The 132,770-nt window shown below is 37.7% G+C and overlaps 5 protein-coding genes across 8 annotated transcripts; 3 read left to right on the top strand and 2 right to left on the bottom strand.

Moving 5' to 3' along the window:
* The first annotated feature begins 603 nt into the window (after positions 1-603).
* Positions 604-46,736, top strand: fuss (SKI family transcriptional corepressor fussel). 2 transcript variants are annotated; one of them, XM_089736301.1, is made up of 10 exons: positions 604-954; positions 21,936-22,029; positions 22,591-22,816; positions 23,336-23,477; positions 24,065-24,319; positions 25,478-25,650; positions 25,906-26,026; positions 26,917-27,058; positions 43,463-43,613; positions 45,340-46,736. In XM_089736301.1, exons 2-10 carry the CDS (start codon positions 21,937-21,939, stop codon positions 45,408-45,410), a joined length of 1,374 nt encoding a protein of 457 aa, XP_089592427.1. In that variant the 5' UTR covers positions 604-954; position 21,936; the 3' UTR covers positions 45,411-46,736. The 2 variants fall into 2 exon arrangements, with proteins under 2 accessions (XP_089592427.1, XP_089592428.1); XM_089736302.1 differs by having other exon boundaries at positions 25,496-25,650; positions 45,340-46,735.
* Positions 46,737-50,249: 3,513 nt separating this feature from the next.
* On the top strand, positions 50,250-54,526 carry RpL17 (ribosomal protein L17). The gene is made up of 4 exons (XM_028175377.2): positions 50,250-50,315; positions 50,520-50,608; positions 50,790-51,062; positions 54,283-54,526. The coding sequence occupies exons 2-4, from the start codon at positions 50,528-50,530 to the stop codon at positions 54,490-54,492; spliced, it is 564 nt and encodes a 187-aa protein (XP_028031178.1). The 5' UTR covers positions 50,250-50,315; positions 50,520-50,527; the 3' UTR covers positions 54,493-54,526.
* A 3,004-nt stretch (positions 54,527-57,530) lies between these two features.
* On the bottom strand, positions 57,531-71,466 carry LOC114241186 (uncharacterized). Its single transcript, XM_028171967.2, has 11 exons — positions 71,407-71,466; positions 70,364-70,539; positions 69,921-70,083; positions 68,153-68,201; positions 66,934-67,159; positions 65,595-65,741; positions 63,528-64,083; positions 63,045-63,142; positions 61,962-62,097; positions 61,271-61,333; positions 57,531-57,650 (listed from the first exon to the last, which is right to left on the bottom strand). Exons 1-10 carry the CDS (start codon positions 71,411-71,413, stop codon positions 61,278-61,280), a joined length of 1,614 nt encoding a protein of 537 aa, XP_028027768.2. The 5' UTR covers positions 71,414-71,466; the 3' UTR covers positions 57,531-57,650; positions 61,271-61,277.
* Positions 71,467-78,272: 6,806 nt separating this feature from the next.
* nAChRbeta2 (nicotinic acetylcholine receptor beta2) lies at positions 78,273-119,784 on the top strand. Of its 3 annotated transcripts, XM_089736536.1 has the most exons (12): positions 78,273-78,417; positions 87,467-87,568; positions 90,918-91,111; positions 91,763-91,891; positions 92,610-92,771; positions 93,572-93,728; positions 94,448-94,575; positions 95,696-95,871; positions 100,118-100,270; positions 103,001-103,116; positions 103,870-103,982; positions 118,268-119,784. In XM_089736536.1, exons 1-12 carry the CDS (start codon positions 78,324-78,326, stop codon positions 118,484-118,486), a joined length of 1,743 nt encoding a protein of 580 aa, XP_089592662.1. In that variant the 5' UTR covers positions 78,273-78,323; the 3' UTR covers positions 118,487-119,784. The 3 variants fall into 3 exon arrangements, with proteins under 3 accessions (XP_089592662.1, XP_028032584.1, XP_028032575.1); XM_028176783.2 differs by lacking the exons at positions 78,273-78,417; positions 87,467-87,568; positions 95,696-95,871 and adding exons at positions 89,795-89,947; positions 96,377-96,552; XM_028176774.2 differs by lacking the exons at positions 78,273-78,417; positions 87,467-87,568 and adding an exon at positions 89,796-89,947.
* Positions 119,785-120,402: 618 nt separating this feature from the next.
* Positions 120,403-124,939, bottom strand: LOC114244443 (uncharacterized). Its single transcript, XM_028176269.2, has 6 exons — positions 124,833-124,939; positions 123,828-123,906; positions 123,060-123,191; positions 122,273-122,346; positions 121,506-121,613; positions 120,403-120,584 (listed from the first exon to the last, which is right to left on the bottom strand). The coding sequence occupies exons 1-6, from the start codon at positions 124,859-124,861 to the stop codon at positions 120,437-120,439; spliced, it is 570 nt and encodes a 189-aa protein (XP_028032070.2). The 5' UTR covers positions 124,862-124,939; the 3' UTR covers positions 120,403-120,436.
* Between the last annotated feature and the right edge of the window lie 7,831 nt (positions 124,940-132,770).

Raw genomic sequence — 132,770 nt, 5'->3', positions numbered from 1 at the left:
GTTCTAAGGTCTCAGTATAGTTATAACAGCTGCCCCACCCTTCAAACCGAAACGCATTACTGCTTCACGGCAGAAATAAGCGAGGCGGTGGTACCTACCCGTGCGGACTCACAAGAGGTCCTACCACCAGTAAGTCTGTCCGAATAACAAGACAAGCAAGAGAAATTGTTACTACCATTGATACTCGTGCAATTATTACCGAAAAACTTCCAAAGAGAACGAAAGAATATAGTGAAATTATTACCTACATCGTTTATTAATCAATACCACAACTAAATATGTTTTTTATAAGCAAGAAATATTAATGTTCCTTACAAAATAATTAGAAAAAAAAATTCAAAAAAAAAAAAAATTTTATCCAATGCTTTTAGTGTCATCCTAAAATCATTAAAAATACATTAATTTATACATATCACAAAAGAAACTACTATGAGCTACTTCATAATTTTATCATAAAAATAGATTTTTCAATATTAATTTAATTATCAATTAGATTATATAAAATAAAATATACCTCCAAATCAAATAACTAAAATATTACCTAGTACAAATCGAATCAGAATGCGTTCAATCGGAGCGTGTTGTATTGGAACGATTCGGGCGCAAACAAATTAATAACATCATACTTGTAATTTCAATCACAAAATTAAATCACTCGTGCCGCCTTAAATAAGTGCTCTGGGCGGTACAATCGATAAGTAAAGAGGGCGAGGGAGGGCGGAGGTTTGAGGTAAATAACTTTTTGCGGCCATTCTCGTTGGCTGCTTTAGTTCAAATAAGGTTTTGAAGGGTCTGCGATTGGTTAGTCGGAGTGTAGGGCGGGCGAAGGCGGATCAGTAATCTCCTGTATTCTGCAGACTGTCAGTGTCGCTACGGTGATAGAGTCGTCGCGTGTTTGTAATGAGTGCACATTGTGTTTTCCTTTCACTGTGAAATTTTACACGAGGTTCGAATGTGAGTTCAAACTATTTAATATTCACATAGGTTTTTGGGGATCACAGACGTAATTGTAATTAATTTCGCAAGCACCAAAAGTTTGTTTCGACCTGTCGTATACTCAATTGTTTTCGTAGCAGATGTCTCGGGTGTTACTTTGTTAAAATTGAAACTAAAGTTCTGATAAATGATAAAAATATTTATTCACAGTTTTTGGAATGATGAAAAACCATTATATTTTTGGTTTAAATAGGAATAATTTAACTAGCAACTTAGAGATATGGTGAAGGTGTATTCAATCTAATTGTTTTTCCTGTCCTCGTCGCTTTAAAGAATGTTCAGCGAAAGAAAGGTTATTTTTTGTACTGTACCTCCCCGTTTTTAATACGCTTTTATTAGCTCCAGACGTATGTACGTTAGTATGTTAGTATGTAACGGAATCTTTGAACATGATTTTGACCCCTTCAAAACGTCGGATTAACTCGAAATTTGGTGGACCGATGACAATTCAACACTAAAAAAAATTGAAAAACTTGAAATTCTACTAAAAAGTGAAAAATAAATAATAGTTTAAAAAACTAACAAAATTTATTTTCTATTTTTTAGTTGAATTTTCTATAAAAGCGTATTTTGTTAGTTTTTTTAAACTAGTATTTTTATTAATGTTTTCAGACAGTAAATCGTCATAAATTTCTCGACAGAGAGCTTGTCAATTCTAATTATTAAATATCTTTAAAGTTCACTGTCAATGTCTCGGATTTTCAGCAAATATGCGTCGTTAATTCTTAATACGCATCACTGACAATAAATGAGACGATAATCTCATGATATCTTCACTTAGAAGTACGAGATTAAGTAACCTCTATTTATGTATGTTCACTTATTTCCTCTAAGCTATGCAATGGGTCATGATGTGATTTTCACTTCTAATTTAATATTTTTTCGGTAAGTTTAAATATAAAATATATGCGTATTATATTTGAAGAACTTAGTGAAAATACAACAATTCCATTAAACACAATTTCATTTAATTACATTTGAAAAAAAAACACAAAAAACCGTATACCAGTGTAGGTGTTACCGGTGAAATCACTAGATGAAGATAAATAAGAAAGCTTTTTTTAATTGCCTAGATGGGTGGACGAGCTTGCGACCCATATGGTTTTAATTGATTCCCGGAGTCCATAGACATCTACAACGTAAATTTCGTCAGCTACCTCGAGACATTAGTTCTAAGGTTACCTAAGAGAGGTTAGAGTATTTACAGTACAACGGCTGCCCCACCCTACAAACCGAAACGCATTATTGTTTCACGGCAGAAATAGTCAGAATGGTACCTATCCGTGCGGTCACACAAGACGTCCTACCACCAGTAAAAGTTTCCTACATATAGGTATTCTTTACGTATATTGCTTAATCTGTAACAATAAATGATAATAAAATAATGATTTTTCTAAACATCAATACCTATTTTTTAAAACTGCAATCAGTACTTAGAAGTTGCTTCTTACAGGAGTATAAAACAAAAGGCCGTTGTAGATATCACTGTATTTCTGTCTCTCTCTACTTCTCCCGCGTTTTTTATTAACAGTGACGTAATATATTTAACCCTACCTTAGCTTCGTTTAAAATAAGTTATATCTATATATTAATACGTGAAGCAAAAACTTTGTATCCCTTTTTACGAAAATTGCGCGGACGGAGGAGTATGAAATTTTCCATACTTATAGAGAAGAAGTGCACAATGCTAATATTTTTTTTAAATAATGCATAAAAGATACATTAAATCAATAAAGAAAACATTACACACACTACATACCGTGTATTTGACGCACACACGCATGCATACTATTTATTGTCAAACTTTTATTCTTGACGTCTGTTGTCAAATTGAGAATAGAATATGGTTTGTCTTTGTTAATATTTTTTATAGTGTAGTCTTGGCGAAATTTGTGATTATAGAAATACATATAAAATACAATCATAATAGTGTACAAACTTACAATTACAATTAATTATAGTCGAATTTCGACTACTGCGGGACCTCTAGTATAATATAAGTAGTCGTTTCAATGGTACCGCTTAAAGAGAGTCTGCGTTGTTAATTACCGCCACATATTTCTGTAATGAAGCAGTCATGTGTTGTGGTTTATAGGGTTAAACATCGACCATGTCTAAACTATCGGCACTTAACACCCAGTATGCTTAGTGCGAATTTTTTAACGTTCTCGACAGCGTAAAAGTTAACTCAAATTTGTATGCAGTTGCAACGTTTGCCTGCGTTTGTCGTTAGGGGCGCTGTTCGAACTGCATACAAATTTGAATTAACTTTTACGCTATCGAGAACGTTAAAAAACACGTTTAGACGTGATTTTGTAGATGCAAATAATTCATTCGGAAATGTTCCGTTTATTTTAATGATAACAATTATCGGCGGTTCATCTGAAGATGCAGCTGTGGTCATCGATGTTACTGCCACCTACATGCCTGAATCTCGCTTATGAAATTTTCAAGATAAGCTTACATATATACAAGTTCCGAATAACAACATTAGGACCATCGGTCTACTGAGCAATATCAGCCGCTCAGTGGAAGTACTTCCCTTCGTCGTTATCCCCAAACTATACAAAACTGTCGTACTTACACGTTACTACCAGTAGAGTAGACTAACTTGGCGTTTGTCGAAAATAACAGTGTTCATTATATTTTCCAATCCAGCTCCCTTAAATCTTTGTTCCGGTCTCAGCTAGTGATGGTAGGTTTTGCTGTAGTCAGCAGGTTAGCTGCCTCTGAAGCACTAATTCGCTTCGTTGTGATGGCTAGAACAGCCGCGTCCTTGATACCGTGGAATCCTCTTAGCATAAGCACGGGGTTCATATATTTTAGTTCTCAAAAAAAAACAAGGTACACAGTATTGCTTTTAAAAGGGGTTGATTAGTAGCGCTTCGAGATTGTTTGCGGGAGCGATGGGCGTCTTTAGTGAGTATAGTCCGCCAGCGATAGATTGGATATGAAAACTAGTGCTTTTTATTTTATTTAAACTTTATTTCAGATTATTTTTTTAAAACCATAACATTTTATCAGTAAGAATCACTGCATAGTATTAAACAAAGTTGCTTTCTCTGTCCCTAAATCCCTATATATGCTTAAATCTTTAAAACTACGCAACGCACTTTGATGCGGTTTTTTTAATAGATAGAGTGATTAAAGAGGAAGGTTTGTATGTATAATAACATTCATTAAATAGTGGAGGGATCAATAATAAATTACAGTTTCCGAAGCGAAGCGAGGGCGGGTCGCTAGTTACTTATAATCTATGTTAGTAACTTAAAAATCTAACACATAACTATCAGAGATAGATTATATATCATTGTATTTTTTTTTCCCTTCCAAGTTCCTGCTGCAAAGGCTATTAATCAATGCTGTCTGTTCTTTGAACTTAAACTCTGGATTACTTCCAGCAGAAATATGCTGGATGCTACTATCGATAATTTCTATTGAAAGCTTAACAACTGACGTGAATTTTTAGTTTTGTCTAGCGACCCGCCCTCGCTTCGCTTCGGAAACATTAAATTTTATTACTGATAGCTGAGTCCCGCGATGTTACACGCGGTTATTGTTGTACCACGGGTGAAGCCGCGGGGCGAAGCTGGTAAAAAAAAGTAGCCTAAGTTACTCCTTATATCATCAGCTACCTATCAGTGAAAGTCCAGTCAAAATCGATGCAGCCGTTCCAGAGATTAGCCGGAACAAACAGACAAACAGACAAAAATTGTAAAAAAAAATATTTTGGTGTATGTACCGTAATTAAATTCATATGCATTTAGTAAAAAGCGGTTATTTCAATATTAAAAACAGACATTCCAATTTTATTTATATGTACAGATTAGTTTAGTACCCACAATTTTATCACAAAACTTTAAGCTTCCAGTCCTTCGTTAACAACAAGATAATTTATTTTTCATCAAGATAAATTCGAGAATCGCCGAAGAAAAAATGGCGTCCCATAAAAAGCGAGATTTAATTTGTTCCCTGTTTAAATATACATGTGTCTCGTTGTTTAACCGGAGGGTGGAGTCCGGTGGGAGAACGTAATTGAAAGACAAACAAGGAGCAGTTTCGCAACGAATTCATTATTCTTACATTAAACTGACGCGACTTTGTGTTCTCAAACGATGATTTGCAAATTAATTGTTTTGTGAAATTCGAGAATTTTCGTTTCGTCATCGCTGAACGATCTTTTTGGAACGAAGTTCCTTATGGGACGATGCGGAGGGGTACCCTAATCGGGAAAAAACGTCCGTAACGTAAGATTTTTATTAGTAATGCACACAGTGTACGACTTTGTAATAACGTACAAAAAATAACATATTTTTTTTATCATTCGTTGCCCACGATCTCAGAGCGTTCGTTTGCGCAATACACTAACTCTTATGCAAACAACCGTGAATGAAGTGTACCACAATAAGTTCGCACGTTACCGAATGACCGTGGGTTGTTGCGAAACCTCCAGTTTTATTTTCTTTATACCTCGAATAGAGAGCATCCGGGTGATGGAGGGCCGGCTATCCTCGACCCACGCTGGTTCTGACCCAGCGGGGTATTCCGTAGGATAGACCATTCTAACCGGTGCCATCTGGGCGGGCTTCGGATAGCCTGGTCGTGGCGCCGACGACCGCCAGTCCGGCGTCCCGAGGGGGAGGGTGATGGGAGAGATGTGCTCCGCACTAAACGCTTCACTTTCCCCCCTTTGCCTTTTCATGAGTTCTGTCTCATGCGAGGTTTGGATGCTGGTTGTTGAGCGACAGGAGGTTTTAGTCGGTTCAACTCCGACATGCCCCGCCCTCCATCCCCAGTGGAGGGCGGAAGTCCGGCGATTTACTCCTATTTAAAAAAAAAAAGCTACTACCGTATCGGAATCGCGACCCACTGAGAAGATCCGGCGAGAAACTTCGTGGGCTGTATCTATAGGTTAGTTCGCTTGTCGAACTCTTCTTCGAAAGATCGATCACGGAGTGTGCTGGAGACAATTTAAGACGTACTGTTATCGAAGAGTATACACGGATGCTGTTTTTATTTATTGCTTACGTGGGTGGACGATCTCACAGCCCACCTGGTGTTAAGTGGTTACTAGAGCCCATAGACATCTACAACGTAAATGCGCCACCCACCTTGAGATATTAGTTCTAAGGTCTCAAGTATAGTTTTTTAGGCATTTCATTTATAATAATGCATAAGAATTATTTAATATTAAAAAGATATATTTTTCTTGAAATAATACATTTTTTGTAATAAATTATTATTACAAATCATAAAATAAATGCTTTATTGTATACTGCTTCGATTAATATCTATATAATAATCGACATCAGTCCGGGTGCTGATATTAAAATGACCGTACATACTATTAACCGGCTCTTTTGTTCATAGCCGGATAATATTAGAGGCCGGGCAAACCCGTAGGAGTCACACTCAAGAGTTCAAAGAGCCGCACTTTGCCGACCTCTGCACTGGGCGATGAAGAATGGTAGATTGATGGTTCTGATATGACAACACTGCAATGTAACGCAAAGAAAATTATTATTAGCCTCATTACGTCATTAGTCTCATTACGTCGGTAGGCAGCGGTTTGGCTCTGGCCCCTGGCATTGCTGAAGTCCATGGGCGACGGTAACCACTTACCATCAGGTGGGCCGTATGCTCGTGTGCCTACAAGGGCTATAAAAAAAACTTAGGTTTTGATCGCGCATTTACAAATAGGAAAACTTCTAATCTTTGGAAACTCGTGAAAGGAACGTTTATGTTAAAGCTTCATACGAACGAAAACTGATATCTATCATTACCTCAAAAAATATATATAATGTATTATTTTATTTAGAGAGACAATATTTAAAGCTATTGCTTAACCACTTTTTTATGTTTTTTTATATTTCAATATTGCAAAATGCTTTTATATTTCTAATGTTCCTTCTTCTAATGTTCCAATATTTAAAATTCCATTTATGTCATCTGTATAACATATTAACCTTTTTTGAAATAAATCGTATAGAGGTTACATATATATCTAGTACAAATATGTAGGTATGTTAGTACTGCAATACAATTAGATCGTTTCTCGGAATAAAAAAAACAAAACGATTCTATCTAACTTTGACGAAGCTATAACGAAGTTCGAATCGATAAGAAAGCAATTCACAAAGTTCATTTCTGTTCGTTAAAATAAATGACGAAAGAATGAAGAGAATAAAATTTGATTTATCGTATTGTTATTTGTTGTTATTAGGTTTTTGATTTCTTGTAGATTTTGTAAAATTAAATCAAAATGAATGTAACTCAAAAAAAAAAAAATTATTGTTTACTGCTTAGGTGGGTGTACGAGCTCACAGCCCATCTGGTGTTAAGTGGTTACTGGAGCCCATAGACATCTATGACGTAATTGCGCCATCCACCTTGAGATATAAGTTATATGGTATCAGTATAGTTACAACGGCTGCTGCACCGTTAAAACCGAAACGCATTACTGCTTCACGGCAGAAATAGGCAGGGTGGTGGGACCTACCCGTGCCGACTCACAAAAGGTCCTTCCACCAGTAAAAATATTTAATGAGTATTGCGTAATTTTGAATGTTAAGTGACTTTTCTGATTATAAGTCATCAATTATATTGAGAAATAATTTCATGACTTAATCTAGCATCGTATTTCTAAGCTAACTTACATACAACTTAACTTAACTAAAGTTACTAACTTAATAATATTAATTTTATTGATTTAATGCATCTACTGCAAATATCTCCTACGGTAATTTTAAAGTCAGATAACCACGAAAACTGTTCAGTGATCGAAAAAAACGACTACCCTCGAAAACTAATAAAAAGTATGGGTGAGTTTAAATGTATTTTAAACATTACCTCATACGCAAGTTCTTTAAATCGTGAACTCAAAAATACTTACCGGAAAAAAAAACATCGGACAGTTTAAATGTATTTTAAACATTGTCTCATACGAAAGTTCTTTAAATCGTGAACTCAAAAATGCTTACCGGAAAAAAAAACATGGGACAGTTTAAATGTATTTTAAACATTACCTCATACGAAAGTTCTTTAAATCGTGAATTCAAAAACATTTACCGAAAAAAAAAACATCGGACAGCTTAAATGTATTTTAAACATTACCTCATAAGAAAGTTCTTTAAATCGTGAACTCAAAAATACTTACCGGAAAAAAAACATGGGAGTTTAAATGTATTTTAAACATTACCTCATACGAAAGTTCTTTAAATCGTGAATTCAAAAACACTTACCGAAAAAAAAAACATCGGACAGCTTAAATGTATTTTAAACATTACCTCATAAGAAAGTTCTTTAAATCGTGAATTCAAAAACACTTACCGAAAAAAAAACATTGGACACGGCGTAGCGTATCGGATAAGGCGTGTCGATTATACACAATCAAGACTGATACAATTCTATCAACAATGAAAGTTAACAGCTCGATGTTGTACGCACGGGGGCTCGGAAAACTCAATTAATCCTGCGTCTAAACTAGATTTAGTTGACGGCTCCCCCTGTTCCGTGCCCAGACATAGCTTATTTAATTCCACGATGCTTCATTTTCATTTTATTCATTAAAATAAAGACAAAATTTTGATTAAACAGATTTTTCATTATTCAGTACGTTGAATAATAAAGTTATAGCCGGCAATGTAATATGAATTGACTTAACGAGTTTTATAATCGCATGAGAACACACGAAAGACATAAATGGTATGCATTTTATATATTCATGACAGGCGGTTTCGTGTTTTGAGTTTCTCTTATGCTCTCACGGAACCCACAGACATTACTGCTTCACGGCAGAAATAGGCGGGGTGGTGGTACCTACCCGTGCGGACTCACAAGAGGTCCTACCACCAGTAAAAACTCCGATAACGACTTAACACCAGATGAGCCGTGAGCCCCTCCATCGACCTGAGCAAAAAAAAAAACAAAATGTGTGCAATTCACACGTGGTAGAAGTGAAACCTTCCAAAATTAAAATACAATTATCCTAAACGTCTTATGTATATGTAAAATTTTGTCATTAGTATATAATTGTAAGGTAGCGCTCTCTGTGAATTGATATTTTAATTTCACGTATAATCCAAAATTAAAATTCACTACAAGAGCTTTCATACACACGTTAGTATTAAAAAATCTCACAGATGGCGCTGTATTAAATAGTATGTATATTTCTGTCTCATTCTTTGCTGGCTTCATCCTACACATTTTTGTATTTGTGTCTCTTACCTGTCGTTTTTTCCTTTGCATCCGGTTTGAAATCACAACGATTCTAAAGAAGTTTTCACTTCAAAAATCCTTTGGTTCTATAAAAAAAGTAAACGCTATAAGTTTTTCTTTAGACAAAATTTTGAGGCAACACGAAATTAATTTTCACGAAACAGGCCATAAGCTGGATTCAATTACGTCTCGTAAATGAAATTGTAAATAAATTTGCATGTTTATATCACGTTCTCTGTTTTTTTTTTTTTCGAAATCGTTTATTTAAACTTTTCCTCTTTAATGGGAAAAGTTATTTGTTGAAATGGAATTGGTTTTGTGCTTATCTGTTTTTTGAAATTTCCTTTTTTGATAAAAACAAAATTTGTGTAATTTGATTAAAGTCTTTTTTTATTGGCCTTGTAGGCAGACGAGCATACGGCCCACCTGGCGGTGAATGGTTACCGTCACCCATGGACTTCAGCAATGCCAGGGGCAGAGCCAAGCCGCTGCCTACCGTCTAAAGGGGGTCTCATGTTGTTTGTGCTATACTAACATTTCTACGGAATGTTGTGTGTTGTTTGTTGATGGACCTGAAGCTAATCTTTTTTTTAATTTTTTTTATTGCCCTTGTTGACAGATGAGCATACGGCCCACCTGATGGTGAGTGGTTACCGTCGCCCATGGACTTCAGCAATAAGGGGCAGAGCCAAGCCGCTGCCATACGCTGTTACCGGAACACAAAATCTGAACTTCCCTCTTGAGAAATGAGATCGAAGTACCAATCTCATCGACCCAAAGCCCACACAAGACTTCGAACCTTAAAGCTTGTTTAATTTTCGGCAGAAATAAGCAGGTGTAATTCTGGATATTGCAAGCTCACATGCCTTATTAGCCAGTAAGATTACGCAAATTTATTTTCTAACTTTTACAAAATATTTTAGGTCTCATACAGTCAGTCGTGCTTCGCTTGATAAAACCCCGAAATTCCCTTAAATATTAAAGCATTAATTAAAATTTTAAGCGATCTAACTACAATGGCGTTTATTTCGTATTCAATTGTGTTAAAAATCGGCGAGGAGAGCGCACCGTCTGTCAACACGCGGCATTGTGTCTCTATAAGCCACCGTCGAACTGACAACGTGCTCTCCTGCTCGTATAGTACAAGAGATCGGAATGACTTGTTTATTATTTAAACGCATACATCAGTATATTAGATTAGTATTGTGCTAATACGGATAATAATAATTTTGAAATAAATGGGCTTTAAAAAAAAACAAAATGTGTGCAATTCACATGTGGTAGAAGTGAAACCTTCCAAAATTAAAATACAATTATCCTAAACGTCTTAAGTATATGTAAAATTTTGTCATTAGTAAATAATTGTTAGGTAGCGCCCTCTGTGAATTGATATTTTAATTTCACGTATAATCCTAAATTAAAATTCACTACAAGAGCTTTTATACACACGTTAGTATTAAAAAATCTCACAGATGGCGCTGTATTAAATAGTATGTATATTTCTGTCTCATTCTTTGCTGGCTTCATCCTACACATTTTTGTATTTGTGTCTTTTACCTGTCGTTTTTTCCGTTGCATCCGGTTTGAAATCACAACGATTCTAAAGAAGTTTTCACTTCAATAATCTATATATATAAAAATGAATTGCTGTTCGTTAGTCTCGCTAAAACTCGAGAATGGCTGGAGCAATTTGGCTAATTTTGGTTTTGAATTATTTGTGGAAGTCCAGAGAAAGTTTAAAAGGTAGATAAATATGAAAATGTTCGTAATTAAACAAAAATAACAATTTGTTTTTCCTACATTGTGTCCCTCAAAAGCTTAGGTCTTTTATTTATCGAACGAAGCGCTACGAAGTCTGCCGGGTCAGCTAGTTTAGAATATTTAACAAACATAAATACTAAAAATATCTAAATTCTATTTTATGAATGGATTTTATGGATGGATGGGATGGTATGAACATGTGATGAGACGAAATGAAAATGATGTTGGTAAGAGAGCGTTAACTATGAATGTGGAAGGATGTAGAGGTAGAGGCAGACCTTAGAAGAAATAGATGGATTGCCTGAAAAACGTTAAGTGTAAGAGGGGGTTAAGTGGAGAAATGGTATAATGGTTAAAAAAAGTCGTCGTGGCCTAAAGGATAAGACGTCCGGTGCATTCGCGTTGAGCGATGCACCGGCGTTCGAATCCCGCAGGCGGGTACCAATTTTTCTGATGAAATACGTACTTAACAAATGCTCACGATTGACTTCCACAACGAATGGTCAAGAAATAACAGCACAATAAAAATCAACGGGTAGGTACCCACCACCCAGCCTTTTTTCGGCCGAGAAGCAGTAATACGTTTCGGTTTGAAGGGCGGGCTGTCCCGTTGGACTGTAAAAACTGAGGCTTAGAACTCCTGTCTCAAAATGGGCGGTAGAATTTACGTGATTGATGTCCATAGGCTCTGGAAACCACTTAACACCATGGGTCGTGAATTCGTCCACTCATCTTCACGATAAACAAAAGAAGATAGCAATTTTTTTTCAAAACCAACCAAAACAATAGTAATGAAAAATGAATACATTCCGGGCTCTTAGAGCACAAACCGGGGCGAGTTCGCAGCATCAATTAAATATTAAACGACGAATTAACTCCATGTCTTCGCCCGTCGGCTTCAATTAAGCGCGCAGTACCAAAGTAAATAACGCGGTAGCTCAACGAATTAATTTTGTAGACGGTCCCGGGCTGCAGTTTGCTCAAAAGCTCTTTGACTATAAAATCGTTCTTAGAATATTTCATTAGAATTTAAAATAATAAACACCACGAGAAATGGTTAAAGTGGTTTGAACCGTCATTAGTTTTTGCAATTAACGAGTATCTCTGTAACAAATGGACAATTGTTAGCAGTTAATATTAGAAAGCGCTATAACAGTTAACCCTCAGACACAGCATACTGAGTTTCTCGCCGGATCTTCTCAGTGGGTCGCGTTTCCGATCCGGAGGTAGATTCTGCGAAGCAATGCTCTTTGCTAAGGCTAGTGTTAGCAAATTCACCAAGTCAGAGCCCCGTGAGCTCACCTACTCGCCCTGTAACTCTGGCATAGCCCCACGAGGCTACCAGCATAGGTAGGAAAAAATAACCCTACAACAGACTACAGAAGCACGAATATCGCTCGATAATTATTCGACACCTACCTCTCCAACGTAAGTAGGTAGAATACGGTCGATACAGCATTATTACCAAAAACAACAGACTTCGATTTGGCGTTTAAATGTGAGTGGCAGCATTAAGATTGTGGCGGTGGGGTTTTATGAGTGGTGTGGCGTTAGTTCGTCTTATTATAGCCGATATCTTATAACAAGTTTTTTTATTTTATTATATTTTTTATTGCTTAGGTGGGTGGACGAGCTCACAGCCCACCTGCTGTTAAGTGGTTACTGGAGCCCATAGACATCTACAACGTAAATGTGCCATCCACCTTGAGATATAAGTTCTAAGGTCTCAAGTATAGTTACAACGACTTCAAACCGAAACGCATTACTGCTTCACGGCGGAAATAGGTGGGGTGGTGGTACCTACCCGTGCGGACTCACAAGAGGTCCTACCACCAGTACAAAGTGTAATGTTTAGTGAATTCTCCAGTTACATTTGTATTCGAGACCAATAAAAACTGATAGTTTTGCAATAGCAATAGAGGATCGTGAAGATTAGCGCGCCCTATACTAAGTAAGCCCTGTACATCTTCCAAATCTCTGAGCACTTGTAAAGAACGATCGGATTTGATGTAGGGTATCAATGAGGTTGGAATTATAAAAATAAAATAACTAAAAAAATTGCAATCATAAAATCTATCTATTTTTATTATTAGTAAGAAAAACTAAACATATATACGAGTTTATTTTGTAAAATCCGGATCGTTACTGTTACGAACGTTGGCAATGTCATGGTCAAAATTACAGCCGTACTTTATGAGGGCAGTAGCGCATCTGCAGTATATTCATCGTCTTAATAAAACAATAAATACGTTTAATTCGCGCTTAGTAAATACGCAAAGCATTTTTTTTTATTTTTATTTTTATTGCTATATTGGTGGACGAGCTCACAGCCCACCTGGTGTTAAGTGGTTACTGGAGCCCATAGACATCTACGACGTAAATGCGCCACCCACCTTGAGATATAAGTTCTAAGGTCTCAAGTATAGTTACAACGGCTGCCCCACCCTTCAAACCGAAACGCATTACTGCTTCACGGCAGAAACAGGCAGGGCGGTGGTACCTACCCGCGCGGACTCACAACAGGTCCTGCCACCAGTAAGATTTTTTTTTCTCGAGATTCTGATAATGATGTTAGGGCTAAGTAATAAGTTATTGTATGCTTATTGCGTTGTATGGTTGCACGGTGTTTGATATGCGTGCAAATTTAAAAGTTTATGGGACGTCTTTGAGTGAATTTGTCGGTCGTTATAAAGATCATCGTCGTATCGTTGTATTATTTTTTTCAAATTACTTTGAATTAATTAGCCAGCTTACGATATCTAAAGATAAATATTTTTATAATTCTACTGTAAGGCCTAGGGGTAGAGGTCCCAAACGATGGTCGGACCAAATAGCGGAGGAACTGGGGATACCTATCAGCGACGCACTCCACCGGGCTGCAGGGCGGGATCGATGGAGACAGTTGGTTGACGAAATCGGACGGAGTCACGATCCTCAGCAGTGAGGAACCGATCGAAGAGAGAGAGATAATTCTACTGTGGGAGGAAACTAATCACTAATGATAAAGTAGTCTATCAGTTCGTCAATTAAATAAATTAACATAAATTTTAATTTCGTACGATTTATGAAAAAAAAAAGATTTATTTACTTATAAATTTAAATAAAATCTAAAAACTTTTAATAAAGATATGTATTAGTGCTTACTCTATCTAGTCGTTCAATTGGCCCCAAATGAAGTCATAGAGCAATAAAGCTGTGTTGTGCCTGGTATAGTAAAATTTATACGGCAATTCAAAAAAGCGCTTAATAATAAATACAAGTACTTCCGATATTTTGATTCATTTACAGTGTTTTTTGTATGGTCACCCTACATTACCCTAGTAGAAATACAGATTCAAGTGTCCCCTTAGTTACGGATTATACGTGAAAATGAACAATTTTCAATGCTATTCGATAGCTCTAAATATTTTACGAATATAAATATATTTACTCATAAATAACCCAGTTTTAACCTATGTTTAATATGTGAATTTTTTAATTAAATTTAATTCATTTGTAAACGCATCACTTCAGAACAGCCGGATACGCATTTGCATATTTTTAAATACTCACAATTTTTCCAAACAATGTTTCTAGGGATAGGGAAAAATAGGAAAATTCAAAACCAGACAACTGTCATAAGGACAAATATATTCATTATTTAAATTATGTTAAATCTCTTAGTTCTTGTGTATACACCACGTCTTATTAATCTCTGATAAGCTGGTTAATTAGCAAAAACCTCAGGACGAGTGTAATTTGAATCGATTAACCGGGTGAAATTAACAAAAACACTTAAAATGTATGAGTGCAGTTCGTAGGAGGAACACTGCGTCCACATTGTCCATTAGAATCCGTACTTAGCTGCTGACCGTCGAGACATGATTCTACCGAATCGACAGTACATAGAAGATGCGATTAATGCAGTACAACTTATCTCAAGACACAACCCACTGAGTTTCTCGCCGGATCTTCTTAGTGGGTCGCGTTTCCGATCCGGTGGTAGATTCTGCGAAGCACTGCTCTTGCTAGGGTCAGTGTTAGCATCACTCCGGTTTGAGCCCCGTGAGCTCACCTACTAGTTAAGGTCACGCTGAAATAGCCTCTCAAGGCTATCAGCTAAGGCAGAGATTTTTTTAATTTTTTTTCTAGTGTCTTTGCGATGTCATACGGATGATATCTAGATTTGTATTTCCACGTTCAACTCATTGTACGAGATAAATCAGACTTGCGTCAAATAATCTCGACGTGTACAATAGATAACTTACAAAAAAAACAGATTAGTTCCGTAACAAGTGGAACACATGCGCCGCGCGCCCTTGGGGCTACGGTCCCATGTATCAACACCATATGGCCCTTGCAAGGGATTCGTAATTACAAGAGAATTCTATCGAACGCATTGTCCGCGATGTACCAAAATTATGAACAGTTGAACCGTGAAATCCGAAATATGATCATGTTTTCTAATCAAAATGATAACTGGTATTACCGAGAGCATAATCAATTTTACTAAATTAATTATCAATGGAATAGATTTTTAAGCTATTGCATCGATTTTATCGCGGGCTTTGAGCGCGGCGACTGAATCAAGAAATTCCGTAACGCAAATAACCTGACACCCCCCACTACGCCTACTATGTAGCTCGCGTTCAACACATTCACACGTTGCGCTTGTGTAGTGTTTGTGAATAAGCGCGTGGCGTGACGTCACACTGCATGCGCATCATGAAAAGTCTGCCCATCTCTCTCTCGCGCGGTCTAGCTTATGAGTGTGAAGGGGACAGTTAAGGTTTTGCTTTTATTAATGTTTAATATAGCGTGGTCTTGTTTTCTTATTGTTTTAATATTAAATTATCATTGTCTAATTATAATTGCATAAGTTGATAAAAAATCCTATGCAATAGCTTTACCGCGGCAGTTCCCGAGTGCCACACGTTTTTTTTTATTGCTTAGATGTGTGGACGAGCTCACACCCCACCTGGTGCTAAGTGGTTACTGGAGCTCATAGACATCTATAACTTAAATGCGCCACCCACCTTGAGATATAAGTTCTAAGGTCTCAGTATAGTTACAACGGGTGCCCCACCCTTCAAACTGAAAAGCATTACTGCTTCACGGCAGAAATAGGCGGGGTGGTGGTATCCACCCGCGCGGACTCACAAGAGGTCCTACCACTAGTAAAATGCATTCATAACTCGTTGTAGTATTAGTCTAGCTAAATAAAGCTAACAATTGTTCACGAGCGACCTCTACGATTAAATAAAACTCAAAATATCAAGTTTATTTTGTAAACACATGGTGAAAGGATTTGTGTTACAAATTATAATAAAATTTAAGATAAACGTTGCCGTAAAAGACAAACAAAACTTAAAACTATCTAGTTACATCGGGCACCTCTGCTGACGCAAGTATGCAAAGGCAGATCTTCTACGAACTCAACTGCTGAATTGTGGAATTCGCAGACGACGTCATCCGCTGGACCGGTGGTCTGATGCCCTTTCCGTTAGATTAAGATTAGTAATAAGATAGTCTTAAGTCAGATTGGTGTGGAATAAACGTTCCTAAAATATAATTTCTATTTTTTAAAACGTCCTCCGCGTGGCCCGCAACTTGACTATCCACTTAAAAATATAAATTTAAAACTATCTTTATAATCACTATTTTTACACGCTTTATACTCGTATTAGCTTCACTTGTATGTAGGTTTGTATGTTTGTAACTGACTCCTTTAGACGCGATTTTGACCCACTTTCAACGGCCAGATTTCATTCAAACTTTGTAGATATATCGAGGACCGATGATTATACACTAATTTGATAAGATTATTCTATTATTCGATTTGCAAAATAAGATTTTTGCCAATTTATATAACTTTTATCTATAGTCGATAAAGCAGGAATTGATGTTAAAGTACCTACTTAATAGTTTTAAAAATACGCTCTTATAGATAAATTAACTAAAAAATGAAAATGAATAATAGTTTAAAAAAATTAAAAAACACGCTTTATATAAAATTCAACTAAAAAAAAAGAAAATAAATTTTAATAAATTTAAATTGAAAATAGTGTAAAAAAAAATTTTTTATTTAAAAAAAAGCGTGGGGTGCTTTTTAAGATATTATTGAAATAATAATTCTTCTACTCATATCTGTCGGAATTTTTTAATAACTAATAACACCATGCACCCCACGGTTTTCTTACAATAAAATATATTTTTTTTTGCACTACATATTTTCAATTTAAATTTATTAAATTTTTTACTAATTATAATTTAATTCTATACACAATGCTTATTTATTTTATATCGTAATTTGTGTACACAATGTAATATGATTGCAATTATCATCCAAAAATTTGTTTAAGGTGTAAAATGCTTTTTCTATACGAAAGCCTTTACACGTATTTATGAATACATGAAATTCTTAAGTGTTTTTACCCGTCAATGGATTTTTATTTCATATTAACATAGAAAAAGATGATGATATGATAAAAACTACTTTTGCAGTTTCATTTCGCGTTTATTAAAGAATCAAGCTTCAGTCGGTAATAACGTTGATGTCTCAAATTTCAATTATGACGTCTGCCCCACCTTTCAAACTGGAATGGATTACTCAAACGAAATCCAACAATGGGTAATATATCTGTTTCTGTATCTGTTTAATACAATGGCTATGAATTCGTAAGCAACAAAAATGTACAATTAACTCAAACAGTTCGTATCCAAACTTAATAGAAATATAAATAATAAAGTCAGAAATCACCACATATCGTTGTAATACTCCATAGAAAAATGTAACATATGCAATCATTAACATAATGTCGTTTAATGTAATCAATTATATCGGCGGAGTCGACCCTAACACGTAGGGCTGCTGCTGACCTTGGGAATTAAATAATACTGTTAACACATTATATTACGTTTTCTTCGTGTATATTTGTTTTCAGTAAATTATAACGAAAATTGAAATAAATGATTAGTTTAATACTCGTATAAGAATCAGTTTTTTTTTATAAACAGCATGTGATTTCTATTCAAGCATCATATTTTTTTATAGACTTTAATATAGAAAACAATCAGCGCTTTAGTTTTAACTAGCGACCCGCCCTCGCTTCGCTTCGGAAACTGTAATTTATTATTGATTTCTCCACTATTTAATGGATGTTATTATACATATAAACCTTTCTCTTCAATCACTCTATCTATTAAAAAACCGCATTAAAATCCGTTGCGTAGTTTTAAAGATTTAAGCATACATACGGATATAGGGACAGAGAAAGCGACTTTGTTTTATACTATGTAGTGATTAACGTGCAAACCTTTTAAAGCACTTTAGAAGCGAATGAACGAAACTTCATTACGTTCGACGCTATTTGGTTTCAAAATAGCTAGCTAACCATAGATTTCACAATAACATTTACACGTCCGAACACGGGCGCACAATAATACTTAGCTGCATACTATATCATGCCTTGTAAAGGGTGTTCAAAGTGCTATCTAGTTTAGTGTTATTTGTTTAGAAAAAAAAAAACGTATTCAACAGATCGCACATTTCACAAATATTTTTGATTAGAAACATTGTATTTTATAGTAGGTAGCGATGCGACGGAGCCTCACAACATTGTCGGTGTATGTGGATAGGCGTAAACAATTTCCAGCAGATGGACGGCATGCTCGTCAATTTTCGTTTTTATTAAATTAGCAACGTATTAATTTACTGGTTGACTATTCTGTTATGGCTTTAAAAAAACTGAAAAAAAAATTATAACTAAAACAACCTTTAAGTCATTGAAAAGTTATCCCTTCTAAACCATACAAAACAGTATTATCTTAACAATTCATAAAGTCAGTGGAAACGGGTCCATTCGCACAACCCCTAGGGCGACACAAATTAACTAATCACGCCCTATAATGATACGTCTGGTAACCGGCTCGGGGCGACCCTATGTTGATTCAAGTTAGGGCTGCCTAGAGTGGCGATCAATCAATTTTAAAGTGATGACATGTTTAGGGATTACAATGATAGTCGTAAATATTGTGAAAAGAATTTTGATTGTACAAATGATATAAGTCAGTAAAATATGCAATTGTTTGTGAAAATGAATTCTAGTTATTTTTTTGGAAGAATAATTAATTAATTATTTATTTATTTGTTTTAGTGAATACATACTCAATTGTCGTTCTGGTTGCCTTTAATTTATTGAATTTTAAATAATGAAATTCATATTACTAGAAATTTATATACATAGTAAGTTTTTTTTCAAGTTTTAATTCAAGGAGACGATTTCTCGTGAAATACTCTAATGAGGCGAATCTGTAAAATATGTGAACCATACCTTTATCTGTTTGTCATTACAAAAAAATATTTTGTTGTATGAATGAATCACAATTAGTGGGGTTCGGTGCGAAATTCGACGACAATCACTGACATCTCAAGATTTACTCATAGACACAGCCCACTGAGTTTCATTCTGGAAGTTCTTAGTGGTTCGCGTATCTGATCCGGTGGTAGATTCTGCGAAAAACTGCTCTTTTTTATGCTTAGATGGGTGGACGAGCTCACAGCCCACCTGGTGTTAAGTAGTTACCGGAGCCTATAGACATCTACGACGTAAATGCGCCACCCACCTTGAGATATAAGCTCTAAGGTCTCAAGTATAGTTACAACGGCTGCCCCACCCTTCCAACCGAAACGCATAACTGCTTCACGGCAGAAATAAGCAGGGTGGTGGTACCTACCCGCGCGGACTCACAAGATGCAAGAGGTCCTACCACCAGTAAATACTATGTATAAATAACTATAACTATATATAAAATCGCTTATTCATTTATTCTTTTTTGGACAGCCCTTATAAAACACAATTGAGGTTTCAACCTCAAGATGGGTTGCATATATTGAGTGGTAATAGATCGATGGTTGCATAATTCAAATTTTCATGCCTACGGAATTCGGTAACCGCTTAATATCAGTTTGGTCGCGAGCTCGTTCACCTATCTAGCGAAATAAAAATAAAAAACATTAGGGGTGACACGTACCTATTCTACGTCGCGCCCCTCAATAAGGCCAATTGATATTCGATACGCCAAATTCACACGCAAACTGCCTATTTGTGCGCGAAATGATCAATTCTGTTACAATTCCTCTTGTGTTTCCCTCACACAGCGCGGTTATATTGTGCGGCAAATGTGAATGTTGCAATTTGCGGCTTTAATGCAGCGATTTACTTATTAATAGCGTAGTATCATTACAATTATTGCTGACGTTAATAGGATAATATAGATGCAGTGGCTTAATGGGTTTTTCATTCCATTTAAATAGTTCTAGAAAATTCTGCTTACGAATTAAGCTTTAAAGTTATATTTGAGTTATATTTGGACGCTAATCAAAGAATTCAATATCAATTGTGCTAAGAATACGGATAATTTAAGTATAGAAATAAAATCTTAATCACTCACACTCGGTGGCTTAGTGTCGTGGACATATGTTGTAGGCATATTATTGTATGCTGTAGGCAGCGGCTTGGCTCTGCCCCTGGCATTGCTGAAGTCCATGGGCGACGGTAACCACTCACCATCAGGTGAGCCGTATGCTCGTCTGCCTACAAAGGCAATAAAAAAAAAAAACATAGCCACTAGTGGTAGTCTATTTTTTGTGTAGTGTTTAAGAAAAATGAATTTTGTTGTTGGTATGTATTAAGTTTATTTTCTTTCTAACAACCTTATGATATGAACAAAATCTCTCAGTGGCGTGGACCTTTAAGGCAACATGTCTTGTAGAGGACTCATATTAGGTTTTTTAATAGTAACAAACATTAGGAACAATATATCTGACGAGTTGTTTTTAAACTTTCGCGCCACACACCACTATTATGGCGGTATATAGTATGGCGCTGACAACACGCCGTAATATCTGAAATTCATTTAATCTGAAAATCCAGGTGAAAACCATGTCAATAATACCGCGTAAAATATTTATAACTGTAATTTTATTATACTATATCCTCCGTGTACGTGTTCCCATCTGTAGGAGTGGCTGCGCCTATTTGATAGATAAATAATAATGGCTATGTCAATAAATATTGTTGACATCAATAATAGAACGATATTATATTGTGTTAGCCGGTAAAGAAGAAATGCCATTGATTCGATACCAAAGCTGGAGCAAAATTACATGTATCCCAAGTTGACACAATATTATATCACAACGACAATAATTCGGTATTAGGTCAAATAAACATGAAGCTTTATTAGATTCTTCTCCTATCTCAGACTATCTCTAAGCTTCATCTACAGCTAGATTACGTACGATCTGTCAGGAAGGCATTCTTAGAACGACCGGACAATATTGTCGATAAACAAATACAATGTATTTGGTTCGTTTTGTTTAATTCAAATTTTATAGGCCCTAGCAAGGGCAGTGCTTCACTGAATCTACCACCGGATCGAAATTGCGACCCAGGCAGAAGATCCGGCGAGAAACTCAGTGTGTTGCGTCTATGGGCTAGTTCGCAAGTCGAACAGGATTTAAGGCTCCAACCTAAGATTTTTCATATGCTATCGGCATCGGACAAAGGCATCTTCAGCAAAACCGAATCCGACCGAAGGCGGATCCTGCTGCGGTCCAGTACTCAAAGCGGCCTATTACGAGGCGAACGGTTTATTCATAACATGTAAAATAGAAATAGGCCCAAGCACAGAATCTTTTGGAGTGAGACGCTTGGTGCAGGAAGGCGTGTATGTTTTTGAAAACGACTGGACGACAGACGAAATAAACTGAAAAATAGACCGCCTTCCACCATTTTTTACAACTTCGTGTTGCGTGTAGCTTCTGTTTGCGCACGTTTAAGAACAAGATAGGCTACTATATCCATATTAGAGCGCACGAGAGGCGCGGAAATTAGCTTTTAAGTACGGAAAATTTTGGTCGTCGTTGCCGAAACCGGCTTGAAACCATGATGATGATGATAAAATATGCTTTGTTGCAGAATGGAGGCTACAAACCTAGCGATCTCACCGCGAGAGACCCTCAAGCCCAGAGCGGAGCACAAAGCGCTGCAGATGAATAGTAAACCTAATCAAGTAAGTGATCTTTATAGTATGTAATATTTATTTTTTTGTTGCTTAGATAAGTCGATGAGCTCACGGCCTACCTGGAGTTAAGTGGTCAACGAATTCCATAGTAATCAACAAAGTAAATGCCGCCACTTGTGACATGAGTTCTAAGTCTCAGTTTTTAAACGGCCGCCCCACCCTTCCAACTGCTATAGAACTGGTTCTAGAAATTATACGTATCATTCATTAAACAGTGGTGGAGGGAGTACTGTGAGCTCGCACGGGTAGGTATCACCATCCGGTCTATTTCTGCCGCAAAGCAGTTGCGGGTTGCTCTTTGAAAAGCAGGACAGCCGATACGCAAAACAATTGAGATTTGAAATGCACGTCCCAAGGATGTCGTTGACATTTTAAGATCTATGAGCCCCAGTGGATGGTCAATGAGATACAAAAAGTACTAGAATACGAAAACTGACAGAAGCTTGGTCGAACGTTCATTCTCTTCTAACGCTCAATTTAGAGAGAGACGGAAAGATTTAGTAAAAATACTCCTAAAGCCCTTCTTGAATTCAGTATGTTTATGATTAGGTCAGTACGGTCCTGCTTTACGGCGTGCCCATAGTCTCCTTAGTGATCGAAGGCATAGAAAGACTTTGCCTAGCCCAGATCTCGAATACCCTGCTCAAACAATTCTCGTACAACGAGATCCACAATCGGAGAGTCGCACTGGGTATCACCTGTGTCCAATGCACTCCAGTGCAACTAGAGATATTACGAAGAGCTGGAGCGATGCCGGTCTCATCTCGGCGTTGTGGTATGTTAATGTTTCAATAGATTTTAATACTTTTTGTGTATTTATATATTAAGTGAAGTCATCTTTTTTTTCCTACCTATGCTGATAGCCTTGAGAGGCTATTTCAGCTTCTCCTTGACGTGTAGGTAACATTGGCCCTAGCAAGAGCAGTGCTTCGCGGAATCTACCACCAGATTGGAAACGCTACCCACTGAAAATATCTAGCGAAAAACTCAGTGGGCCGTGTCTATGAGTTAATTCACTCGTCGAGCCCTTCGTCGCAATCGACGGGTTCGACGAGGACGGTGACCGGTGCTTGTGGTACCTAAAAGCACCGTTAATGGATCGGAAGGATCCGTAATGATGTGTTTAGGGCGACGTCGACTGTTTACTATTCGGTCTTAAAAGATCAGGCATGTAAGGCATCTTGTTTAAACGCGATGTTAGAAATCCTGATCAACAAGATACGCACTCAGTAATACACTAAATAATATTAATGATTTTATGACCTGAACACCTCAAATTCAAGTGTATGTACAGGAATGATAACCCGCCGAGAAGCAGAGAGACTGTGCAAGTCGTTTTTAGGAGACAACGCTCCCCCACGACTCCCTGATGACTTCGCTTTCGCGGTCCACCACGAGTGCGCTTGGGGCTGCCGCGGTGCATTTTTGCCGGCAAGGTATGTGGATCTTCCCCTGCTTTATTGATGTTGGAATGACATGTAAAAGATAAGACTAGACACCAAATGTTTTGTTTACTAAATGCTATCATTAAAAAGATAGAGAAAGACAATTCTGACGTTGAAGGTTATATAGTAAATTGAGATTTCGACTTTGTTTCTTCAAAGGGCCTTTCACATTGTGATCTCTAACCGATCGTTAAACCACGAATTTATATGTGATACTCAACTACTGAAACAATCGTCTATTGATTAATTACCCCCTCCGTTGCTACCTGGAGCCATTGCGTTCATCCGCAGCGCTCATTCCAATACTGTCCGGCTTTGGAATGAGCTTCACTTCACGGGGTTTCCCGAGTGCTATGACATGTCCTTCTTGAAATGAGGCTTGTGGAGGGTACTTAATGGTAGGCAGCGGGCTGCTTGGCTCTGCCCCTGGCATTGCTGAAGTCCAGGTGGGCCGTATGCTCGTCTGCCTACTAGGGCAATAACAAAAAACCACTTAACTCCAATTAAGCCTATTCACTCATCTTAGAAAAAAAAAAAGACTCACAATAGGTACTAATTTATTTTATAAAATTCACCAGGTACAACTCGTCACGCGCTAAATGCATCAAATGCGCATACTGCGGTCTCTTCTTTTCACCGAACAAGTTTATTTTCCACTCGCATCGAGTCGGTCCCGGAGATAAGTACGTGCAACCCGACGCCGCGAACTTTAATTCGTGGAGGCGGCATATGAAGCTCAGCGGAAGCCCACCAGACGAAGTGGTACACGCTTGGGAAGATGTCAAAGCTATGTTTAATGGGGGCACCAGGAAGAGAATGCTGTCTGCAGCTAGGTAAGTCTAACCTTAAAAATAAAAAGTATTGTGTGGTTTTATGAAACCACGGTAAAAGAGAAACTTTTTTCACATTATAGACATTCAGCACTGATAAAAACAAACAAAATAGCGTGGAGCACTGGCATAAATGAGTAATAGTCTTACACGGTCAGCTGTTGCGAACTATAGGCGCCGCCATATTGGCCTTAGCTGATTTGACGAGCGCCTTTCACTTTATCCCTACACCGCGGCCGACCGTCACGCGACATGCAACACACAGACGATAAAGTTTGAGACGATGTAATTGTTTGAGTTTGAGATGTAACGATGTAAAAAAATTTTTTGTACAAAAGCATACAAAATTGTGAAATGTAATTAAAAATAAATACAAGACGGCTTTGCGTCGGCAGCTTTGTTAACGCCGGACTGGCGGCTGGTCGTAAAACTCATGCTAAATCCTTATGAAGCGTGAAAAGAGGACATGCTACACCGCATAATGTGGGATAAGACTAAGAAGTAAAAGTAACATCTAATAAGTTCCACTTATTCAGAAAAACTTGCCTTTAAGAGGTATTCTCTCTTGGTATAGATAATGTATTTTTCGGGGAACGAGTTTATGTTCTCCCTCCAATATTTGTAGAGAGATAGATTTCTTCACCTCGCAGTACTCTCAAATTGGAATAATTCTTTCTAATGAAAGCACTAATATGAAATTATCTGGTGAAACTGGAGAGGCCTCCGGGTCACTAGTAATAACGCAAACATAAAAAAAATCCACGCTCATTACGATTTAGAATCATTAGGTACGTTTATTATATAATACATTTTGAAAACAGTCAACTAGTTATTTCCAAAAAATATTTATTAAATAACACTGAAGCACGTAAATAGATACTTAATAAACAAAGAAAAAAATCGGTTCTCTGTAAAGTGGATTTACTGACGATAGTTGACGTTGACGTGACAACGTCCTAAGAAAATACGCCTCAGAGCGAGGTAACGCCGCATGAGTCATTTTTTCGTGCGTGCAGCCGGCTCCATCGAATTATAAGACAGTGTCACGTCAAAAACGCTTCACAAACATAGAAGAATATTGTGTTGAACTCTTATATGTTATCCTAAGAAATAGTACGTAAATAATCACTTTAATCTGTTCAGCCTTAAATCGTGCCTCAGGAGAGTTTTCGTTCGCAGGCCGGAATCTGATAGCAGCAACGAAGCCAAAAGGCCGACAGTCAGTCCACCAAGCGCTCATGCTCCGGTGCCTAGACTAGCTGACTACGTCTGGGGAGCCAGACTGCCCCTCCCTTACGCCATACCTTGGCTGAAACCCACACTGTGGTCGCCAGGTAACACGCTCATGCTTGTTGAGTGTTTCTATTTTATTTTCCTACAAATATACTGTTTGGTCAAAGTGCATCTAAGTCCTTAGTTTTAGTAGGACTAACCATATCAACTCCTAATTCTGTTACCGTACGTACAACTATTCCTAGTCCTAAATCTGATCTTGTTGGAATTTTAAACAGATTTGATAAATTTAGAGGAATACTCTACTCCAAAATGCTTTGTATCACCGTTAATTGACCAGTTTTTTGTTCTATCAGGAGCTCTGACGGCTTTAAGCAGCGTTGGTCCCATGGAGGAGCCACGGGCGTTTCGACCAGTGCGTCGACTTGAATCACCACAGCTGTCCCCCGCTAGATCACCTGTTAGGTCCCCAAATAGGTGAGTGTTTTTTTAATTGCATCGTTGGATGAAGATCACAATGTCACTGTCGTTTTATTGTAATAGGTACATTGAATTGACATAAGTACTCGTAGAACCTTCATGGTTTGAGATTTTTGAGTAAAACTTTTCAAAATGTTACCTGTAAAGTTCTTGTTTAAAAAAATGTGCAACATTCGATTATCGACTTTCAGTTGTTTTTTTTATTCAGCTTAGACAAGAAAGATGGATACTTTGAAATTTCGAATGATTTTTTAATACGAGTTCCAACGTGGAGCTGACGCTACAGAAACAGCTTGCAATATCAATGTTGCGTTTGGGAGGGGATCGCTAATGAACGCACCGTGCGATTTTGGTTTAAACGCTGTCGTGATGGTAATTTCGATTTGAAGAACGAACCACGTGGAAGACCGCCCAGACGTGTGAAATGTGAATAACAACGAATTGAAAGAAATGGTGGAAGCCGATCCGAGACAAACTACCCAGGAATTAGCGGCATGGTTTAAAATTACTTTATCAACGATATTGACTCATTTCCATCAAATCTATAAAATAAAATAAAAATGGGTGCCTCATGATTTGACTGATCTGCAGAAAGAAACTTGTGTTGCCTTGTTGAATCGATACAGAAATGAAGGGATATTAGATCGAATTGTGACATGTGATGAAAAGAGGATTCTTTACGACAACCGTAAGCGAAAAATGCAAAGGTCAAACGCCGCAACAGTGTCCTAAAGCAAAGCTTACCAATAAAAGATAATGGTAACTGTTTGGTGGTCTCAGCATAGTGCTATTCACTATAGCTTTCTCCGATCTGGTTAAGCATTCACGGCAGATGTCTACTCTCAGGCGCATACATCGATGCAATCTACATACAGTGTTGTTACCAGGTCGCCGGTGCACACATCGCCGAGCCGCAGCCGATCGCCGGTCCGGACTCCGCTGCGTTCTCCGGAGTCCCCGAAGAGCGACCGAGACAGTGACGAAAGCGTCGACATCGAGACCACTGAAGATGACCAGCAGAGGAACGTGGTAAGTATCAGCTAGTTCACCAGGTGCGCAAGTAACAGAGAATGTTCATGTGGTATTAAGTGGTTATTTTGCAACGCGGATATTGGGGCCTATTTTAAAACATGAGATGGTTACATTGGAATAAAGATTCTTCAGAAGAAGAAAGAAGAACAAAAATGAATTGAAAGCCCTACAATCTATATATCCGCCATATGAAGTCGTCGTGGCCTAAAGGATAAGACGTCCGGTGTATTCGTGTTGAAGCGATGCACCGGTGTTCGAATCCCGCAGGCGGGTACCAATTTTTCTATTGAAATACGACAAATGCTCACGATTGACTTCCACGGTGAAGGAATAATATCGTGTAATAAAAATCAAACCCGCAAAATTATAATTTGCGTAATTACTGGTGGTACGTCTTACGAGTCCTCACGGATAGGTACCACCACCCCACTGCCGTGAAGCAGTAATGCGTTTCGGTTTGAAGGGTGGGGCAGCCGTTGTAACTATACTTGAGACCTTAGAACTTATATCTCAAGGTGAGGGGGGCGCATTTACGTTCTAGATGTCTATGGGCTCCAGTAACTACTTAACACCAGGTGGGCTGTGAGCTCGTCCAGCCATCTAGGCAATAAAAAAAAAAAAAATTGTTAAAAGATGCTATGATTTCAATTTCATGGATTGATATTCCTTCCTTCGTTATTTGTGGCAGGTTAGATAATATATTTAAGGTTTCGATTCTAATGTCACAAGGTCCAAGGCGACATTCATTGTGGTCTATTGAATTCGGAAACAATTTAAGACCCGAGAAGCCGTGAGCGGACAAGGCAGCGCAATAACAATGACCTATCTTAGTAAAAATGAAAAGGCCACCGGGTCACACCAGTAATCTTTCCTTCACAAAAAAAAAAAGGTTTGTGAATCTCGCAGCACACAACCCTACCCGAAATATCGTCCGTTCGCGACTGTAAAATGCAATTTAATATATTTCCATTGAACGAAATGTTTTTATCAACTCGACTCGGAATACTCTTTCAGCATTCGAAGCAAACGGAGCCTCGGCGCTGATCCAATTTAAAAAGTTCTAAAAAGGATATTACTTCTTTTTTTTCTAAGCACAGACTTCACAGACTAGTAATTGTCGCGTTTGAAAATCTATTTCTCTTCAATCTTTGTGCTGTATTTTGGTAAACTTAAATCGTATTTAAACGACTTGCATTGAGCGACTAACAACATACTGTGGCTACTTACGGATATATTTGCGGTAGGCAGCGGCTTGGCTCTGCCCCTGGCATTGCTGAAGTCCATGGGCGACGGTAACCACTCACCATCAGGTGGGCCGTATGCTCGTCTGCCTACAAGGGCAATAAAAATAAAATAAAAAAACATATTATTATGTATTTTTTAATTTTCAATTTTAATTACATTAATATCTCACGATTAAGTTTGTGTCTAAATATTTCTCAATGAGTTTAAACCAGGATGCCAAAACTTAAAGAACAATTTTTTGTTGTCGATAAGAAGTATATATTCAAGCATTTCTTATTAAGACACAAACTTAATCGTCAATGATATATAAACTTAAAATCATAGTAATAACCTATAAAATAAATAGGTACATAAAGTAACTACCGTAAGTTATTATTCGCTTAAAATCATTAAACCAACTAATAATAACTAATATTGGATATAATAAAACGCACCGTAGAAATTAATTCGATAGGCCGTTCAACAAAACTCTCGTAATTAATGCATTGATTAATTTGTTCAGTTTCAAACGTGAGTCAATTTAAGTTTCAGCCTCTGTCCAACAAAACCCCTTGGGATATTCTGAATCGCCATTTTATCAAAATGGCCGCCAACGATCGCTTTGTCACGTTGTAAACTGTGTAATTACCGGCGGAACGAATTCAAATGGACTTCATTTCGTTTTTAAATAAGGGAAAATGTTTAATTTAGTAGCGAACGTATCGAAGCGGTCCAATTAATTGGGGATTACGTCACAGGAACGTTTGCAGGAGTTTTTTTTTCTCGTTTTTCGCGCCATTTTTACTTTAACGTTTGAATAAGATTAGGCGTTTAATTTAAAATTTCACTAAACAATTAAAATACAAATTTGTTTACATACAAATATCGATAATATCGCTAAATCGATAATATACGAACGTGCTTATCCGATAATACTTAAGTATATCCAATATATCTGTTATCATAGATATATTTCATTACCGTCCTAATTATCCTAATTATCGCGCTCCTAGTTCTGCGAACTCTAGAGGTATTACCGAGTAATTTTAATCGAGTAATGATAAATTACACTTAGGTATATCGTTATTTACCACAATTGAAAAGGCATTATGGCCTGTAAATAAAAGAGGCGTTCGAGCCTTTAACGATTGACGTGAACGCTAGTAATTAACGCGCCTCGAGGACTTGCCCTTAATCCCTTCAAAGGAAGCGCTAGGGCTGTCAACACCAACATTCATTCATTCAATATCATGTGATTTAATATTAAGCCTTTATAAGTTTTGTTGCTGTTTTGGCAATTAATTGGGTGAAGTTAGTTCGCTCGTTTACATATACAATGAAAGTATAGTGACACGTGTGAGAGATTAAAAATTCCTTTTAAATTTGCATGCTCGAATGAATCTCAAACAATACTTACTACAATGGGACTTATTAATTACAGTTTTATTAATATTACCTCTAAATGTCTATTTAATTTTTTAACGTAATTTGCAAAAACTTCTAGAGTACTGATCAACTTGAAAATTTGCATACGTATTAAGGACCGATCTCACGCTAAAATTATTTAATTTCTTTGGCCTATAGAAAAATAACAATAACAGATTTCGATTAAAGTGTTACTTTTTCCGTTTTTAAATAGATATTTTTATAGGAAAGTAAATTTGTATAGGTAGGGTACAAAAATATAAGACTTTTTATTAAAAAAAAAAAAAAAACATAAATTATCGTAACGAACATACAGTATTTTCTATGGTATAAGCGAGTAGTAGACATAATTAAACCACTACAATATACATATTACAATATAACGTAGTAATTATATTACACATAACTTTGACATACTGGTGGTAGGACCTCCTGTGAGTCCGCACCGGTAGGTACCACCACCCTGCCTATTTCTGCCGTGAAGCAGTAATGCGTTTCGGTCTGAAGGGCGGGGCAGCCGTCGTAACTATACTGAGACCCTAAAACTTATATCTCAAGGCAGGTGGCGCATTTACGTCGTAGATGTCTATGGGCTCCAGTAACCACTTAACACCAGGTGGGCTATGAGCTCGTCCACTCATCTAAGCAATAAAAAAAAACATAGTAACAGTAATGACTTTGAGCACACTGGCGCTTAGATTTAATTACCGGCTCTTGTTTTATATATTCAAGATTATTCTTGCAGTGTTAATAACTTTCTACCGCCATTACAAATAGCCAATTCTCGCTTGAATCAAAAAGATAAACCGCATCACGTACCCAAAGCACGCGCATTCAATCAAATTAACAAAAGCCAATCAAATAATGTCGATCGAGTAATAACTATTACGTTAAGGCCGGTCTAGATGTGGAATAGAATCTAGATTGAAATGTAATCGCAAAATCGGATACAGTCCGCGCCGGTAGCTTGGAATCGGATTACCGGCCGCCGGCGCACTCGACTTTATTGCATTGATTGTTTCAATACGAAATGGTTAGTTCCATAAGTCATAAGGGCTGGCTCCGGATTGAGTTTGTCTTCAGAATACTTTATTTTACGACTTTTTTTATTTGAAGTGAAACTTCTAATGCGACTTTCGACAAGGTTGCGTTAAACGTTTAACGCTACCATACTAGAAAGAGACAGAGCGAGAGTGAATGCGTGGCTCTCGAATGCACGCGCGTAGTGTACCTGTACAGGTACAGCGCGAGCGTTAGCAACGAGTAGTGTCCAATATTTTAATGAAGTATTTAAAAAGTATATATACATTTATTTTTCTATATATATAATTAATATTAAAATAAAATATATAAAATATTAATAGCATGTGAATTGTTGAAATGCACTGTTTTATTAATCAAGAAAAGCTGTTTTTCTTTTTTCTTGTTTCTGTCTTCTTAGCTTATTGATGAAGTTGAAGCTTAATTTTTTTTATTAAAATGCCATTATAATTTATTGTAATAATAGTTAATTTTCCTACATTAACTTTAATTTGAATATTAATGACACAGATCGCTTAATAGGCATCCACTCTTTAGTTATTAAACAAAAATATCGGGTGAAGAGAATACAACATTTTGTTTTAGATTTTAATCGTCATCAATGTACACTCTATTCCATTAATTTAATGAGCTGATGCTTTTTCTATTCAATTTTTACTTATGGAAGTAACATCCCTAGGTTTGCACGTGCGCTGTCTAAATTAGGGCGCGTATAGACACTGCGCATACATCGTAAGCTTTCAAAGTCGACAACAATCTATTAAACTAATATATTTCATTTCAACCTTAATGATTCTTGTGTTGAATCATTATGTAATTAAAAGAATTTTTTATTTAGTATCAGGTGTCTAGTGAAGTGACAATGCTATATCTATGCTTATATGTATATTAATACGTGAAGCAAAAACTTTGTACCTACCCCCTTTTACGAAAATTGCGCGGACGGAGGAGTATGAAATTTCTTACACTTACAGAGAATATAGAAAAGGAGTCCAGAATGTTAATACATATTTTTTTTTAAATTATACATAAAAATACATAAAATCAATAAATAAAAAATTCAAACACGCTATCATGTATTTGACACGCACACATGCATATTAGTTGTATATTGCCAAACTTTTCTCATTGCTTATAGTCTGTGGTCAAATTGAGAACAGATCAAATATTGTTTGTCTTTATTAATATTTGTCTAAAGTGTAGTCTTAGAGAAATCTGTGATTATAGAAGTATAATAGTCTTTGTCAATAGAATCATAATAGTTTTCAAACTTATAATTTCAATTAATTATAGTCGAGTTGACTGAGTTAGCTTGACGTTTGTCTACCTCCCCCTCCCTGCCGCTCACATACCTCAGGCGGTGACTAGCACTTCCGTGCACACTATACCTAAAATGCACATTAAACACAATATTATTCGAAAATATATTTTGGATATTTTTAGTCTTCAGTGGTTACCGTCGCCCATGGACTTCAGCAATGCCAAGGGCAGAGCCAAGCCGCTGCCTACCGCTTAATACTCTCCACAAGCCTCGTTTGAAGAAGGACATGTCATAGCGCTCGGGAAACACCGTGGAGGGGAGCTCATTCCATAGCCGGATGGTACGTGGCAAAAAAGATCTCTGGAAACGCACTCAAATTTATTAACCTGCAAATAGGACATTCATTAATACGTTTGTTATTTATTTGGAAAACATTCCAATAGCGAACGTCGCGCATTGAATTGCTTAAGGTATATAAATGTACACATAAAATAAATTCAAAGAACGATTCCGTAGGAGAAGAAGTACGGGAAACCCGAGTACGGAGTGATTTATAAGCGCCATCTCGCGAGCAATTGAATCGTTACAGCAAATCCCAACAAAGCACCTATAAGATACGTGCAGAGCTTACCGATTACGTGTCTTAACGCATCGAATACTTTATTTTAGCTACATTCTTTGTGTTTACAAGATAGATATGGGGTGAGCAAGTCAAAATTATGGATGCCACTTTCAACTTCAGCGCGTATCCGGAGACTTGTTTAATTTGGTGGTAGGACCTCTTGTCAGTCCGCACGGGTAGGTACCACCATCCCGCCTATTTCTGCCGTGAAGCAGTAATGCGTTTCGGTTTGAAGGGTGGGGTAGCCGTTGTAAACTATACTGAGACCTAAGAACTTATATCTCAAGGTGGGTGGCGCATTTACGTTGTAGATGTCTATGGGCTCCAGTAACCACTTAACACCAGGTGGGCTGTGAGTTCGTCTACCCACCTAAGCAATAAAAACACTATTCACGGCAGAAATAGGCAGGGTGGTGGATCCCACCCGCGCGGACTCACAAGAGGTCCTACCACCAAGAAATAGGCAGGGTGGTGGTACATACGAATGCACCGGACGTCTTATCCTTTAGGCCACGACGACTTCAAATGAATAAATTATTGATTCGTCGCTTCGTTTCTTACGTCACAGTTGTATAGAATCGCTCGGGTAGTACAGCGTGTAATTACTGACGCGCAATCGTCTCATGGGACACAACGCCCCGATTTCATTAACAACTCTCCCGTAGTAGCAGTAATGTGTTTATTCAATTACACACTGTTATTACAAGTTTTACTTATGTCTATGCTATTCCATACAGAATATCTATAGATATGTGAGGATTTTTTTTATAAAAAGACGTGGTTTTTGTTTAGCCGAAATATTCCAATGAATACAATCCACAATTGAATTGATTACTGGTGGTAGGACCTCTTGTGAGTCCGCACGGGTAGGTACCACCTCCACGCCTATTTCTGCTGTGAAGCAGTAATGCGTTTCGGTTTGAAGGGCGGGGCGGCCGTTGTAACTATACTGAGGCCTTAAAACTTATATCTCAAGATAGGTGGCGCATTTACGTTCTAGATGTCTTTCGACTCCAGTAACCACCTCATTTAAGCAATAAATAAAAAATATTGAGACTTAACGATGTTTGTAAGGTCCAGTCCTATTAATACCAGATGGGGTCGATCGTACACGTCCTAACTATAAAATGAAATTAATACGTGAAGCAAAAACTTTGTATCCCTTTTTACGAAAATTGTGCGGACGGAGGAGTATGAAATTTTCCACACTTATAAAGAATATAGAGAAGAAGTGCACAATGCTAATATTTTGTTAAAATAATGCATAAAAGATACATTAAATCAATAAAGAAAACATTACACACACTACATACCATGTATTTGACGCACACATGCATGAATACTATTAATTGTCAAACTTTTGTTCTTGACGTCTATGGTCAAATTGAGAATACATTAAAATTAAATATTGTTTGTGTTTATTAATATTTTTTATAGTGTAGCCTTGGCGAAATCTGTGATTATGGAAGTATAAAATACAACCATAATAGTGTACAAATTTATTATACAATTCCAATTATAGTCGAATTTCGACTACTGCGGGACCTCTAGTAAAATGAAATACACACTACCCTTAAATATCATTGAGCGTACATAAAAACATCGTAACAAAAGAAGAACGTTCGTATTATCGTTTGCGAATAACAAAATTAATGTTCCGCACACGACTCGGCCAGTAAAACCCTCCAAATGTCATCCTACAAATGAAGTAAATAAAAAAAAAAAACGTTCAAATGTCACCGCGTGACATTTAAGTTGTGACTTGTGGGTGTGTTCCGAGTTAATGCAATTCGAAAATGGGGCTGTGCAACATGCTTAAGAAAAAGCGGAACGAAAAATCACAATTACACCTATTTTTAATTAGACGAAGCCAACTGACAGTAGCTAATGTCACTTTGTAAAATAATGTTGCCATATTTAAAGTAATAGTGATGCGTTCAATTTTCGTTCAATCAGATGAATGAACAATGAGTGAATAGTTAATGATTTCAAACTATAAAAGAATATTATTTTATTAAATTGTATTAAAGTGCTCTGATATAAGTTACTAGTACTAGTAGATTTTTATATTTTATACATTTATAGTTTCAACTAAATGATGTATTAAAAATAGGACAGTCTTACAAGTTTCCTCGCAATGTTTTCCTTGATGTTAAAACACTCAGTATTTAGTGTAAGTAGATACTATAGGAATATAATCGTCGAAAACTGGTTGGTATGTACAAAGCACGACTAAAATTCGAACCCCGAACCCGATATCGGCAGTTCGGCAGACTTACTATTCACTAGACAATCGAAGCAATTTCATTCATTCAGAAGTTTTTTCAATAATTCACTTTTTTTTACTTACTAACAATCACGCCACGTTAACTGGTCCCGTGATAAGTTCGTAAAGAGCTTGTGTTACAGGTACCAGATAACGGAAATAAATGTAAGATTTTTATTATACACATACATATATTTAATATACATACATAACCCTGGAAAATACATTTATATTTATCATACAAATATCTTCTCTTGGCGGGATTCGAGCCCGCAACCCCCTTGTGTAGTGACCATGTCACTTACCACTACACCAGACGGCCTTTAACTTTGTCACAATACTATTTTTATTTGATCAAAAACTGACAACACAGTAAACGTCAGTTGACTTCGTCTAATAAAAAATACGACTATAAATTATTATTACACCCAACTATTGAATACGGTATTGGGTCGCAGTAGTTATGCTCCGTTATATAAAATCGAACGTGAAACATCCACGAGGCTTATTATCTTCAGGTATTTATCGAGTCGTATAAGATTTATTTATTTCTTTGATTATGTATATATAATCAAAGATTTATTTATTTCATTTATTTCAGGTTTTGCATCCATATTACATTCATTAACAATTAACATTTCATAAAGAATACCAAAATTAAATAAAAACAAAAACTACAAACAAATTTCAGAATTAAATTAAATTAAAATAATAAGAATAACAAAAACACGTGCTGAAAAAAACTTTCAAGAAAGGCTTATAGATTAGTAACGTCGCGTGACCTTATGAAAGATAGCCCACAAAGGATACGAAGGTTTTCAAGAACTAGACGTTTCACATGCGTATTATATGCATCATTTACAATCAGCGCTTTCCAACCTATTTTCGTTCCCGCACCCCTTAATAAAACTTTTCATTTATAAGTACCCCGCGTCTCATAGCCTCTATACCTACTTCCAAAAATGTGTCTCGTTTCTCTTCAGGTTTATCGGTCGGCCATTTTAAACTATATATTTAATAATAATAATTGAGAACCGATGTCCCCTGGTCTACCGGCCCAAATTTAGGGTTCTCTGTGTTATGGGTACCAGAGACAGACAAACATACTTATATACGTTTAAATACATACATATATTGATAATAAACATCCAGGCAAAAGTCAAACTAATCTGTTGATCACATAATGTTTGCTCGATGTGGGAACTCGAACCCACGACCCTCAGCGCAACAGTCAGGGGCACTAGCAACAGTACCACCGAGTCAATCAAAATCATCGTAGACATTATACTTGACAATAATGTTTTACTGATGGTAGGACCTCTTGTGAGTCCGCAAGGGTAGGTACCACCGCCCTGCCTATTTCTGCCGTGAAGCAGCAATGCGTTTCGGTTTGAAGGGTGGGGCAGCCGTCGTAACTATACTGAGACCTTAGAACTTATATCTCAAGGTGGGTGGCGCATTTACGTTGTAGATGTCTATGGGCTCCAGTGACCACTTAGCACCAGGTGGGCTGTGAGCTCGTCCACCCATCTAAGCAATAAAAAAAAACTATGATAGCTGTTTTAACTTTCTAATATTTCCGTCAATACCAGTCATCATCAGCCTGTATCTCTCCACTTCTGGATGTAGGCCTCTCCCATAGTCCGCCACAATGAACGATCCTCCGCCTTCTGCAACCAATCTCTCCCAGCATATCGCCGCAAGTCATCGGTCCAACGGGCAGGGGGACGCCCAACGCTGCGCTTACCGGTACGCGGTCTTCAGTCCAGAACACGTCTGCTCTATTCACAATCGGTTCTGCGACACGTATGTCTGGCCCATCTACATCAATACCAGTATAATTTTCATTTACCCCCATCGGGGACTTCACGTAGCCACGTAGCCGTATCCACAGATTGGGAATCGCTGTTTTAGATGATCCGTGCAGGCTCCTACCACAACAAAACAATAATCAAATTATTACACGCTAATGGATATTAGTTTACGTAGGCAATTTTTGATTTGATTGCTGTATGCCTAGGACAGACCATTTGTTTTATTTCGATTGACATGCGATAAGGTTACACGTGTCTCTCGAATTTGGCTAGGAAATAATAGACAATGGTAGTTCCTTTAAGTATTCTCACAGTAATTTATGTGATTAAAAACCAACCAGGTTAGTGGTTGGATAAAAATGATTTCCATTAAACCAAGTAGATTGAAAGAATCAGAGATATAGTTTTTAGATAATTTATGTTCATTAACTTAATGTACAATTAATATTATTTTAAATGAAGCGTATTATTGTAAAGTCGTAGATGTTTTAAGAAATAATTATTACACGAAACTTTTGGTAAAACTATTGTATATTTATGTTAAACTAGTTTTTTCGGCGAAACATGTAAAGTTTACGATAGTCCGTCCGATACCTCGTCCACTCATCTAAGCAACAGAAAAAATAAAAATGTCACAGTCTCCAGTTAGGTTCTCTTACACTTCAAAATATTTGAAGCGATAAATGACACGTCTAACTTTTGACGTCAATAGCAGTTTTATATGGGACATAAAAAGAAATAGGTCATACAGAAACCTTACATTATTCAGGCATTCACAGACCTACAATACGGGGCTGCATACCAGATGTTGCGAACATTTTGAGGAAAAAGGTTGAATATTGTACAGCATTCATGTCTCTTGCCATGTGCTATGTATGTCATCCACTAGCGTCCATCCGATAATGCTGCTTTAGCATTGTCTTTTTTGAGGACCGTATAGCAGCATGTCACGCTAAATAAATACGTGAATCTAGAATATCTTGGTTTGGTTTAATTGGTCAAACATCTTCGATGATTTGTTGGTTATTTATTGAGTATAATTAAGCTAAAAGTTGCTGCGTAAGATCGGTTATTGTGGCGAACCTTGGGTGAGGACTATGTCTGCAGTGGACGTTCGTGGGTTAAAAAAGAAAAATGAATTAAGCCACCAAATTAATATTCTAAAAAAAATATTTGCTTTCGGAATATTATTAACAAATAAATGTTGCATGATAGTCCTGACCTTCTGAATTGTGGATAAGGATGCACTGTGGCGAATAATGTGAAATACTTTAAATAAAAAAAAAACAATTTGTTTTTAGCCTAGAAGGACAAATGAACTCATCTGCGTTGAGTGGTTTTCAGTATGCTTAGTGCGAGTTTTTTAACGTTCTCGATAGCGTAAAAGTTAACTCCAATTTGTATGCAGTTGGAACAGCACCCCTAGAGGCAAACGTAGGTAAACATCTCCAACTCTTTAAAAAATTGAGTTAACTTTTACGCTATCGAGAACGTTAAAAAACTCGCAATAAGCACACAGAGCCTATACACATATTATGTCTGGTCATAGAATGAGAGTTTTAAGTATTAAATTTTATTGAAAGAGCGGTTTTTCTTCAAACCGCGTTGACAGGTAAATACGCAGGAATAAAGTACTTTTCCGTGGATTCCGACAACACGTCTATCAGTGAAAACGCTTTGAAAATCAAAAGTAAGTTAATCGTGAATAGTGAACGATTTATTATTTAAATCCGAACCAACGATTACGGTATTACCGTGCGGAGACAGTGGTTGCAACTAAATAATTATACGGACCCATCGAAAAACTAATGAATTGTTTATGATCCCGACGGACGCAGAATATAGAAGTGACAGAAATGACAGTTTTATTAATATGATTTATTAGTATGAACATGTTTAATTTTATGTTATGTAATTTAGAAATTGATTACGTCAAACCTGTATTATTTATATAAGTAAGTAAGTAAGTAAGTAAGTAAGTAAATCATCTTTACTGGTGGTAGGACTTCTTGTGAGTCCGCACGGGTAGGTACCACCGCCCCGCTTATTTCTGCCGTGAAGCAGTAATGCGTTTCGGTTTGAAGGGTGGGGCAGCCGTTGTGACTATACTGAGACCTTAGAACTATATCTCAAGGTGTGTGGCGTATTTACGTTGTAGATGTCTATGGGCTCCAGTAACCACTTAACACCAGGTGGGCTGTGAGCTCGTCCACACATCTAAGCAATAAAAAATAAAAAAATGAAAATCATGGTTCTTAGTATATTATAATTTTTAAGAGATCATTAGGGAATTTTGCTATACTTTAAGCAGAACCTACCTTTGTGCACTTAAATTAGCTCTTTTACGTTTACCAAGATGTTTTTTATTTATTCATAACATCTCTATAGTTTCGTGATACTGGTAAAAGGCTGTTTGCAAATTAAACTATAATAATTATTGAAAGCTTGGCGTATTATTTGATAGCACTGTGTGCAATCATAATAACATTTTAGCGGCTCTCAACCTTATTTTTTTTTTACATACGAAGAAATACAATATATATATTTTTTTGTCTTGTGGTAGGGTCTATGTGGTAAGACATCTTGTGAGTCCGCACGGGTAGGTACCACCACCCTGGGGACGAAAAACAGTGTCGCGTGGGGTTCCACAGGGATTGGTACTGGGTCCACTCCTGTGGAATATAGGTTTTGACTGGGTCCTCCGTGGGGCTAACCTGCGTGGCGTCGAAGTGGTTTGCTACGCAGACGACACGCTGGTGACGGCTCGCGGAGACGACTACCGGTCAGCGGCCGTCCTGGTTGTGGCTGCAGTGGCAAGTGTGGTAAGACGAATAAAGAGACTCGGCCTCGAAGTGGCCCTCCCAAAATCCGAAGCAGTGTGCTTCCACTCAGCTCGGAAAGGGGCACCTCAAGGCGCGAATCTCGTAGTCGGTGGTGTCGCCATTGCTGTCCAGCCGAAGCTCAAGTATTTGGGCCTTGTGTTGGACAGCAAATGGAGATTCGACCACCATTTCAAACTGCTGGTTCCAAGGCTGATGGGGACGGCGGGTGCGCTGACCCGTCTTCTTTCCAACACCGGTGGATGCAGCGCCGGTATCCGGTGACTGTACCTGGGGGTGGTGCGCAGTATGGCCCTGTACGGTGCTTCCATGTGGTCACCCGCACTTACCGCGCGAAACGCGGCTCTGCTGCTCAGAGCTCAGCAGGCGCTCGCAGTGAGGGTCATCAGGGGGTACCGCACCATCTCTCAGGATGGGCCTCGAGGCCGAAATCTTGGCCACGACATACCAACGGAGAACACAGTCCTCGACTCGGGAACGGACACCCGGCCCGTCGGTTGTCGATCGGTGGAGGCGTGCTGCGCGTAGTCTGGCGTATGCCAAATGGAGAGAGCGCTTGCTGGAGGAGCTCGGCCGAACTTCGGCCACTCGTCAGCGCACGCTCGAGGTACTGGTGCCTGTGCTGGAGGCATGGTCGGACCGGCGACACGGTGAGCTCTCCTTTCGCCTCACCCAGGTCCTTTCGGGGCATGGATGCTTCGGGAGGTCTCTGTGGAGAATCTGCGGAAGGGAGCCACATCCGGGCTGCCACCAGTGGGGGCACCCGGACGATGACGCTCAGCACGGGCTAGAAGCGTGCCCACGGTGGGAGCACCCGCGGCGAAACCTCGTCGCAGTGTTGGGGTAGGACCTCTCTTTGCGGGCTGTCGTCGCCCGTACGGTAGAGGACCTGAGTTCGTGGGAGGCCATGGCCGGGTTCTGTGACTTGGTCATGGCGCTTCGTGAGGCTGAGGAGCGCGAAAGGGAATGGGATCCCTCTTCGGCTCCTCAGCGCAGAAGGCGGGGTGGACGGCGCGTGCGATAAGCCGCCGCTCAGCCCTCGTAGGAACTATCGAGTGCCGGGTGCGGAAGCGACCGGCACTCGACTGTTCGTCCGGTGGTGAAGCGGTGCAAGGTGGCTCTTGTGCGCCGCTCACGGTGTGTCTTCCGAGACGAGGTTCTTCGGGATTTCCCCGGGGATGAGATCCCGTCATAACATTAGTACGGGTACCGGCTAAGGCGAGACTTTCGGCGCGCACCGCGGTACCGCAAGTTTCGTGTAGTCGGTGTGGTGGAGCTCGATGGGGTTTAGTCGGTAGTCGTTCTGCGGGGCAAGTGCTTCGCGCACCTTTTTCAAGGCGTAGTCTCCTGTGAGAAATTGGGGGAGGTGGAGGACCTCGGCCCTTCTCTTCTCCCCTTCTTCCTCTCAAGAGGCGCCGGAGTCCAACATAACCCGGTCCGTTACCCACCTCGACCGGGTATCCGTAAATGGACACCGCAGGATTAAAAAAAAAAAAAAAAAGGTACCACCACCCCACCTATTTCTGCCGTGAATCAATAATGCGTTTCTCTTTGAAGGGCGGGGCAGCCGTTGTACTGTTAAAGGTGAGACCTTAGAACTCATGTCTCAAGATGGGTGGCGGCATTTTCATTATAGATGTTTATGGGCTCCGGTAACCACTCAACATCAGGTGGGCCGTGAGCTCGTCTACCCGCGTAAGCAATAAATAAATAAAAAGAAATCTGTTCTTCGACCAGAATGCTGGTATGTTTCACTTAAATAAACTATCAGCTTGTGAGGTTTTGCACGCAACCATCCTAATGATTGGATCAATATGATTTTCTGTAATGGAGCAATTTTGAGCCGGCATTCGGTTTTTTGTTTCATTCAAAAATATAAACAATGCCTTACAAATGTTTTGGTTGAACTGTTAGTTTGTAAGAAGAATGTTGATACCCGATCCTGTAGATCGAATGGTAAACAGTCGACGTCGCCCTAAACACGTCATTAGGATTCTCCTGATCCATTAACGGTGCTTTTAGGTACCACAAGCACCGGTCACCGTCCTCGTCGAACCCGTCGCTTACGACGAAGGGCTCGACGAGTGAATTAACCCATAGACACAGCTCACTGAGTTTCTCGCTGGATCTTCTCAGTGGATCGCGTTTCCGATCCGGTGGTAGATTGTGCGAAGCACTGCTCTTGCTAGGGCCAGTGTTAACAACACTCCCAGTTAGAGCTACATGAGCTGAAATACCCTCTCAAGGCTATCAGCATAGGTAGGAAAAAAAAGAAGAATGAAATAAATGATAATAAAAACATAAAGATTTAATTGTGTACGCAAAAGTTTGAGAACATCCGTAAAATGGCAGTGATTGTACACGTCCATTGTTTAATTGACAGTGGTCCGTTATTTAAGTAATTGTGAGCGCGCGTGCCCAATCAGATAAACGAAGCGACCTCTCGTGACAGTAATCGAAACAAACATGAAATAATAGTCGATTTTAGGAGTTTTTATCAACAAAATCGACTGTTACCTCACGAAATTTAAACCGTGGCGTGCTGATAAAAAACGTTGAATTAACGATAAGTTATTTGAGGAAAATCAACGCTTTTCATTTGAAAACATCTAAATGAACTCACTTGAAATAACAGATCACTATCATATCTATACATATAAATAAAATTGGAGTGTCTGTTTGTAATATTGAAATAACCGTTTTTTACTACATGCATATAAATATATACACGGTACATACACCAAAATAACATTTTTTACAATTTTTGTCTGTCTGTCTTTCTGTCTGTCTGTCTGTTTGTTCCGGCTAATCTCTGGAACGGCTGGACCGATTTTGACCAGGCTTTCACTGATACTTTTTATAGACTAGCTTCGCCCCGCGGCTTCAGCCGCGGTACGAAAATAACATCGCGGGACTCAGCTATCAATAATAAAATTTAATGTTCCGAAGCGATGCGAGGGCGGGTCGCTAGTCTAACATATTCTGCTTTGAAAACTAGCTCTGCTATTCGATTCCAGTTCAGCAGGTGGCTAGAAGAGTCGTCCTCCTAATAGGCAAGACGCCCGAAGAGGGTCAGTTGCAAATATCTCTTATGAAAACTTTATTTGAATACGTTACGAGCTTAAATCAAATTAATTTTGTTTCCGTGAGGCCACGGCTTGGTTTGGCGTCTGTCATTGCTTATGTCCATGACCGAGTGTCCTTAGTGACCCGACATGTCTAGTTTAGTAATAGAATGATATTTCCCGTTTACTTTGGGCATGTTAATTTCCGTTATGGCTTCGAGAATGGTTCCAATGGTATTAGACGATACCTATAAGTTTACGGATAGCAGACCTGTAGTGAGTTTTTTGTAGCTTCCTTTCAAGGTAATATCTATACTTCTATACTAATAATACTAATATTATAAAGAGGAAAGATTTGTTTGTTTGTTTGTATTGAATAGGCTCCGAAACTATTGAACCGATTTGAAAAATTCTTTCACTGTTTGGAAGCTACACTATTCCCGAGTGACATAGGCCATAATCTTTTTTGAAAAAAATTAGGTATCCTTACTAAAATTCCAACAATGTAACCCAAGGTGTAAAAAAATTAACTAAAATATTCTTTACATTGCGTGCCCTGCAAAAACTATTGATGATAGAATAAAATAATTTGTCAGCATATGTCTAACTATTATAGTTATGCCGCAATAAGTGTTCTTTTATTTAAAAAAATAAAACAACGTCAAATATCGTTGAAACTTTTGTTGAAGACCCGAGCTAAGCCGGAGCGGGCCGCTAGTCTTCTATAAAGCGATACACGCCTCGATAATATTATTATAAATTATTAATGCCCGTTAAAAAAGTGTGTTAACATTAATGTTGTAAAAAAATATTTTGAGTTCGTATTTGGACTTGTGTGTTCAGCAATGCGCGTGGCCGTGTCGCAGTGCTCCCACGCCGCGTCCAGAAGAGTCCTGGCCAACGCTGGTGCCGAAGATCGAGAGAGATGAAGAGCCACGGGAGCCGTGGAGACTGCCCGACTTGCGACCATCGCTTCACTACATGCACGACCGCGGTAGGTACCTCAATTTTTTTATTGGTTTATTAGTTATTGGAACGAAGTTCCTTATGGGACGATGCGGACGGGTACCGTAACCGGGAAAAAACGTCCATAACGTAAGATTTTTATTAGTAAATGCACACAGTGTATGACTTAACTTTGTAATAACGTACAAAAAATAACATATTTCTTTATCATTCGTTGACCACGATCTCAGAGCGTTCGTTTGCGCAATACACTAACTCTTATGCAAACAACCGTGAATGAAGTGTACCACAATAAGTTCGCACGTTACCGAATGACCGTGGATCGTTGCGAAACCTCCAGTTTTATCTTATACCTTTAAACGAACACACATATTTTTTTTATTAGAGGTTAGTTGTCCCTGGCCTTTACGCTTCCACAGATAAAGTTCATTAAGCATAATTGGAATGAGGATCGAAATAAAAGGAGTTTGGTTCACATTAACTACTTGACACGTGGCACGTCCAATACAAAGAAAGAATTGCTTTTTGCCTATACCCTAAATGGCACTTTTTTTTGTTGTTATTAGTGAAAAAATGATGAATTGAAATGATGAATTTGTTTTTGTGTGTTTAACGTCCATTGAAGCATTCCTTTTTTTTTGCTTATTCGGGTGAACGAGCTCACGGTCCAGCTGGTGTTAAGGGACTACCGAAGCCCATCATGAACACCAACAACGTAAATGCCGACACCCACCATGGGACATGAGTTCTTAGTGGCAGTTGTATGATACAACAGTTGCCTCACCCTTCAGACCGGAATGCGTTACTGCTTCACAGTAGAAATAGCTAGGATGCTGGTAGTTGTTCTGGCTCTCAAGACCCTCTACAGTAATGGTGGTAGGGCATCTTGTACGAGTAAATAGATGTAGCTCCATAATACATACACATAACATTTTATATAGGTACACTGCGGTACACATTCCAATATTTAATAATAATATTAAACAATTGTATAATACTGGTGGTAGGACCTCTTGTGAGTCCGCACGGGTAGGTACCACCACCCTGCCTATTTCTGCCGTGAAGCAGTAATGCGTTTCGGTTTGAGGGGTGGGGCAGCCGTTGTAAATATACTGAGACCTTAGAACTATTATCTCAGGGTGGGTGGCGGCATTTACGCTGTCTATGGGCTCCGGTGACCACTTAACACCAGGTGGGCCGTGAGCTCGTCCACCCATCTATGAAATAAATAAAAAATTTCAATAATATTACATGCCTACGTCAATACTTTAATTGCCACTAACGGAACATTACAATAAGCCAAGCAGAAAGTCTAGTCAGATGGCAGCAATTAAGCAGGGATTTGATTAAAGCCACCGCGATGTATATAACGTTAGATGCATAAACTTTGGTATGCAAAAATTGTATGATCGTTCGCTTAATATTTTCAAGCTGTTTATTAGTTTGGATTTTTTACCGTACCTAATAGCTAGTAACCTAAGGGGCATTCCAGCTACTCTCGGATTGATTGGTGAGCTAACGTGCTCTACTTGAGAGAATTAGCTAACATTAACTCTAGCAAGTGCAATGTTCCGCTGAATCTACGACCGGACCCCAATCGCGTTTAATAGAGTACAATTAAATGCAAGTTTTTTTGTTTACTTTTGCTATGTTAATACGTGTATTATGATAAAACTTAATGAGCCTTGTTATTTTCTGTTTGCTAAGTAACAAAAGAGTATGTACCCAATTAATAAAAAATGTTCTTTTTTCAGAAGTTGACAATTGCGTGGCGTGTGTAGCACCATTACCTCTCCTTCCGCCACCGGCACCAGCGCAGCATTAGATTCTGTTGAAAAACCCGATATCGAAGAAGTATCCTAATTTCAAAATTTGCTAATAAATTCTCGTTAGAAAAATTACGCCATTGCATTATGTACATACTTTTTGTTTGTGCAGTTTTTATTTAACAGTTAGAGCCACCTAGTGGCAATTAAGGGGATAAGAAAATTGTGTAGTTTTATTTTATGAACAATAGATGGCGCTGAACAGTAGTTGTGAGTTTTCGTTATCCCAGTAGAATTAAAATAAATAGTATGTATGTAATATCTAGTCAATTTTAATTTTTATAAAAAATGTATTTCCAAAAAATTTCTGGCGAGCACAACAAAAACACAATTATTGAATGTTCGTACGCTTTGTGTCCTTAATACCCCAAGCTCCATATATAATGTGTAACTGCTTCACATTATTAATATAAATTATTGAACTATCAAACTTGTTTATACATACATACAAAAACATGTATTTGACTTTTTGGCCGGACCGCGGGTAGCGTATGTACATGATAGTTGTGTGATTTGTTTTATTTTGTTAACTTAGTGCTTTTTCAGGTTTAACCGTGGATTTATGGCCTATTAACCGTTTAGCGCATCTGTGAAAGCGCTTAAGTGTGGAAAAATTTAATAAGACCGCTGGCGTGGCGGTATCATCAGGTTCTTCCAAAAAGTCAATTTAAATATCAGTAAATAATCACTATTTTGCTGAACTTTTATTTCGTCCTTAGTCTACGGGCACGAAACTTGCGATGGTCAAGCGATGGCGGCAGCGGCGCGACGGCGATGTATACAAAAGCATTGCACAGTATGGTGACGGGCACGAAACGGGCGATGGCGGAGCGGGGCGATCGAGCGATGTACGGGCGATGATGGGGCGACGGCGACGCGGAAGCGACGAGAACAAACTAGTTTGGTTTCATCGCTTGCGCGGGTACAGTGTTGTGTTCAATTATTATTTTAATAATGGAAATTGATAATGAGGAATTTATAATTTAACAAAGAATTTCAAATTTCATTGAATGACACCTTAGCGCGTCATAAAGCGTAGAAAATTCTCCCCAATTGCGTCTTCGTTGATTTATTGGATGAACACAATCTCTAAGTAATAATAATAATTCCCTCATCAGGGGACTAGGCTCCAATAGTTCTTTTCGACGTAAACTCATGATTCGCACAACACTGTATGAGCGCTGCTGCTCGACAGCTTGTTTCGTGCCCGCGCGAAATATCGCTGCCTACCCGCTCCGTGTCGCGTCGCCCCGCTGCCGCCATCGCTCAGCCATCGCAAATTTCGTGCCCGTAGACTTACTCATCTAATCCTACTCTTCTAATCTAATCTAATCTAATCTAATCAATTAACTAAAGTCTCAAATAAAACAATTTTTCATAAAACTTGTAATGCGTTATCCATGTAATACACCATTGTCATACTCTACTTTAAACCATAGATTATACACTTAATATATTTGAGAAAAAATTGGCGGATTATACTTATTGGGATTCTGGGGAATCCCTAAGAAAAAGCAGTGGCTTAATCTATGATTTACTTTACTAGAGGGTTACTGTTGAATCAAACCTTTATAGTTTTTATACACAACTCTGTTTTATTCTTTTACTTGTCAACTCGACTTAATGTCATTCTCTCTCCATAAAATAAAATGTTCATTGTTTTACTTTAATTATCGTTTATTTTAAAATTCACAACAGTTACTAGTATAGGCTTTGCTTTTTACCCCGAAATATCCTAAATCCTGGTATTTTTTAAATTGTCTTTATCATCCAAAATATCAGCTATTTTTCCCTAAAAAAGGGAGAATTCCCTAAAAGTGGAAGCACTGCTTCAAAGTACGCTACATTTTTTATTGAGTCAGAACTCATATCTACCATCTAGTGAGTTTATTAGATCATTAATGCCTAAAAGTTACAAAAATGACGTCGCCACAGGAGTAAGATGACGCTAGTTGTATGTTATTTTCCTTTGTATGGGAGTTGCACCCCCCTGCTTTAAACTAGTCTATTTGTAAGTCACTCAATAAACTTCATTTATTTTAAACATATAATTTTTTTGCATTTACACCTGACAACAGACTTTATCGTAAATTAAAATAAAATTCAAGCTCGGACGCATATTGTCCGGTCCTCCTGTTTGGGAATTCACCATAAGGGAACGTACTCTGTGGATGCACCTCACATGTGGCGACGCAGATAGTGTGTGTCTAGATTAATCATATTACGAGAACTAGGATGTACTTGCAAGTCATTAAAAATTTATGTGTACGCTTTGGAGACATTTAATTTTCTGTATTATTAAAGTGTTCATTTTTTCAACCCATTTAAAGATTACGTTTATTCATGTTCCGAAGTATTATTCATAATTTTTACCTTTTGCTAACATTCTAATGCACCTATTATAAAAAGTAACCATTTAAATTGGAATTTGTAAACAAGTTTTGATACGTTATCGGATGCATCTAGTCATGTCGTCTATCAATTATGTTATTGTTTTTAGTAGTTTTAAGATCATATCAAATCGGTGGTTGTGTTTTCGATTTGTATTTTAACCTGTACGAAAAATAGAAAGTGAAACATAATTAGTGATTTTAAATTTTATGCAATAGATATTTATTATTTAGTAAGATTTGTATTGATATTTACTATTCTTTGCAAAATATGGCAGGATTTCTCTGTGTATAATGGTTTCAGGTTCAGTCTTACTTATCAAAATTAAATTAAATTTATAATAGCTACTCTCTAATTCTCAAATAATTATAATTAGTGAATATGTTAGTGAACCAAACATTTTTAGGTATAAAATGTATTTTGTAGTTACAGTCTGATTTAGCGGCTCGTTTTTTAAATTGTAAATAGTAATCATCGAAGCAATATGTCCTAGAATATAATATGTATATAAATAACATTTTGAGTTGTTCAACAATGTACTTAGCCAGTGTGTAGTAATATTGATTAAAGTCTATTGTAAAGTATACTTAGTAGTTATATGTTTCGCTATTACGTCATATCAAGTATGCAGGTCTAGCAAAAAAAAAAACAAATGGTCCGAATAGACGTCTCTCTTTCATTTGAAAATGGTTAGAAATTAAGTAATATAATCATTTTAGAAACCTATGAAATACATGATGTACAGACATAGGTATATTCGAACTTATTGTAGATATCAAAAAGTAAAAAGACTTACCGATTAAAAAATCATGATTTCTTGATTTTTATTTTCAAATGTACTAATCTTAGAAATTAAATGATTTTTGATAAAATATTATGTAATTACCTTTTATTAACTATTATTGTATTTATTATCTTTGTCATTTAATATAAAGAAAATTTATAGTACATTAATGAAATAAATACATTTTAAAATACATACAATAACATAGGCTGCTAATTTAAGATATGTTTCATCATAAACATTTTTATGTAAAGACATTGTAGTTAATTCTGTTTTGCAAGTAACTTCTGTTTCATCGAAGATAATTGAAGAATCATTATTCTTTTTTTTTTTCATTTTCATGGTTGAATAGAATTCAATGTTAATGATTATTTTATACATATCATAAAATAATATTAGAGATAATGGATCTACTAGCAATAACCAATAAAGAACTTGAAAGAACTATGAAAATTAGTTTATTGTTCCTAACATTTATGGTTATCATCAAAAGGGTCTTTCGTCGCCAGAAATTTTTAGACAAAAACTATACATTTTTTCTTTTAAAGCAACGCTTGATAGATAATTAGGCTTGAAGCTATGGTGTGAATAAAAAGAGGACAAGAATAAATCAATAAGACTGAGCTTTAGACTAAAAATCTAATCCGAAGTTAGAACAAATATTTTGTCCGTGTGTAATTCTTATAGTTTCTAACACTTAATTTCTCAAGATTATTATTATTATTAAATTATAAAGACCGTTTCAACGAATTTCATATTAATTATACAAATTGTCGTATTTCTTAATCTAATATCGTCACACGGCTCAAAAAGTCTCTGAATATGCTATTCCTCAAGAGGCAACAGATCGTAGGACAATTGCCGTGCCCTCGTACGGCATTGCGTTATAGTCTTGCATGAGACCTATTCCGACATACAACTGCAACTGCCGCGTGGCTAATGGCAGATGATACTGCCACACCAGCACAGCACCAGCATTAAAATTCGTCTTTACAGATAAACAGATAAAGACAGATAAAAATGTTGACAGATAAAGAAAGATGTCAAATGTTAAATTTAATCAGCTAAGATTCCGGATATAATGAATGCAAAATTTTGTTTTTGCAAAATATCGTTCCATTTTGGAAGGATTGCTGATGGCCCGGAAGCCATTTCAGCTTCGCCAGGGTAGGTGGACTGACTCAAAGGCTTAGCTTCGTAAGTAATCGCCATATTTGAATAATTTTACATAACTTTTTCTGTTCATTTACCTCATTTGCATGTTTGTTTAATGTAGTATAATTTTTTTTTATTGCCCTTGTAGGCAGACGAGCATACGGCCCACCTGATGGTGAGTGGTTACCGTCGCCCGTGGACTTCAGTAATGCCAGGAGCAGAGCCAAGCCGCTGCCTACCTTATTTACAAAGAATACGTAATATTTTATATCTGTATTTCATTATTTAGCGATCCTATATTTCTCTTCTTTTCACTATAATCTATCTTCTGATATTTTTCGTGGTCTAAAAAATAAAGTGTATCTTTTTGTCTGACTTTATATCTAGAATAAAATAATCAAGATGTTAGGAATTTTATCAATCATACGCACAATATGCACTCGGCCTAGTTTCAGTTGTTGTACCATTGAGCCTTTTTAAACTTTAGCAACACTGAAGTATTTGTCAATGTCAGACATTTTCACGTCAAAATAGATTTGATTATTCCTTTTCTTTTCATATTTTCTCTTGAGAGGTTGGTTTCGTGTTTGATAAAATCCATTTTAATCGTAAAAAGTCTTGAGTTTTGAATTAAATCTGATTCTAGTGCGCATATCTGCTGTGTATCCTCGCTGTTTCTGTGTTTATTTAGTTCTTTCTGTGAAATGGCATGGTATCAAATTGTTAACCTAAGTTTGTTGTCTAGCGTCCGGAACGTAAAAGCCGCTCTGTGTTTCAGAAATAATTATGGGTCGTTACTCTCGGGAGCCGGATAACCCTGCGAAATCATGCAAAGCGCGTGGTTCAAACCTCCGTGTTCACTTTAAGGTCTGTTATTATGCTTGTATAATTTGTATTTACTAACTGAACATTGCACATGGACTAATTTTATTACAAAGATCGCCCTTTACAATAAAAAATTCAATGTACGATTCTTAAAATACATAATGAAATTAAATGTCTCGTTACAGTCTATAGCAGTTACTGTAGTATCAAACCTAATTTTCAGAACACATATGAGACCGCAATGGCAATCAGGAAGATGCCGCTCCGTCGTGCTGTTCGTTACCTCAAAAACGTGATTGAAAAGAAAGAGTGTATTCCATTCCGTCGCTTCAACGGCGGCGTTGGTCGCTGTGCTCAAGCAAAGCAGTTTGGCACAACACAGGGTCGCTGGCCCAAGAAATCCGCCGAATTCCTCTTGCAGTTATTGAGGAACGCTGAATCAAATGCTGACAACAAAACTTTGGACGTTGACAGGCTAGTCATCGACCACATTCAGGTATGTTGTTTGATATCGAAATTATCTGAGCATAAAATAGTAAATGCCACTAATAAAGTTATTATTCATATTTTATTTGTTAGTTTACAAGCATTGTATTTATGGTACAGATGGGTGGAGATAAATTTGTATAGCCATAATGTCTGATAGAGCTATTGTACAAGAAAAACGAGTGAAACTAGTGACATTACAAAAGTTTATATACAAATTTGGGTTTAAATTAATTTATAGTCTGTATGTATAGGCATCTTAGTAAATAATATATTGGTTAGTTGCAACTGACTTTCCTGTTTCTGGCAGTTTAGTTTAATTTAACCAAGTATGCTATGGTACTAGACATCAAGGTATGCAAGAAACTTTGCAAACAGGCAGGGTGGTGGTGCTTACATACCTGTGGCAATATTTACTTGTTTGAATAAGCTTTAAGAAAAACTTTTAATGTGCCTTTTAGCTTGCCAGCTTTTTCATTTTTGTTTATGCTGGTTTCAAAAGGCAAACAGCAATAGTTACAATTACTAATTGAACATTCAAGGAATGCTTCAAAGTCATTGTTACTGACAATCAGAAAAAATCATTAGTTTTCTTAAATTAGTGAATTTTTTCTATGGAAGAAGGTGGTGATGAATGAAATAATGGTTTTAATAAAAATTCGAAAGTAATAGAATATGAAGTAAGGTTAGCTAGTTGTTACATTGCACTAAGTTTAATTCCAATTTTATATTAGTCCCATTTCCCATTTGTACTATAGATTTTGTAATGTAACAAAATGTTTGCTGACTAAAAATATAATATTTTGGCTTAATTATTAAATTAATTATATTATAATTGTTTATACTTAAAAATATATTTAAATATATGTTTTTCACACTAATAGTTAATAGTATTTTGAGGTCTAGCAGTTTTTCTTACTTGAGTTTTCTTTAACTTCACAATGAGAAGATCCGAAGTATTCAATAAGAACCAACATATCTACTTTGTTAAAGATTTTTTAAAAGACAGCATTGTACCTAAAATGAACTAGATTCCATTAGTGTGCATGTGCTTTAATTTTGTCATATTATGCTTAGCACAACTACAGATCACCAGGTCAATATGTTTTCTTGATAGATCTTCATCTTCATAGATTGACTTGATAATTACCTTAAACTCTTTAGGAGGTAGATATTGTCTTTGAGTAAAATTTTCTTTGTCTTTCCATGAAATTTTGCTTTTTTCTAGTACGATCTTTATGAAATGGCTCAGTGGCTTCTTGTTTTGTTATTTCCATTTATTTTCCAATGTGTATCCAGTGGGGAAAACTTATGTGTATTATCTCGATGCCACCCTGAAGAGTGACCGATGCTATACAGATATTTTGAAAAGCAGTTCTGGGTACCCATTAGGAGTTTTGTGCACAAAAAAGCCAGACAGACAATCAGTTGGGCTCAAGAATATTTGATGTGAAAGCTAGCACTGTGTTGTTCTGCATTAGGACTGTGACTTTGCAACACCTTATATTTTTTAAAACTCCATTTACACACGTTTTGGACATTTCATAGATGTGAAATTGATTTTTATAATCTAAAACACTAGATGGACCCCTCCCCTTAGTTCTGATGGATTGTCTCTTTTGAGGTCTGTGCTCTGATACAGGAGTTCCATTTATAGAAATACAGACAAAGGACACTGAACAGATTTTAGTTTTGGCCTAGTTTCTTGTTTGAAATATTATGTTCACATATCGTCTTCTCGCATTTAAACTGTATAAATCTCAAAACTTACTAATTTTACAGGAGAGTGTTTTAAAGGTTTAACATGTGATATTTTTAATTAAATTAATCATCTTTCCAACTTTTATTTTTTACCAGGTACATTATCTGTCCTATAAAGTAAGATAAAATTATGTATGTATTAATTTTCTCAATAGAAGTCAAAACATAGGTAAACTAAAAAAATTAAATAAAACTAAATTACACTCTTTGTGACAGTATTTATGAGAAAAAAACTGGCAATACCAAATGATTCCACAAATTAACTTAATTTTGAATATAGTTGAAAATTGTACACTTTTAATGCAAAAAGACGATATACCTATGTAATCCTAAATGTGTGGACAACCTTGTGTATATATGTGCCCTTGATATATAGCTGGAATACTGGAGTTTGTGTGTACACTAAACGTGTGCTTTTCTTGCCCCAGTTCAGCCCTAGGCGTTGAGTGCCACAAATGCCTCATTCTCTTTGTGGCAAAGATAAATCTACAGTGGATAACTGGCGTAGATGATGATGGCATTTACCATTTGTTTATCAGTGTGAGTTGGTTTCTGATATACAGTTCGTTTGTATGAGTTATTTATACAATTTATGAACCGTAATACACATACCAAAATTCTTACAGTAATATCTTGGATTCAAAGCACATCTGTACAGACTGTTTTTTTTTTGTTATTAAAACAGTGTATATTTCCATAATGAGGTCTGTTTGAATTGAAATTTATAGTTGAAATTTATATTGAAATTGAAATTTATATTTATAGTTGTTAAGCTCTATATCAATATTCAATTTAAATTCTTGTGACATGAGAGAGAAGGTAGGATCCATTGGTGAAATTGCTGTCAGAACACATGATTTACTTATGGTAGTTGAGAGAAGGTATAATTGCCCATCCACGATGTAAAAATGTAAACTTGCTACACGCTATCCTGTTCCACTCGGTGCTATTAGGCTCTTCCATGAACTGGTCAATGTTCTCGTGCGACCTTACTCATAGAGACAACCTGAGACTTTCGCCAGATTTTCTCATTTTTTATTCTTTATTCGTTATTGTACACACAGTTAATATTACAGTAATTGCGTAAGATATAAAAAATGGCGAGCTTAACTCAACAATCGAGTTTTCAAGAATTCTCAGTGGTAGATTCATCAAAGCAGTACTCTTGTTAAGGCTAGTGTCAGCAAGCTCTCTCAGGTTAAGTCCCGTGAACTCACCGAACCCGTCCAACGATAAGCAGGAAAAAATAGTGCTTGCATTCAAGATTAAGAACTATAGAATTTGTGAATATTAGCATTTGGCGAACTAGACCTGCCTTTGTGCAAAGCAGTGTGAACATTCCAGTTTGAAAGTTAGGACATCCATGATTCGATGCAAATGAATCTTTGACCATTTTGTCTACAATGCCATGTCTATGTCTGAAGATGAGTTTCCTAAGTGGACATCGTGTAATGAAAGTTTTGTTGCAGGTAAATCGCGCGCCCTGCCTACGCAGACGTACATACCGTGCTCACGGTCGCATCAACCCCTACATGTCGTCTCCCTGCCACATCGAAGTATGTCTCAGCGAACGCGAAGATGCTGTCGCCAGGGTAGCCCCTACTGATGATGCCCCAGCGAAGAAAAAGCTTTCCAAGAAAAAGCTTGCGCGTCAAAAGGAGAAGATGATGAGGGAATAGACATAAGGGTTAAATAAAAGATTTATACAATCAAGTATAGTTTTTATTTCAAAATTCATGCTACACTACTAAATTCAAATTGTTATTAAAATTTTGAATTTTTTGTATAATTTTTTTAAGGATAAAAAGCGAAAGCAAGCGGAGTTTCCCGAGATCTATGACATATCCTTCTTCAAACGAAGCTTGTGGAGAATACTTAACGGTAGGCAGCGGCTTGACTCTGCCCTTGGCATTGCTAAAGTCCATGGGCGACGGTAACCACTTACCATCAGTTGGGCCGTATGCTCGTCTGCCTACAAGGAGCAATAAAAAAGGAGCACAGCTTACATGAGTCCTGGTTTTTCACTGACAACAACCAATGGCAGACACAACCAAGCTGCTACCCGTTTGTTTCTTGAGGAAATAATGGCCGCAAAGACAAAATCCATACAGCAACAATTATACGAACACATCTAAATTAGTGCGGTAACGCAGGCCTGTTCTTCTGATTGAAAAAATATTTTTGACCATTGTCTTTGCCGTACTGCAACAATATTATACTAACAGTAAAAATCCATCCAACCCCATCTTGGTATTTAGATTGGAGACGCACTTAACTATGTATTTAGAATAAAGGACAATAAAAACAACCAGATTTATGACATATCTAACTTATTTTAATTTTTAATTAGCCTATATTAAAGTATTCATAATATTATAGAACTAAAAGGTACCTATTTAATTCTTCAGCTATATGTATTTCAAATAGAGCTATTTGATTTCCATTCCAAATTAGATTATCTATTAACCAAGGAACTAAGTGGTCATAGAATGTTGTTCCGTACTCCCTAGTGCAAAATGTGCATTCAAATCTTGATGTGGATCGCTCATTGCTATAAATCACATACACTCACTACAAAACTTGCATACGCCCCGTTATGACGTATGCAAACGTAGTGTTTGCTCACGCGGCCTGCACCAACTTGAAGCCCCTTCAGGTTATTCAATCCCGATTCTGCAGGATAGCCGTCGGAGCACCATGGTTCCTGAGGAACGTGGATCTCCACGATGACCTGGAGCTTGACTCTGTCAGTAAGTATCTACAGGCGGCATCACTGCGCCATTTCGAGAAGACGGCACGACATGAGAACCCTCTTGTCGTGGCCGCTGGAAACAACATATCCGATCCTGTAGACCGAATGGTAAACAGTCGACGTCGCACAAAGCACGTCATTACGGTTCCTTCCGATCCATTAACGGTGCTTTTAGGCACCACAAGCACCGGTCACCTGGTCGAATCCGTCGCTTGCGACGAAGGACTCGACGAGCGAATTAACCCATAGACACAGCCCACTGAATTTCTCGCCGGATCTTCTCAGTGGGTCGCGTTTCTGATCCGGTGGTAGATTCTGCGAAGCACGGCTCTTGCTAGGGTTCGTGTTAGCAACGTCATCAGGTTTGAGCCCCGTGAGCTCACCTACAAACGTTAGGAGGTTTTCCGTAAATGAGCAAATAGAATTTATCCAAACGCTTATGCGTCAATAACCACTAACGCATTTAACGCTCTATGGTGTAAGAACTAGGGGCGAAATTCGATTGAAGCGGTTTTGAAGATTTGCCAAATTGTCGCAAGTCGGTTAAGCGAATTAATATCTAAGTTTAAGTGTCACCGTGAGATATTAAACCAATTTCTAAACGCATTCGACACCTGTCATTCTAAAATGTAGCTATCTCACTCTTACTCAACTTCCTTCTTGTCTTTTTCTTAAGTGTTCGGTTAGGTGTGCGCTCATATTAAATAATGCTTATTAATTAATTAAGTGTTTTAATCCATATATGAAAGTCACAACACATTGTGAATTATTCGATTATTAGCTATTTACGTAATATATTCAGATATAGACAGAAATACCACAAGCACCGGTGACCGTCCTCATCGAACCCGTCGCTTGCGACGAAAGGCTCGACGAGCAAATTAACCCACAGACACAGCTCACTGAGTTTCTCGCCGCATCTTCTCAGTGGGTCGCGTTTCCGATCCGGTGGTAGATTCTGCGAAGCACTGCTCTTGCTAGGGTCAGTGTTAGCAACACTCCGGTTTGAGCCCCGTGAGCTCACCTACACACGTTGGGTGAAGCTGAAACAGCCTCTCAAGGCTATCAGCATAGGTAGGATTTAAAAAAAAATCACAATGTCGCATCTCACCTAACGCCTTCGGGATCAATGTTCCCTCCCGTTTGCGTACGGCCTGCGCACGTCGAACTTTCCCGGTTGTCTGCTCCTCACTAGATGGCGATATTTATAAAGTTTGTCCCACTATTAGCCAAGAATCAGAGTTAGTCTTCACCAGATGCCAGTACGAAATCATTAAAAAAAATACCTCGAAATCGCTTCGACATATCACGTTTTGTGTTTAAATGTATTTGGTACTGAGAAAATGATAAACTTATTGACTCATCCGAAGTTCTTTGATGCACTTTTGAATTTTCTCACTAGCGAGAGTCTTATGTGCTGATTGATAAACTATAATGAAAAAAAAAAAAAAAATTTACTTAGATGGGTGGACGAGCTCACAGCCCACCTGGTATTAAGTGGTTACTGGAGCCCATAGAAATCAACAACGCAAATGCACCACCCACCCTGAGATATAAGTTCTAAGGTCTCAAGTTACAACGGCTGCCCCACCTTTTAAACAGAGACGCATTACTGCTTCACGGCAGAAATAGGCGGCTGGTGATATCTACCCGCGCGGACTCACAAGTGGTCCTACCACCAGTAAACTTTTGTTTTTAGCACTAGCATGTTTTAGTTTTTTCCGCATGCTTGGTTATTGTTGTTGCACAGTTGTACTTTTACGCTTTTGCGTAGTTTTCACTTGGAACGTCAACAGACGGTGTGGATTTAGATTGAAGAAGGAATAAGAAAAGGAAGTCCTAATAAGATACCCCACGTTAGGTAGACGGTTCGCAGCCCAAACAATCAAGATTCTGATTTAATATCCGACAGTATTTTCTGAGATTAACAATTTTTATTATGATGTTTTAAAATAAAACCACAAATTAATTTCATCATTTAATGTGCAAGTGATCGTGCAAGAAAAATGTGACAAGTTTTATCGAGCTTTTGCAACCCATTACCTACCATACCATTAATATTATCTTCTGTCCGCCACGGCATAACTGCAATGAAATATTTTGAAGTTAGTACAAAAAAAATTTAAGACGATTGTATCTTCGGCCTTGCTCGTATATTACAACCAGCAGAAGAATCAATAAAAATATCAGAACATCACTGTAGTACTCATTGGAGATACACGATGTAGAATCACATTCAATTTCTTCAACGCTTATCTACAGGTAACGGCATATCAAGTCTTGAGGTCACTCAAGATTATTCCTGACCAATATTTTTGTAGTAAGCTCAAACTTTATATGAACAATGATCCATTCTGAGCGAAGCTTTCGTTAACTTTATATTTCTGATCAATCACCAGATAAGGTTATAATGTTGCGACAAATGATGATGGTCTCATAAAAAGCGTCGAATCTCGGCATTAACTTCACGTTCTTCGGCTGGCAAACACTACTACGGCTTATGTTGAAAACCTCCATCACGGAGACTGAAACAAGCCACCACGGTTTGGTCTAGCCCACGTAGTTTTTAGTACTTTAAAACGGATTCCTCATCTCTGATAATTGAGATGGTACCTAACAAGTATTATATTATTTGGATACCCTCCTATTATTGTAACATTACCCATCCGTTTTGAGGTAATTTTAGTTCTTAGCGTACTTTACAATGAAGTATGTAGTGTCTATTCATTTTTTTTATTCCACTGTGGTAATAGCGAATATATTCTATTTCTAGGATAATAATAAAAGTCATACGACTTTGCACAACTCAGTGATTCTGAAACTTTTACTCTAAATAAAACGGCAACAGTCGCAGTCGTTAGGTAAAGTTGGCAAAGCACTATTGTCATATAAATGTAATGTAACGTTGAAATACGAGTATTCGCATACTCTCATACGCATTACAGCGAACCCTGACAATTGTCAACGTAGATTCCGTAATTATACGTTTGCGATATTACGTAATGATAAAACGATGGGATAAAATAACCCATGGAAAATACTCAGTTCACATTTTTTACTGTCGGATGATAAAATCCAGAGAGAAAAAGCTTGGTCAACGAAAGATCGTGTCAGACTTTTTACAATGCAAGACATTTATTAAATTTTATGTTGCTTATAAAACTGATGTCAATTGTTTCGAAGAGCCCCAAAAATTACCAGACTAATAATAGATGACTGAACCAACATTTATTATAATCACTGTCTATAAGACACATACACACGCAACTATAATCCTTTTTGGGCACAATGCCCAAAGTATTTGAATCCAAAATGTGCCTACTATTGATATTCCTATTGCTTATTATTCGCCGTACTTGCGATATATTGTTGGACTTCACTAAATGTGTCCTATGACTGAATAGAGCCGACAAAAACATATGTCGATACGCCCAAGTTAGTAAGCTAATAATAAAAACGTCACCAGAAGCAAATGGAGGCATCATAACATTTCAAATCAAAGATCTATTGAAACATCAATAATAAAGAAACAAACACAGGCCAAGTATCCGGTTGCGTGGTGTGTCGCTAGGGGCCTATGTCCAATAGTGGACTGAAATAGGCTCTTAATGATGCTGATAAACACAAGTAAACCAGCGAACCAAAATAAAACCAAGGCCAGTCATGAAATAATACAGTGGTAACTCTCCGATGAATAAATACATAAAGCATAGTTGATATAGTGTTAGGTATAAGGGATGCTCTCTTTACGAGTTCTATGTTTTTGTCTCCTTGGGTGAAACGCATCACGTTGTAGACAATAAATTCTCTGATGACGAAAACATTAAGAATGATGCTCCATTTTAAACGAAGACCGAATTTTTATTGCGCTCTGTCAAGCAAAGAACAGGAGAACTATGATACATCAACGCTCTCCAAGACCCCTGGCACGGTCATTTAAAAATTGCAACGGCAAACTGCCATTTGGCTTGGCACAGTTAGATAGTTTGAACAAATCCAGGCTTAGCGTGTTTCCAATCTTCGTCTTCTTCAAGTCCGCGTGTTGATATCGAGCGAGAATGTTGCGTTAATTGCCGCGAGTATGCCACGTCTTTCAGAGCTGATGCGCCGGAGATATTTCGAGCTGCTATGTGTATTGGCATCGCGAAGTGGTGAGGGTATTTCGTAGAAACAAACACCCAGGTGAGTTGTTCAGGACGAGGTCGCCACACTGATTTGTGGAGTACCGGACATTTTCTGTGTTATGATGCAGGAGATGGCTGGCGATTGTGGTGACGAAGGCGATTCATCTTCGTTGGTTATCAAAATTCATAGAAATGTTACGAGGACAAAGAAAATTATATTCCAAGCTGATGTCTTCACTGTCTATTGTTTTTTTTGATTGCTTAAATATATGGACGAACTCACGGTCTACCTAGTGTTAAGTGGTTATCGCAGTCCATAGTCATCCACAAGTCTTAGTTTCACAATACAACGGCTGCCTCACCCTTCAAACCAAAACGCATTACTGCTTCACGGCAGAAATAGGCAGTGTGGACCTACCCGCGCGGACTCTCAAGACGTCCTACCACCAATAATTACGCAAACAATTTTTTTTTCGGGTTTAAATTAGGCACATTACTCGGTATTACTCCTTCACCGTGGTGGTCATTCGTGAACATTTGTCAAGTACGTATTTCAATGGCTTTTTTTACCTGTTTGCGGTATTGGAACATTGGCACGGTCGCATCACTCGATACGAATGCACCGGGTGTCTTGTCCTTTAGGCCACGACGACTTTAAATTAATATATTATAATATGTGAATAGTTAAGTCAGGCTATGTTCCGGTGACAAATTTGTTAAATCTACAGTCGACAACTCTAGTTTCAATCGAATCGGAGAAAAGTAGCGCGAACACGGAAAACACGAACAAACAATACCTATACTCCGCGCGCGAGCTCCGAGGATTCGGGGGCTGAGGAAGCGGGCGGTCGTGCACCGCGCCCGACCGTCGCTTCATACCCCACTCTCCCAGTACTAGTGTTGACATTAACGTGAGAGTACGCTTACCGACTCGTTGTTTTTAATTTTGCGCAAGCAGTGTTGATTACGTGTGATTTCTAATATACATAATCTTACACTTATAAGTCTTTTTGTTTGCACAAATATCTATTTAATTTGATGAAAAAGGAATGGCGAGCACTAGCATAATAAACATTTCATGTTCATTTTGTTCAATAAAAATCAGTTCATTAAATGAAATTCATACGTGATCAATGGTTTTTTTTTATTTATTTCAAGTACATAATACCCGCTTAAAACTATTTTATAATTTACACTCGCACGGAGGCTTAAGGTGTGTTAGTATCGATAGCGCAATATCGACTAATTACAACAATAGTTCATTAAGTCAACATTCTTTAAAAATCCTCGGAGCTCGCGCGGGGACAGTAATTGAATATGCAATTTCGAAAATGGCACATGTCGCATATGATGTCAAATACGTTTTTTCATATACATACATTTCAGTTTTGAGGCTTACCTACAGAATTTTTCTTTTGTTCACTATTACTATTAGACGTGTTTTTGATTGTTTTCTTAATTTAGTACCTTACGAATTAACAAAACGTTGGCAACACTAATACAGCTTTCATATCAAATACACCTACAGGCGAGAGAGTAACCGAAAATCTTAAATTAAAATTTGTAATTAAGTTGACTCACCGTATCTTCAGAAGTACTTCACTTCAATAGTCTGTCCGTCCACTTTGGAGCCGTCAAAGAATTCTAAGAAATTTGCTTAAGGAAATTGTTGGAGATTGTACGATTCGGATTTTTTTAAACAAAGGTCGAACGGTAACGGCTGTCCGTAAACTTTAACGTGAAGAGCCCCATCGCCAGCATTGAGACATTAGGTTGAAGTCCTAATTACATTGGTGCAATGGTACCTTTTCAATGCCCGATTTTTATGTTGTGTTTGAAGTGAAATTTAAAAAACGGTGCGCGTACAGCTTGGTGCATGTGAATGAAGTACAACTTCTTTTTCGACGTGTAGTATTGTGTTTTTCTTCATTCTTCATCCTTAAATCAGATTGCTCTTGTAATAGTTAACGCTATGTATAAGAGATGCGACACCTTCAACATTTATATTATATATATATTTTAAATTATATATAGAAAAATAAATATATATATATTTAAATACTTCATTAAAATATTGGACGCTACTCGTTGCTAATACTCGCGCTGGCCTGCAACAGGTATACTAGGCGGTTGCGTTTGAGTGCAACGCATTCACTCTCAGTCTATCTCTTTCTATTCCCTCTCCCCAAGAGCGTTAAACGTTTAACGCAGAAGTTACACTTCAACAACGCGAAGCAGTTCGCCCTGCCCCGCTGGTTTCCACAAAGGATACTGACACAGCGCTCGGCGTCGCGCACGTTGAAGAAGCTGACGATCGCGCGACCCATGCCCAGCACATCCACGAACTTCACCTCGCCGACCTCCCGCATCTTGTTGCTGAGGGCCTGGAGGTCCACGCTCGGAGGCAGCTGGAAATAAAACGTCACAAGCGAGCTTCAGCACCGGACGTTACTGGTGGTAGGACCTCTTGTGAGTCCGCGCCAGTAGGCACCACCTATTTCTGCCGTGAAGCAGTAATGCGTTTCGGTTTGAAGGCCGAGGCAGCCACTATATTGAGACCTTAGAACTTATATCTCAAGGTGGGTGGCGCAATTACGTTGTAGATGTCTATGGGCTCCAGTAACCACTTAATACCAGTTGGGCTGTGAGCTCGTCCATCCAAGCAATAAAAAAATTCAAAAATAAACGGCCCTCATCAATACCGAGCGGTCGCGCTGGTAGCGGCGACTCGCACGCCATCTATCGTGAATCAGTCGTACTGGTACAGATACCTCCTCTGATAATCGCAGAAAACGAAAAAAAAACTATGCTTTCATTTGCTAGAAATTTCGATAATAGATTAGAAAAGGTGGTAGTTCGAATTAATTGAATGGCTTTATGCAATAAATGAGCAAGTTTTTTTTTAAAATTGGATGGTAGATATGTCTACATCTTTGTAGTGGATACCGTGGCTCGTGGACAACAGCAATACCGGGGGTACGGACAAACCGCTTCCTAAGAACAATAATGTCTGTAAATTACTTTATTACAGGCGATACCGGCGAACAAGTTAATTCCACTTCACACTTGACGAATTAATGTGCAGCAAATGAGAAAATATATTATTGGTTAAGGAACTGTGACAAGACAACGCTTTTTTTAAAAATCTGATTTCAGCAATATGTTTTCTCCTTCCATACTCTTCTATCATAGATCATTCCTTCGCTCACTCCCCTTTTACACATATCATCTTTCACGCATACCATCAATTTTTTCTTAGGTCTACCTCTTTCTCTAAAGCCTTCCACGTTCACACTTAAAACTCTGTTACCAGTTGTCAAATTTGAAAAAAAGAAAAGAAACAATTTCTCCTTACATAACTAAAGACCACCATGCTGGTCGATTGCTTGGTGTTGTCAGATTCAAATGCGTGTACGGACTGCGCGGAGGGGGCGGCCCTGCTGTCTCGCTTATCTAAAAAAAAAGTTACATCAGGATAATATCCGGGTTCCAGCGCCAGCACGAGTAGATAGCGCTTCTTTAATGGGGGTAGGACCTCTTGTGAGTCCGCACGGGTAAATACCACCACCCTGCCTACTTCTACCGTGAAGCAGTAATGCGTTTCAGTTTGAAGGGCGGGGCAGCCGTTGTAACTATACCGAGACCTTACAACTATCTCAAGGTGGGTGGTGCATTTACGTTGTAGATGTCTATGGGCTCCATTAACCACTTAAACACAAGGTGGGCTATGAGCTCCTCCACCCATCTAAATAATAACCATGTAGTCCATTGCCTTACATCTAAGGCAGTAAACAAAATAATATATAAAGAAACTTGAGCGTATTAGCGCTGCTATTACCGTCGACCGCCTGCCTGCTGTAGTTACCATCGAGTGCCGAGTTCTCTTCGAACTGCTTAGTTTGGATGACGTTCCACTGCGCGCTGGTCTGGTCCCAGCGCGACACTTGCTGGGCGTTCATCATGGCCAGGCCGTATTCAGTGGCCGCCTGCATCTGGGCGGTGCTGGTCTTCATTTGGGGCACGGCCACGAAGGTCTGGTTCGCGAACGGCTGCACCATGACCGGTATCTGAGCTTGGTTGAGGACCGGCGCGACCTGCGGCTGGACGATGGCCTCGAAGCCACTGTTTGCATTCTGCATCTCTTTGTATTTGTTCAGATCGTTAACTTGATTCTGCTTTTGTATGTCTTCCTTCAAGTTTTCGAGGAGTTGCTTGATGGGCCGCATCTCGAGGTGGACTCTTACGCCCCTGAGGGGTTCGCCGTCGACGCCCAGGCCCGGGCCGAAGCCGCCCAGACCGTTCGGAAGGTTGTTTGGGAACGGACGCGGCGCGGTGTCCATCTGGACCAACATCCGTTTGTTGTAAAGCTCTTGTCTGTTTAGCATCGCGATTGCCTGAAACCGGAACGTCATCGAAAACAATACATATTATTATAGTGTATGTATACGTATACCGTCTTTGCGGCAAATTTTAAATGTGACATTTTACAACGTCGATTGATCTCCACGTTCGGATCCATCAAATGACAGAGCGAAGCTACATCGCATGTACAGCACATCGATTACGAACGGGAGCCGAGAAACACGCAACCAAGTATAGAATATTTAAACATAACCGAATTCGACAGCCGCGGGTGAAGTTCAATTATAATAAATTAACAAAGGGCCTAGTGAATCTAGAACAGTGCACGCGTCCAGGAGCTCCGTGTGCAATCCCAGGTGCGTATGTCCATTTACTCATTTTTTGAATCCTAGACGTGCATCGGGGACCTAGGATACCTTGCTGGGCAAGTTCCGTATCTATTCCCGACCAGGGTTCGATTGGTTTGTCCAGACCCAGTGTGTGTGTCGCGAAGATAACCGGGTGAAACAGAACCACCGAGCCGGGGAAACCAACGTTCGACATACATATAGTTTTGTAACAATCTGGCGTGCCCGTACGTTGAGAGAAAGAAAGTAATAAAAATAAAAGGGTATCTGATTATAAATCAGCGACTTTTACAATTATTTTCTGTGTCTGTCTGTTTATTTGTTAGCGTACTTTGATACTACTAAGCGCAAATTCATAGTTATACCATATATAGGATTACTTAAAGCTTTTATTTATTATGGCTATTGTTTATAATGTACATATCGATGGAAGAAAGCGGAATTGTCGTAATTTGAAAAAGCCAACTGTACACCAGCGCCATGAAACTATTTTATATTATTTTTTACTTTTTATTTTATTATACAATAATATCATCAGATAGGTTTTAGATTATCTAAGCATTTCTCTTTATACAACTTACTTATAAATCAATTTTAAACTTTCTAACTCTCTTAATATGATATGAGTTATTTTTGAAATAGTTTTATGATTTTGGTGTAAAGTTGGGCTTTTCCAGTTACGACCATTTCGCTTTCTTCCTTCGATATGTATGTTGCGAAAGAAAGTCATCATCATCGTTTAAAGAAACATAGCATTACCGGAATTAGTGTTCGTATTCACTTTTTTTTATGTTTGCGGGATTACTGGTGACCCGGAGGCCTTTCCAGTTTCACCAGGACGGATGAGCGAGCAAAGGTTCAGCCAGAAGGGGCGGGGTTTGCTAACAGCTGCCCGAGCGTCTCCAAATGGGACCTAACAACTCAAGAGCAGCTGCTTCGCGAATGAATCTACTACCGGATCGGAATCGCGACCCGCTGAGAAGATCCGGCGAGAAACTCAGCGGGCTGATGCATGGGTTAGGTTGCACTTCGAACTCTTTGTCGAGTTCGACGAGTACGGTTACCGGAGTCCCTAAGCCTTCTCCTAGTGTTAGAGCTAAAGGCGTCTAATAGATCCGTACGATTTCGAATTGGACGATTGGAGCAAATATATATATATATCATCATCATCATCATCAAAAATGGTTGAAAAGTACCTGCACAGCCTCCACCGGGTGGTCGTATTCAATTTTGGCCATGTACCGAGACAGCTTGTCATCCTTGACTATTATCGAGCAGCTGACTATTTGTCCGCAGTAGCCGAACACCTCGCGCAGCTTCGACTCCGTAACCAAGACGTCCAGCTGTTGAAAAGTTCTTAAGATCATATCCGGTTGCGGGGCGTGGCCAGTCGCGCGTGTATGTACCGACTAACTGTCAGCTTTGGGGGGCGAAACGGTCTCGCGTTGTGCTTAGTAAAGTAGGAGTCAATGCAAGCGATATTTCACGGTTTACGGTAGGCATTGCTGAAGTCCATGGCCTACGATAACCAATCACCATGAGGTGGGTCGTATGCTCGTCTGCCGATACGGGCAATCATAAAACGGTGCGCGTTCAACATGGTGCACGTGAATGAAGTGAAACTTCTTTTTCGATGTGTATGTAGTATTGTGGTTTTCTTCATTCTTCATATTTAAATCGGATTGCTCTTGTGATTGTGAATGCTGTTTATAAGAGATGTGACATCTTCAACAATTATACTTTCTATATTTTAAATTATAGATAGAAAAATAAATATATATACATTTTTCAAATACTATATTAAAATATTGGCCGCTACTCGTTGCTAATGCTCGCGTTGGCCTGTGACAGTATACTACGCGCATGCGTTCGAGTGTCACGCATTCAATCTCGCTCTCTCTTTCTATTCCCCCTCCCCAGGAGTGTTAAACGTTTAACGCAACCTAGTTGGAAGTCGCATTAGAAGTTACACTTCAAAAATCATGTTTTATGGTGGTTGATGGCATTTTGTGATATCTATAGTACAACCGTTTAGATTCATACTACTACTGCTACTGCGCTATGACCCCGATGTGGGTCTAGGCCTAAGCATTTAGATTCATAACTATAAAAAAATGTGTGGTGACGTGGAACACCGGATAAGAACGAAGTTCCTTATTTTAAAAATATTAATTTTAAGTTCTATTTGAGGTATAAAAAAAATTTATTCGGGTATACATTTTTTATTTTAGGTTCTATTTGAGGTATAAAAAAAATTTATTCGGGTATACATTTTTTATTATGAATTATTTATTTATTAAAAACAAAAAAATGTACGTTATTACAAAGTTAAGTCGTACACTGTCTGCATTACTAATAAAAATCTTACGTTACGGACGTTTTTTCTCGGTTAGGGTGCCCCTCCGCATCGTCCCACAAAGAACTTCGTACCAAAAAAAAAACCAAACAAAACCCAATTTCCTTATCTTGAACGTTAAATGGCGTTTGCAAGTCCTCTAGACCACGACCGCTAATTTTTATCGATAAATTACTTACGTTCCCAATGAAGATCTTGTTTAGTAACGGCAGCTTTATGTTCAAAGACTCCAAAAAGTTCAAACTGAGTCCGTATGTTTCATGTTTCGAGCTTTGGGCGTCGCTCGTTTGCTCCGTTGCAGTGTTCGCGTTCATTTGCGGCTGCGACTGGTGCGATTGCTCGGCTTGCTGTACCGGATTTTGGTAATCTTGCGTTTTCTGGCTTGACGGAGTTCTCTGTTTCGAACTAAAATTACGATACAAAACTCTCTTATTGTAGACCGTGAAGGCAATGTTGATTGTTTAATTGGTTATTTCTGTCTTTTTTTTCCTACCTATGCTGATAGCTTTGAGAGGCTATATCAGCTTCGCCCTAACGTGTAGGTGAGCTCACGGGGCTCAAACCGGAGTGTGGCCAACACTGGCCCTAGCAAGAGCAGTGCTTCGCAGAATCTACTACCGGATCGGAAACGCGACCCACTGAGAAGATGCGGCGAGAAACTCAGTGAGCTGTGTCTGTAGGTTAATTCGCTCGTCGAGCCTTTCGTCGCAAGCGACGGGTTCGATGAGGACGGTCACCGGTGCTTGTGGTATTTCTGTCTATATCTGAATATATTACGTAAATAGCTAATAATCGAATAATTCACAATGTGTTGTGACTTTCATATATGGACTAAAACACTTAATTAATTAATAAGCATTATTTAATATGAGCGCACACCTAACCGAACACTTAAGAAAAAGACAAGAAGGAAGTTGAGTAAAGAGTGAGATAGCTACATTTTAGAATGACAGGTGTCGAATGCGTTTAGAAATTGGTTTAATATCTCACGGTGACACTTAAACTTAGATATTAATTCGCTTAACCGACTTGCGACAATTTGGCCAATCTTCAAAACCGCTTCAATCGAATTTCGCCCCTAGCTCTTACACCATAGAGCGTTAAATGCGTTAGTGGTTATTGACGCATAAGCGTGGATTTGCTCATTTACGGAAAACCTCTTAGGCCAGAGTCTGTTAAGCGGTATACGACCAACAATGGGATAGGACTACTTCACATAGTATGTGTTTCATCACTGAACGCTAAATTGGTTTTGGTGAGAGGTTTCCCCACATATTTAGGGGGGCAATGTAACTGTTGTGGTCTTATCGGATTTCGGAGTGCATTGCCAAATTATATCAAATTTGAAAACTTCATATCAGATATATGTGTAATAAATAATAATATATAAAAACTCACTGTTTAAAGATGTTTCTGTTCATATTCCTTTTCTTGTTGAATAGATTCTCTGAAATATTTTTATTTCATATGTCATAAATCGGAAGAGGTGTGTTGAACATTTCTCAGTTCTCAAGTTTCCTTCGTATTTAAAAAAAATATCCTTTGGTAACACAATCATCCTTTCGACAAAAGGCGGTTTGCGATGCGGCCATAGGCCATCAATGGCATTTAAAAATGAATCATCACCTACCAAATAAAATCAACTTATTGCTCCGAAACACAAAGTTTATATTGTTTCCATAAAGAGTAAGAATTTCAATTTTGCCAAACTTGGCATTTTGGCATCTTTAGCGACACCTATCCAGCAGAACCAATAAAGAGATAAAATACATATAGTTTCCAACAAGACCATTTTGACCAACACTTTTAAGGAAAGACATCCTTAAAGTGATATTCCTTCACATTACAGTAATAGCACGTATTCTAGGCTCACTCAAAAATACACATTGTTTCAGATACGTCACAATCAGGGTACGCATTAAGAGGGGGTCAGGGGCTATAGTGCCACAGCACCCAAGTTGTGGATTTCACCAATAGAGTTCCACTTCGGGCATGCACCCTCTTTTTTTGTGTTAAGTCCAATACGTACCGCCCAATAGCCTCGGCGAAGTAACATTTGTACTTACTGGTCCGAACACCGATTTTCGTGATGCACCAACTCTTACTTACCATAATAGGAAACTCCTCGATCTTAATAACAATACAATCAGGAAAACTATATTGTATACAAGTTTACATATTACAAAGCGGCTCTCCTCTATTTGTCAAGATCGAACACTCAGCTTTTTCGGACATATCATGCGGTCCCCAAGACATAACTCTGGTAAAGCTTCTCATTCTTGGTCAAGTGGAGGGGAAATGAGCCAAAGGTCGAACACTATAAGGAGGGCAGTGGGGGCAGCATCCAACAAAGAGTCCACATTGCAGCAGACCAATCTTTATGGAAATACATACATGTAGTTGCGATCCTCAGGAATAAGCAAATGACCAAGAAGAAGAAGACATAAGTTTTCAACAAGAATATTTGTTCAAACACACGCTAGAATATATTATTTTTGGACTCAGTAGTAAGATTCATAGAAATGTCCAGTACGCTAAGGCATAACTTGGTAAATATTCTTGAAGAGAACATTGTAATGGTTCTACTAGTAGGTGGTGATTACCATTCTTTAACTTAACTACAAAAACCACTCATAACACTTTTTAGAGAAAATATTTAAATGCTACCAAAAATTACTAATCTTAAGGAAATAGATCTTCGTTTCGTATGACATTCATATCATAAATATTACCATTTGTCAGTAAATATACACTGTCTGTTTGAAATAGTTTTTTCCCAAGCTCAAGTTTAATTTTCCCACACGTTCCTACCATTTATGAATTTTCAATCTAATTTCCTCAAAGCAGTGTAACAATGCCACTGTTTTTACCACCCCACTGTTGTTTGTAAGGGGACAAGAACAATAAGACTTTGTTGGTCATGCACATAAACATTGTACATTACCAACGAGAACACGAGACCGCCAAGACAAGCAAACCTCCTGGCTCCTTGACAGCTAACTCTATGGCCCTAAGTTGGCTCCAGTCACTTTTTAATCTTTTTAATACTAAGTGGACTGTGAATCGCATCATACAAAATGAATATAACAATGGCCTTTCTTCCTTAAGTTATTGATGAAAAATGGCTTCATCTCATCTGAAAATAGATACCAAAAAATATATATACCAGTGTCCAAATTTATGAAAAGTCTTTTTCCATCAATTTCCACATTTTCTAGCTCCATCAAAGCCAAATTGCATATGTAAGAATTTGCAAATTTGACCAGACATGAAGGGTCACCGTTGTCTTCTATGAAAAGTAACACAAATTTTACATTTTCTGGTATTGTCTGTAACAATAAACTTAGTCATTACTGATGTTTCCCAAAGCAATAATGCAGATGTTTGTTCACGATTGACTTCCATTGGAACTTCCACTAGATTGGAACAGTATGTACGTGTAGATGGCACACATCTCAGCGATGTTATTTTTAAAAAATAAAATTCCCATTTGTAATCTTTATTATAATTATATTTTTTCTTTCCTGAGCTTTGTAGTTTTTTTTATATGATTTTTTATAATCCGCTTAACTTTATGGCCCACCCTGTATGTAAATAACAATGTCTTACCCTTGATTTGCAATTATCCTGGATAAAAATCTTTACTTTTTCAGCATTCCAAAACTTAGGTATAGGTTTTATGTATAATACCCTGCAGTCCATAACATTGTCATTACGACGGCGCACAATATCATTTTGTTTAGATAGATTCCTGGAGCGGACCGGGGAACGAGATCGGCTACGTCCTGAAAAATATTTTTAATATTAAGTTAATGAGAGAATCATTAGCCAAATATGTCTCTATGTTCACATTCAGAACATGGCTCTGGTCCTTTAATTAGGTATTATTTTTATTACCTTAAAATATTAAATGCCAGATTAGAAACCATGTTTAGCCCAGTTGGCCACAGCAGACATCCTGTAGACACCAGTAAGTTGGATCCGGGGCAGTGACACTGCGTGTCTTCCATTACACATATCTCCTCTATTGCACAGGGAGCATTTCCCTTATTTATTAAACATATAACATTGATAGTTTCCATAACAAAAAATTAAGGCAATAGATATGTTATGAGGATTTTATTGGAACGTTTTTCTTGTATGTAACGGAACTCTTACATTTCCAATTAAATTCAATAAGCTCGAACAAGCTTATTATAATTTTATTAATAAGACTTTCTGGACGATCTTAATTGTTGCAAACAAAAAAGATTAGTTTTTTGCCATATGCCTTTATTAGTTTTAGTCTTAGGTTTAGTTAAGTTAAGGTTTTAATCATACCATGATTATGACCTATGAGAATGATAAGCACTTAATGAGTATAGCCGTACTCGCCCGCTTCGCTGGGCATTTAAAATTAACATTATTATTTATTGTCATTATTATTAGGGAGTCCAATACTCATATAAATATTAGCCTATCCATTAAGTACAATTATTTTCTACATGGATACCAAGTTCCAAGTCAATCGGATGCATGGTTCAGTAGTTAGAACGGAACATCCGTAGAAACCACTGTAGATATTAGTATAGATTTCTTTGGATTTTGTAAAAGTAAAGTAAAGTAAAAGCATTGATTGATAAAAATAACAAAAGGACAATTAAGTTACTTACCATACATGACGAAATAGGAATAGAATTACCAAAAATTAATCTACAAATTTCCTATCTTTTCATTTATTTTTAACAAACGTGTAGGTACCGCATGTAATTACTGTAGCTCTTAGATCTTCGTGTGTAGTGTGTAGTTCGTAGTGGTTCGTAGGTAGTTTCGTAGTTTTTTCTGTCATTAATTTACCGAATGTTTCAAACAGTGTTCTGGTTCTGTGGTCTCAATTAATAAAGCGTGTAATCTATGGTTTAGTACATAGATTTGTGGCGTTTAAGTACGTACCTTTTTATGATGCGTAAGCCGGAACGCACGAGATGTGGAAAACAGATATAGTCTGTGACACGAGACCTTTTTACCGCCAAATATTTAAAACATAAAATTATTTTATAATGTGTTAAATAACTAATATAATATAATTAGCTAGAATTGTTTATGCCGCTACATCAATAAAATTTATATTGTTTCAACTGTGATGTTAATTACATAAAACACGACTTTACGGCGAAAGAAAGATGGGACTCTATATGAACTCCCTCAGAATGTTCATTTTTTTAAGGGGTTTTGTAACCTGGTAACTAAAGCCTTTAGGTCAAGTCTTATTTTAATTTTAATGAAAGCCTTTTTAATATGAAAACTGATATTATGAAATGAAGTTGATTATTATGAAACATGGCAAGAAATGAAATGAAACGAAAAATAAATGAAATGAGTGTACGACTGAGAAGAAAAGAAAGATTATTTCAGACGTGGTGTGTGTGGTTTTACACTTTTTGACTAACAATCTGTTGAATACACGTGCAGAAATATGAGGCGAAAAGGTTTCAAAGTAAGTGACTACCTACATACCTACCTACATAATATTTTTTTTTATTGCTTAGATGCGCGGACGAGCTCACAGCCCACCTGGTGTCAAGTGGTTACTGGAGCCCATAGACATCTACAACGTAGACGCGCCACCCAACTTGAGATACAAGTTCTAAAGTCTCAGTATAGTTTGTATAGTTTTGTAGTCGTCGTGGCCTAACGGATAAGACGTCCGGTGCATTCGCGTTGAAGCGATGCACCGGTGGTCGAATCCCGCAGGCGGGTACCAATTTTTCTAATGAAATACGTACTCAACAAATGTTCACGATTGACTTCCACGGTGAAGGAATAACATCGTGTAATAAAAATCAAACCCGCAAAATTATAATTTGCGTAATTACTGGTGGTAGGACCACTTGTAATCCCGCACGGGTAGGTACCACCTCCCCGCCTATTTCTGCCGTGAAGCAGTAATGCGTTTCGGATTCAAGGGTGGAGCAGCCTTTGCTATACTTGAGACCTTAGAACTTGTATCTCAAGGTGGGTGGCGCATTTACGTTGTGGATGTCTATGGGCTCCAGTAACCACTTAACACCAGGTGGGCTGTGAGCTCGTAAATGCGCCACCTACCTTTAGATATGAGTTCTAAGGTCTCAGTACAGTTACCGTCATTATGTTGTGTGTTGCTTTTTAGACGTAACGTTCTGACGCTGTCTTGAGATACTTTAGTTTCCAATACATTATGATCCGTTACCAAGAAAACTGTTCCGGAAACTGTAATCGAAACTTCGAAAACAACAAACACGATTTTAAACGAAAATAAAAGTAATGAAGAGACTGAACAGATTATAAGCGTATGTTACGAAGATTGTACAGCCAGCCAGAGAAGTTGGAAGCACACTATAGCTCTAGTTATGTGGCTGAACCGAACCGAACCGAAGAATAATCAACCATCTTCCACGTCTGTGAAATATTATTGGACAAAAGTAAAGCTTTCTGTTGTTGGAAGTAACATATAATTTATTAAAACTGCTGATTTGATTACACCGATATAAAAAAAACTATGGTTCCGAAGGTTGTTGTGCCTTCTGAATTCGTCGCATGAGTTTCCACTGAAAGAGACCGGCAGATTAACAATGTCTGAAGTTTCTGTAATATCGTCACTAATGTCGTTGCTTTGGAGTATTTCATTGCCTGAAGATTTAATATTTTTCTGTCTGAATTTTGTTTGACCTTATCTTTTTTTGCCCATTTTAAGATAAATTTATAATTATATGAGTAGTTAAGTATTATTAGATGAATATATTCTGACATACATAGATACTTACATCACTAATGGTCTTCGCAGCAATATCGTACTGATTTTTCTGATAAAGATTCCTTTCTTTTCATAATTTTACACCACTTATCTCTTATTTTTTTCTCCTTTGGTACCGTAAAAAAATGTTTATCAAGAGAGTCGTGTTCGTACACTTAGGCACGATGCAGTATTTATAATGTATTTTAGTTTTCATGATAATACCTGATATTGTGTTGCGCTAGTCGCTGCGTCGTCCCGAGACGGGCGGGACTTGTAACGTCAACGCTAGGCCGGCCGGCCGCGCGTCATACGATTTTAAAATGGGAGGGAAAAGCTTCAGAACTCCGTAATTTATGAAGATAATTGAAAAAAAAAACACTAGGATTTATTACAGTCTTAATGTAATTATTATAAAAGAAGATTGAAAAAATGGAAGCTTCCTTATTGTAAGCATATTTAATACACGATTGTAAGATAGTGCGTTTCAATTAAGAATAGGAAGACAGCCGAAACGTTGGGAAGATGAAATAAAGTGTGTAGCCGGCCCGCATTGGAGTCGAATGGCCAAAAATAGAGAATATTGGCAATCTTTAGAGGAGGCTTTTGTCGAGAGTTTTTTTTTTTTTTCCGGCAAGAAGTGGATGAGGAGAGCATTAGACCGGGCTCAGTGGTGTAGATTGGGAGAGGCCTATGTCCAGCAGTGGACGACTGTGGGCTGTTCATGATGATGATGATGATGATGAAGCTGTTTTGAAAACCACACCGAACGCCGAACAGAATACTTGATTATAAGTTGCATTTAAATTAATTTATTATTAAGTTAGTAATTAGTAAGTAAAACAGCAATAAAGGCTTATTATTATTATTAAGTATTAGCTGTGAAAGTGCACAAATGTGGGAAAACCGGTCATCGTTCTCGTCGAACCTGTCGCTTGCGACGAAGGGCTTCGTCGGGCCCTTAGTAAATTAACCCTCAGACACAGCCCACTGAGTTTCTCGCCAGATCTTCTCAGTGGATCGCGTTTCCGATCCAGTGGTAGATTCTGCAAAGCACGGCTCTTGCTAGGGTTCGTGTTAGCAACGTCATCAGGTTTGAGCCCCGTGAGCTCACCTTCTAGTTAAGGTTACGCTAATATAGCCTCTCAAGGCTCTCAGCTTAGGTGGGAAAAAAAATTTGGGAAAATGAAACAAAGCCGCTGGATGTAACTTCTCGGGATCCTCTCAAAAGTCCACTGAAAAAATCTCAGTAAATGACCACGATTTTACTGAGATTATATTTCATCTCATATCATATCATCTTATTTCATTTCATTTCACTCCATATTATCATTTTACATAAAAATAAGAATATAAATTAAAATAAGACATGACTTAAAGGTCTTAGTTACCAGGTCATAAAATCCCTTAAAATAAGGATATAGAGGCGGAGTGACATGTAACCGGTCACCGTCCTCGTCGAACCCGTCGCTTGCGACGAAAGGCTCGACGAGCGAACTAACCCATAGACACAGCCCACTGAGTTTCTCGCCGGATCTTCTCAGTGGGTCGCGTTTCCGATCCGGTGGTAGATTCTGCGAAGCACTGCTCTTGCTAGGGTCAGTGTTAGCAACTCTCCGGTTGAGCCCCGCGAGCTCACCTACAAACGTTAGGGTGAAGCTGAAATAGCCTCTCAAGGCTATCAGCATAGGTTTAAAAAAAAAAAAAGAAAAGACATGTAATGAGTACCTAGGTACCTACGTACGACCGGCTCAAAGATTTCTTCTACAAAGCTGTAATGTGTTCCGGTTTGAAGAGTGTCCTCTTACCGAGATTTATTAATCGAAGTGTAGATTTTTCGATTTAGAAGATCAACTGGTAATTTCAACCATAGACTATCTCAAAATTTTCACTCTTCTTTAAACTATCTCAAAATTTAAGCAGGGAAGAAGGAGCGTAAACTGTTCTATTTAAAATTACCGCTCGAAATCAACAGCTGCTGTTTTGTGTCAACTCATTAAATATTTTTTAATTTTACTTTAATGTTTTAATGTCCTAAACTGCATTGTGCAAGGCTCAAGTGCCTAAAAACAAACTGTTCAATTTTTCTGGCTAGTTTGGACCAAGTGTATGTACTCCTTCATTTGATTAATTACAACGTAAGTTTTAATTTCTGCGGCGAAGTAGTAATGCGTTTCGGTTTGAAGGGTGGGGCATCCGTTGTACCTACTGTTAAAAGTGAGACTTTAGAACTCACATATTTAATTTACGGCGTAGATGTCTATGGGCTCCGATAACAACTTAACACCAGGTGGGCTGTGAGCTCGTCCACCCATCTATGCAATAAAAATAATAATTAAAAGATTCGACTTCTTTTGTCGGCATAAATATTGCATTAAATCCGAAGCTATATTAATACGGTGCGTTTCTTTAGGGAACCACAGAAAATAAATAAGTACCCACACTATTAAATCATTTACATACATAGAATTCCATTATCACAATGCAAATCGTTTATCTCGATCAAAACTTGCGTAAAGCAATTCTGTAAATAATAATTTTCTTCAGCCAATCTCAACGCTTGGATTCTTGCGTCGTTTCGTTTTTGTATTGACAAATAAATTAGTTTTCTCATGATTCGATTATACTTTTCCAAGCTTTTTATTTTGTTTTCGTACGGGACATACATATTTATGATTATACGTAAGTTTTTAACAATACGGGTATGCAAGCGTATTATTTGAAATCAATATTTGGTATGCTTCTGTTTTTCTGTACTACAGATATTTTATTTAGACAAGGTCTTGTTTCCCCGGCCCGTAATTATAAATCCACAAAAGCAGTACACTTTTTTCTTCTGGTATTTAAAAATAAAGTAATTGTATTGCTAAAACCAGTTTTTTAATTGACAAGCTTGAAGTCTAGCGTCGTGTAATTGGTTCCTAAGAATAATGTTCTTTTCTTTCAACTCAATGGCTCTGCTCATGTCCTGATGTTGTATGTTAGTGGCTTCACGTAATTTTATCTGTAGTTTCCGTCTTTCATCTAAAGCCTTATTCAAATTGGAATTTAGGACACTTGATGTTTTCTTCGCTACCGTTCCGACGAATTTTTGCTTTTTCATTCTTTTTATAATATAAACAACTTGTAAATTTCTATGAAACGCCAAATTATGTTTAATTTCATTCAATAACATTTATTTTGACTTGTGTCTGTCAGAATAATATTAAGCGTATTGTTTATGGTCAGAATCACGAAGGTTTCAAATCTAAGAAAAAGTTCAAGGCAATTAAGTATAGGTATAATGTTTTTTTTTATTGCTTATGTGGGTGGACGAGCTCACGGCCCACCTGGTGTTAAGCGGTAAATGAAGCCCATAGACACCTACAACATAAATGTCGCCATCTACCTTGAGATATAAGTGCTAAGGTCTCAGTATAGTTACAATGGCTGCCCCACCCTTCAAACCGAAACGCGTTGCTGCTTCACGGCAGAAATAGGGAGGGTGGTGGTGCGTACCCGTGCGGACTCACAAGAGGTCCTACCACCAGTAATTACGCAAATTATAAATTTTTACTAAACAATGTTATTCCTTCACCGTGGAAGTCAATCGTGAATCGTTAAGTACGTATTTCACTAGAAAAATTGGTATTTGTCATCCGGAATGCACCGGACATCTTATCAAGCTTGTCAAACTTTTACAAATATTTAGCTAACGATTTCACGACACGCATAATATAAAATTACAGATTTAAAATGTATTTCTGTAGCTTTAACAAGCTCAGCGCAAATAGAAATACAAATTACCTCAGCGCAAATATTCTCATGGGACGTTTAATTCACTTTGTAACCCGTTTACTTTAGAAGATTTTCTTCTTCTTTAAACTTCATTTAAACATTTGCTACGGTCTGAGTTTTGTACCGGATTGGGAATGCTTTGAGGAATTGGTTGACATATTCCCATAATGTAGCAATCTTCCAGTCTGCCACTGGAGTAGAGGTAAACTAATTCAAAGTAATGCTGCCATCCACCCTGGCATAACGTTCAGCCCGACTTTTAGAACGGACTGATGCTTTGCGGAGAAATGATAACATGACCATCTACTACATTAGTAATGTACGACATAGATAGAAGTCGTCGTATCCTAAACAACAAGACGCCTGATGCATCGGTATCGAGAGATGTGAGTGTGCCAATGTGCGAATCCTGCAGGCAGGTCGCAATTTTTCTATTGAAATACGTACTTAACAAATGTTCACGATTGACTTCCACGACGAAGGAATAATATCGTGTAATATTTAATTCATCATCATCAGCCCGCGGCAGTCCACTGCTGGATTTAATTCAAACCCACAACGATTATAATTTGTGTAATTACTTGTGGCAGGGCGTGTTGTAAGCTCGCACGGGTAGGCTACCACCACCCTGCCTATTTCTGCCGTGAAGCAGTAATGCTTTTCGATTTGAAGGGTGGGGCAACCGTTGCACTGTGAAATTGAGACTTAGAACCCATGTCTCAATGTCGATGGTGGCACTTACGTAGTTGCGGTCTATGGGCTCCGGCAACCACTTAACACCAGGGTAGATGTGAGCACGTCCACCTTACCCACCACCAAGCAATAAAATAAAATAAAATAAAATAAAATATTTAAATAACTCGCTCGCTCAAACACTCCAAAAATTTTCCCGCCTAGAATTACAAAGATCCATACATAATACAGATTAAATATAATATATCTATTTTGACATGTTGCCAGTCATAGATTACACGCAGTTAATAATAAATAAATAATTCATCACAATAAACGAGCGTGTCAGTCTTATAGAAGTTCGTACGTATGTCGCACGCGTTGTCCGCCATTATTTACGCTTGCGTTTTGCTCGCGAATTCCGCGACCGAACCAGCGCCCCCTAGACGTTCGCAAACCAAAGGTAAATTAATTTATGATAATGTTAAAGACACATAGATACCTACCTACTCAATTAAAGTTTTTTTTTAAATGAATACTTCATGATATCAAAGTTGGTGTTGTATTAACAATAGAAGCCATTTATTTCTTGCTTGTACAAAGTTTAAAAAAAAATAATAAATATAAATGGATGTCTTAATATTTAGGATGCAAAATAAGAGAGTTTTGTAATGAAACAGTTGTTGTAAAATTTAGTTGGCAAGTACCCCGGATAGGGTAAAGGCCTGCTCCAAAGAAGTGTTGTAATAATAAGTTTATATATTTAGAGTTTTGTATTGCTATGAAAATGTTGATATACTGAAACAGTGGGAATAATCTTTAAAATGTGAATTTTAAATTCCAAATTTGCTAGGGCCCGGGTATTGTTAGTGAGCACTTACGATTATTTGTCGGTATGTTCACTTTTCAATGGCCTACCCTATTCAGCTATTGTGTTTTTGTTATTCGATAAATGTGAAACATAGTGGACGTGTTTACGGCCCATTTGTTGTTAAATGGTTACCGGTCATAGATATCACACATGAATGAAGAATGCCGCCACCCTTACGATAAGTTTTAAAAGCAATAATTTTAGTAAATTTCATTAAATAAATATATATAATTTTCATAATACATCTAAACTTATAATAGGTACCAAGTTAACGTTCCTAAAAAAATCATTTTTATTTTGGAATGAAGACATACTTGTGGCCCGTCCGGGCCTTTCCGTTTTCATCAGGAAAAAAGTTCTATCTTATCTGGATACTTATATAAATAAACTAGCGACCCGCCCTCGCTTCGCTTCGGAAACATTAAAACACAAATGAAAAAAAAAAAAAAAAAAAAGTAGCCTATGTTCATCAGGGACAATGTCGGCTTCTAATGGAAAAATAATTTTTCAAATCGGTCCAGTAGTTTCGGAGCCTATTCGAAACAAACAAACAAACAAATCTTTCCTCTTTATAATATTAGTATAGATTAGTATAGATAAATAATTAATAATAATAACAATGAATACTTACTTACTTATACTTATAATCTTAAAAAAAAACATTATCCAAATTGTCAGAGCCGTTTCAGAGATGCAAGAAATACATTTAAATTCAAACAATATTTGTTCCTTTTAAGATATTCGATCACTGTTTTGAACTTAAGTCAAGGTACATTAGTTATCTGCTTCTGCAATATCGTTCTTGAACAACTTCACAGTGAAGAAGATAGAATAAAAAAACAAAATGTGTGCAATTCACACGTGGTAGAAGTGAAACCTTCCAAGATTAAAATACAATTATCCTAAACGTCTTAAGTATATGTAAAATTTTGTCATTAGTAAATAATTGTAAGGTAGCGCCCTCTGTGAATTGATATTTTAATTTCACGTATAATCCTAAATTAAAATTCACTACAAGAGCTTTCATACACACGTTAGTATTAAAAAATCTCACAGATGGCGCTGTATTAAATAGTATGTATATTTCTGTCTCATTCTTTGCTGGCTTCATCCTACACATTTTTGTATTTGTGTCTCTTACCTGTCGTTTTTTCCGTTGCATCCGGTTTGAAATCACAACGATTCTAAAGAAGTTTTCACTTCAAAAATGCACATTTACTGACGGACTACACTCTGTTAGTGACATCGCACCCCTCATTATCCTATCTCTTCGAAGCAGTCACGCATAGTACAAATAAGACTTGGACTTTATACTACACAGCAATAGGCGAACCGGATCTCCCAATAATAGCACTAAAAAATTAGCACTCTGCCTAGCGATATCAGTGGGTACTTTACCGCTATGATAAAGTTTTTCAAGTTCTCTAGCACTATTGCAATTCGAAATTCGATGAAACGAAAAAACGACACTAAAAAGAGACAGACATAAATATAGGTATGTATAGGATTTAGCCTGCGACGGAGTGAGATAGAATACATCTGAAGGTTTCACTTCAATCTGTTGAAATGTTTATGTTTATCGCGTCTATGTTTTCGTTTCCCAGCGTTCCGTATATTCCGAAGTGTGATCATAACAGTTCACGAGTTGCCAGAGTCTATATATATCATCCAGAATGCATATTTATATATATAAACGATTCGCTAAACTCCGGTTCACTGTTCAGTTACAATGTACGATAGCCCGTACAGTCGACCTGTAATTGTGTTCAATGCACGGTCCATTGACACCGAAACAGTAACTAGGCGAACTGGCGACCCTACGTTTTAGGGCTGACAGAGTACCATAATAAAAATAAGATATTTAACATGTCCGCTGTTAATTCAATATCGATGTCGATTGGGGGCATAACCGGCCGCACAATGCGATTGAAACTTCACGAATCTACGTCAGAAAGAAAATATGTTTTACGTGAGAAACGTTGACCTTCATGACGATCTAAATTTAGAACCGATACGTAAGTATCATAAGGTAGTGTCAGAACGCTACTTCGACAAAGCGGCGCGACACGATAATCCTCCTATTGTGGCTGCCGTTAATTACCTATTCAACCCAGGCGATGGGCAACGCAAAGCCGACATTGCTCAAAGCATGTCACTCTCGGTGCTTTTAAGCCCCGGTCACCGTCCTCATCGAACTCGTCGATTACGACGAAAAGCTCAACGAGTAAATTAAACCCAAAGACACAGCACGCTGAGTTTTTTGCCAGATCGTCTCAATGGGTCGTGATTCCGATCCGGTGGTAGATTTCGCGAAGCACTGCTCTTGCTAGTGCTAGTGTTAGCAAATTTTCTCAGGTTCAGCCCGTGAGCTTACCTACCCGCCCGGGCGTAGCTTGAATGGCTTCCTGGGCTACTAGTGAACAGGTAGGAAAAAAATGATTTTTAAGACCAGTCAAGAGATTTTCCGCTGGGTCCCTTAAGTAAATTTGATAACGTCAATGGTATTTTCCAATTTATTCAAATCTATAGCTTTATTATTTTCGCTGCAACGTAATGTTGTCTTCCCATCCATCAGACCGGAAGGTACTTACTGTTGCTTCGCAGCAGAACGTTGGTGCCAACCCGTGTGAATTCATGAGACGCCCTACCTACTCCTGTATAAGGCATACGTACTAATTGTAGGACTCACTTATCAACGCACTCAAAACTCTTGAACATAAAAATATTTTTTACAAAATAACCCTTTGTGTCGCAGAAAATCATTGATCAAACAAATTTCATAATATATTTTCTTTCAAACTTGCATCGGGAAATTGTCATTTTTTTAGATTAGTAAATGCAATTGTTTTGTGTATAAATTTGTAACCATGGTATATAAAAAGAAATTGAATTAAAATGATGTGTTCAACCCTAACGTTTTCGCGGCATCTTTGATCTGAGCGACATGCGACACTCTGACCCACATTAATGCACTTATGCGACCGGATGCGTAACCGACGACAACGGCCCACCCCATATACAAACCGGATTCAGATTTCGAACATTATCATTATTATTATTAACAACGTCGCGAATTCGCGCAAAGGTATCCTTCATCGTGTATAATATACAAACCGGATTCAGATTTCGAACATTATCATTATTATTATTAACAACGCCGCGAATTCGCGCAAAGGTATCCTTCATCGTGTATATAGGGTAATCTGTTCAAATACTGACGCGACATTATTGCGTAACTTATGTTTCCTTTGTAACAGATTTTTATATTGAATGGGCTTCGTTACGGTGAAATGGTTGGGATTTGGGTCACGAATGAATTTGTTTTAGACTTAGACGCCACGAAGAGATGTTACGTTAGCGTTATATATAAATATAGATTTATCTTTTTGTTTATAGAAGATTTTTGAATAAGACAAGGTAATGAATGATTTAAACGATGCGTTGTCTTCTCAGCAACGTAACGAATTTGAAAGTTTCTTGTTTAAATTTTCTGTTCCTTTAGATTTATTTATTTTAAAAAAAACTACGTTATATTAATATACTCTATATTATTATCATTTGTTTGTCAATGACATAAGAAACTTTTTGGCGGGAACGCGAAGGAGTGAAGTTTTGTGATTTGTTTTATTTTGTCTATTAAGTGTTTCTTAAGATTTAAATGTGTAATGACGGTGGTTTATTAACTGTTTAATACCTGTGAAAGTGCATAAGTGTGGGAAAATTAAACAAAGCCGCTGGAGGTAACTTCTCGGGATCCTCCAAAAAGTCCACTGAAAAAATCTCTGTAAATGACCACCATTTTACTGAGATTATATTTCATCTCATATCATCTTATCTTATTTTATTTTATTTCATCCCAGTTGATTAATGTCTCAAATTAATAATCTTCATTTCATTTTATTTCACTCCATATTATCATTTTTCATAAAAATAAGAATATAAATTAAAATAAGACATGGCTTAAAGGTCTTAATTACCAAGTCATAAAATTCCTCTAAAAAAAAGACAAGATTTTCTTACCAAACCTATTCCCAATGAATGAGATTTCAATCTATAGGGTCAAATGGAGGGAAAGCCTAGACGTGGACGTGTTTCTGTAAGGTGACTGTCAAACTAGGGCTTTAAATAGTGGAAGCGATTTTGTCATGTGCAATTGCGTAGGTAGGTACACCACGATGCCCAGCAGTGGTGCTGACGAAGGAAATAAATAGACTGTTACGAATTTGTTACAAAAAATGATTTTCCTTTATTCTTGGATTCATTAGTGTTATATCTTTGTAAAAGACAATACAAATGGTAATCGGGCTTGTAATTATATCTGTCTTATGTGTAAGGATGCTGATAGTGGAGCTGTTGATATAAAACAATCTACTAGAAGTGTCTTGAAAAAATATGTGTAGTGTCGTGGGACATCGGATAGGAACGAAGTTCCTTATTATAAAAATATTAATTTTAAGTTCTATTCGAGGTATAAAGAAAATAAAACTGGAGGTTTCGCAACAACCCACGGTCATTTGGTAAGGTGCTAACTTATTGTGGTACACTTCATTCACGGTTGTTTGCATAAGAGTTAGTGTATTGCGCAAACGAACGCTCTGAGATCGTGGTCAATGAATGATAAAAAAAATTGATATTTTTTGTACGTTAATACAAAGCTAAGTCGTACACTGTGGGCATTACTTATAAAAATCTTACGTTACGGACGTTTTTTCCCGGTTATGGTACCCCTCCGCATCGTCCCATAAGGAACTTCGTTCCAAAAAAAAATCATAAATTTTGCGATAATGATGACAGTGAATCGCAAACGAGTTTCACTGGTATTAAGAACGATTCTACATCTATAAATAAAGAATGCCGTTATAATACACAAGTGAATGAAGCGCTTCCGCGTATCTAATACAATGCGGTGCAACAGTTTTATGCATAGTGTCTCAAGTGAAAAATGATCGTTTCCGCATTTCGCGCTCGTCCGCAAAGTGTAAGTGCAATTGAACGATCCCCGACTCATCGGTCAATGTGGGTGACACGCCGTCTGTTACGTAGCATCCGAGTCGATTTTCATATCACCACTTAATAGTTTCACAATCACTGTGCTTACTGAGAGTTTTTTAACGTTTTCGATAGCGTAGATGTGAACTCAAATTTGTATGGAGTTGGAACAGCGCCCCTAGCGGCAAACGTAGGCAAATTTTCCAACTCCATACAAATATGAGTTAACTTTTACGCTATCGAGAACGTTACAAAACTCGTACCAAGCACACTGTTTAAAAGTCGAGAAATACTTTTGTGCACACAACGCGGCTGGCGCTGAGCCCACTGAGTTTCTCGCCGGATCTTCTCAGTGGGTTGCGTTTCCGATCCAGTGGTAGATTCTGCGAAGCACGGCTCTTGCTAGGGTTCGTGTTAGCAACGTCGTCAGTTTTGAGACCCGTGAGCTCACCTACTAGTTAAGGTTACGCTGAAATAGCCTCTCAAGGCTATCAGCATAGGTAGAAAAAAAAAGCGGCGCTGACGTGAACGGCGATGAGAACGGGCGGTTGTTTATTTAAAATACAGGTATATAACACGGTAGATACGTCCCTAAAATGTCCCGTGTTGTGCGAAACCATGTTATATGCGACTAGAAGCCAGGATAGTAATTTTTCTGAATGAAATACCTCAACTATGCCTGTATGTATTTTTTCATACATAAAAAATAAGCAGTAATATTTCGGTTATTTCCATAATTATATTGTGTGTTCGTAGTGTTGTATAATGTAATTTTGTATTATAAATATTTTTTAAACAAAAATCTCGCTATAGTGTTGTAGAAGGACTACCTGTACTGGTAATGTTATTGACATCTAAGTAGAGTATCATTTTTGATTGAGTAGTTCACGATCAATAGGTTGTATGTATCAAATTGAACGTCGTTGCTCTATTTGTGACGTAAAATTAGATATTAGTCTCAACCGCTTTGCGAATGTTCGTTTGAAAGGTACTTAATCTTCTAAGGTAAATTGACAAGTCGTGCTGTGAGATCAACTTAGGGTTCACATGAGATACAATACTGCGGAGAAGGCCTTAAAGTTAATCAAATGAAAAGATGATGAGACAGTGCAGTATTTGATGAGGATAAGACGTCGTCGTGGCCTAATAGATAAGAAGCACACTTGTATCAATAAATGCGACTATGTCAGTGATCGAACCCGCTTAGCCAGCTACTAAAATTATGAGGAAAAACGAGTACATATGTAGCACGATATCAAACGGACGGCTGGTAAACTGTGGATGGAAAAGGCCACAGGTAGAGAATATTGGGCATCTTTGGAGGAGGCCTTTACCCTCAAACAGAGGGGTTCACGCTAATCTTAACCAAAAACAAATCAAAGTTAGTTCAATAAAAAATTAAAATGGTAATAATAATAGAAAAAAAAAAATGTATAATGTAATAGTTACTTTTTTATGGGTGAAATAAAAGGCTTTTTATTTATTTATTTATTATGTAGCACGTGTTCAAGAATAATTCTCACGTTTAAGGAATAACAGACTTGTAGTAGAATAAAACCTGCAAAACTTATGAAATTTGGCGCAATAACTAATAGTAGGGTGTATTATGAGCCCGTGAGGGTAGGTACCGTCGCTCTGCCTACTTCTACCGCGACGAAGCCAAGCGTTCCATCTTCAACACAAGCCTTGATAGTAAATAAAAAATTTGATATTAAATTAAAATAAATTAATTATTTAAATTAAGATCCAGTCTTCATTTAATACAGCCAATGCAATAAAAAGAAAAGAAATAGGTGTAATTAGAGAGAGAGAGTAGCATATCTGTTATATAAAAATTGTATTGTTATACCGTTAATTCTTCTGACGTGACATATTTGTTCTTTATTCAAATAGTCGGGAATCACGTAACACAGCTTAATAAACGGTTAACAGTCCTTTGATTGACACAAACATTGTGGGCAGCTCTCTTCCTTATACGAAACCAGGAAGATATGGCTATTATGTCCCGATGCTTCCTAGTTTAGAACGAATTATATAGTTACCGCGCAGTTTAAGTACTTATACTAGGGAATAGGGCTCTTGTGAATGTGCCATTTTTGTATTTGACAAATGAACTGAACTGTATTTCTGTAGCGTTGTAATGAGAAAAAAAAAACATTATAATTAGTTACGCATAAAATACACGTATTGGGTTTGAATTAAAAATAATGTTTCATTAATTTACAATTATAGTATTTGTGTAGGGTAGCAGTAAGGAAAAATAATAATGATTATGTACTTATATTATTATATAAAAATACACGAATAAGTCGGAAGTCGTCGTGGCCTAAAGGATAAGACGTCCGGTGCATTCGTTTCGAGCGATGCAGCGGTGTTCGAATCCCGCAGGCGCGTACCAATATTTCTAATGGAATACGTATTGACAAATGTTCACGATTGACTTCCACGGTGAAGGAATAACATCGTGTAATAAAAATAAAATCCACAAAATTATAATTTGCGTAATTACTAGTGGTAGGACCTCTTGTGAGTCCGCATCGCTAGGTATCACCACCCTGCCTATTTCTGCCGTGAGGCAGTAATGCGTTTCGGTTTGAAGGGTGGGGCAACCGTTGTAACCATACTGGGACCTTAGAACTTATATTTCAAGGTGGGTGGCGCATTTACGTTGTAGATGTCTATGGGCTCCAGTAACCAGCAACACCAGGTGGGCTGTGGGCTCGTCCACCCATCTAAGCAAAAAAATATATATATAACAATGTTTTATTTGTTTTTTTGTTTTTATTTTATTTAATTTATTTTATATTATTTTTGTAATCAAAACTAGTGGTAAAGTTCATTTATAGTTGTATTCGTGTTTTTTTCCTACCTAAACGTTGATACCCTGACGGGTTATTCCAACAACTGGCGGACGGTTAGCCCTAGCAAGAGCAGTGCTCTGCTGAATCCACCACCGGATCGGAATCGCGATCCAATAAGAAGATCCGGCGAGAAACTCAGTGGGCTGTGTCTATGGGCTAGATTGCAGGTCGTTCTCTTGGGGTTGGGTGGGGTGCCTAAAATCACCGAGAGTGAACCATGAGGACGAGCTCAGAGTGACGGCGGCTTTTCACTGTCCTGTCGCCTGGCTTGGATATGTAGTTAGAGGCGGTAACGATAAGGGATTAATTTTGTTGCGTGTTGCTTTTTGGAAGTAAAGTTCTGACGCTGTCTTTAGATACTTTAGTTTCCAATACATTTTGATCCGTTACCAAGAAACCAGTTATGGAAACTTTAATCGAAACTTCGAAAATAATAAACACGATTTTAAACGAAAATAAAAGGTAGTTTTGTTTTTTTAATTTAATACTATAATATAATAATAAGTTATTTAGTGAAGTAAAAGTCGTAGTTTTTTTGCCCGTTAAATTAGTATTTTCCGGCAGGTCTTTTGTACCATTCATATTTCGAGTACCGTTGTTCCCGAGGTTGAAGTTTTAGGAGTTAATCCAATAGGATTTACTGCTATTCCGCCATTTACACCTGGACGTAAGACTGCTCCGCGTCAGAAATAGCCAGGATGGCGGTATTTATTGCGCAACGCGGTCCCGCTGATATGAAAACAAATATTTAGAAGACTTATAAAAGTAAGATTCTTTGCTTTTGATTTCAGAACTGAAAATGGTGCAGGAGAAAGTAATAATCGTCCGGAGGGTTCCCAACACTTTCTACTATCCGTACAGCTTGTGGCCTATGCCCAAGTTTCAAATCAAAGGTTCGAGTTAAGAAGATGTAGTTTCACAAGAACAGAAGTCAAGCCAGTGCCGCAATGTGTTGACTCTCAATAAAAAAATATTAACTTTATTTTATTACAAAACAATAGATCCCCCGATCTGATTTTTTAATATCTAAGGAGAAATGTAGTAATAAATTCAGATTGATTCTAGTAGATGACCAGATAAACAAATAGAATAATATAAATGGTGCTAAATGTTTACAGGAGCCCATAGTAATTGTAATGTAAATGTCCCGGTTATCAATCGGAGCGCATGACTCCATTGTGGTAGAAATATACTAACCGTTTTAACTGCTGGTAGGACCTCTCATGAGTCCGCACGGGTAGGTACCACCACCCTGCCTATTTCTGCCGTGAAGCAGTAATGCGTTGCCAAAACGTAATGTTGTAAATGCGTGCGACAGCCGTTGTAACTATACTAAGACCTTAGAACTCATATTTCAAGGTAGGTGCCGGTATTTACGTTGTAGATCTCTATGGGCTCCAGTAACCACTTAACACCAGATGGCCTGTGAGCTCGTCTATCCATCTAAGAAAAAGAAAAAAAAAACACCAGGTGGCCTGTGAGCTCGTCCAGCCATCTAAGCAATAAAAATATAAAAAACCTGTGCCGGCTAATAATGCTCTTTAAAAACACTAAATGCTCTCTGATGATCTGTATTTGGTGGTTTAATGCACAGAGTATACTTACGGCGGCGAATTCCAAAATCGTTTTCTAAAGCAGCTATGGCTATGGGGCGTTGTAAAGCCACCAGTGTGTATTGAACATTGATCAATGAAAATTATTTTGTGGTTACAGACGACGAAGAATCCCACGAGACATTCCAAAAAAAAAGAAAGATCCCATCATGGACGCGAAGCAACGAAAGATAGCCGACGTGTACTCGAAGAGGCGCTACTATGGGATGGTCGGCTCATTAATTTATTGGATGAATCTATTCCAGTTCTAAGTGAAATTGGATTATAAAAAAGAATTGTTCAAATTGTTTATTTCCTAAATTTAATGATCGCGTTCCTTCGATATCTTTGGTTGGAATTTAAATTTTATGTTAATCAAGACCTATAATGGCAAGAAAAGCAAAGAGTCTGGTTGTGGGGTTAATTGTCGAATAATGAGAAAGTATGTCAAAATTGCTTTATGACGTCATCGCTATTGTGATGCGGGTGTGCGAAAAGGATAGTAAGATGTAGTCATTACCTACGCATTCACTCTACCTTGAACTCTCCTTGATACTCCATGGCTCACTGGTTACCAGGTTTCGAGGTTCTAAACAGTACATTAGCGATGATGATATTAATTTATCCCTAATGGGAAAGGCAAAGGACTTTAGTCCATACAGCCAGGTCTTGTTCTCGGTAATAATTGGAGAATTTTGGTAGTTTTAAAGGCGGAAGCCACGTCTTCATTGTTCTTGACAGTACATTAGCTTTCTCTCCTGTCAAAGGGAAAAAGTCGATTGGTTGCCATATTTTGATGTTTTTTTTTTATATTGTGGTATTTTTGATGGCTTTTCAGCTTCAATATAAATATGTGTTAACGTAATCTGTTTTTAGGAAATAACATTATTATGTTCGATAAAAATGTAATAATAATTTTAGTATGCATTTAGAATAAAATTAATTTGTGTATTGCATTGCACTTTATTGTACTGCATTCCATTACATTTTGTCGAAAAGAAGAGCTCCGTAAGAACAGCATTGTGAGGTATTTTTTTTTTTTTTTTTTTTTATTGGTATACGTAATTAATTTTGAAGCGAATTGTTGATTGATTATTCGACATAATTCCCCTTGCCACATTATAATCAAAGTACATATTACTTTTTGATTCGTATTCTTGTCATTATAGATTTTGGGATAGCATAGCTTATTGATATAGTTCATCGCACTATCGATTAAGGGTATATTGAAACCGTATGCGTGTGAAACTTAGCTTAATTATATTTTGAAACTATGTATGACTATTGTTAAAATATAATAAAATGAAGTTCATTTATTTGCTGTAGTGGCTCGCGTGTCACCCACAACAACGGTTCTATTCGACCCGACGCGCAAATGTCATTTTGTATGTTAAATTTGTATTCTAAAATAAAATGAATAATGCGAAAAATTGGTTTTATTATAATTTTATAACAGCGCCATCTATCGGCACACAAACGAACGAATAGTTCAGAATAATTCCGCTGCAAGATTTATGTACTTGGTCTGCGTAGCGTATCGATTTGTGGAGACTACGAAATTCATTCTATTGCCTACGTTTGTGGGCAATACGTGTAAACATGTTTCGGTAATTAAAACAGAAAAAAAAATGAATTTCAAACTTTGTTTATTGATCTTGGTCGTTTATAAGGGCACTGAAGGTAAGCAAGATTCCATAAAATCTTTCCAAATGCTATTTTTCTTATTACAATATTGCTATTGGCTATTTATAATCCACTAATCTTTAATTTGGAATAGTATCTCAACAGTCTCATAAATCGGGAGATAGGTTTGGATGAATAATTTTAATTTGAATCTAAATATACGTAATCTATTAATGGCATAATCTTAAAAGTAGGGCGCAGTTGAATTTTCTTTTGCGGAACATCACTCTTACAATAAGTGGTTATAAATGCAATAAAATGAGACAATGGTGAAACTGGAAAGGCGTCGGGGTCACAAGTAATCCTGCAATACTAAAAAAAAAGAATGAGGCTGGTATTTTTTTTATAATTCGGTTCAATTCGTTTCTATTAGTGGTATTCTAAGCCTGAACGGCTACCACGATCCTGCTTGATTCTGCCGCGAAGCTGTCGGCCGTTTCGGTTAAAAGGGGCGGGGTCCAGATTAAATCTGTACAATTTAACTAAGGCTTCTACTTGATGTCTTAAAACTAGTCGCTACTTTCAAGATGTGTTAGTGACATCTTAACATTTGGTGGGCCGTAAGCTCATTCATCCATCTACGTAATCTTAAAACTTTCATTACTACAGTTTATGGTTCAATTTAATGTTACTGCCTTTTTGTCGACGATTGTTTGACAAGGTCTCATTAGTCCTACACAGATATTATCTACTACCGCAATTAATGTATGGGATTCTCAACATCATTGGACTAACTACTTAATTAGCTTAAGAAACCGGAATTATTGATTCGCTGCGTAAATATCGTGGTACTCAGGACGATGTTCTAATGCACGCTCGTACGTATCATTACCTCAAGACATCACACCGTTAGCCCTTTGTATGACAAAAGGGGTTTTTCTATTGACCTACAAAAATCTTACATTGAATATTAGACACATCGATCGATGATTAGACACGATATTCTCAAACTGCTTAATTTTTCCAGCTGTTAAACTGCTCGAAGCGAATCCTGATGTAAAACGCCTTTACGATGATCTACTTAGCAACTACAATCGGTTGATTCGACCTGTCACTAATGTCAGCGACATATTGACAGTGAGGCTTGGGCTGAAGCTTTCGCAGCTGATGGAGGTTAACCTGAAAAATCAGGTCATGACTACTAACCTTTGGGTGGAGCAGGTGAGACTGTTAGATTAATACTATAATAAAGATAATAAAATCTACCAGTGAATAAATATTCGTCACGTTCTGATTTTAGTGCCAAGAAAGCTACGAATTGGTTATCTTTGTTTTATATTCTTTATATTATTACCTCTTGGCTAGTAGCCTAAAGGGCTATTCCAACTACACATTGACTGGTAGGTGACCTCACACACTCTATCTGAGAGAGTGGCTATCACAGCCCTAACGGTGGCCATAGATAAGAGGGTTATCGTATCGCGCCGCTTTTTCAAAGTAGCGTTCTGACGCTGATATTTATTGTAGTTTAAATGAAATCGTCCCATCCAGTCTAAGTTAAGCAGGCCGTCTTGAGCAGTGAGGTCAAATCACGGTTATATTAAAACAAATTTCTTTTGAGAGCATTTATTGAAAAAATCAGTCAAGGAATTTATGTCGGAAAACCTCCAAATTAGCTTAGTTTTCCCGTTGGCCTCTGTAATGGCTTTCAAAACTCTTCGTTACCCAATTCATGTATAAAGTAGCTCTATGCACAAATCGAAAACATGAAACTCATAAACACTGTTCAAGAAAGCAACGTAACAAAAACGTTAATGTTTTAAACGAGGAAGTGCTGCGAACTTATTGTAATTTCATTGTCGTGTTTTTCAGAAATGGTTTGACTATAAATTGCAATGGAACCCAGACGACTACGGAGGAGTGGAAATGCTGTACGTACCGTCGGAGCACATTTGGTTGCCTGACATCGTGCTCTACAACAACTGGGATGGTAATTATGAAGTGAGTTTGAATTTCGATCGCCTTATCACATATATTTTGATAGACTATTTCTGTTCGAATTCTGGGTTAGTTTTTGTTTATACATTATGTTTCTGGTATCTATTGTGTTGTAGAAATATCATACTTGGACCCGATGAATGTGTTTAGCATTGTTGTGATTGGTCAGTGTGGATAATTTTGGCTTTATAAAAAATTATAGTTATCATAAAGATATTTTTAAAAAAATGGTGAGTTTCAAATGAAGTTCGTTTATTTGGAATTATAATCCTGGTTCTATATACTTACTAATAGTTGGACGATCTTAACCGAACACAGTTAGGTACTCGTCCATTAAGCTATCGATCATCGAAATTTTCATCATACACAACTAGTTGACCCGGCAGATTTCGTAGTGCCTCAATCGATAAATAAAAGACCTAAACTTTTGTATAAAATAAACTTAAAACAAACAAAATGTATCGGTCCGACGGGAGACACATCAAAGGAAAAACAAAATTGTTATTTTTATTTAATTCCGAGCATTTTAAACATTTTAAACCTTCTCTGGACTTCTACAAATAATTCAAGACCAAAATTAGCCAAATCGGTCCAGCCGTTCTCGAGTTTTAGCGAGACTAGCGAACAGCAATTCATTTTTATATATATAGATTTCCTCGCTTACAAGAAACTCAACGATTTTCTAAACGCAATAAGTAACCATTGACAAATTTTGTTTCAGGTAACTTTAATGACCAAAGCAACCTTGAAGTACACCGGCGAAGTGAACTGGAAGCCGCCAGCGATCTACAAATCCTCCTGCGAGATCAATGTCGAGTACTTTCCATTTGATGAACAAACATGCTTCATGAAATTTGGTTCTTGGACCTATAATGGAGCTCAGGTACATTTTGGATGAATTGAATCCAATTCTACCTTTTTATTACATGGGTGGACGGGGTCATGACCTGGTATTGAGTAGTTAAGGAAGCTTATCGACATCTACAACTTAAATGCCGATGAGTTCTAAATCTAATTTCTATAGTATAGCGGCTTCTTCAGCTTTAAGCTGAAAGTATATACATGGTGGTGGTACCTACCCGTGCGGCCCCAGTAGATGCTCTATCGTCAGTAATCGTACTTAGTATTCTTATTTCTATTTTGTATAAATAGGCGCCGTGGCCTAAGAGATAAGATGTCCGGTGCATTCGTGTTGAGCGATGCACCAGTGTTCGAATCCCAGGCGGGTACCAATTTTTCTAATGAAATACGTACTCAACAAATGTTCACGATTGACTTCCACGGTTAAGGAATAACATCGTGTAATAAAAATCAAACCCGCAAAATTATAATTTGCGTAATTACTAGTGGCAGGACCTCTTGTGAGTCCGCACGGGTAGGTACCACCACCCTGCCTATTTCTGCCGTGAAGCAGTAATGCGTTTCGGTTTGAAGAGTGGGGCAGCTGTTTTAACTATACTTGAGACCTTAGAACTTATATCTCAAGGTGGGTGGCGGCATTTACGTCTTAGATGTCTATGGGCTCCAGTAACCACTTAACACCAGGTGGGTTGTGAGCTCGTCCATCCATCAAAGCTATAAAAAAAAAGATAGGGTGGTGGTTCCTAGTCATGCGTCCACAACAAGCCCAACCTACCTACCCACTTTTTACTATTTTCACCTCTTGTTTTTGTTGATATTCAGGTCGACCTCAAACATATGGACCAGTCTTCCGGAAGCAGTCTAGTTCACGTCGGTATTGATCTAAGCGAGTTTTATTTGTCAGTGGAGTGGGATATACTTGAAGTACCGGCTACGAGGAACGAAGAGTACTACCCTTGTTGCCCCGAGCCTTTTTCAGGTGAGAACTACCACATTAATTATAAGCAATAAATTATATTAACACGCTTTTATTAGCTTCAGACGTATGTATGTTAGTATGTAACGGAATTTTTTAAACATGATTTTGACCCTCTTCAAAACGTCGGATTAACTCGAAATTTGGTACACTTATTGAGTATACTTATTGAGAACCGATGACAATTCAATATTAAAATAAAGTTGAAAAAAAATTATTGAAAAAATTGAAATTCAACTAAAAAATGAAAAATAAATAATAGTTTAAAGAAACGAACAAAATACGCTTTTATAGAAAATCCAACTAAAAAATAGAAAATAAATTTTAATAAATTTGAATTAAAAATAGTGTAAGAAAAAATGATTTTATTGTAAAAAAAGCGTGGGGTGCTTTTCAGGATATTATCAAAATAACCATTCTACTCATGTCTGTTCATAAAATATTTATAACTACTGAAACCCACGCACCATGAATTTTCTGTAAAAGCGTATTTTGTTAGTTTTTTAAAACTATTATTTATTTTAGGACACCTTTCATTTGGTCATTAACAGAACGGAAAAAACATGTGATATAAAATAATATCATGAAATCTAAAAGGTCTCTGCTCCGATCAATCGAAACAAGTTCCAAGTATATAAAGAAGTTAGATGTAGTTGATAAATATACCGCCGTTTTGGGTTTCTTTTTTTGTTGACTTAATCTGACAAAATTTTAAATTTCAGACATTACATTCAAACTGACGATGCGCAGAAAAACATTGTTCTATACCGTCAATTTGATTATACCCTGTGTGGGTTTGACGTTCTTGACTGTCTTAGTTTTCTATCTACCCTCGGATTCGGGTGAGAAGGTCAGTGAACTTACATTATTTATTCCCTGAGTGACGAGTGTCTAGAATCATTAAGTGACCAATGTTCTGTCATGAATAAAACTTAACAATCTACTCTCTAAATATTTATAGATCGAATGAAAGTATTGAAAAGAAATTGTTAATGTTTATGTTAATGTTTTTAGTGAAAATGACAGAATGTTAAAACATTTTCTGAAAATAAATTTGCTTTCGATGTAACATCGTGAATGGGATATTCAGGGCATGTTCTCATTAGATCGACAGTCATCCTTTTTATCTCCACGATCCATCTTTGAGTCATCCTTAGTCTTTTTTGATTGTGCTAGTTGGCTGTGTGATTGTGTTAGAGTCATCAAAATTATTATTGTCTTTCCACTGAATGAAAATAAATCTGTTACGCCATTTATATACGTTTACTTCTGTTTAATGTACAATGTATTTTTCGTTATGATCCCGTTTTGATACTATTTTATAACAAATTTCGTTTTGATCAACCCTCTAAAAAAATCTACGCATGTGTGTGAATTCTACTTACCTCTCAACTTATTCTGCATTATGTGTAATTGGATTTAAAAAAATAAACTATTTCAAATTTTACCAAATAGTTTGTGTTCCCTTGTCCCTTAGATTTTAGATGAAACAGATTTGTTTTTGTACATACACGCCTTCAACACATCGACCGAAATAAATGGAGATATCTTTCAAAATTTTACCGTAGATACAATTCAGTATGTATAGAATGAATAACTACACATTTCGATTTATGAATTAACACATTTATGAATAGCTTGCATGGAAAATTTTGTAGTGAACAAATGATCACTGATTGGCATTAAAACGCGTCTAACACGTGCGACTTTATGATAAGTGGAAAGACAATTGACACGATTGGCCGGATTTTTGTGGTACTGGTTTTTTTAAATCTACCCACAACTATGTACTAGTATACGTAATTTGTGAATATCACTAATATTTGTTGAGTGAGAGCGCATAATTTAAGGAAACATTAAAGGTATTAGCTGGAAAGTTACTTTTTGACGCATCGTACTTAAATGAAACCAGTGCACAAAATCTAACACTACTAAGCGACAGTAACTCAAAAGAGACTTCTCTTCCCTAGATTTCGCTCTGCATCTCCATCCTGGTGTCCCTCACTGTGTTCTTCCTCGGTTTGGCCGAGATCATCCCGCCAACATCCCTGGCAATCCCATTGCTCGGGAAATATCTTCTATTCACCATGATACTCGTCTCGCTCAGCGTATTGGTCACTGTGTGCATAGTAAACGTGCATTTCAGGTAAATAACATAGCTCGCTGTCCGACGCGGGCTGCACGAATGGATTGAGGACATAGAGTTTTTTTGAGGGCAAATTAAGCCTCTATTCATCGAGGATGTCAGAAATTAACATCCTTACTCATTACATATCTCAAAGACGCGATGTTTACTTTCCAATATAAAAACATCAGTCAATAGAACAGTGCTCTATTTTAAAAGTAGATAGCCTACATATTGATTTATATCGTTACAATTAATGTACATGAAATGTCAATAATTATTGGCTTTAGTTTAATTTCTGGTGTGATCAATCAATCATTTATAATTGATGCATTGTTCTTTTGTTTCGTTAGTTTAATTAGAACTTCAACTAGTGATGAACGAAATAAATTACAATACAATATTAGAACTTTATAGTCGAATCTAAACGGGATCCTCAATGAATTTAATGTTATCATCCGAAAGTCCTGACCCCGCAGCAGCATCGGGTCGTGCAGCGAGCAAATTTCTTATTTCTCTCTCGTAGATATCATTAAGCATCTCGATCCTGGTGTCATTGACGGTGTTTTTCCTGCTCCTTGCCGAGATAATACCGCCCACATCGCTGGCGATACCACTTTTAGGAAAATATTTGCTGTTCACAATGATCTTGGTGTCGCTAAGCGTTTGGATGACTGTCTGCGTGCTAAACGTGCATTTTAGGTAAGGTTGTGTAGAAGCTGTATATATTATGTGCGCGCCGGCTTGCAGACAACGTGAGGAGGTAGCACGTCTATGGTATTACCCATAGACACGGCGGTGTTTCTCACCGGATCTTCTCAGTGGGTCGCGATTCCGATCTGGTGGAAGATTCTGCGAAACACTGCTCTTGCTAAAGCTAGTGTTAGCAAATTATCTCAGGTTGAGTCCGAGAGCTCACCTACCCGTCTGGGCGTAGCAGGAATAGCCTCTTAAGCTACCATCGAATAGGTAGGATTTTTTTTATTAAATGATTAAATAGAAAAATAGGATAAAATATTGAAATCAAAACACACCTTTTACAGTACAATGAACGAAACTAATTAGACAAATAGTATTTTATAAATTAAATTTGAAATTATTTATTAAGCTAACTGTACCTACTGGTGGTAGGACCTCTTGTAAGTCCGCGCGGGTAGGTGCCTATTTCTGCCGTGAAGCAGTAATGCGTTTCGGTTTGAAGGGTGAAGCAGCCGTTGTAACTATACTGAGACCTTAGAACTTATATCTCAAGGTGGGTGACGCAGTTATGTCGTAGATATCTATGGGCACCAGTAACCGCTTCACACCAGGTGGGCTGTGAGCTCGTCCACTCATCTAAGTAATAAAAAAAAAAAAAAAAAAACTTTTGGGCTTAATTGGTGATCAGGTGTTAAGTGGTAATTGAAATTAATATACATTACGGAATGAATATCGCGTACAGTAAGAAATGCAGTCAGTCCTACAATTGATTAAATTATAAATTGTATTGTATAACGGTTATCACACGTTACAATTCGAAACACATGACTGCTTCGCGGCATGAGGCCGACGATGAAACAAATCGCTTTCGTTGCTGACGGTACTTCATCAGGACTCGGCTTATTGAAGTGAGAGTTGTAGTGTATACATCGGCGTCGAGGTCTGGTGTGTTCATAGTGAAAGGATGCGATTATGCCGGAATTAGAATCCTACGGCAGGTATCATTATTCTGAGTAAAAACGTATAAGCATTATGAAGGGAAAAAAAAGTGTGGCAATCGGGAACTTCCATGGTAAAGCTATTGCATAGCATTATTAAAACAATAATAATAAAATAAGGCCACGCTATATTTATAAACATTAACAAAAGCAAAACAGACACCTTCACACTCATAGGCTAGACCGCGCGAGAGAGAGATGGGCAGACTTTTCATGATGCGTATGCAGTGCGTTGTCACGCCGCGCGCTTATTCACAAACACTCCACAAGCGCAACATGTTAATGTGTTGAACGCGAGCTAGTAACGCTAGTAGGCGGAGTGGGGGTGTTAGGTTTTTTCCCCATTACGGAATTTCTTGATTCGGTCGCCGCCATAAAAGCTATGCAATAGCTTAAAAAACATATGTGCAATTCACATGTGGTAGAAGTAAAACCTTCAAAAATGTTGTTTTTAAGATAATGAGACGAATGTAAAATTTCGAGAAGAGGATATTTGTAAGTTTTAGTAATGATTATAGTGATATTATAAAGTTTATTAATTATTTCATATTTTATTCGTGTATATTACATAAATTTATTCAGAATGTATTAATTACGAATATTAGGTACGAAGCAGAGCACAAAGAGATGAAACTCTGTATAATGCTTCCTATCTCATTTTCTCCCACGTTAAATCTTATGAATTTATGAGTCCGTCTCTTTTTAATGTCACTTTTTCGTTTCATTGCCTTTCAAATCACAACAATGCAAAAGAATTTACTGGTGGTAGGACGTCTTGTGAGTCCGCACGGGTAGGTACCACCACCCTGCCTATTTCTGCCGTGAAGCAGTAATGCATTCGGTTTGAAGGGTAGGGCAGCCGTTGTAACTATACTTGAGACCTTAGAACTTATATCTCAAGGTGGGTGGCGCATTTACGTTGTGGATGTCCATGGGCTCCAGTAACCATTTAACACCAAGGCTGTCCACCCAACTAAGCAATAAAAAAAAAAAGTTGTCACTTTAGAACTTTTGCGTGAGCCCACCCTAGATGCAATAATACGTTTCAATTGAAAATGACATTTGGACTAAAGCGAAAGCCTGCGTACAACATTGGCTTGCATCTGGTGGGTTTAATTTAAAGCAGTAAATAATTCACCTACTACATACTCGGAGCGTTATCGCGTCGACAACACACAATAGACGAAATAGATTTATGCTGTTCCCGCCTGTATTTCCATAAAACGATCGCTTATACCGCCAACAATGCTGGACGCAATGCCGACCCGATGCGGTTCTGAACAAGACGTATTTATTATATTACTCTGAGAATTCAAAAGATTAAGAGTTTTATCACGGCACATATCATCTTTTCGCATTAAAAGTGTACAATTTCCAAATATATTCGAAATTGAGTTAATATGCGGAATCATCTGGTATCACCAGTATTTTCTCATAAATACTGTCAAAAGAGCGTAGTTAAGTTTTTTTTTTTTTTAGTTTACCTATGTTTGGCTACTATTAACAAAATTAATAAATAATTTTATCTTACTTTAAAGGACAGCTAATGTCTTGTAACTGGTAAAAAAAACATTAAGAACTAAGAAAAATTATCGTTTATTTCTTATATTACATATAGCAACACTGGCGTTTTATTGGACATTGGTTTGATTTTTTGGCGGGAACGCGGGAAATTTATTTAATACGCGCAGTTTTTTGTTTTGTCAATCTAATACTTTTTCGAGCTCACAAATGTAATTAATGCTCAAGTGCGAGACTAAGAAAATTAAATATAATTGCCATACGTGGTTTTTCGGATTCTTCCAAAAAGTTCAATGATAATAAATACCCAACATTTTTATGAACCTTATTATATTACTTTTTATTGTATCTCTCAAACACGTAAACGGTTATGTTGGACATAATAATAAGCTAATAAAGTAGAGATTAATCCGTAGCATAGTTTTAATTATTATTTAATTTTATTTCACTACAATTCAGATTATATATATTCGTAGAAAAAAGTATGTAATTATTGAGAGTTGACTAAGGGAATAGAATTTAAGCCAATAAATAATATAAAACCGTTTGAATACCGATATAGTCTTATAGCTTGACAAAGATACACCGGGCGGCTATGCTTGAAGCCATGACGTCATCGAAGTACCTTGGACGTTGGCGATTCGCCTTTCCGCATTTACTTGTTACTTTGAACAGCTTTTGTTATTTTAGGAAAAGTTTACATAGATGACTAACTCGTTAAATAAGATCATATTTTGAATTAACAGCGTCTTCGTCGAACCCGTCGCTAGCGACGAAGGGCTCGACGAGTGAATCACACCACAGACACAGCCCACTGAGTTTCTCGCCGGATCGTCTCAGTGGGTCGCGTTTCCGATCCGGTGGTAGATTCTGCGAAGCACTGCTCTTGCTAGAGTCAGTGTTTAGCATCACTCCGGTTTGAGCCCCGTGAGCTCACCTACTAGCTAAGGTTACGCTGAAATAGCCTCTCAAGGAAATAGCCTATCAAGCTTAGGCAGGAAAAAAAATAGAAATTAAAAATGAAAATTTTTACAAATTATTCTCACTAGGTCTCCGTCAACGCACACAATGTCGCCGTGGATGAAGAAGTTATTCCTTCAGCTGATGCCCAAACTCTTGATGATGAGGAGGACGAAGTACTCGCTTCCAGACTACGATGACACGTTCGTATCTAATGGATACACCAACGAATTGGAAATGAGGTGAGCAAATGTCTCATATTGACATTGTCATGCGATTGTGGCTTCGGTCTTCTTTTGGTCGGAGTTGAATGAACGGGTCATCCGCCCGTTTAACAATTAATTGTATTGCTCTTCCATCTAAGCGTCCACTGCAGGCTCTATTAAGGAAATACCGCGTAGGCTGGAGATTGGAATCTTCTCTTTCTTTCTCTCTCTTTTTTATAGACTTATCCAGTTCGACGAACAGAAAAAAAAACAATTTATCGAAGAATGTAACGAAAAAACAAAAACAAAACATTTTTTTTTATAATATTTTATATAATATGTATTTTATGTTGCCACGGTAGTCAGCCCGTTAGCGTTGTGAACACTGATTTTCCAACGTAAGCCAATGAAGGAAACAATCTAATCATTATTTTCAACGTAGCATCTTTTCATCTAACCTTGACTTTCATAAAGTACTGATTACTTACTTTTAATGTCTCGCGAAAGTCTATAACAACAGTATTAAGTTTCATTAAGTTAAAGTTATGGCTAAGTAAAGCACAATCCCGGGGCTTAACAGGCTTTAGGCATTTAACGCTTCCATTTAATGCTTTTTAATGTTTGGCCGTAAAACAAAGTTTCAGATTACAAGTGAAATTATGGAAATGAAAATTTAAGATGTTACTTTGCGAATTGAAATGTGTATTTGAGTAACGCGACTGTGTAACTAGAGTATACGCAGGAAAGTAAAGTTTATTAAGTAATTAATGAAATTTGGAAGGAGGGGAGAAACTGTAGTGTGTAAGTTAGTAGTAAGTCAGTCAGAAATATAGCGTTGTGCAATTAAGACGTGCATTTTATTATATCCCGCGAACCCCGCACACCGCATGGCGACCCTAGCCAGTCGTGCGATAAAAATCGCCGCGTGCACATGCACAGTTATATACGCACTTGCACCGTAATATCCGTTCGATATAAACGAAATAAAATGGGAAAATCATACTCGAAACAAGAAGAAAAAGAAGTCATTATAACACAAAACGCGGCTGCTGGAGAAAATAGCGCAACAGCAATCAGGGAAGATCATATACACACAAATAATATCCTATTAGGCACCCTAGTAACCATCGTCGGGCTGGTGATTTTAATAATTCTACTTAAAAATTATAAAAAGTGCATGAAAAAATGGATGCGCAAGGAGATACGCAATGAGATGTTCCAGCGAGTACAAGCAAGATGGACAAGGCGTGAGCAGACTAAGGCGTCCGGAGACGAGGAAGCTGCCATCTGAATAAGTGAATTAGTGCAGTGAAAAAAAAAAAAAAAAAAGGACCACGAATAAACATATTAAAGAATGTTAGAAGAATTGTCGACAAAGATGAAAAGACTATCATATTAAATGATTTTCATTTGCTGCCAACGAGTGGACACGCGGGTGTCCGTCGTATGGTTAATAATATAAAACGAAAATATTACTGGCCAGGTCTAGAGAATAGCGTTAAAGAGTATGTTAGAAAGTGTAGTACATGTCAGAAAATGAAATACTCTAAAAACATTAAGGAACCAATGATTATCACAACAACAGCCAATACCGCATTTGAAAAAATTTATCTCGATATTGTCGGACCCATGGACACTGACGTCGAAGGATACAATTACATTCTCACAATTCAATGCGAACTTACTAAATACATCGAAGCGTTCCCGCTACAACGTAAAGACACGGTAAGTGTGGCTAAGGTTTTTGTAAATAATTTTATACTTCGTTATGGAATACCTAAGGTCATAACTACTGATCGAGGAGCGGAGTTTACTTCAAAAACAATGGAAGAGGTATGTAAATTGTTATACATAACTAAGTTACACTCGACCGCTTATCATCACCAATCTATAGGTAGTTTGGAAAATATGCATAAACACCTTGCCGCTTTCTTGAGAATACAGTGCGATGGACAGCCAGAAACATGGAGTCACTGGCTCCAGTATTGGTGTTTTGCCTATAATACGTCTGTACACACATCTACAAAATATACACCTTTCGAATTAGTGTTCGGAAAACAATGTAACATCCCTAGTAATTTAAGAGATACAGTGGATCCACTATATAATCCAGATAATTATATGTTAGAATTAAGATATAGATTACAGATGTCGCAAAGAGATGCGAAACAACAATTGTTAGATAATAAGTTAAATAGGAAATATAATTACGATAAAAATGTTAACAGTGTTAGTTATAATAAAGATGACTTAGTCTTAATTAAGAATGAAACAGGAAATAAATTAACAGAATTATACAAAGGACCATATTCAGTGATAGAAGATTTAGGAACTAATGTAAAGATTTATATCAATGGAAAATGTGACATTATCCATAAAAATCGAACGAAACCTTATATATAATATAAAATTAAACTACAGTGTGTGATTTATAGATATATAAAAAAAAAAAAATATTTCTTAATTATTATTTTTTTTCTTTTTTAAATAACCCCGGTGGTGTAGTGTGTAAGTTAGTAGTAAGTCAGTCAGAAATATAGCGTTGTGCAATTAAGACGTGCATTTTATTATATCCCGCGAACCCCGCACACCGCAAAACAATACAGGGGTTAAGTGAAAATGGATTTCATAGATATCATAACGTGAATGTTGTCTTGAGACATGAGGGTTAATTGCCAATTACATTATAGAAAATCTGTCCAAGCCTTGGAACTGAAAATTTATGTATGGTGACAATGGTGGAATTAATATAAATTTTTTGAACAGTCGAGATAGTTTGACTGACGCTTTCGGAGATTCGAAATGTGACAACGGAGATTACCGCAAGTCCCCTGCTCCTGAAGACGACATGATGGGAGCCAGCGCTCACCAGAGACCTTCAGGTATGTTATGTTCTTGTGAGTGCCGAGCCCAAATCAAAGATTTACTTGATCTTGTTTTGTCCATTAGAGGGGTAGTGGCAAATATTTATTTGTAGCCTTCCAATTTAATTGGTTTTGCCTTCGAAGCCAGATTTTTTTTTTTTATTGCTTAGATGTGTGGACGAGCTCACAGCCCACCTGGTGTTAAGTGGTTACTGGAGCCCATATACATCTACAACGTAAATGCGCCACACACCTTGAGATATAGTTCTAAGGTCTCAGTATAGTCACAACGGCTGCCCCACCCTTCAAACCGAAACGCATTACTGCTTCACGGCAGAAATAGGCGGGGCGGTGGTACCTACCCGTGCGGACTCACAAGAGGTCCTACCACCAGTAATTACGCAAATTATAATTTTGCGGGTTTGATTTTTACTGCACGATGTTATTCCTTCACCGTGGAAGTCAATCGTGAACATTTGTTGAGTATGTATTTCATTAGAAAAATTGGTACCCGCCAGCGAGATTCGAACACCGGTGCATCGCTCGATACGAATGCACCGGACGTTTTACCTTTAGGCCACAACGACTTATGAAACATTAACATTCGGCTTGGCGATCTGGTATACGTCTATGGGTATAAGCAAAATCCTGCATTAGCATCTCAAGATGTTGTCTCATTTGAATTGTTATACCGGTTTTTTTATCAGTTGAACTGGAATACTCCTTAAAGACCTCACATGATATATCCTCGCCAAAATATTTGTTCACCAGTAACCGAATCTGAGAATATGCTGCCTCGCCATTTGTCGCCTGAAGTCGCTGCTGCCCTGAAGAGTGTGAGATTCATCGCTCAACACATTAAAGATGCTGACAAGGATAATGAGGTAAGTTTTTGATGAAAAAGGATTTAAGTTTTATGTGATTGGTTAGTAAACAAAACGTTAATTATCTTGGCAGCTAGTGAATTGCTAGCTTAAATAAATTTAAAAAAACTTGCATCCGTATATATGATTGAAATTACTTTGACAATTAAACTCTGGTTCTGGATACAAGTTCTAAAGTATGCAATACCACGAGTATTATACCTACTACATTTAATACTTGGAGATTTCGTGGTAATTAACGTTGCTGAAAAATTATGCTCCATGAACTCCTGAGAACTGTAAAGAGTTCAGAACGTTTAGCGCGAAATTGGAATGGAAGAAGCGTGGTTTTGCGAGGCATATTACCTTACTTCAATTTTTTTTCTCTCCTACCTATGCTGATAGCCTTGAGAGGCTATTTCAGCTTCGCCCTATCAGGTAGGTGAGCTCACGGGGCTCAAACCAGAGTGTTGTTAACACTGGCCTTACCAAGAGGAGTGCTTCGCAGAATCTACCACCGGATCGGAAACGCGACCCACTGAGAAGATCCAGCGAGAAACTCAATGGGCTGTGTCTATAGGTTAATTCGCTCGTGGAGCCCTTCGTCGCAAGCGACGGGTTCGACGAGGACGGCACCATTAACGGTGCTTGTAGTCCCTAAAAGCACCGTTAATTGATCAGGAGGATCCTTAATGACGTGTTTTGGGCCACGTTGATTATTTACCATTCGGCCTACACGATCGGGTATGTAATTCCCGGCGGCCACGACAAGAGGGTTTTCATGTCGTGCCGATTTTTATACATAATTAAAAAAACATTAGCATTTTGCATTCCTTCTCTATATTGTCTATGAGTGTGGGATATTTCATGTTCCTCCGTCCGCGCAATTTTCCTAAAAAGGAGTACAAAGTTTTTGCTTCACGTACTAATATATAGATAGAGGATACAACAAAATTCTTAATAGTCGTAAGAATCAGATGAATTATAATATCTATAATAGTAAGAAATTCCCTAAATCACAAAATCTTAAACAAACAAAGCACCGTCAAACAAAAACAAACATTAAAACAGCACCCGTTCGATTAATACCCCGAATTAATTCGAGAACACAAGGTCTTAGTTGTAATTTACGAAATTGCCTTCGACGAAGGTATTACGGATTTAAATATTCAATAGGATTGAATCTCCTTAAAATATCGATTAATTGCCTAAAATCGAGTGAGATTCACGATCCTTTCATGTCATTAAGTGTATTGTATTTTTCGTAAATATGTTACATAGTACAATGTTGGTTTTACAATCTATATATTAACACGCGAAGCAAAAACTTTGTATCCCTTTTTACGAAAATTGCGCGAACGGAGGAGTATGAAGTTTTCCACACTTATAGAGAATATAGAGAAGAAGTGCACAATGCTAATATTTTTTTAAAATAATGCATAAAAGATACATTAAATCAATAAAGAAAACATTACACACACTACATACCATGTATTTGACGCACACACGCATGCATACTATTTATTGTCAAACTTTTGTTCTTGACGTCTGTTGTCAGATTGAGAATAGATTAAATATTGTTTGTCTTTGTTTTATAGTGTAGTCTTGGCGAAATTTGTGATTATAGAAGTTTAAAATACAATAATAATAGTGTACAAACTTACAATTCCAATTAATTATAGTCGAATTTCGACTACTGCGGGACCTCTCGTTCAGTATAATTACGTCCGCTCTCTGGTCGTAAGCTGTCATACATTGATTCTATTTTAGCTTTGAAGAATTCTTAGAATAGCTTAGAATATTTCTTAAAGCGCTCGAGAAATCGAGAGCTGGTATCCCAATTTGAAACACTTGGTAATTTCAAAATAATACTTTGCGCTCTCTCCGGCCAGCATACGACACATAACAAACAGAGAATCGAAAAATATTTAAGCAATATGTCCACTTTCTCGTTTGACGTATTACAAATGAGTTGAACAGTAAGTATAGTAATTGTAGTGATCGCGGTCTAGCACGTCGACAGCGGCACTAATTTTTTTATTCTTTCCATTCCTGCGGTACGAGACGCTTAAGACCTCGTATGACACTACAACCACATGTTGTGAGATCCATACCATCTGTTCTAGGCCACAAAAAGCTTGATGAAGCACGCTTTTATTAGCTTCTGACGTATGTATGTATGTTTGTAACGGAATCTTTGATCTGGATTTTGACCACCTTCAAAACGTCGGAGTAACTCGAAATTTGGCACGCTTTTTTACAATAAAATCATTTTTTCTTACACTATTTTTAATTCAAATTTATTAAAAAAAAATTCTATTTTTTAGTTGGATTTTCTGTAAAAGCATATTTTGTTAGTTTTTTTAAAGTATTATCTAATATATAAAATTCTCGTGTCACAATGTTCGTTCCCATACTCCTCCGAAACCGCTTGACCGATTCTCATGAAATTTTTTATGCATATTCAGTAAGCCTGAGAATCGGCTACTATCTATTTTTCATACCCCTAAGTGATTAGGGTTGTCCACCCCTTTTTTTTTTTTTTTCGGGTAGGGGGCCGAACCTCCTACGAGGTCCCCGCGCAAAAGGGGCGCGCGGGGTATGTGAGACTCTACGATCTGCATGGTGTTGTGAGCAGACCGCGGGCCCAAGGAATTTAGGGCCCACCCACTAAACGACTCCCCTGCACTCTTAGAACCCGACGTCCGATCCCCTCCGAGGTCAGAACCCGGATGAGGTAGGGGGGCTACCGCGGTCAACACTACAACCAGACGGCGCGGCTGAGGGTTGTCGACCCCTAACATATTTTTTTTTATTTGGACAATTTTTTTTGTTATAATGAGGTATTATGTGGTTGAATGAGGTTTTGTTATTTTTATTCCCTCATCGTCCACAGCACTACATACCTCTTTCACTCATTTACCACATCCTTACACACTTACGACGTTTGGTCAACTCTTATAAAAGTGCATCATTAAGAACAATCTTAATAACAATAGAAGGAGCTGTTCTAGTTTGCGCTTGTCTTAATAAGAATTTATTTCTTTATTTTACAGAAGATTTTTTTAATATAACGCTATATTTTTGTTTATTGTATTTGAAGTTTTTAATGAGGCTTTAGATTTATTTATCGTATGATCATTATCGTCCGTCAGTTATCAGCAGTTTTTTTGCAAGGGATCCTTTTGGCTACGTATCAACAGAGTAATTACGTGTCTAACACCCGTATCTTTAGTCGTTCACACGAGCGTAACTCGACTCGACTCAACCTCCAACGCGCGTTTCGATATGCTTAGTCGTAAAAATAAACTCCACTCAAACGTCCTTGGAAAAATTTCCTAACCGGAGTGAAGTGACCGAACTGTCAAGTTAAGGTACGTCGCGACGTACCTTGAACGTTCCTCAAGGCTGGTTTTCTATCGATGTCCAAATAGTATGTGGACCGCAAATGGAAATATATGATATTGTTGTGCAATGGCCTGGATCTGTGCATGATTCGCGCATATTTTGATAATTTAAGTTTGATAATATTTATTAATAAAGTAAATAGTTCGAGGTTAGACATTTGAAACTCTTTATTTTATTTACCTACATAAGAGTCATATTTTGCTTACTACCTGATAAATAAAGTCAATGCGATTATAAATTTGATTTATATAATAATAAACTGGTGGTTGTGGAAAAGCACTTCAACAACACGATGCAACCAAAATCACATAAAAGCGGCGAATAAAAATACAAAGCCGGATCCGAAATCTAAAATAATGATAGGTTAGAAAATAAATAATACACTTTCAGATTTACCACACGCACACATATTTACGAATAACTCAGCAACCAAAACATCAAACAAGTTCATCTAGTGTCAAACAGACAGCGGCAGCTTGACTTTGACATTAAACAATGACCATAGACTACAGAACTCTATGGGTTTGATGCTAGCTTGATCAAATTTTCATCATTATTACCTCACTCGAGGACAGTTGAGGAATATTGTAATGGTCGACTAAAAATACCAAATTCGAGTAAGTTTGGAGGGAATTCTCGAGCATCATCGGATGAGTTAAGAGTGGAGGACTATTTTACGAAACGTCTAAAGATACGGGCATAAGTCGTCGTTGTCTAAAGAATAAGACGTCCGGTGCATTTGTTTCGAACAATGATGCAACGGTATTAGAATCCCGTAGGCCGTTACCAATTTTTCTAATTGAATACGTACCTAACAAATGTTCACGATTGACTTCCACGGTGAAGGTATAACATCGTGTAATAAAAATCAAATCCGCGAAATAATAAATTACGTAATTACTGGTGGTTAGCCCTCTTGTGAGTCCGCACGGGTAGGTACCACCATCTTGCCTATTTCAGCCGTGAAGCAGTAATGCGTTTCGGTTTGAAGGGTGGGACAGCCGTTGTAACTATACTTGAGAACTCATATCTGTAGGTGGGTGGCGCATTTACGTTGTAGATGTCTATAGGCTCCGGTAACCACTTAACAGCAGGGGGGCTGTGGCCTCGTCCACCCATATATGCAATAAATAAAATTTCGGAATAAAATCCTAGGCGATTTTACAGCATCATGAAATATACTTTTATAGACGAGGCACATTCATGAGACCGTACAAAAAACATGGCTGTTAGATACAAACCGTAATGCGTACCACAAATGCAGAATATATCTGATCAACCATTATCTTCACTACCCCACCTGCGTAAGCACTTTGTGAGCATTCGCTCTGTCATTGAACTCCCCTAGGCGCGATTCGTTCAGCGAAGACGCCCCAACTCCCGATTACTGCTATTAATCCATTTAATGTTCGGCAAATTAACAGAACTCGTGTGCTACTTGTGAGAAACACGACTTTTTATTGGGGAATATCATACATTTTTCGGCTAAATGATCTTGTATTATGAGTTCCGGCATAATCTTTCAAACAGGTTTAGGAAATATCTGACATTTAACACATCCAAATTGTACGATGTAATAAATTGTTGACGATGTAAGCTAGACGATGTAAGCTATATTGAGTAAGCATGCTTAGTCGCAAATATTTATTTGCTTTTATTCACAACAGTCACGTCTAAGTCGCTACCAGCGTAAGCTATTTGTGGAAAAAAAGCTGAAATCCTATTATGAAAGTGACTGCGCTGGCTCGGATGGGTCCTAGGGGAATGAGACGAAGCCACGACGAATTTTAACCGATTTAACAAACTAACAAGTGCAGTTCTTGCTCCGAAACCCCCGAGGACCGATGCTGAATTGCTGTTCGCATTGCCAATTTTCAATTTCTTTATTACAGTAAAATAAAATATAAAGTATTATTTTTAAACAATTGTTTCAATCTCTCAGTTGTTTTACGGTAGTCTTTATTCTTTTATTTTGTTTTTATTGCCCTTGTAGGCAGGCGCGCACACGGTCCACCTTATGTGAGTGGTTACCGTCGCCCATGGACTTCAGCAATACCAGGGGCGGAGTCAAACCGCTGTCTATCGTAGAGATATTAGATACCTATTCGTAGAGATATTAGAGTAGGAGAGTCGGAATACCTTAGATGCTAAATATGTCCGGTTGTTCATTAGAAAAATCTCTCTAGGATCTTTTAGAGAAGTAGCTTACGTTTCTTCAGTATGATGTAATTACATCCATTATATCTTCTACTTTCCCACGAGTTTCTTTATTGATTTGGCAATCCGAGATTTGTCACATTGAAAGAGCGTTATCTGGTAGGCGAACAATCGTTTTGTCTTAAGCCTCAGGAGGGCGGGGTGGGGAAACGAGATATGGAGATGAAACCTAACTTTATCGCCTCTTCTGTGTACTGACTTCGCGTGGATCGTATTCCTAGTTTTCGAAAAACAAAACTCTCTAGTGGTAATTAACTACTCACCAAACAATTACATAAATGTGAGAAAAATAAAAAAATAAAACTTTGAAAAGAAAGAATGAGAAAGAAAATCTTCTATTTCTTGCCGTTCATCATCATCATCATCATCAATAGCCCACAGTCGTTCACTGCTGGACATAGGCCTCTCCCAATCTACACCACTGAGCCCGGTCTGCGGCTCTCCTCATCCACTTCTTGCCGGCCACCGTGTGGAGGTCATCGCACCATCTAGCCAGGGGGCGTCCCACGTTACGTCTTCCGCTGCGCGGTCTCCACTCGAGAACCCGTCTGCTCCAGCGATCGTCAGTCCTACGGCATATATGGCCAGCCCACTGCCACTTCAGGTTGCTGATTCTTTGAGCTATGTCGATGACTTTAGTTCTCTGTCGAATAATCTCATTCCGGATTTTATCCTTCAGAGAAACTCCGAGCATGGCTCTTTCCATGGCTCGCTGAGCGACTTTGAGCTGACGGACCAACCGTACTGTGAGTGTCCGTATTTCTTGCCGTTAATCTGTTTTATTATATTCTATTTCTATATTATTGGTTATCAGGGGTATTAATTGATTGTTAAAAATAATATATTTTATTCAAATATGACTGACCTAATATAAGAAATGGATTTGTTCCAAACATTCTAATAAGACTACACTGATAGCATAATTCATCTAAAGTTTGCTTTTAATAAATATGTCGGAATTGGCTATGATATCTTTGGACAACAGTTTTGCTGCTTCTCAGTAGAACTAACCGATATTATTACAATTTTTTAATCCCTGAGTTTCTAGGTTTTTTCTCTTAACCTGCTTAATAAATTTGTTAAGAACCCCACATTGTCAGGATGAAACTAATTTAAATGTCTTCTATTAATTTAACTTGAATCTTAAATACTGAAATTTGAGACTGCAATTGTTATTCCGAACACGTTTTTACGTCTTCAAGATAACCGCACTTCATTTTTATAACGACGATATAAATAGCACCCCTAGGTCGAATAAATTTCGGAGCCGCCCCCGCGGAACGCGCCCCTGATACATTTTGGTTCACAGCGGATTAATCTCGAGTCGTAAATAGATAATTTTTATAGGTCCCACCGATTTTTTGCTGCTTTTCCTGTTGACGCTTAAAGTTTTCTATTTGCACCTTTTTTTTTTGTCGTAGTGACTTAGAATTCGTACCTAATTTTTTTTGTTGAAAAATAGCGGCTTCCTTTTTTTTTTTTATGAAATCCGTAGGTAGCTTCCTGTTGTCTTTGAATTATGATTCCGTTTATATTTCGGATTTCAGTTCCTTTATTCTCTTTTAATAATTTTACATGAGTTAGTGTAGGTAGTGTTGGTTTTTAGTCCTTTGTAAACATACAAACATATACATTATGAAACATTGTCATTGGATTTCAAGAGTCTTACGTACAATTATAACTACTTTTACGTTTTAATCAGGTGCTTTTTATTGCCATTATATTATTTCCGACATTACAAATACTCCACAATTTTTGTGGTCGCAGACGGCTGATATGTATGATGTATGTATGATGTATAATAACAATTAAAAAAAACGCGAGACTAATCCGTAAAAGCATTTTTATCAATGAAACCTTGTTATTTCTATGTAGGTATGTTTTCACTGAATCTCTCTTTAATATTCCCTTTAAGCCTCATAAAAACCATTAAATACCTACCGGTGCTGAACTAATAATGTAATCAAAAAAGTTTTAGCCATGAAAATAAGAAAAAATCGCGATAGTGAAACAGACCTTAAATGCCATTAATATTCGGTACAGATCTTGGGGCGCGAAATGCTTCTTTCACTGTTTGCCTTCTGCTCGCAATACTAATACGTGCTTTTATCTTATACTATACTCGGAATACTTGCTTTTATCTTGATAGAACAGGTTTACCACTTAGAGGTACTTAGAGATATATATTTGATGTATCTTTTATTACCAGTGAAAGCAGACTAGTTACAGCTCATCGGATGTCAAGGCGTTATCGTTGCTTATACAATCAGTAAGTCGTCGTGGCCTAAAGGATAAGACGTCCGGTGCATTCGTATCTAGCGATGCAACGGTGTTCGAATCCTGCTGGCGGGTAGCAATTTTTCTAATGAAATACGTACTTAACAAATATTCACGGTTGACTTCCACGGTGAAGGAATAACATCGTGTAATAAAAATAAATCAAATCCGCGTAATACTAAATTGCGTAATTACTGGTGATTAGCCCTCTTGTGAGTCCGCACGGGTAGGTACCACCACCCTGCCTATTTCTGCCGTGAAGCAGTAATGCGTTTCGGTTTGAAGTGAGGAACACCAGATAGACCGTGAACTTGTCAAAACACCTAAGCAATAAAATAAAATAAAATAGCGACATTCTTACCTTTATTTTTTATAACAAGTTCCTGAAATCAGTTAATACGTCAATGAAAATAAGCCGATTTAATCACTATTACAGGAGACCGAAGACCGCGATCCATTAAAGCGATCGCGTCTAAACACGAAATCCATTTGATCGGAAAACCATTTGCTTAATACGACTCACACATACGCGCGTCCCGCGTCATATTCGCATTGTATACACATACACATTTCATAGGCCGAGTTCATGCACGAGGTAAACAGTAAACCGGATTTATGCATTATTCTCGTAATTATGAAACTTTTTTTACGGCATCTTGCCTATTTCTACCGCGACATAGTCATGTGTTTCAGTTCGAAGTGTGAAATAGATCTTATTATAGACATGAATTTAAATTATTGTTTTAAGTTCAAAATTTAGGGGTGTGATTGATCGTAAAGTGCATACGCTGTGAGATGACGAATTAGTAATCATATTGCATTATTTATCCTTAAGATCGTCTTTGTGTTTACACAGATTTTAATTTTTTATATGATAATTTACTAGCGACCCGCCCTCGCTTCGCTTCGGAAACATTAAATTTTATTATTGATAGCCGAGTCCCGCGATGCTACCCGCGGTTATTGTCGTACCGCGGGTGACGCCGCGGGGCAAAGCTAGTCTAAAAAAGGTAGCCTAAGTTACTGCTTATATCATCAGCTACCTATCAATGAAAGTCTCGTCAAAATCGGTCCAGCCGTTCCAGAGATTGGCCGGAACATACAGGCAGACAGATAGACAGACAATAATTGTAAAATATGTTATTTTGGTGTGCACCGTATATATATTCATATGCATGTAGTAAAAAGTGGTTATTTCAATATTACAAACAGACACTCCAATTATATTAATATGTATGTATAGATTATATCGCTTAATAAGAATAATCCGATCCGGATGAGAGAATCAAACTGTCTTAGATAACAAAAGACGCTAATACTTGATTTAGGATTTGTAAATTGACAATTTCTTATCCTCTTAACAACGCCCTATTAAAAACGCAACTTACAATTCCATTTGAAAGCAGCCTAAGGTTTAACATGGGTTCAACACAGACACGTAAAGACGGTGTACTTTTGAAAGTGTACATCGTGGAAACGCCCCAGGAGTGCCGCCTGTAAATATCGATGCAAACGGGTTTTCTATCCAAGAAAACATTCATGAAAAAACATTGAATGTGTGAATGTTTATTTTCGCTACATTTTATGTGAACTTATTTTTGATTTATCTCTTTTAAATGATTACAAAAGAAGTTTCACTTCTTTCACGTGCACTAAGTTGCACGCATACCATTCCTCCTCATCCGTGCGTCTTATTCCTCAGTGCTGAGGGTCGTGTGACCTTTACGGAACACTTTTGTTAGGACTATGTTCCTCCATTCACACATGTCACATGAGACTTGCCGGTCGAGATAAGTAACAAAACTTTGTTACTACCTACTACGAGCCATGCTTTATATAGTAAATCTGAAGTCGATTTCAAACTAACTTCTAGCTGTTCAAATTTTACGTTAATGACATTTTGATTTGAAATGCTTTAATCTAATATTATATTACGCCATTATATAAAAATTGTAACGATTTATAAAAATATATGTGTAAGATTTAAGATTCTAAGACTGTACGCAAAAATTAAGTAATAACTCCCGATCCATAGTCTTTATATTAGGTAAAAATAAAAATAAATAAATAAATTCAAATGTAATATTAAGAGCCATGTCAACGACATGGGAAATTTGAAGGAAAAATTAGAGGTTTTAGCTGGTTGGAGTCCAGCACTACCCGAGCCCTCCATTCTCTGGTGTCCATGATGGATTTTCCCTCCTGTTTTGCCAGTATTTATAAAAAAAATGTATATATTATATTACGAGTATATGAAAGTATATAGTTTTTTTACTAGGATCCCCCTCAGACAATCTTATTGATTTACTAGGCTTTACGTCAAGGCAGGCGTTCCACTTTCCTCGAAAAATCTATCAATCGGGAAGAACGAGCAAACCAAAGTGTTGCCTTAAATTGAAGTGAAGCTTATAGACAAATTCTTCAGCTTTCAAAGAATTCTTTCCATCGAAATCGGATTCTTCAGAGCGATTTGTCTGCGTCTCTTGCAGGAAAGTCGATGCGTGAATCGTACGATATATCTCTTATAGTGCCGACGTCGATAACCGAAAAGGTTTTTGCGTAGCGCCCGTGTTGGTCCCCCGGGCATTGACGAAACAGACAATCGGACCCCGGTATCAAAAAACTAGCTTTAATTATGAAATCTTAATTAAAACACAACTGCTATTATTATTATTATTTTGAAATAGTACTACTGATTTACATTATTGTTTTGATGGACACGGATGAGCGTATAGTTACAACGGCTGCCCCGCTCTTCGAACTAAAACGCATTACTGCTTCACGGCAGAAATAGGCAGGTTGGTGGTACCTACCCGCGCGGACTCACAAGAGGTCCTACCACCAGTAAAATATATAACATGTGTGCATGAATTCCACGGTAACTAACATTACCTATATGGTAACTATATGTAACTATACTGCCGCTGTAACTATACTGAGACCTTAGAACTTATATCTCAAGGTGGGTGGCGCATTTACATTGTAGATGTCTATGGGCTCCAGTAACCACTTAACACCAGGTGGGCTGTGAGCTCGTCCACACATCTAAGCAATAAAAAAAAAATATATATATATACTATACTATAAAACTATATGGAACTACATTGAGACCTTAGAACTCATATCTCAAGGTGGGTGGCGGCATTTACGTCGTAGATGTCTATGAGCTCCGGTAACCACTTAATAACAGGTGGGCTGTGAGCTCGTCCATCGACCTATGCAGTAAATAGAGAAAAAAAAAACAAAAAAAATCAACGCTCCGCTTGAAAAAGACAAAAAAAAAAAGTTGCATCACACAAAATTCTCACACTGATAAAACCACAAGTGAACCCCATTTTCGCAATGTCTTTGTCAGAAAGCGCGTGTTTTATGGTAATAAAATACAGAAACTCGTTGCATTCTCTCGTATGAAATTTTCACTGAAATTTAAAGTTCGTATTCTGTTCTTGATGGTGTTTAGAATAAACGGTTTAAAACTTGCAGACTTTGAAAATTTTCTTAACATCTTTCATTTTGTTTCATCTAGATATTGTTGAAGAAGTTTATGCTCCAGAAGTTAACTGGTATATTTAAATTACGTTAATCCCATATTGATATTGGATTTGTAGGCAGCGGCTTGGCTCTGCTGGCATTGCTGACGTCAATGAGCGACGGTGACCACTTTTCATCAAGTGGGCCGTATGCTCGTCTGCCTACACAGGCAATAAAAAAAACTATGTAGAACAAGTGGTCTAAAATGATAACTTCAAGACAACTGTTTCCAAATAGAGAAACTTAGAGAAAAACATTACAGGTATCTTATAGTTTACTATGACTGTACCTACCACTAATAAAGCATAATATATTTAGTGGTGGTAAGACTTCTTGTGAGTCCGCGCGGGTAGGTACCACCACCCTGCCTATTTCTGCCGTGAAGCAGTAATGCGTTTCGGTTTGAAGGGTGGGGCAGACGTTGTAACTATACTTGAGACCTTAGAATCTATATCGTTCTCTCACTGCTGAGGATCTCGACCACATGTGACTTTCCTCCACAGTGTTCGGTCATGGGTAGCATGGATTGCATGTACAGACTACCACCTAGTGCTTCTCTTACTAGATCTGACCATATGACTGGTGTTCTGCTCAAGCTATAATTACTTGCTACTCTGCTTCAAGCTATCATTACTCATCAAAAATAACTAAACGAACATTTTACGACGAGCAACATTTATCGCCGGGTATTCGTTTTGTACTAAACCTGCGGACAGATTTTGTTGTAATCTGTGGTATAATTAGCTCACTGGTCAAGGCATAATCAAACTGAGGATTCCCTTCCAACCTCCCTGGAAGAAGCATACGTAGCGTTCAGGAAAAACCGTTGGAAAAAATTTACATCTTTGTAGATCAGTATAGTCTGACAGAAATGACCTATGTATTGTTGCGTAAATTCATTACCATTCAACTTCCAACTTAAAGTATTCATTAACAAAATTCATGCGACGTGCATCCAACAGACTCGGTGGATTGGTAGTTAGCATCCCTGACTTTTGCGCCGAGGGTCGTGGGTTCAGTTCCCACATCGGGAAAAGATTCGTGGCATGAAAAGTTTTGTTTGCTCTTTGTCTGGGTGTTTATTATCTATTTATCTATATGTTTAAACGTATGTATAATATATCATTCTCTGGTTCTCAGAGTACAGGGAACCCTAATTTGGGTCCGGATGATCGTGCGTGACTTATTCCCCATTGTTATTAATATTTATTTAAAATCTTATTAATTACACAATATTTTTTAAAAAAGATATTAAAAATACAATTTTTTAAAAAAACTATAATATAATAAAAAAATTGCCGCTGATGGCGGTGTCTACGACACAAGCCACCATGGGTTAGGACTCCAGAGTGAGAAACCTCTTCACAATACGTGCAGTATCGAGGGTAACTGCTTTCTCTATTAGGCCACTAACCCAGCTGGATAAAGAAAGTTTCTTGATCGAAACTTTTCGCTATCAAACCGTGTACCGACACAACTATTGGAACAATGATGATTGAATCGACATGCCACGTGGCGTTAGTCTCGTGGGTCAGGTCTAAATATTAATTTTATTATTATTATGACTGAATTAAACTGAGAATTGAAGCCCATAGAACAGCTCGCATATACACTCACATATGGTTCTTTCGCATTAAAAGTGTACAATTTCCAAAAGTCTTCGAAATTGAGTTAATATACGGAATCATTTGGTATCACCAGTATTTTTCTAATAGATACCTACTGTCAAAAGAGCGTTGTTTAGATTTAGTTCTTTTTTTTGGTTTTCCCTTATTTTGACTACCATTAACAAAATTAATACATAATTTTATCTTACTTTAAAAGACAGATCATGTAATAGGTAAAAAAAAAAATGTTGCAAAGATGATTAATATTAAAAATATCACATTTTAAACCTTTAAAACACTCTCCTGTAAAATTTGTAAGTTTTGAGATTATACAGTTTTAATGCGAGAAGACGATATCTTTATTGATTTAGAACAGTTAATTTCTGCAACGTTTCACGCCTTGGTTACCATCGAAATGTGAAAATCACATTCTTCAGGCGATCGTTAAAAAGATGTTCATCTTGAAAGGGAAATTGTCCCTTGATACGACCTCTTCATTATTCAGAATGGCGGGGCACTTTACCAGCGGTCTCTGTATAAAGACTTCGGAGACATAATGGTCTTTATAAGTTGTCTTTACTATATATGTAGATATATATGTTTTACTTGTGTAGTTACTGATGATCAAAGTAAACGATGACGCTGCATTATCAAAGATAATTTGAGATTGAAAGATAATTATTGGTATTTGTGTGATTTCTGCTAGCGGTACATGTTGTGGTCCTAATCGGGATGGTTGTATGGAGCTCACGACTCGTCGAGTGTCAATATGCTTGGAGTCTATGGACATCACTACGTGGTTGACAATACGCATTACCACCAGTTTACTTTTATTACGTGTTTTACTTATATACACTACTTTTCAGACGCAGTGCATTTTTACTGGTGGTAGGACATCTTGTGAGTCCGCGCGGGTAGATACCACCACCCTGCCTATTTCTGACGTGAAGCAGTAATGCATTTCGGATTGAAGGTTGGGGCAACCGTTGTAACTATACTTGAGACCTTTTAGAACTCATATCTCAAAGTGGGTGGCGCATTTACGCCGTATATATCTATGGGCTCCAGTAACCACTTAACACCAGGTTTTTTTTTTATTGCCCTTGTAGGCAGACGAGCATACGGCCCACCTGATGGTGAGTGGTTACCGTCACCCATAGACTTCAGCAATGCCAGAGGCAGAGCCAAGCTGCCTATCAGGTGGGTTGTGAGCTCGTCCACCCATCTAAGCAATAAAAAATAAAAAAATTGTAATCTCTTCACCAGGTCATCGAAGATTGGAAGTTCATGTCAATGGTGCTGGACCGCTTCTTTCTCTGGCTGTTCACCATAGCTTGTTTTGTGGGAACTTTTGGGATAATCTTCCAATCCCCGTCTCTATACGACACCAGAGTCCCCGTCGATCAGCAAATATCATCTATACCGATGAAGAAAAACAACTTTTTCTATCCTAAAGACATTGAAACTATTGGAATTATTAGTTGAATTCGAACGGAAGATATGTATTTCAGTGTATTGATTAAATAAAAAAGATGTGCGGTGTCGTGGGACACCGGATAGGAACGAAGTTCTTTATTATAAAAATATTAATTTTAAGTTCTATTCGAGGTATAAAGAAAATAAAACTGGAGGTTTCGCAACAACCCACTTATACACACACACTTCATTCACCGTTGTTTGCATAAGAGTCGAGTCGTGGTCAATGAATGATAAAAAAAATGTTATTTTTTGTTAAGTTAAGTCGTGCACTGTGTGCATTACTAATAACATTTATTAACGCTTACGTTACGGACGTTTTTTCCCGATTAGGGTACCCCTCCGCATCGTCCCGTAAGGAACTTCGTTCCAAAACTTGTAAAAAATTATTAAAAATTATTATTAAATTAATAAATATATGAGGAAAATAAATGATTTTGTAACGCATTCACGTAGAATAAAAAAATCTTCGATAATCTATAGAGTTATATATAGATATAAAATAAATTTTTGAAAAATTTAAAGTTTCTTTCTACTTATATCTTTAAAAATTACACTAAAAAAGAAAAATATAAAAGCTTTGAGAAAATCCGAAACTAAAGCCATGAATATCGGTGTTCATTATATTATGTTATGAATAAATCGTATTTCTTTAGAACCTTATTAATTTTGAAATATGGTAATAATTTATTTAGACTAGCCTAATTGTCCGTTGTATATTATAATGTAAAACTGTTTAATTCACATCGAAAAATCTTTTCGTTTTTCCGTAGTTTAATTAAATCGCGACTAAGAATATTTAGTATAATTAAAAGTTCTGCTCAATATGTTTTATTTTAAATGTAGCATAATTCTTATGAGGATCGTTTCTTCATGGTTTTTGTTGTTGTTGTTTTAATTAGATAATTAAAAGAACAAATAATTATACAGATGTTTAATAGATTTCAATGTGGTTGTTAGGAGCGTATTGAGATAGGATAGGTAATTTAGATGATTTTTTTCATGCAACGCCGCTAACGAATCAGAAGTCAATGAGTGGTTCGTTGTAAATAGTGTTGACAAAAAATAATGAAATATATTGAATGATAGCCATTGAAAAAATGTAAATTGATATAATTAAATTAATAATAATTGAAGTATAAGTATGTCATTGAAATATTAATTGTTTACGTTCTGAATTTATTGCAACTTGTTTTTATGTATTATTTAATTATAAAAACTAGCAAATATAATTTGATGGCTGTGAACTGTTTGTTATTATGTTTTTAAAACTTTTATATTTGCTTTTAAGTAAAATAAAAAAAGAAGGTAATTGAATAAATGAATTTATCTTGATAAATTAGCGTTAATAAAGAAATTTGAAGTTTTCATTGGATTTTTATTTACAATATATCCCACAGTATATGTCTTCCAAGGTTCACTATAATGATCAGTCCTACGCAGCAAGAACCCAGCGGATTTTCGCGACCTGTAGTCTTAGGTCTTCGGTCAACCTCATGGGAGGAACCCACGCAGCGTCTTCGGGTGTGCGGTCGCCACTCAAGATCTTTTTGGCTGTATCTTACAGCATAATACAAGACAAAGAATAGCGCCCTAGACATTGAAACTAGAACTGAATAAATTATTAATAATCTTCTAATCATTACGAACCAAATTGCATTAAACTTAATTCATTTAATTACCTAGCATCAGCAATTTTTTTTGATTATAAATATAATAGATTATACAACGTATATAGTCACATTCGGATATCACCAGATATTGTCTACCAAGAGCGTAATAAAGGTAATTCTCAGCAGAGTCGTCCTACAATAGAACATTACGATACACGGATAGAATTTATACAAAGTTACACGTGAGTTCGTCATTCTATCTACAGCAGTCAAAGTGGAGGTAACAAATAAAGAATTGATGTTGTAGGTACTTTGTTTAATGCCTTAGTCAATATTACATTTTACTTCATGAATGTATTTCCACGAGTCTAGTGATCATGTCAAAGAGACTGAGGGGGCAGTCGTCCAGATATCTGTCGCAGTCACCTCTCTGACCGGCTGCTTCGGCTTCATAGTACACGTCGTCTAGACCTTCATCTTTCGATGCTGATGGCCTGGAATTGAGAGTGTGTCAGCGAACGACTTGTTTTTTTTCCTAGCTAAGCCTTGAGAGGCTATTTCAGCGTAACCTTAACTAGTAGGTGAGCTGACGGGGCTCAAACCTGACGACGTTGCTAAAACGAACCCTAGCAGAGCCGTGCTTCGCAGAATCTACCACCGGATCGGAATCGCGACCCACTGAGAAGTTCCGCAGGAAACTCAGAGGGCTGTGTCTGTGGGCTAATATGCTCGTCGAGCCCTTCGTCGTAAGCGACGGGTTCGACGAGAACGATGACCGGTGCTTGGTGTACCTAAAAGCACCGTTAGTGGATCGGGAGGAAGACTTGTAGTGGGCTAGCTATAACAGAACAGAAGATATTTGGGAGATGCCCATCAGTTTGGGGGAATCGTTAAAGGGAAGATAGTCCATCGAATTGGTGAATTTTCTCGATAGAGCGACGTTCCGAATATATATAAGCAAACTTGTATATATATTGTAATTGTATATATATATATTCGGAGCTTGTATATAAGCCAAGATATTTTAAAAATATTGCTAGTGAGATACAGGCATCTGTACAAAGTCTTCTGCTCCACGATAGCTATCCGTTGCAAAATTAACATCAGCGAATAGAAATGTATGATTTCAAAACTCATTAATTTTTTTAAATAATCGCACGTATATTCACGATTTATTTAAACTAAAATGTACCTTATTAAATTCGAATTATTCTCTAGATAAAAAAAAAACTTTTTTTTTAATCATTGAAGTATCACTGGTGGCCCGGAGGCCTTTCCAGTTTCACCAGGGCAGGTGGGTGAGCAAAGGCTCAGCCAGAAGGGGTGGGATTTGCTAACAGCTGCCCGAGCGACTTCGAAGGAGACCTAACAACTCAAGACCAGCTGCTTCGCGAATGGTAAAGAATACTACTCACGTGAACACAATATGCATAATATGCCCTAATAATCCGTTATGATGCAAAGGAGTTTCAGCGGCTTCGCATATGTTTCTCAGCATGCAGTCCCTGCCGTTCATACCGTGTCTGAAACGGTAAGAAATAAATCGGTTAAGCTGTGATCAATCTATGATTATTATCAAGTTCTTCATTCATTTAAGCCATTAATAAATTAGCTTTCGATGTCAGGTTTCCAAGTAGATTGCGGCATTCGCAATGTCGATATGCTTCTAGAAATAAGAAACAGTCCTCATATACTATCGCTGAACTTGAGACAACTTAACAACGTGGTAGGCCCTCTTTTACTGGTGGTAGTACCTCTTGCGAGTCCGCACGGGTAGGTACCACCACCTCGCCTATTTCTGCCGTGAAGCAGTAATGCGTTTCGGTTTGAAAGGTGGAGCAGCTGTTGTAACTATACTGCGATCTTAGAGCTTATATCTCAAAGTGGGTGACGCATTTACGATGTAGATGTCTATGGGTTCTAGTAACCACTTAACACCAGGTAGGCTCGTCCATCTATCTAAGCAATAAAAAAAAAGGAAATCAAAATTTCACTTTTGAATTCACACTTTCCCGATTTATTATACGTATGTAACATCACATACCCTACGAAAAGATAAAACAAACAGGTAAATGCAAATATAAACAAAACATAATATCTACGCTTCTCAAATTATATCTACCTTGCTCCTTGCAATAGTGATATTTCAAAGTTAGCTTTGGCCAATTAATTATTCACTTACTCTTTGAATCTGGTTTCCAGAACGGTGTATGCGAGTTCTCTTGTGACACTACGACTCTGTCTGGAACTCACCACCTTAAATGGGTACAATTATCTATTAATTGCCTATCTGTGTAATTGTCACGATTTAGTGCATAATAAATATAGACATTGAAAACTTCAGCCTCACATCTTCTGGAGTTATATGCGCTTTCATGAGAAAACGCCTTCTCAAATTCGCAGCAACCACGGAATAGATAAATATTCCGTGGAAGCAACTATGCTCATTTTCAAATCTCGTAAGCAGATACCTATTTCACTAATGAAGCACGCTCTTAAATCATGTTTTACAAATTACCTTTAAACGACGAAGGAATAAATAGCGTCGTGTTATAAAAATTAAATTTCTAATAATGATGATTTTCGTAATTACCATACAAAAAGACATAGAATTAAAGTCTCAAGGTAGGTGAGAGTATTTACGTTGTAATGACTATAGCCTCCAGTGTCCATTGAACACACACACTGTTAAAATCTCTCTCTCTCTCTTGTGAGTCCGCACGGGTAGATACCACCGCCCCGCTTATTTCTGCCGTAAAGCAGTAATGCGTTTCGGTTTGAAGGGCGGGGCAGCCGTTGTAACTATACTGAGACCTTAGAACTTATATCTCAAGGTGTGTGGCGCATTTACGTTGTAGATGTCTATGGGTTTCAGTAACCACTTAACACCAGGTGGACTGTGAGCTCGTCCACACATCTAGGCAAAAAAAAAACATTACGGTATTTGGTTACAAAAAAAAGGTACTTACCGGTAAATTAGGGAATAGCACTTCATCTATCTCCGTGATGTTAGTTAAAACGCTGTAATTCGATTCGAAGTTGTACGAGACAAACACGTTTTTGTCTGGAATGTCAATGGGAACGGCTATCGCGAGGAACGTCTGAAAACAAAAAACAAAATACGTAGAACAGAGTGATCGACGACACCTCAGAATAGGTAGGTAGGCAGCGGTTTGGCTCTGCCTTTGGCGTTGCTGAAGTCCGTGGGTGACGGTAAACGTTCACCATTAGGTGGGCCATATGCTCGTCTGCCTACATGGGCAATAAATAAATCCAATATTTCTGCCATCAAAATTTTCTATTTATTTATTACAACTTATCTCCACAACGCCTCAACATATGCCACAGAGATCTTCGTCAGAAGGTATGAAGGGTATTTATTAATCTCATAAATATTATATTTAGGTTTCCTGGCGTAAATAATGAGCTCCCTAGACAGTGGCATACTAATATGGTAATACACGATAATGATAAAAAAACGTTATAATCCTAGCGAAAGTTTGTAGGTGGATCTATTTCTCATACATAGCAATGGATATTTGTAGAAACAGATTATAGGACATATAGTTACGAAAAATTTGATATTACGTGTGTATTTTTTATCATAAAATTTACGTATCATTGTTTTTGTACTACAAATGAACTCGGGGAAGCCTTGGCAAACTATAAATTAGGATAATAAGTAATACGGCTAATAATAAGTAAAATGGCATTAGTTTAAGCACACTTTCGCTTACCCCGTAAAGACTCGTTGGAGGAAATACCAAGGATCTTTTTTGTTTCGTGCTAGCGAAGGAATATGTGATTAAAATGCTCCTGTTGAAAAAAAAAATTAATTTGTGAAAAAAAAATTAGATAGGCAAATACCACATTTGCCAAGCCAAGATTGTCTATGAATACAAGACAATAACAAATATTGCAAGACAGAGAAATATTTTCAAAGCTAGTAATAAAACTTTCATCCCGATAGTGGTTACGGTTGCAAGCCATTATACCGTCGTAGCCATCATCACATGAGCAGATAATTTGACGGTCACTTCATATTGTAGTCATCATAGCATATGAGTCGACTATTATCAAAGCCGGCAATCTGACTTTTGGACAATGATTGGTAAATCAGAAAAACGAATTATTGACTTTGTATTCCATTGGCAGTCACAAAACTCTTCGGAACGACATCTTAGATAAATAACAGGTTAACTATTAACCTTTATTTAATGCAGGTTTTGAACCGTATTCTTTGAAAGAGACGATTATATTCAAATCAATCTGAATTGACATATCAATAAAAAAATTTTGTCCAAATGCACAGATTGCCACCTTTGATAATAGACGACTCATATATAACAACAGCATTTCCATTAATTATAACTTGTTACAAATCTTAAAGTTTTATTATAATTCAATAGTTTCAATGCTCTTTGAACAATAACGAAACTTAACCTATATATGGTTATAAATAAATTTCTTTGTCATTACGAACAAATACAGCAAATAGTTTCAACAAAAAAAACCATCTACAAGCAAATATCAACACCGCTTAAATTTTATAAAAAATAATTTAAAAATCGACGAAAAAAAAAACCATAAAGAAAATTATGTATTGACGAGATTTCTTTTCATTAAGAATGCATCATCATTTTCAATACATTCATGTTTTAAAAAAAACTAACTGAGCTGGAAACATAAAGTCCTAATTCAATACACGAGTACTAGAACCATTTCACCAAAGAAATACTCACATGGAAAACAATATCTTGATGCACTGCATTTTCACTGAACAATATAGAGCTGGCAAACATCGATTGTGTTTGTACACTTTGACTGACTTTACTGAAGGCTGACCCGACCCCCCTGTGACTCGGTGTAGTACTGTACAAAATTATCAGTAACACGCTAAATTGATGTGCGACTGTATTTCTTAGCGGAGACTAATAGACGCATAGCCACCTATTACTACTGTGAAGCATTCTACTTTTCTATTAAGTTTAAGATAGCTGCGGTATGTTTGACGGGTGTATTTTTCATAAGTTAAGAATAGTAGGAAGAAAGTTAAGAAGTAAGATAAAAGTAAGAAAGAGAGACCTTTCGTAAGAAAGTTAGGTTGATGTCTGCGTTATCGTAGAGTTTATTTGTGGTACATAATTTTAATATAAGATTTTTATGTCCTCCCAGTGGAATCAAATGTAATAGTGTGTGGAAAATTTTGTTAAAATCAATCAAGTAGGTATAGAGCTATGACATCACTATCATTATGTGCGAGAGAGACAGTGAGATGATTTAACGACGCTATCTCTGTTTATAATAGTCATTGCTGCGTTCTGTTATTACCAATTTCTGAGAAATGTTAGCGAAGCTGTTTCTTTTATGAAATTTGCAGTTTTATCCAACATTTCGTACTTTTTTTGCCGGGAAAGAGTTTTTTCCCTATGAACATTTTGAATACTTTCCAGTTTCTAATTTAGTGACTAAACAGGAGATGGAAAAGAGGAAGTTGAAACAGGAGTCTTCTTTTCTTTTTTTTGCCTTTGTAGGCAGATGAGCACCCAGCCCACCTGATGGTGAGTGGTTACCGTCACCCATGGACTTGCACCCAGCAATGCCAGGGGCAGAGCCAAGCCGTTGCCTACCGCTATTTCTTGTAGTAGGTCGTATAATATACACTAGCAGAAACTACCTTACTGCCTATTTGAGCCATGACTGTTTAATGGTCTGGATACCGTTGTACAATACCATTGAATTTCGACCTTATATCTCAAGGTGAGTGGTGATATTTAAGCCGTGATGTCCAACTTCGATAACCACTTAATATCAGCTGCACCGGAAGCTCGTTTGCCCATGTTAAATATGTAAAAATAAAAAGTGAAGATAAAAACCGCAAAAGGTGCACTATTGATGGTCGTATGCCTTATATTTGAACAACAGTTATGTGCGAACAAGCATGGTTACTGCGAAATGAGCTTTTTGAGGCGATAATTGTCCCAGAACAAATTGAAAGTGACCACATATATTACAGGTCACGAGCACTCATAAATCTGTTGTTAGATATAGTAGAGAAATTTTCCATTTATTTGTTAAACAAATATGCCTTTATCAATTTTTACATTCGCTAAAAACGAGTTTCAGAAAGAGAATATAATAGATTTAAAATATTTCATTATACTAGTGGTCCCGCAGTAGTCGAAATTCGACTATAATTTATTGGAATTGTAAGTTTGTACACTATTATGATTGTATTTTCAACGCCAAGACTACACTATAGAAAAAGATTAATAAAGACAAACAACATTTAATCTATTCTCAATTTGACCACAGACGTCAAGAACAAAAGCTTGACAATAAATAAATATATGCGTAATAAATGCGTTTGTGTGTCAAATACATGGTAGTGTGTGTAATGTTTTCTTTATTGATTTAATGTATCTTTTATGCATTATTTAAAAAAAAAAATAGCATTGTGCACTTCTTCTCTATATTCTCTATAAGTGTGGAAAATTTCATACTCCTCCGTCCGCGCAATTTACGTAAAAAGGGATACAGCGTTTTTGCTTCACGTATTAATATATAGATTTCTGAATATTAGTCATAAATCACTTAGAATTAGTAATTCAGTAGTAACCCCTAATAAGCAATTCAATAGTTAAATGAAATTTTAAATAGGATACTGCAAGTAATAAAATCTGTGTTGCAGTCAAATAAAGAATGAAACATGTTGCATTTTCCCTCTAGTGTAGGCTGTGAAGCTCAGTGGTCTATAAACAAAGAGTCGATTTGTAGATTCGTTTGTACGTAGAGTTATCAACTAGAGGATGCACTGTCGGATTTATTATAGCATCTTGTTTACTGGTGGTAGGACCTCTTGTTTACTGGTGGTCGGACCTCTTGTTTATTGGTGGTCGGACCTCTTGTTTACCTCTTGTTTACTGGCAGTAGGACCTTTGTGAGTCCGCGCGGGTAGGTACCACCATCTGCCTATATCTGCCGTGAAGCAGTAATGCGTTTCGGTTTGAAGGGTGCGGGCAGCCGTTGTAACTATACTGAGACTTTAGAACTTATATCTCAAGGTGGGTGGCGCGTATACGTGGTAGATGTCTATGGGCTCCAGTAACCACTTAACACCAGGCAATAAAAAAAAAGCAGGCATACCCGGCATTTCTCGAGTAACATCATTTACGACGTTAAAAAGTGTTATTTTATTTGTTAATTCCGCTTATAAACTATTAATATAAGATTTTTATGTCCTCCCAGTGGAATAAAATGTAATTGTGTGTGGAAAATTTAGTTAAAATCAATCGAGTAGATATTAAGCTATGACATCACTATCATTATGTGCGAGAGAGACAGTGAGATGATTTAACGACGCTATCTCTGTTTATAATAGTCATTGTTGCGTTCTGTTATTACCAATGTTAGCGAAGCTGTTTCCTTTATGAAATTTGCAGTTGTATCCAACATTTCGTACTTTTTTTGCCGGGAAAGAGAATTTTTTCCCTATGAACATTTTGTCGTCGTCGTGGCCTAAAGGATAAGACGTCCGGTGCATTCGTATCTAGCGATGCACCGGTGTTCGAATCCCGTAGGCGGGTACCAATTTTTCTAATGAAATACGTACTTAACAATTGTTCACGATTGACTTCCACGGTGAAGGAATAACATCGTGTAATAAAAATCAAACCCGCAAAATTATAATTTGCGTAATTACTGGTGGTAGGACCTCTTGTGAGTCCGCACGGGTAGGTACCACCACCCTGCCTATTTCTGCCGTGAAGCAGTAATGCATTCAGTTTGAAGGGTAGGGCAGCCGTTGTAACTATACTTGAGACCTTAGAACTTATATCTCAAGGTGGGTGGCGCATTTACGTTGTAGATGTCTATGGGCTCCAGTAACCACTTAATATCAGGTGGGCTGTGAGCTCGTCCACGCATCTAATCAATAAAAAAAAAAGAATACTTTCCAGTTTCTAATTTAGTGCAATTCAATAGTTAAATGAAATTTTAAATAGGATACTGCAAGTAATAAAATCTGTGTTGCAGTCAAATAAAGAATGAAACATGTTGCATTTTCCCTCTAGATTAGGCTGTGAAGCTCAGTGGTCTATAAACAAAGAGTCGATTTGTAGATTCGTTTGTACGTAAAGTTATCAACTAGAGGATGCACTGTCGGATTTATTATAGCAGGCATACCCGGCGTTTGTCGGGTAATATCATTTACGACGTTAAAAAGTGTTATTTATATGTGTTAATCCAGCTTATAAACTATTTATATACATATGTGCCAAATTTCACCCAAATTCATGCAGCAATTTTTTTAAATTTTTTCTTATTGCTTAGATGGGTGGACGATCTCACAGCCCACCTGGTGTTAAATGGTTACTGGAGCCCATAGACATCTACAACGTAAATGCGCCACCCACATTGAGTTCTCAGGTCTCAAGTATAGTTACAACGACTGCCCCATCCTTCAAACCGAAAGGCATTACTGCTTCACGGCAGAAATAGGTAGGGTGGTGGTACCTACCCGTGCGGACTCCCAAGAGGTCCTACCACCAGTAATGGTATTTCCGCATGATTGAGTAAAATTTTTTTTTGCTACTTAATCGTTGGTAGCCTAAGGGGTTATTCGAACTCCACGCGGACCGGTAGGTGAGCTCACGGGCTCAACCTGAGAGAATTGCTAACACTAGCAACAGCAGTGCTCTACTGAATCTACTATCAGATCGGAATCGCGGTCCACTGTAAAAGATCCGGCGAGAAACTCAGTGGATTGAGTAAGAAACACTAACACACAAAGTTTTATATTTCTTCACTTCTACGAGTTTATGTTGATAATCATTTATAATTTACTAGCGACCCGCCCTCGCTTAGCTCCGCAACTGTAATTTATTACTGATTTCTCTACTATTTAATGGATATTATTATACATATAAACCTTCCTCTTCAATCACTCTATCCTAAAAAAAGCCGCATCAAAATCCGTAGTTGCGTAGTTTTAAAGATTTAAGCATACATAAGGATATAGGGACAGAGAAAGCGACTTTGTTTTATACTATGTAGTGATAACTGTTATTCCGTAGGGCGTACGGTGTCATTGGTAGGATGGATATGAGGTCGAAGGATAGAGAGTTGGTAGAGTGGGTATGAGGTTTAAGGACTGTCGCAGTCTTCAAACAGGAACGCAAGATTCCTTCACTGCAGGAATAGGCACAAGAATGACGATTCCAGGGTACCGATAATAAAATTATGACAATTAAAATTTTTATGCACGATATTTTTTTGTTCATCGCGAATATCGTTCGTGAACTAGTGCTATTTTTTTTATAAATAAAATTATAAAATTTACGTATACGGTGTATCCTTAAGGACGGTCACGGACGGTTCGGTTTTTTTATGCTTTTTGTGGGCAGCCGATCATTTGGCCCATCTGATGGTAAGCGGTTACCCTCGCTCATGGACGTCCGCAATGGCAGGGGCAGAGCCAAGCCGCTGCAAACCATTGATTTTTGATTGATTTGTTGATCTCCAATATCTAAATAAGTGAGACATTTAAGTCAAAGCCTAGGTCGACGCCCACACTCACACAGCTTACCAAATATGAATCAGTTACTGCAGTCCACTTTGAGATATGAAAACTGAGTGAAGAAGAATTTGTATTTTTTATCCACGAAAAATAATTAGATAATGACAATGTAGACACAAGAGCAAAATATAATAAAGCGCTTAATTGTTATATCTCATTTCCCCATCCATCCCATCCACACAAAATACCCATTGAGTTTCTCGTCCAGATCTTCTTAGTGAGTCGCGTATCCGATCCTGTGGTAGATTCTGCGAGGCACTGCTCTTGCTAGGGCTAGTGTAAGCCACACTCCCGGTTTGAGCCCCGTAAGCTCACCTACTCGCCCGGTTACGCTGACATAGCCTCTCAAGGCTATCAGCTTAGGTAGGAAAAAAGCCAAAATATAGTACAGTTAAACGTCAAAAACAACATACGCTTTTTTGTGTGTGAATGTCGTCTTGTCGCTTTGGTTCAACGTTTTCGTCCCAACAGGTGGAATTTACGCGACAATAAGGTCTTGCACATTAGGGAGACTTCTCTAGTGAACATTCTGTAAGTGAGGTATATTTTGTGCCCGCATGTACTAGCTCTTATCTTACTAGCCCTCATCTCCCAAGGTGATGAAATACATGTTTGTGGCTGCTATATGAACTCCAGTTCCGGTCATCGTACTCATCGAACCCGTCGCTTGCGACGAAGGTCTCGGCGAGTAAATTAACCATTAGACACAGCCAACTGAGTTTCTCGCCGGATATTCTCAGTGGGTCGCGTTTCCATTCCGGTGGTAGATTCTGCGAAGTACTGCTCTTGCTAGGGTTAGTGTTAGCAACGTCATCAGGTTTAAGCCCCGTGAGCTCACCAAGTTGTTAGCTGAAATGGCCTCTCAAGGCTATTAGTTTTAATTAGGATTAAAAAAAAATAAGACTGCAGTAATTAATTAACACCAAGTAGGCCATGAGCTTGGCCCCAGTGTTTTCAAAAGCAATCGACCAACCAGAGGAAGCTAATTAAATATAATCATGATCGCGAAGGCAGACGCCCAGCCGATCGAGCCTTCGAGGCGAATCGAAGGCTCTGAAACGTCGGCCGTCTCGGTACGGCAGCCCGTCAGGCCGCCCAGACAGTGCCGCTGGTGTCCCGGAATACCCCACTGGACCAGAACCAGCCTGCCGGGTCGGGACGCGATATACCGCCAACCGGTCGCTCTTTCGTAACTCCTTGGCAGCGCGCTAGAGTGCTGGTAGCGCGCCGCGCGGCCTCTACCCCCTCAGGTCGCCCCTTGACCTTCACCGGGGGGAAGCCGCTATCTACAGGGGCCGGAGTCGGGCAAAGGCCCTTCTCCGGCCCCCGGCTCGGCGGCGACGGATAGGTGCGAAGAGGGATGAGCTCTCCCTCTCTCGTTCCGCCACCTCCTTCTGCGAGATGGTGTACTCGCAGAAGTCGAGCATCGCCTTCCAGGACTCATTGCTGCCGAGCATCGTGGCCACGACGGTCAAGTGAACCGATGACCTGGTCAAAATAGCGGGCAGGGACTGAATGCGGACTGGATGGAAGCAAGAGGCCGAAAAGAATGGTGTGGATTTTAAGAGACCTATACTCAGCTTTGGGTGAACACGGGTCAAAGATGATCCCGAAGAATGTATTAGACAGCTGGGCTACAACACAACTGCGTGAAGTCTGTTAAAGAAACTAAAAAAAGCGACAGGAATTATTTCATTGTGAATGTTCCACAAGCAGCCCTCTTATTCATTCGGGACATTTTCCTTCAGATGTCAAACGCAGCTCTGACCCCGCACCTTGTACCTTTATTTTCCTAATCCCTATTTATGTTACCTGAAAGATTTATAGCGGAATTTGTTGATTTTTTAACAAGTATTTTTCGGTAAATTCTTCAGTATTTGGTCTTTATATATGTAAATCTGTTAGGACCCAGGGATTGGAGACCTGGAGACTTGTTAGGAGTTTTTCGATATTTTATTGCATATATGGATGAATGAGCTCACAGCCCACCTGGTGTTAAGTGGTTACCGGAGCCCAAAGACATTACAACTTAAATGCCGCTAAGGAGCTTGAGATATGAGTTCTCAGTATTGTTACAACAGCTACCCCACCCTTCAAACCGAAACGCATTACTGCTTCACGGTAGAAATAGGCAGTGTGGTTGTGCCTACCCGTGCGGGCTCATAAGACGCTCTACCTTCTTTTTTTTTTTTTATTGCCCTTGGAGACAGACGAGCACACGGCCCACCTGATGGTGAGTGGTTACCGTTGCCCATGGACTTCAGCAATGCTAGGTGCAGAGCCAAGCCGCTACCTACCGCTTAATACTCTCCACAAGCCTCGTTTGAAGAAGGACATGTCATAGCGCTCGGGAAACACCGTGGAGGGGAGCTCATTCCATAGCCGGATGGTACGTGGCAAAAAAGATCTCTGGAAACGCACTGTGGATGACCGCAGTGGCTCCAGGTAGTACGGATGAACTCTACTCCGGTGGCGGGCGGTGCGATGGTAAAAAGGAGATGCCGGTATCATCTCGAACAATTCCTCAGAGCACTCCCCATGGAACATACGGGAAACGAAGTCCCTCCGCAGACCCAGAGGTTCCAAACGTTCCGTGAGAATGGGATTATCGACAATCCGAACGGCCCTCCTCTGTATGGAGTGAAGCTGGTATTTGGGAGCCCCGGCCCAGAGATGGGAGCAGTACTCCACGCGAGGCCGGACTTGTGCTTTATAAAGCAGAAGACTTTGTCCAGGCGTGAAGTTTTTTTTTTTTTTTTTTTTTTTTTTTTTTTTTTTTTTTTTTTTTCCTCCTACCTATGCTGATAGCCTTGAGAGGCTATTTCAGCTTCACCCTAACGTGTGTAGGTGAGCTCACGGGGCTCAAACCGGAGAGTTGCTAACACTGACCCTAGCAAGAGCAGTGCTTCGCAGAATCTACCACCGGATCGGAAACGCGACCCACTGAGAAGATCCGGCGAGAAACTCAGTGGGCTGTGTCTAGGGGTTAATTCGCTCGTCGAGCCCTTCGTCGCAAGCGACGGGTTCGACGAGGACGGTGACCGGTGCTTATGGTGCCTAAAAGCACCGTTAATGGATCGGGAGGATCCGTAATGACGTGCTT

Source organism: Bombyx mandarina, chromosome 21 (genome assembly GCF_030267445.1).
Source record: "Bombyx mandarina strain Sakado chromosome 21, ASM3026744v2".
In the NCBI taxonomy this organism is placed as follows: domain Eukaryota; kingdom Metazoa; phylum Arthropoda; class Insecta; order Lepidoptera; family Bombycidae; genus Bombyx; species Bombyx mandarina.
Note: the sequence above shows the minus strand (reverse complement) of the source record. Positions and strands in the feature narration are given on the sequence as shown.

Bases quoted from the DNA above. Each gene is read 5' to 3' on its own strand.
- LOC114241186 (XM_028171967.2), bottom strand. The intron at 68,202-69,920 runs GTATATATATTT...AAAATATTTCAG, and splicing joins TTTCATAAATTTGGACACTG to AGAATCTATTCAACAAGAAA. The intron at 62,098-63,044 runs GTAAGGAGAAAT...TTTTATTTCCAG, and splicing joins GCATGGTGGTCTTTAGTTAT to CTGCCTCCGAGCGTGGACCT.
- RpL17 (XM_028175377.2), top strand. From the start codon at position 50,528: ATGGGTCGTTACTCTCGGGAGCCGGATAACCCTGCGAAATCATGCAAA. The intron at 50,609-50,789 runs GTCTGTTATTAT...CCTAATTTTCAG, and splicing joins ACCTCCGTGTTCACTTTAAG to AACACATATGAGACCGCAAT. The intron at 51,063-54,282 runs GTATGTTGTTTG...GTTTTGTTGCAG, and splicing joins TAGTCATCGACCACATTCAG to GTAAATCGCGCGCCCTGCCT.
- fuss (XM_089736301.1), top strand. From the start codon at position 21,937: ATGGAGGCTACAAACCTAGCGATCTCACCGCGAGAGACCCTCAAGCCC. The intron at 22,030-22,590 runs GTAAGTGATCTT...GTTTATGATTAG, and splicing joins TGAATAGTAAACCTAATCAA to GTCAGTACGGTCCTGCTTTA. The intron at 26,027-26,916 runs GTGAGTGTTTTT...TGTTGTTACCAG, and splicing joins CCTGTTAGGTCCCCAAATAG to GTCGCCGGTGCACACATCGC.
- nAChRbeta2 (XM_089736536.1), top strand. From the start codon at position 78,324: ATGTCGCACGCGTTGTCCGCCATTATTTACGCTTGCGTTTTGCTCGCG. The intron at 91,112-91,762 runs GTGAGACTGTTA...CGTGTTTTTCAG, and splicing joins CTAACCTTTGGGTGGAGCAG to AAATGGTTTGACTATAAATT. The intron at 103,117-103,869 runs GTATGTTATGTT...TTTGTTCACCAG, and splicing joins CGCTCACCAGAGACCTTCAG to TAACCGAATCTGAGAATATG.
- LOC114244443 (XM_028176269.2), bottom strand. From the start codon at position 124,861: ATGCAGTGCATCAAGATATTGTTTTCCAT. The intron at 123,907-124,832 runs GTGAGTATTTCT...TTTTTTCAACAG, and splicing joins ATCAAGATATTGTTTTCCAT to GAGCATTTTAATCACATATT. The intron at 121,614-122,272 runs GTAAGTGAATAA...TTACCGTTTCAG, and splicing joins CTGGAAACCAGATTCAAAGA to ACACGGTATGAACGGCAGGG.